Below are 144,179 nucleotides of genomic sequence, written 5' to 3'. Positions count from 1 at the left end.
ACTGCAGTGAGCCATGCACTCTAGCCTGGGCGACAGAGTGAGATCCTGTCTCAAAAAAAGAAATAAAGAAACATGGTCAGGCTGGAACCTGTATCAATTATATCAATTAACTAACCTATCTTGAATTAGCCCTGGAAAAATGAGGTGTCATCCCTAAAGGGGGTTCATGATGAACCTAATTTCCCTCTCTGGAGCCTAAGGCTCTACCAAAAAGACACCCAGTTGGATAATTTGGGAATAGGCAAAGATAATAGCATCTGACTCCACAGGAAGGTAATGACAAATTTATTGGGTCTTTTTTGCCCTTAATTTACCCCCATTTTGGTTTATCCTGCACACAGCCTGCCAACTTTTTTTTTTTTTTGAGACGGAGTTTCGCTCTTGTTGCCCAGGCTGGAGTGCAATGGCGCGATGTCCGGCTCACCACAACCTCCGCCTCCTGGGTTCAAGCAATTCTCCTGCCTCAGCCTCCCGAGCAGCTGGGATTACAGGCATGTGCCACCACACCTGGCTAATTTTGTATTTTTAGTAGAGACGGGGTTTCTCCATGTTGGTCAGGGTGGTCTCGAACTCCCAACCTCAGGTGATCCGCCCGCCTCGGCCTCCCATTGCGCCTGGTTTTTTTTTTGTTTGTTTGTTTGAGACTGTGTCTCACTCTGTCTTCCAGGCTGGAGTGCAGTGGCGCGATCTCGGCTCACTGCAAGCTCCACCTCCCAGGTTCACACCATTCTCCTGCCTCAGCCTCCCAAGTAGCTGGGACTACAGGCGCCCGCCACTGCGCTGGCTAATTTTTTTTTGTATTTTTAGTAGAGACGGGGTTTCACTGTGTTAGCCAGGATGGTCTTCATCTCCTGACCTCGTGATCCGCCTGCCTCGGCCTCCTCAAGTGCTGGGATTATAGGCGTGAGCCACCGCGCCCGGTCTTAATTTTTTAAAATAGCTTTTATTATAGAAATCCTCAAACATAACAAAAGTGGAGAAAAATAGTATAATAAACCCTTATTTACTATAATCTGGCTTCAGCACTTATGAGCAATTCTGCAGTCATCCCACGTCATCCCTCATGACTGTAACTGGGCTTTCTAAGCTTGTTTCCCTGTGTGTCCTTGCCACATGATTTTGGCTGTATCCAAGTGTTATCTTTCTGTTATTTATACACCTATATTTTTTATATATATATATATATATTTTTTTTTTTTGAGACTGGATCTTGCTCTTTTGCTCAGGCTGGAGTGCAGTGGTGCGATCATGGCTCACTGTAGCCTCTACCTCCTGGGCTCAAGCAATCCTCCTACCTCAGCCTCCAAATAGCTGGGACTACAGATGCACACAACCACACCTGGCTAATTTTTGCTAATTTTTCATAGAGACAGGGTCTTGCCAAGTTGTTCAGGCTGGTCTTGAACTCCTGGCCTCAAGTGATCCTCCTGCCTTGGCCTCCCAAAGTGCTGGGATTACAGGCATGAGCCACCTTGCCCTGACCTAAGTAAGTATATTTTATTTATTTATATAAATTTTTTGAGACAGAGTCTTGCTCTGTCCCCAGGCTGGAATGCAATGGCATGATCTTGGCTCACTGCAACCTCCGCCTCCCAGGTTCAAGCAATTCTCCTGCCTCAGCCTTCTGAGTAGCTGGGATTACAGGTGAGCACCACCACGCCCGGCTAATTTTTGTATTTTTGGTAGAGAGGGGGTTTTGACATGTTGGCCAGGCTGGTCTCGAATTCATGACCTCAGGTGATCCACCAGTCTCGGCCTCCCAAAGTATTGGGATTACAGGCGTGAGCCACCATGCCCGGCCATAAATATATTTTAAAAGTAAATATTTAATTATGAAAAAAAGAAAACCAGGATTACTTGCCGTGTGTAGAAAATAATTGTAAAAGTAAATAAATAAATGCATAAATATGGTGAAAATGTTCTTATTAATAAATACTGTCCAACACTGGTGACTACAGCTTCTGCTCATTTTGCTAAAAAAGGGAGGTTATCAACAAGTTTAGAGATGTTAAAAAAATCAAGCCAGCACCAAACTGGGACTTTCTCTCAGTTAATCAGAAGGGCTGAGAGAGGGTTTAAACAGGAGTTGTCTTTTCCTTTCTCAACTCAGTGTTATCTTAATACCAAGCTCCTGTATCTCCAACAGTCACTGAGTGTGCCATCTTCTCACAGACCTCTAGTAGCAGGATTTCACGTTGTGGAAAACACTGTTGATCCCTTTCTCGCTTTCCTCTGTCCTTTCTGATTGGTACTTGTGATGGTCAGTTTTGTGTGTCAACTTGGCTAGGTTATAGTGTCCAGTTATTCAATCAAATGCTACTCTAGTTGTAGCTGTGTAGGTATTTTGTAGATATGATTAACATTCATAATCAGTGGATGTTAGGCTGGGCACAGTGGCTCACACCTGTAATCCCAGCATTTTGGGAGGCCGAGGCAAGAAGATCGCTTGAGCCCAGGAGTTGGAGACCAACCTGAGCAACATGGTGAAACCCCATTTCCATAAAAAATACAAGAATTAGCCAGGTGTGGTGGTGTGCACCTGTAATCCCAGCTACTCAGGAGGCTGAGGTGGAAGGATCATTTGAGGCCAGGAGACTGACGCTGCAGTGAGACATGATTGTGCCACTGCACTCCAGCCTAGGTGACAGGGCAAGACCTTGTCTAAAAAAATAAAAGTTGACTTTAAGTTAATAATTTGAGATGTCCTGGGTGGGCCTGATTCAATCAGTTGAATGACTTTAAGAACAAGGCTGAGGCTTCCCCAAAGAAATTCTCTCTGTGGACGGCAGCTTCAGGTCCTGGCTGAGTTTCAAGTCTGCCCTTCCTAACGGCCTGCCCCAAGGATTTAGAATTTTCCTAGCCAGCCCCTACAATCACATAAGCCAATTCTTTGCAGTAAATCTCTTGCCACATAGCTCCATCTCCTACTGGCTCTGTTTCTCTGGTGAAGCCCTGCCTGGTGCGTACCCTATGCACGTGTTCCGTAGCAGCTAGAACGATATGGCAATTCCCAAATGCGCCAGCTGCCTTCCCACGTCTGTGGTGTTGCCCGCTTCTCACCCCCTTGAGGGAATATCCGCTTCTGCGAGGCCACCGTTCATGTCTTACATCTTGCCTTCAAGGTTCACCTCGAGGGGCTGTCTCTGTGAAGCCTTCCTGGGGGCCTCGGGTCTGTTGTAGCCCGCCTCTAAATTCAACAGCACTGTGGGTGCTCACTCACGTGGCTTGCAGCCCAGGTTTATCTCGTTCTGACCCTAAAAGGGCTTCTACATCTCTGTTTCTCTAATCCTAACTGCTTCTCTACACCGCAAATGTCCTTGGATGCTTGTCTTTTTTTTTTTTTTTTTTTTTTTTGTGAGACGGAGTTTCACTCACATTGCCCAGGCTGGAGTGCAATGGTGTGATCTCGGATCGGTGCAACCTCCGCCTCCTGGGTTCAAGCGATTCTCCTGCCTCAACCTCCTGAGTAGCTGGGATTACAGGCATGCGCCACCACGCCCATCTAATTTTTGTATTTTTAGTAGAGATGGGGTTTCACCAAGTTGATCAGGCTGGTCTGGAACTCCTGACCTCGTGATCCACCCGCCTCGGCTTTCCAAAGTGCTCGGATTACAGGCATGAGTCACCGCACCTGGCTGATGCTTTGAGGCCACTGAAGCTCTGTCAGCAAAAGTGGAGGGCCACCTTTAGCTTCCTGCTGCACCTCATCATTCCCATCCCTTCAAATGGCCAACTTTCTTATGGAGTGGAACACCCACCCCACCTTGGGCTGGAACACCCCACAAGAACGGAAGGGGGCCTTTTGAAAGGGGACTCAGTAGAGGACAGAGTTGAAAACATGATCCTGCTGTAAGACACTCAGGAGTCATGTCCAAGGGCTGAGGAAAGGTTCTCCTGTCCATTCCCGAGGCTGGGCTTCCACCTTCTCCATTTGCCCAACCTGCAGGGATTTGAAGTCCCCTCTGCCTCCACTCAGGGAAGAGCTGATAGAACTGAATGTCCAGGCTGGGCGAGGTGGCTCATGCCTATAATCCCAGCACTTTAGAAGGCTGAGGTGGGTGGATCACCTGAGGCCAGGAGTTCAAGACCCGCCTAGCCAACAATGTGAAACCCTGTGTCTACTAAAAATACAAAAATTAGCCAGGTGTGGTGCACGCCTATAATCCCAGCTACTTGGGAGGCTGAGGCAGGAGAATAGCTTGAACCCAAGAGGCAGAGGCTGCAGTGAGCTGAGATCACACCACTGCACTCCAGCCTGGGTGACAGAACTGAATATCCAGTATGTGGGCCAAAGATTCAAGAGAAAGAAAGATCTTAAGTGGAGGAAGCAGGGAAACGGGAGCGAGTTTGGCCCTGGAGAGAGTCCTTAGAAGGGAGAGTCCCAAGTTCTCCAGTGACAGGGAGAGGTGCAAGCTGATGGGAAGCCTGGGAAGGAGGCATTTGGTGTTCCTGGAGCAGCTGGCAGGACGGGGTAACTGCAGCGCAGTGGGGCAGGAGCCTCACCCCAAAGGAGTGGGCACCATCCATCCGGATGGCAGCTGGGGCCAGCAGTGAGGGTGCAGTGACTAACCGACCAGCACCTGCTTCTCCTCAGCTTGGGGACTACACCTTCTGCCCTCCTGATGCTCCAGGCACATGAAGGCGATTGTGTAACCTCCTGGAGATGAAAGTGCATTCCTCGCTGGCTCCAAGGACCCCAGGGCTCCTCAGTCAGGGGAGCCCAGTCAGAAGCTCAGCAGGGAAGGCCACGTTGCCTCTGCCACAAGCCTCACGAGAAAGCGAGTTTCTTCTTCTGGCCCCCGTCCCACTCTCACCTCCCCTGAGGAAAAAAGGAATGTAAGTGTCCTGAGAAGAGAAAGCAGAGGGCATGAGCCGGCTGGCTTGGCTTGGTACTTCCTGAATAAAACTGTACTATCTCCAGGACAGCCTGACAGTGCACATTTGAGCTTCCGTTTAAGGGAAATTTCAATCTCTGACCTTTCCTCTGAGGTGGGGCAATTCTGCAAGAGCCACACAGTGTGGTTGCGGGTGAGAGGGAGGAAGGAGGGGCCACAGGGACACAGTCCTCATTAAGACTGAGGTTCTGCGGGAAATGCTGAATCTGAAAACATTCTTCCCCTCCATGATGCACCCTTAAAGTAGCTTCATCCAGACTGAAACTCAAGGCTGGGCGCGGTGGCTCATCCCTGTAATCCCAGCACTTTGGGAGGCCGAGGTGGGTGGATCACCTGAGGTCAGGAGTTCAAGACCAGCCTGGCCAACATGGCAAAATCCCATCTCTACTAAAAATACAAAAATTAGCTGGGTGTGGTGGTGAGCACCTGTAATCCCAGCTACTTGGGAGGCTGAGGCAGGAGAATTGCTTGAACCTGGGAGGTGGAGGCTGCAGTGAGCCAAGGTCATGCCACTGTACTCCAACCTGGGTGACAGAGCGAGACTCCATCTCAAAATAAAAAAAAAAAAAACAAAGAAACTAAAAATCAACACACACACACACACACACACACACACACACAAGTGCTAACAGGAATGATGACATTGCTCTCTGTGATAATTACTCATGGATTTACAACTGCCTAATACATGCATGAAAGAAAAATTCAACCTCACTAGTAATCAAGAAAATGTAAATCAACTCAAAGAGATAGGATTCCTACCTATCAAATGGAATTGTTTTTAAAGAGGGCCTTCTCTTCTGCATGCTGGTGGGATTGCATGCTGGCTTTCTGGAAAGTCACTTGATAACATGTAATGATACTTTAAAAAGAATGACTCAGTAATTTCACTTATAGGAATGATTCTAAAGAAATGACAAGCCGGGCGCGGTGGCTCACGCCTGTAATCCCAGCACTTTGGGAGGCTGAGGCGGGTGGATCACCTGAGGTTGGGAGTTCGAGACCAGCCTGACCAACATGGAGAAACTCCGTCTCTACTAAAAATACAAAATTAGCTGGGTGTGGTGGTGCATGCCTGTAATCCCAGCTACTCGGGAGGTTGAGGCAGGAGAATCACTTGAACCCAGGAGGCGGAGGTTGCAGTGAGCTGAGATTGTGCCATTGCACTCCAGCCTGGGCAACAAGAATGAAACTCAGTCTCAAAAAAATAAAAAAGATAAGAGATAAGAGATGTGAACAAAGATGTTTTATGCAAAGATGCTCATTACTTCATGATCATAGCAAAAGAAAAAAACCTTAAATGTCCAACAACCTTAACTGTTCATTACAGTAAATCCATACTGGAGAATATTACAGACATTAAAAATGGCCATTGGGGCTGGCCAGGCACAGTGGTTCATGCCTATAATCCCAAAATTTTGGGAGGCTAAGGTGGGAGGATTGCTTGAACTCAGGAGTTTGAGACTAGTCTAGGCAACATGGTGAGACTTTGTCTCTACATAAAAATTAAATTTCCGAGCATGGTAGCACACATCTGTAGTCCCAGCCACTCAGGAGGCTAAGGGTGAGAGGATTGTTTGAGCCCAGGAGCTTGAGGCTGCAGTGAGCCATGACTGCACCACTGCACTTTAGCCTGGGCAGAGCAAGACATTGTCTCAAAAAAAAAAAAAAAAATCATTGGGCCAGGTGTGCTGGCTCACGCCTGTAATTTCAGCACTTGAGAGACTGAGGCGAGAGGTCACTTGAAGCCAGGAGATCTACCTTGGAGGGTCGCTGTGAGAATCACATGTGATAATCTATGTAAACTGCTTAGTAGAGAGTTCCTGGTTTATTATACAACTAGGTAAGGCCGGGCATGGTGGTTCATGCCTGTAATCCTAGCACTTTGGGAGGCTGAGGTGGGCAGATTGCTTGAGGCCAGGAGTTCAATACCACCCTGGGCAACATGGCAAAACCCTGTCTCTGCAAAAAAATACAAAAATTATCTGTGGTGTGTGTCTGTGGTCCCAGCTACTCGGGAGGCTGAGGCAGGAGGATCACTTGAACCCAGGAGGTTGAGGCTCCAATGAGCTGTGACCATGCCACTACACTTGACCCTGTCTCAAAACAAAAAAAAAAGACCAGATAAATATGAGCAATTATTATTTAATAATGGACATGTGGCCAGGCATGGTGACTCATGCCTGTAATCCCAGCACTTTGGGAGGCTGAGGCAGGTGGATCACCTGAGGTCAGCAGTTCGAGACCAGTCTGGCCAACATGGTGAAACCCTGTCTTTACTAAAAAATATAAAAATTAGCTGGGCATGGTAGCGGGTGCCTGCAATCCTAGCTACTTGGGAGGCTGAGGCAGGAGAATCACTTGAACCTGGGAGGCAGAGGTTGCAGTGAGCTGAGATCGCGCCAGTGCACTCCAGTTGGGCGACAAGAGCAAAACTCCGTCTCAAAAAAAAAAAAAAAAGGAAAGAAAGAAGTGGGCATGTATAATTTTTAATAATGAAAAAAATCCCAGTTCATGCTTTCTTTTTTTTTTTTTTTTTTTTTGAGACAGAGTCTCACTCAGTCACCCAGGCTGGAGTGCAGTGGCATGATCTCAGCTCACTGCAACCTCCACCTCCCCAGTTCAAGTGATTTTTGTGCCTCAGCCTCCCAAGTAGGTGGAATTACAGGTGTGCACCACCACGCCCAGGTAATTTTTTTTTTTTGAGACAGAGTCTCATTTTGTTGCCCAGGCTGGAGTGCAGTGCCACATTCTTGGCTCACTGCAACTCTGCCTCTTAGGTATAAGCGATTCTCCTGCCTCAGCCTACCAAGTAGCTGGAACTACAGGCACATGCCACCACGCCTGGCTAATTTTTTTGTTTTTTTTTTGAGACGGAGTCTCGCTCCGTCACCCAGGCTGGAGTGCAGTGGCGCAATCTTGGCTCACTGCAAGCTCTGCCTCCCAGATTCATGCCATTCTCCTGCCTCAGCCTCCCAAGTAGCTGGGACTACAGGCGCCTGCCACTACACCCGGCTAATTTTTTGTATTTTTAGTAGAGACGGGGTTTCGCCATGTTGTCCAGGCTGGTCTTGAACTCCTGACCTCAGGTGATCTGCCCGCCTTGGCCTCCCAAATTGCTGGGATTACAGAGATGAGCTACTGTGCCCAGCCCTTGTAATTCATGCTATTTTAAAATAACATTTCAGAAGAATTTTTGATGAACTGGAACACAAAAATAATAAATTCAAAAGCAAGATACAAACAATATGTGTGCATATAACCCCATCTTCCAACTTACACACATATGCATAAAGATATGCGTGCATTTCAAAAACAAAGAGATTGTTTTGCCCCAAATACTACCAGTAGTTAAACTGTAGATTATGAGTGATTCTTCTCCTTTATTCTTTAATGTATTTTCAAAGATTTCTAAAATAAGCACTCTTCTGGTTTTTCAAAAGTAAAACTTTAAAAAAGATCTAGAATCTGCTGTCGGGAGAACACACAGAGGGAAACTGTGACCTCCAGACGTCAGCGGCCCAGCTGCTGGTGTCATGCTCCACAGAAAGCCGAGTCACCCCTTTGGGGCCAGGGTGTCCTGTGAAATATATAGACCAGGGTCAGGCCAGCTCATGAGGCCCAGTGGCCTCGGCAGACCTTTCCGGGGAGTGGGCACTCTGCCATCCCGGCCCATATCTTAATGAGATAATATATGTGAAAGCACTTTGCCAAAGAGAAAACTCTATCCAGATAGGTGATTGCACGGCTTATTCTGGAGAAAGTAGGCTCTCAGAGCACATTCCATTAAGGAATTTCACACTCTATCTCCTCCTCCAAACTCTTCTCTTTTTCTCCCTCCCCTGAACAGAAATATATTTAGCAACCCTATCTAAATCCTCTTCTTTTCCTAAATTTGATTAAGGAGCAAGGGGAACAAGGGATGGAATGGGGGGTGAGGGGAGCGGGGTGGCTGAGCTGCGGGGAAAGATTAGAGGAGCTGCATGTGTATCTCCGGCCGAGCGATGGCTGAGTGTGGACAGGACGAGGGCCTCCTGGTACTCAGTGCAGAGGCACTGAGGACAGAGGGAGGGGACACAGTCAACCATGGAACACGCTTCTCTGGGAGAATGAGGACTGAATCAGGGAGGGTCCAGCTTCTGGGACTAATCTGGGGAATGGGGGCCATTTCCTACAGGAGGCACTGGATTCTGAGTCTCCTCTGCTTTCCTGGAGCCTTGGGTCCTCAGAGCCTCAAAAAGTGCCAGAAGGGCTGGGCGTGGTGGCTCACGCCTGTAATCCCAGCACTTTGGGAGGCTGAGACAGGCAGATCACGAGGTCAGAAGATCAAGACCATCCTGGCTAACACGGTGAAACCCCGTCTCTGCTAAAAATACAAAAAATTAGCCGGGCGTGGTGGCGGACGCCTGTAGTCCCAGCTACTTGGGAGGCTGAGGCAGGAGAATGGTGTGACCTGGGAGGCGGAGCTTGCAGTGAGCCGAGATCCTGCCACTGCACTCCAGCCTCGGCGACAGAGCAAGACTCCGTCTCAAAAAAAAAAAAAAAAAAAAAAAAATCCCAGGAGGCTGCATGTGCTGAGCTCTTGCTATGTGTTTGGTACTTTCACATATTCATATAGATGAGCGAATGTATTCTTTCTTTTCTTTTTTTTTTTTTGAGACAGGGTCTCGCTCTGTTGCCCAGGCTGGAGTGGCACAATCATGGCTCAGCCTCCCAAGTAGCTGGGAGTACACACCATCGCACTCAGCTAATTTTTTTTTTTTTTTTTTTTTTTAGTAGGGATGAGGTCTTGCTATGTTGCCCAGACTGGTTTTGAACTCCTGGACTCAAGCCCACCTTGGCCTCCCAAAGTGCTGAAATTACAGGTGTAGGCCACCACACTCGGCCTGAATTTATTCTTTTTTTTTTTTTGAGACAGAGTCTTGCTCTGTTGCTGAGGCTGAAGTGCAGAGGCACAATCTCGGCTCACTGCAACCCTCTGCCTCCTGAGTTCAAGCGATCCTCCTGCCTCAGCCTCCCGAGTAGCTGGGACTACAGGCACCCACCACCATGCCCAGCTAATTTTTGTACTTTTTTAGAGATGGGGTTTCACCATGTTGCCTAGGCTGCTCTCGAACTCCTGGGCTCAAGCAATCCCCCTGCCTCAGCTTCTCAAAGTACTGGGACTACAGGTATGAGCCAATGCGCTCGGCCTGAATTTCTTCTTTTTTGTTTGTTTGTTTGTTCTGTTTTGTTTTGTTTTGAGACAGGGTCTCGCTCTGTCACCCAGGCTGGAGTGCTGTGGCACAATCTCGGCTCACTGAAGCCCCCGCCTCCTGGGTTCAAGCAAGTATTCCACCTCAGTCTCCCAAGTAGCTGGGATTACAGACATGTGCCACCACACCTGGCTACTTTTTGTATTTTTAGTAGAGACGGGGTTTCTCCATGTTGGCCAGGCTCGTCTCAAACTCCTGACCTCAAGTGATCCAATAGCCTTAGCCTCCCAAAGTGCTGGGATTACAGGCATGAGCCACTGTGATTTGGCTGACCTGAGTTTATTCTTATGAAGTAATTTGTCTTTACCCATGAAGCTGATGCTGAGAGATTGTTTTGCCCAAAAGAATACAGTTGTTAATGTGTGGGGAAAACAGGATTGCAGTCCAGTTCTGCCTGATTCCACTGCTCTCCCTGGCGAATATTATCCTCCAGAGAAAATAACAGCAGCCAACGCTGACTTAGCCCTACTCGCCAGGCACTGCTATGTGCCTTAAAATACGGTATCTCATTAAATCCTCACAGCGCCCCTATGAGGTAGATACTATTATTTTTAGTTTTTTCAGACGGAGTCTCACTCTCTTGCCCAGACCGGAGTGTAATGGCGCGATCTCGGCTCACTGCAACCTCTGCCTCTCGGGTTCAAGTGATTCTCCTGCCTCAGTCTCCAGAGTAGCTGGGATTACAGGTGCGGGCCACCATGCCCAGCTAGTTTTTGTATTTTTAGTAGAGACGGGGTTTCACCATGTTGGTCAGCCTGGTCTCGAACACCTGACCTCGTGATCCACCCACCTCGGCCTCCTAAAGTGCTGGGATTACAGGCATAAGCCACCGCCCCCAGGCGAGGTAGATACTATTAATAACCCCATTTTACAGATGAGGAGCCTGAGGCATACAGTAAGCCATTTACATTACAGAGCTGGGAAATGGCAAGAGATAGGGACTTGGAGAGCCTGTGAGAGTGGAGAAATGTTGGGTACAAGGCATGCAAAATGAGCAGGCCCCTCTGTTTTATGTGTGTCTCTTCTGATGGTCTGGTTGCTCCGCAAGGACAGGGACCTTGTCTTGTTTATCCTGTATTGCCAACCCGAGCACAATGCCTGGAACAGAAGGAATGTTTGCTGCAAGAACTAGTGGTACCTGATAAACTTGGCTAAGCAATTGTCTCCACTGGGGGCCAACTTGGTGAGGATTAAGTGAGATTTATTTGTCTAGGGATTTCCAAGTCTAAAATGTCATGCTACTGGGCTTTGGAAAAGGCTCCATTGGCACTGGGGATCCCTGCAGGAGGTTTCAAAGGTGACCAGGACCTTGACAATGGGCAGGCCCAGGGAGATGCAGGGAGACGGCTCCAGCTCCCCTTGTGGGGTTGGATTCAGACCAAGGTGACAATGGGTGGGGGGGATCTGGCACACACTCCTCACTGTCCCCTTCCACAGGGACATCTCCAAACTCCAGGGGATAAAACAGTATAGGAGATGGAGGGAGTGAGCGGGTGGGTAGGAAGTGTGCCACCCAGGCAGCTCATAGAGACAGGAGAAAGGGAAGGTGGGAGATTGGTGTTTGAATTAACAGGAACCCTAGGACTTTTCTAGAAGTAGATTTGAAAGAATAAGGGCAGGAATTTGTTTTCTTTTAGCAAAGAGGACTCCTCCAGGAAGGGTCGTCCGGCTTCAGCAAGAGTCTCTCGTTGACTAATAAGCCCCTCACTGCCTTGTAGTCTCCTACGCCTCAGGGTGAGGATTCAAGCTTCTCTCCCTTTTATACCCAGTGACGAAGGCTACCAAGGGGCAGAGAATAGAAACAGCCACCAAGTTCCTGGGCCAAGTCCAGGGCTTCCTGGACTGTATTCAGAGAGCTGCGGCTTTTCTCTACCACTTGCAACAGCTCTTGGTGTCTTTATGTGAGCTGCTTATTAACCAGAGGATATCAGGACACTGGGAGGGCAGAGCTGGTGCTGGTTGCTGGTGAGAGTAATTCAGAAACACAGAGTGGGGCAGAGCTGATGTGTGCAGCCGACGTGACGGACAGAGGCGCCTGGCGGGGTGGAACCAGGCTCTGGGCACCGTGCAGGAGCAGCAGACTGGAGGGGCCTGTGGCCTATGGGGATGGCCAGGAAAGGCAGGGTCCCCTACCAACACTGCAGGCCACCTCCAGGATGAAGGCATGGCGAAGGGCACTGATGGCAACTGAAGGCCACTGTCGGAATGGGACACGGCACTGGACTGACACTCCCCTCTCACAGTCACACATGGAGGGAGCTGTTTCCACCTTATGGAAACTCCTCTATCATCCTCCTTTTCCAAAGAGACTGCTTTTCCAGAAAAGACCCTGAGTAAAATATTCAAATCCCAGACATCCTCTTCCCTCTCTTCCGTAAGCTGCTGATGACAGTCCCTGTCTACAGAGTCAGTGTTGATGGGCTTCACCTGCCAGCTGACCCCTCAGGGTCAAACCAAGGAAGCAGAACACCCATGGGCCCTGAGATGGTTCCTGACACCAGGCCACAGAGCAGCTTCCTGCTGTGTCTAAAGAAACACGGATTAGCCATGCTTCGGCCGGGCTGCAGTGCTACGTGTCTTAGGTTTCAAGCTGGTACCAGCTGCACTGAGGGGAAATGGTTGGGGAAGTTCTCCCATTTGGCTTCTTTCCACATGGAGGACGGCAAAAGGAAGAGGGAGCTTAGAGCTGCTATGCTGGTACTGATGCCTTAAAAATGATGACATAAACACAGCCACAGGAGTCAGCCTGTGAGTCCCTGATGGGGACCAGAGGAGAAGTGGCCTGACTTACCCTTCAGCCCACACTCTGCAAACAGAAGTGACCCAGCCCTCATCTATCACCTCAAAAGCTAAACAACTTCCTCAGACGGCCCCATGGAATATAAATCAGGAGGGCCCTAGCTTCTAAGAAACCGGTACACAACTACTGCCCTCAGAAATACTTATCCTTATCTTCTTTCTTCCTCTGCTTTCAGAATAGGGTGCTAGTGAGTCTTATCTGCAGATGAGGCCAGGCAAGGTGGCTCATGTTTGTAGTCCCAGCACTTTGGGAGGCTGAGGTGGGTGGATCACTTGAGGCCAGGAGTTTGAGACCAGGCTGGTCAACATGGTGAAACCCCATCTCCACTAAAACTACAAAAATTAGCCAGGCGTGGTGGTGCACGCCTGTAATCGCAGCTACTCAGGAGACTGAGCAAGGAGAATCGCTTGAACCTGGGAGGCGGAGTATGTAGCGAGCTGAGATTGTGCCACTGCCCTCCAGCCTGGGCAACAGAGTGAGATTCCATCCCAAATGAATAAACAAACAAACAAACAAACAAAATAACTGCAGATGAATGTAGGAGGTCACCTTAAGCATGTTACTCAAATTCTCTGAGCATGGGTCCTCATCTGTATCTATCTCATGGGTTTGAGGTGGGAGGTAAATGAGATCATTCATTCAGTTCTTAGTATAGTACTACCTTGATAAATATCATCATTTCAGCAGCTGAAGGCCATTCTCAGGTATAAAGAAGGAAAAACAACACTTCTATACTAATCCCAAACAGGAAGGCTATGGGCCAGGGCTTCAGTGATTCATGATGTCCAAGCCTTCTTGCTGCTGCTCTCTCTCACGCCAAGTCTGTGCCAGACCTGGTTGCACTTGGCAACCTCAGCAGCCTCCAACTTGTTTGAATTCTCACAGAGAATCCCAATGGGTACTCCAACCTGCTGGCGCAGAGACAAATTCAAACACAGTGGGGTGGCAGTGAAATGTAGTGTAAGAAATAGTCACAAGGAATGTTCAAGCTCTCAGAATGCCTGCAGAGCTGGGGTTTACACAGAGGGCTCCACTTTTCCAGAAAGGCAGGGTAGCGAGCTTACAAATTATTTCCTTTCATGCATACTTTCATGACAGCATCATAACACACGCAATAAACATGTTTGGCTCCCCACTGAACAGGTACAGACATGACAGCTTTTCTGTTTTAAAGCTCCTGAATGCCAAAGCCTTCTCTGCTGCTCTGATGCTCCAAACTTCCCTGCCTGGGAATTGGATCTGGGGTAATGAGTGACCCAGCAGGCAGAGATGACAGATTCCTGCCTAATGTAGCAACGCTGGGACAACCTGGAGTATCTGGCGTGGCGGGCAGGCACAGGCAGGATGGGAGAGGCAGCCGTGAGTACACCAACCTTTGTCCCTGTTTGCTCTGGGAGAGGGCAGGCCCTGCCAATGCTGCTCTCCTCTCCTGGTGCCTCTGCCTGGGGCTCTTGGTTGGTCAAACCTCCCTGAGGACCTGAGATGACCTGACCCTGGTGGGTGGCAAGCCGAGACCTCTTCAGGCGGTCAAAGGGTGCTCTGGCACCTCTGACATGACACAGCAGGTGTGGGGCTTGGAGGCCTGCGTGCTCCTGCCCCCTGAGGAAGCCTCTTTCCTTCTGGCTCCTTCCCAGTGGAAAGCTTATCATTAACTAGCCACCCAGAAAATGATGACCTACCCCAGGGCACTCCTTGGTTCAATCCACTACAGGGTCCGAGGGAAACACAGAATGACGGTGCAGAGCCTGAGCTGGGCGGTGTTGCGTGCCTTCCTCTTGCCAGCCTTTGTCCTCTGGGGCAGGGAAACACTCCTTTTTCAGCCTTGCTCACTGCCATATAAGTGGGTGTCTTGAGGAACCTGTGTGTTCTTTCTTCTGGCAAGGCTGCCCAGTTCTCTGGTTCCCCAGGTTAGGTACAAACAGGGTGACAGAGATACACGTCTGGTGGGGAGGTGGGGACACTCTGGCTCTTGCGTGAGAAATCCTCCTGCTTGCTCTCTCTCTCTTTTTTTCCTGGATGACACTGCTGGGGCTTGAAGCACGTTGATCCTGAAAAGCAACTTTTCTTGAGAAAAGTCTGAGGGTTTTCTCTTTTCCTAGGAAGCTAGGCCCTGGCCCCCTGGCCCCTTCACCTTATGGAGGGCACTCCCTCTGCCAGGTCCCTCCCAGCTGGCAGAAGCGCTGACAAAGGTCAGAGAAAAGCATCCTTCCCTTTCACAAATAAACAAACCCAATCCATGTGCTGGAGGACTTAGGGTATATTAATAGCCAGATATTTTGTTTTCCTATTCTGGTGCTTATCCCCTTCCACTAGGATGAAAGATAAGAGAACACAAAATGTTCTCCATCAGCTACCCTTCTCCCCTCCCCCAGGGAGAGGCAAGCCAGGGGCGTGCGCTCTTCTGTTTAAAGCCATTCCTGATGGAGGAACCCTGAGAAAATAGACTTAAAAGTTTATATTCAGTCTCTCTTGGCTACTGTTGCTGCTCAGCAAAGAAACTCTATTGTTTAAACCCTCCAGGCGAAAGGGTTGCAAGGCAACCTTCAAACAATAGAAAATACCCCAAACTAAAAATAAAGGCATTAAGAGATGGAAAGCATGGTGGCGCTTTGGTGAAGTGATTCCAGAATTGGGGCAAGGGAGAAGGTCGTTGATCAGGCTGCTTGTGTGTGATGTCAGCCCGTTTGCCTGCTCTCATCCTTATCAATTGAGTTTCTTATAATCCAGACATATGGGGTCCCACTTCTTTTTATTTCTGGACTCTCAGTCCTCTCACTGGTCATCAACTGCTTTGGGCGGGAGGGTGTCAAAAGCCTGTAAGGTTGGGTGCCTCCTGTCCTCAGGAAACTTCCTAATCAATGCACTTATCCCACTGGCTCCCAGCTGACAAGGAACAGCACTCCCATTCCTGAGAAATCCTTAGAAACCCAAGGACAGACAGGGCTGGGGCCCAACTTAATCATAAGGTTCTTACAGGAAGAAGGCAGGAGGGTCAGAGTTGGGGAGGACACGTGAGGACAGAAATAGGCTGGAGCGACGGGCTTTGAAGACGAGGAAGAGGCCACAAGCCAAGGAATATGGGCAGCCCCTAGAAGCTGGGAAAGAAAAGGAAATGGCTTCTCCTCTAGAGCTTCCAGAAGGAACACAGCCAAGCCAGCACCTTGATTTTAGCCTTGTGCGACCCACTTTGCACTTCTGGCCTCCAGAGATGGAATATCATGCATTTGTGTTGTTTTAAGCTACTGGATTTGTGGTGATTTGTTACAACAGGAGATTAATACAATCATGAAAAGGAGAACCCGAGGAACTTTCATAAGGACAAGGAGTTGACAGTGAGTTCCTGGGCACTGCAGGCAGGTGACTGGGAAGCCTGGTGCTGCCCTGGCCCTGGCCCTCAGTGACTGCTGCTCTCTGGCTGTGTGCTCTTTGCCACAGATGGAGGCCAGCAGGGGGCACTGAGCCAGCAGGGCTGCCTTTAAACAATCAAACACACATCAATACAAAGGCTGGGGCTTTGCCCACGGAGAGGGCAGGCTGATGGGTGTATTATCCAATAGGCAGACCTGAGCAGCGGGGACGTTTTCACCCATGACCCTTGGCCCACCCCAATCAGTGTCACTCAAAGAGAGATCAGACTGGAAAGGGAAACTGGAAGAAAGAAAAATACATCACCTCCACCCCCTACTCCAGGTTGCTATCCAGAAATTACTGAAGATTCCCTTGGACTTCTCTGGAAGGAGACATGTAAGAGACTTCAAGGCAGATTGTGAGCAAGTTTGCCTTCTCTCTGTCTATTCTCTGATTAAATGTCTTCTAAGGACATTTTCTTCTCTGGTATAACAGAGCCTAGGAAATCCTACCTCAAAAAAAAAAAAAAAAAAAAAGGGTGAAGACCAATAATTTACTCTGTTCTCATGACATTTCTAGGAGACAAGAACCACCAGTCCCATTATATAATTTGGGATCCTGAATTACAGAGAGGGCAAGCAACATGGACATGCCCACACAGCCAACCAGAGCGATTCACTCAAAGCAAAACGCAGCTTTCCCGGCGCCTGAACTGGTACTGCCCTCTGTGTGCTCACGCTTAGTCTCAGGCTCTGGCTAACCCGGTCAATAGGGCGTGGCCTCTGGGTAGGTGGTCCTAGTGGAATGCAGAGATAGAAAACCATTAAACCTGTCATCACAGGGCAAGCTACTGACACCTCAGTGGGAAGATTTTCCAGACCAGAGCTCTGAATTGCTCTGGGGTGTGTGTGTCAGTTTGGAAGGTAATCAGGGGAGGAGGGAAGGTCCTAAATAACAGCCAAGTCAAGGTATTTGCACTCTATTTTGCATAAATAAACCCACAAAGAGCTTTCATTTTTTTCTAGCATCAATACAAATCTTTTTCTAGCTTTTTTCTTATTCATCTGCCCTGTTTCTCCCTCCCTTTATCATTCTTCTGAGACCGCCTGGAATCTACCTTTAGGAGCAAAGCTAAAAGATTCTCCAAACTCACTGCCAGGGGATTGAAGTGGCTTATGCCGAACAGCTGCTGAACCTTCAGGACCAGCTCTATGAGGGCCCACGGCTCGGCATGAACGCCAGCAGCTCCACACACTGTGGGCGATCTCCACTGCCCTTTCACACAGAGGGGCTTCTGCAGAGCCACCCTCATTTCTTTCTTTCTTTTTTTTTTGAGACAGAGTTTCTCTCTGTTGCCCAGGCCAGAGTGCAGAGGCGTGATCGCGGCTCACAGCAACCTCTGCCTCCTGGGTTCCAGTGATTCTCGTGCCTCAGCCTCCCAAGTAGCTGGGACTACAGGTGTGTGCCACCATGCCTGGTTGATTTTGTATTTTTAGTAGAGATGGGGTTTCTTTTTTTTTTTTTTGAAACGGAGTCTCACTCTGTTGCCCAGGTTGGAGTGCAGTGGTGCGATCTTGACTCACCACAACCTCTGCCTCCCGGTTTCAAGTGATTCTCCTGCCTCAGCCTCCTGAGTAGCTGGGATTACAGGTGTGCACCGCCGCACCTGGCTAATTTTTGTATTTTTAGTAGAGACAGAGTTTCGCCATGTTGGCCAGGCTGGTTTCAAACTCTTGATCTCAGGTGATCCACCCGCCTAGGCCTCCCAAAGTGCTGGGATTATACACGTAAGCCACTGCGCCTGGCCAGATGGGGTTTGACCATGTTGGCCAGGCTGGTCTTTAACTCCTGACCTCAAGTGATCCACCCTCCTCGGCCTCCTAAAGTGCTGGGATTAGAGGTGTGAGCCACCATGTCCAGCCAACCTTCATTTCTTGCCACCCAAATTTTGTGACTCTCAAAGACTATGAAAGGATGCCTCTGTTTTCCTTAAGATATAAAGAGAGGGAAATGGAGTGATTTGGTTTCAAATGATATTGTCAGGTCTTAAGTATTTTAAAAGTACAACAAGCCTGGGTAACACAGTGGGGCCCCATCTCTACAAAAAATTTAAAAAATGAGCTGGGCATGGTGGCGTGTGCCTGTAGTCCCGGCTACTCAGGAGGCTGTGGCAGAAGCATCATTTGAACCCAGGAGTTTGAGGCTGCAGAGAGCCATGATCACGCCACTGAACTCCACCCTGGATGACAGAGTGAGACCCTGTTTCAAAAAAGAAAAGTGTGTAGCTGAGGCAACTGTGAGCTTTCAACCACTGGGGACCTTCTGCCCATCCTACATGATAACTGCTGCTCTTGCATCACCACAGCCAGCGCACCTCCTCCACCGTGGGCAATCTGAGAAAACTGTGCAACACTCAACTGTCCTCTAATTAGACTAAAGAATGAGTATCAACAAATGGGGAAATGGTCTGCAAGATACTGACACAAGGAGAAACCCCCCCGCCCAAGAATTTGGCAGTACTTATGTAGCATTACACAGACAAGAACAGAGACACAGTCTCCTGGCCAGTTAGCTGGCCACACAAAACTGTACTTACACAGGTAGAAGTCAAGATACCCTTAGAGTCTGCAGCTGCTTTCCAGGCTCCCATAAGAGCTCCTGACTAGCATCTGGGTCTCCTGGATCCCTTGATAACAGAAAAACAGGTAGTTTGGGGGCCAGAGAAATATTCTAGGTCCTCGGATCCAGTTTCCAGATCTTCAAATTTTTTTAATTGTAAAAATATGCATAATAGGCCAGGCGTGGTGTCTCATGCCTGTAATTCCAGCACTTTGGGAGGCCAAGGCAGGCAGATCACATGAGGTTGGGAGTTCAAGACCAGCCTGACCAACATGGAGACACCCTGTCTCTACTAAAAATACAAAACTAGCCGGGAGTGGTGGTGCATGCCTGCAATCCCAGCTACTCAGGAGGCTGAGGCAGGAGAATCGCTTGAACCTAGGAGGTGGAGGTTGCGGTGAGCCAAGATCACGCCATTGCACTCCAGCCTGGGCAACAAGAGTGAAACTCTGTCTCAGAAAAAGAAGCATAATATAAAATTACCATTTAAAATGTAAGTTCAGTGGCATTAAGTACATTCACACTGTTGTGCTACTATAACCACCATCCTAGATAGTACAAAACTTTTTTTTTTTTTTTTGAGATGGAGTCTTACTGTGTTGCCCAAGTTGGAGTGCAGTGGCGTGATCTCGGCTCACTGCAACCTCCACCTCCCGGGTTCAAGTGATTCTCCTGCCTCAGCCTCCTGAGCAGTTGGGATTATAGACACCCGCCACCACTCCTGGCTAACTTTTTGTATTTTTAGTAGAGACGGGTTTCACCATGTTGGCCAGGCTTGTCTCGAATTCCTGGCCTCAAGTAATCCACCCACCTTGGCCTCACAAAGTGCTGTGATTACAGGCGAAAGCCAGTGTGCCCGGCCCTAGATAGTATAAAACTTTTTTAGTGTGTGTGTGAGACATGGCCTCTTTCTGTCACCCAGGCTGGAGTGCAGTTGCACCATCATGGCTCACTGACCTCCCAGGCTCAAGCGATCCTCCCACCATAGCTTCCCAAGTAGCTGGGACTACAGGGGTGTGCCACCATGCCTATTTATTTTTTTAAATTGTTGTTTTCTGTAGAGACAAGAACTCACCATATTGCTAGGGCTGGTCTTGAACTCCTGGGCTCAAGTGATCCTCCCGCCTCAGCCTCCCAAAGTGCTGGGATTACAGGAGTGAGCCACCACACCCAGCCAGTGAAAAACTTCTATTAACTAGACTCTGTGAAGACCACAGCAAGGTGATTTCCTTGAAAAGGCTCTGCCTGAACATCTTTCATGGTATCTCAAAATATGATATCCCTAAGAAAGGTACCAAAAAATCCTTTTGGCCTCAAAGAGAGTAGCAACAAACTCACTCGTGTGCTAACTCCCCATTCCATTTTCTTTTCAGGCTCCACCATCCCCACCACTTAGCAGTGACTTCAGAGTCAATCCAAATCTGAAGAGGAGCTTCATCAGCTCCTTTTAGTATCCAAATCTGCCCCCACCCCTGCTCATCCCTTTTAGTTTATCTGGGTAATTGCATGTTTTCATACATAAATGAAAAGCAACAATTGCAAGGCTGAGGAGTAAAGGTGGTATGGGCAGGTTCCATAACAGAGAGGTTTCCAGAGAGTGACAAAATGGGGGAAGACTCCCTGGTCTGGAAGAAATGTGAAGCTGTAAGAAAATAGCTTGAGAAAGGACTGTTGGGGGAAACGCAAGAGAGCACAGAGGGATGGAGGTGTGAGTGGAAAGGGGTGGTGAGACCTATACGTTATTGATTCCAAAATCTTTATTTATCTTTATCTCTAGCCCTGACCTCTCTCTGGAATGCCAGACTCATAAATGTAGCTCCTACCTGACAATTCCTCTTGGATGTCCAACGGGTACTTAACATGGACAAAGCAAAAGTCTTCATTTGACCTGCCCTACCTAAGTCTGCTTCTCCCTTAATCTTTTCTAACTCAATTCATGAAAAAAATCTGAAAGTCATTGCTGATAGCCCTTTCTGTGACTCCCCCTAACCCTGCAGAAAGTCTTATTGACTCTATTTCCACAAAAAACACCATGTAGGTGTCCACTTCTCTCTATTTCTACTTCAATTGTTCTAGTCTAAGCCATCATCATCGAACATCTCTCTACAATGACCTCCTCAACTGACCTGCCCACTTCCATTCTATGACCCCACACCATCCATTTTCTACTCAAAGTTAGTGATCTTTTAAAATTCAGATCAGCTCATGTCACCTTCCTTGCTTAATAGCTTTCAAGGTCTTCTCAGTATTTTAAGAATAAAATACAGGCTGGGCACGGTGGCTCATGCCTGTAATCCCAGCACTTTGGGAGGCCCAGGCAGGTGGCTCACGTGAGGTCAGGACTTCAATACCAGACTGGCCAACATGGTGAAACTCTGTCTCTACTAAAAATACAAAAATTAGCTGGCGTGGTGGCGCATGCCTGTAATCCCAGCTATGCGGGAGGCTGAGGCAGGAGAATCACTTGAACCTGGGAGGCGGAGGTTGCAATGAGCTGAGATCATGCCACTGCACTCCAGCCTGGGTGACAGAGTGAGACTTCTTCTCAAAAAAAAATAAATAAATAAATAAATAAAAATAAAATCCAATTTCCTTATCCTAGCTACAAAGCCCTCCATAAGCTGGACTCTGCACATTTTTCCTACCTGACTTTTTTTTTTTTTTTTTTTTTTTTTTTTGAGACAGAGTTTCGCTCTTGTTCTCCAGGCTGGAGTGCAATGGCACGATCTCAGCTTACTGCAACCTCTACCACCCGAGTTCAAGCGATTCTCCTGCCCCAGCCTCCCAAGTAGCTGGGATTACAGGTGCCCGCCAGCACGCCCAGCTAGTTTTTTGTGTTTTTAGTAGAGACGGGGTTTTACCATGTTGGCCAGGCTGGTCTGAAACTCCTGACATCAGGTAATCCACCTGCCTCGGCTTCCCAAAGTGCTAGGATTACAGGCGTGAGACACTGAGCCTGGCTTTCTACCTCACTTCATATCATTTTTTCCCTGACTCTGCCATGGCCACACTGGCCATCCTGCTGGTTCTCAAACACAAAGAACTTCTTCCTACCTGGTGGACTCTGTATGAGTTAATAGCACGTTATGTCTGGAATGCTTCTCTCACATATCTGTCTATGGATGGCTCCTTCTTATCATACCTCAGCTTAAAGGACACATCTTCAGAGAAACTTGCCCTATGCGTCTCATCTAAAGTGGGCAAGACGTTAATTTACTACTATGTGATATTTTCTGGCTCATTTAATTTTTTGTGTCTTACTCCATAGAATATAAACTCCATAAGAGAAGGACCTTGTCTTTTCTATAAGGGATCCCCAGTGCCTAAAATAGTGTTTGGCATAGAACAGGTATTCCATAAAGAAAGTTGGATGAATAAGTAAAAAATTATGATCATTCTATGCAATAAATGATCAAAAGGAACAAAGCAAAGATAAAAAGTAAGGTAGGAAAGTAGACAAAGACATAAGAAAACTACAGACCAATGTATCTTATACATTGAAGTAAAACACCCTCATGAAAATATTAGCAAACTGAGGCCCGGCATGGTGGCTCACACCTGTAGTCTCAGAACTTTGGGAGGCCAAGGTGGGTGAATCACTTGAGGTCAGGAGTTAGAGACCAGCCTGGGCAACATGGCAAAACCCCATCTTGTCCTAAAAATACAAAAATTAGCCGGGCGTGGTGGTGTGCGTCTGTAATCCCAGCTACTCGGGAAGCTGAGGAAGGAGATCACTTGAATCTGGGAGGCGGAGGTTGCAGTAAGCTGAGATTGTGCCACTGTACTCCAGCCTGAGTGATAGAGTGAGACTCCATCTCAAACAAAACAAAACAAAACAAAAACAAAACAAAACAAAAAACAAAAAAAAAACCTAGCAAACTGAACCCAGCACATATAAAAGCAATAATACACCATAACCAAGTGGGATTTATCCTAGGAATGAAAGGTTGGTTTAACACTTGAAAACCAATTAATATATACAACATAATAATAGAATAAAAGACAAGACCCATCTATGATCTTCTCAATAGATGCAGAAAAAACACCGAACAAAACGCAACACCCTTTTATGATAAAGACACTCAACAAACTAGGAATAGAAGGGAACTTCCTCAATCTGATAAAAGGCATCCACTTAAAACCCACAGCTAAAATAATACTTAATGGTGAGAGACTGAATACTGTCTCCTGAAGATCAGGAACGAGACAAGGATGTCCACTGTCATCACTTCTATTCAACATTGTACTGGAAGTTCTAGCTAAGGCAATTAGGCAAGAAAAAGAAATGGCATCTAGATTGAAAAGGAAAAAGTAAAACTCTCTCTATTTGCAGATGGTGTAATCTTGCATATAGAAATAGTATTGTATATAGAAATAGTATTTTCTATATTAAAAAACTGTTAGAACGAATAAATGAGTTCAGCAAGATTGCAAGATACAAGATCAATATACAAAATCCATTTTTTGTTCATTAGCAATGGTAATCTGAAAATGAAATTAAGGGAATAATTATATTTATAGTAGCATCAAAGGGAATAAAATACTTAGAAATAAATTTAACAAAATAAATATAAGACTTGAAAACTGAAAACTATACAAATTGTCAAAAATAAATGCAAGGGCTGGGCGCGGTGGCTCACGCCTGTAATCCCAGCACTTTGGGAAGCCGAGGCGGGTGGATCACGAGGTCAGGAGATCGAGACCATCCTTGCTAACACAGTGAAATCCTGTCTCTATTAAAAATATAAAAAATTAGCCGGGCGTGGTGGCGGGCATCTGTAATCCCAGCTACTTGGGAGGCTGAGGCAGGAGAATGGCATGAACCCAGGAGGCGGAGCTTGCAGTGAGCCAAGATCGCGCCACTGCACTCCAGCCTGGGCAACAGAGTGAGACTGTGTCTCAAAAAAAAAAAAAATAAATAAATGAAAGAAGACCTAAAGTTGGGCACGCTGGCTCACACCTGTAATCCCAGCACTTTGGGAGGCTGAGGTGGGTGGATCACCTGAGGTCAGGAGTTTGAGACCAGCCTGACCAACATGGAGAAACCCGATCTCTACTTAAAATACAAAATTAGCTGGGCGTGGTGGTGAATTCCTGTAATCCCAGCTACTTGGGAGGCTGAGGCAGGAGAATTGCTTGAACCTGGGAGGTGGAGGTTGTGGTGAGCCGAGATTGCGCCATTGCACTCTAGCCTGGGCAACAAGAGTAAAACTCCATCTCAAAAAAAAAAAAAAAAAAAAAGAAGATCTAAATAAATGGAAAGACATCCTATGTTAATGGTTTGGAAGACTTCTTAGTACTGTTAAGATGACAACATTCCCCAAACTGACCTATAGATTCAATTCGTCCCTAACATTTTGCAGAAACTGACCAACTGCTCTTAAAATTCATGTGGAAATGCACAGGACCCAGAATAGGGGAAAAAAAAAAAAAATCCTGAGAAAGAAGAACAAAGTTGGAAGACTGAAACTTTCCCAATTTCAAAACTTACTCCAAAGCGAAGGTAATGAAGACAGTGTGGTACTGCCATGAGGATAGAGATATATACATCAATGGAAAAGAATGGGAAGTTCAGAAATAAACTCTCACAATTTTTCTCTTTTTTTGAGAAGAAGTCTCACTCTGTCACCCAGGCTGGAGTGTAGTGGCCTGATGTCAGCTCACTGCACCCTCTGCCTCCTGGGTTCAAGTGATTCTCCTGCCTCAGCCTCCCAAGTAGCTGGGATTATAGGTGCGTGCCACTGTGCCTGGCTAATTTTTGTATTTTTAGTAGAGATAGGGTTTTGCCATGTTAACCAGGCTGGTCTCGAACTCCTGACCTCGGGTGACCTGCCTGCCTCAGCCTCCAAAGTGTTGGGATTGCAGGCATGAGCCACTGCACCCGGCCAAAAATTTATATTTTTTAATAAAATTAAATATATATTTTTAAAAGTAGGCAAAGTAGGCCAGGCATGGTGGCTTACACCTGTAATCCCAGCACTTTGGGAGGCTGAGGTGGGTGAATCACCTGAGGCCAGAAGTTCCAGACCAGCCTGGCCAACATGGTGAACTCCATCTCTACTAAAAATATAAAATTAATTAGCCACGTGTGGTGGTGCGCACCTGTAGTCCCAGCTGCTCGGGAGGCTGTAGCACGAGAATTGCTTGAACCCAGGAGGCAGAGGTTGCAGTGAGCCGAGACTGCGCCAGTGCACTCCAGCCTGGGCGACAGAGCAAGACTCTGTCTCCAAAAAAAAAAAAAAAGCACGCAACAGACTTAAATAGACATATTGCCAAAGAAGATATTTAAATGGCCAATAAACACAAGAAAATCAGCCATTAGGGAAATGCAAATCAAAACCACAGTGAACTACTACTTCACATCTATTAGGTTGGCTGTAATAGAAAAAATGGGGGCTAGGTGTGATGGCTCATGCCGGTAATCCCAGAACTTTGGGAGGCTGATGCAGAAGGACTGCTTGAGCTCAGGAGTTCAAGACCAGCCTGGGTAACATAGCAAAACTCTGTCTCTACAAAAGATTAAAAAATTAGCTGAGTGTGGTGGCACGTGCCTGTGGTCTCAGCTACATGGGATGCTAAGGCAGGAGGACTGCTTGAGCCCAGGAGGTCAAGGCTGCCATAAGCCCTGTTTGTGCCACTACACTCAAGCCTGGGTGACAGAGCGAGACTTTGTCTCAAAAACAAACAGTCCAGGCACGGTGGCTCATGCCTGTAATCCCAGCACTTTGGGAGGCCAAGACAGGCGGATCACCTGAGGTCAGGAGTTCGAGACCAGCCTGGCCAACATGGTAAAACCCTATCTCTACTAAAAATACGAAAATTAGCCAGGTGTGGTGGCGTGTGCCTGTAGTCCCAGCTACTAAGGAGGCTGAGACAGGAGAATTGCTTGAACCTGGGAGGCAGAGGTTGCAGTGACCCAAGATCATGCTACTGCACTCCAGCCTGGGGAATAAGAGGGAAACTCCGTCTCGAAAAAAAAATAAAAATAAAAACAAAAAACAAAACAAACAACAACAAAAAAACCCCAGCTACTCAGGAGGCTGAGGCAGGAGAATCGCTTAAACCCAGGAGGCTGGCTGGGCGTGGTGGCTCACGACTTAATCCCAGCACTTTGGGAGGCCGAGGCAGGTGGATCATCTGAGGTCAGGTGTTCGAGACCAGCCTGACCAACATGGAGAAACCCCGTCTCTACTAAAAATACAAAATTAGCCAGGCGTAGCGGTGCATGCCTGTAATCCCAGCTACTCGGGAGGCTGAGGCAGGAGAATTGCTTGAACCCGGGAGGCGGAGGTTGCGGTGAGCCGAGATCATGCCACTGCACTCCAGCCTGGGCAACAAGAGTGAAACTCCGTCTCAAAAAAAAAACAAACCAGAAAACAAACAAACAAAAAACCCAGGAAGTGGAGGTTGCAGTGAGACAAGATGGCATCATTGCACTTCAGCCTGGGCTACAGAGTGAGACTCCATTTCAAAAACAAACAAACAAAAAAACAAATAAACAAATAAATAGACAGATAGATGGACAATAACAAGGATTGGTGATGGATGTGGAGAAATTGGAAACTTCATACTTTGCTGTTGGGAATATAAAATGATATAATCGCTTTGAAAAAGTTTTTACAGTTCCTTAAAAAGTTACTATATGGAGTTACCATATGACCCATTAATTCCACTCTGTCATGTGGAATCAATCCAAGAACTGAAAACATGTCCACACAAAAACTTGTACATGAATGTTCACAGCAGCATTACACGTAAGAGCCAAAAAGTGGAAACCACCCAAATGTCAACAGATGAATGAATAAACAAAATGCAGTATATCTCTACAATGGAATATTATTCAATCATAAAAAGGAATAAAGTAGGAAGGAAATTCTGACACATCCTACACATGGATGACACGGATAGCAGTGTTCTTGAGGACATTATGCCAAGTGAAATAAGCCAGTCACAAAAAGACAAATACTGCATAATTCCACTTACAGGAAATATCTAGAGTAGTCAAATTCATAGAGATAGAAAGCAGAATGGCAGATGCCAGGGGCTGGAAGGAAAGAAAAATGGGGAGTTGTTATTTCATGGGTCTAGAGTTTCAGTTTTGCAAGATGAAAAGCATTCTGGAGATGTGTTGTACAACAATGTGCATAGTTCACTGTAAGTCACACATAAAAATGGTTAAATGGTAAATTTTATGTTCTGTTTTTTTAACCACAATTTAAAATTAAAAAATTTTTTACAAGCACAGTGTTGAGTAAAAAATCTTAATAAAAATTCATTTTTATCATGCTATTAAAGTATAACTGACATGGAAAGAATTTTCAAATTTGATAAAGGAACTTGCTGGCTGTGTTTGCCTTTATTTTTTACTCTTCTTAGAGTAATGAAAACAGACCACTTGGTTTAACTTTGATTATTTTTACTTCCTGGTTCCTGCCTGATTATGCAATTCTTTTAGTTACAAATAGAGAGCGGAAAGTTTATGTGCCAGTCTATTATATTTATGTCATTACATGAAAGAAGACTGATACATGTTTCTATTTATATCAAGTTTTAATAAAAACTTAAATCTTCTCTAAGGTCTATGAGCCAATGCTATTTTATATTCTAAATTCATTCTTATTTTAACTGATTTTATAATACAGTTGCTTCCTCTTTCAACAAACTTAAAAGGTTATAGAATCTATCTTGAGTAATACAGAAAATGTTGCATAGCTTTTGAAAATTTCATCACAACTTCAAAATGTAACTACTGCTTGTCTTTGACAATTTGATAGAAGATATGCTAAAAAGGACAGATGTTCATTACAATCACATGCAAAAGGCCAGCTCCGAGAATAGCTACTATTCCATACGTGCATCATGTGATTTCCCAAGTTAGCATCTCCGCCTTTCAACAATAATACACAGATGCATTTCTAAGTGTCTTAAAGCCACAATAGCACCCATTTGCTATGAACTTCATCCTAAGCCTTGTGGGTGCTCTATTATTAAATTTATGTACTTAGAACTACTAAGAAAGCAGCCATGACTAAGATGTCAAAGTCCCCAGGACATACTATATCAAGTTTTCTCATTATAATCAGGATCCCTTAAATTGTTCTCTAGTAAATTTTGTGACAATATCACTGGCTGCTTCTTTCTGTATAAGAGGACACAAGTGTGTTTCCATGTAAGGTATACTGGAGACACTGGGGATGGTTATTTGTAATTATAAAGTGATATTACATTTACTTTATTCTCTATTTGTTTAGTCAAAAAAATTGAATGCTTGGGCAGTTGCTATATACTAAGACCTGCTAGACTGGGGCCTGAATGGGAACCATATTGAGCTCTGTGAAAAGAATGAGGAGACAATCTCCTTGGAGAGGGTTCCCAGTCTCATCTACCATTTTCATACCTTACCTGATTTGATCCTTTCAATAATTCTTGGAAGTTGTAGGGAAAGAAATCGAGGTTAAGAGCAATTAAGTGATTTGCTCCAGGCATACTCTTTCCCTTTCATTCATTCTTCATTTAACTAATATTTATTCATCAATCCTGCCTATCTGCCTAAGGAGGCGCAGGGAATACAACTGTCAACAGAAACCAATCCTGCATTCCATGCTCTTACAGTCCAAAAGGAGAAACAGACACGGAAGCATCCAGGGCGTGTGTCTTTGAATGGCTGACCCTACATGCTAATCATTTACTGTCCCCCAGGGTTCACCACACCTTCTTTATGTTCTTGTCCTGGCTCACTGACCTCATCTCCTGTTTACATATTATGTATGTGTAATTATTATATACACACAAACATAAACATATATGTGTATGTAAACACACACACACATATATTTAAGGAAATGTGTATGCTCCTTTTTAAAGGTATAGATTTTAAAGGTAAAGATTCCTCTATCTTCCCTGCCATTAAGGGATCATAGAGCTGCATCTCCGCCTCTAACAGACCTATTGGCTCTGAGGAAATCTCATTCAGTTTGAGACTTGGTAGTGACAGGACAGTGTCAAGGAAAGAATGTTAATGATTTTTCCACTAGCTGATCCCAAAAGCTTGGCAGAGGGGAGCTCAGTCCACTGAATATTTATATAGCACCTTGATTAAAAGAGCTCGAAGTAGTACTCTAAGTAGCTAAATTATAACTTCATTTGATAAATTGCATATTTTTTAAAAAGCTCCTTTACCAACCTTCATTTTTTGTTAAAAATAATCACAAGATGAATTTCATAGAAAGAAGCCTAAAGGAAAATTGTAAATGGTAATAATCTCTGGGTGATCTCAATTATCTCCTGTATCATTCAAAATTTCTACAATAATTATATGGACTTCTTTTTCAATTACAGAAAAATGTTACGTAAGAAATTAAAACTGGGCCATAAAAAACTCAACCACACTCATAATTTTTAAAATATAAATCGAAATGATTCTTTATACCTATCATATTGGCAAGACTATTATAAAGCTAGTATACCTAGTATAGGCAAAGGGACAGCAAACTAGGCATGCTCATATCCAGCTGATGAGTGTACAAATTGGCACCAGATTTTTGGAGGGCAATTTGGCAGTATCTATTAAAATTTTAAATGCACATACTTCTGAACCCAACAATTCTAATATTTTTCTTAGAGATATACTTGTATAAGGGTGCAAAGATATATGTAGAAGGACATTCACTAAGGAACTTATTAATTGTGCTGTATCTACATAGAATAATATTTGCAACTATTGAGACAACTCTATACCTATGATTAGAATTTATGGTTAAATTCAAAAATCCATTTGTAGAACAGTGAATATAACTTTTTTTTTCTTGAGACACAGTCTCGCTGTTGCCCAGACTGGAGTGCAGTGGCGCAATCTCGGCTCACTGCAACCTCCGCCTCCTGGGTTCAAGAGATTCTCCTGCCTCAGCCTCCCGAGTAAAACAGCTGGGATTACAGGCACACACCACCACACCCAGGTAATTTTTGTATTTTTAGTAGAGATGGGGTTTCATCATGTTGGCCAGGCTGGTCTTGAACTCTTGACCTCAAGTGATCTGCCTGCCTCAGCCTCCCAAAGTGCTGGGATTACAGGCATGAGCCACCATGCCCCAGCCCTGGTATAAAATTTTAAAAGGATGTAAATGCATTTATGTGCTTGTGCATATAATTACAGCATCTGGAAGAGCATTTAAAAACCGAATTGTGGAAATACCTCTGAGGAGTGAGAAGACTGGGGCAGGTGAGGGCTTTTTATTTTTTAATCTAATATTCTTTGATATTATTTGAATTTTGTTACATTGAGCATGCATTTTAATTTTTAACAGTTTTATTGGGACATAATTCATACATCATACAATTCACCAATTTAAAGAAGACTTTTGTGTATTTACACATTCAGTGGTTTTTAGTATCTTCAGAGTTATGCAATCATACCTACGGCATATATTTTTTAAAATGAAAATATATTTTTGAAAGATGCTTCAAAAGTGAACCTACTACTGACAAGATAATTTGTGTGAGAGAGAATCAGAAAAAATTTGAATAGTATAACACTCATAAACAGGGAGGAAAAATATATATGAACAAAAAAAGGTGGAGAAGGTCAGAGACAGAAAACAAAGAAAGATTTTTTTTCTTTTTTTAGAGTCAGGGTCTCACTCTGTTGCCCAGGCTGGAGGGCAGTAGCGCAATCATAGCTCACTGCAGCCTTGAACAACTCCCTGGCTCAAGAGATCCTCCTGCTTCACCCTCCTGGGTAGCTGGGACTACAGGCATGTGCCACCATGCCTGGCTAAAGAAAGATTTTTAAATGAGTTTTAACTAAAAGCATGTTAGATCTGCATCCTTAAATAAACACATCTGGATTTTGTAACTAAAAGATCAAGGTAGACATTTGGGCACAATAAGAAAAAGAAACCTTTGATTTGATGGGACTGCAAATACAGTATTTGGATAAATCAGATTCCATATAAATGTGCAGACAGCTGGATATGAATTCCATCTATGGAAGACACATAAAAAGAGTTTAAAGAACCATGTTATTCTGTAATTTCCAGAAATCTCTCCTGTCTTAGGAAGGCTGACAGAGAGGTTCTTACTCTCAAGCAATGAATACTCACTGAACATCAATAATGCTGATTTGGTTAAGTGTATCTGAAAATATAAGGAGAGATGGATAGAGAGAAAAAGACTCCTGAAACATACTGACAAACTTAATAACCACAAACCATGCAGGAATATTCTGACCTTTTGGCTCAAACTTTTGTCTATGTTTTTAGAAGAAGGATGAGAAAACTTACTCTTGAAAACACACAGTGTTCTATGAAAACATTCAGCAAAACTCAGATTTAATCTATTACTTGAAATAAAATTACCTTTTCTCTGAGACATTTTCCTCATTAAAATTGTCCTTGAGCACTACAGATCTTAGGAACATTCTGTGGATCATCTTATTTTGTTTTTTCAAGCCTTTAAAAAGCACAGTTCAAAAGTTGTGTAGCTGGAGGCATCTCTGACACCAGGAAAAGCAAACTTTACTTTTCCTGTGTATTCCGTAAAATCAATTAGCTTGAGTAGTACATGATCTTATTTACTTAATTAGGGCAGTGTGGTGACTTTAGCAGTTGCTCTAGTTCAACTTCACTACAATAATGGAAATGTACACAGGATAGCCACTCCCATGCAAAACCTGTTTTTATAAAGGAGTAAATGTTAGATTAAAACTAAAAGTCACTAGTTTTTGAGTTAGGAGACTGCAAAGTAATGCTGGTGCAATAATGTATAACCAAAATTTAAGATCAGTCTGTCATCTGATGAGATGGGTCATCTTTAATAGTATCTTAAGTGGTAATAGTTTATTTTTTATTTTTTATTTACTTTGTGGTAATAGTTTAAAAATCTCTCGACTATCTTTTCAAAATCACTCACCTTGTGGCTAACACATGATTAATATTTGATTCCAAATCAAGCAAGAAGGAATCCTTGAGAACAAGCTATCCTTTAATAAAGTGTTATAATATGGTGTATCTATTTCCACATGTGCGTGTTTGCGTGTGCCTATGTGTAATGCAGGATTTTTTTTTTTTTTTTTTTTTTTTTTTTGAGACGGAGTCTCGCTCTGTAGCCCAGGCTGGAGTGCAGTGGTGCGATCTCGTCTTACTGCAAGTTCTGCCTCCCAGATTCACGCCATTCTCCTGCCTCAGCCTCCCAAGTAGCTGGGACTACAGGTGCCTGCCACCACGCCTGGCTAATTTTTTGTATTTTTATTTTTAGTAGAGATGGGGTTTTACCGTGTTAGCCAGGATGGTCTGGATCTCCTGACCTCGTGATCCGCCCGCCTCGGCCTCCTAAAGTGCTGGGATTACAGGCGTGAGCCACGGCGCCTGGTCTGTAATGCAGCATTTTATTGGGAATTAATGTATTGCACATACTGGAGACTGTAGCTAACAACATATTAATCTCTATAAATGCTCTAATTGCTTATAACATATTAGGAAACCATATGAAAATAGAAAATGTGGCTATCCCTGGTAATACGCCATGTAGGATGATGATCAGACTAAAATTCTTATTTAATTGCTTAAAAGTAAAACCACCTTATCAGGAAGGTTACCTATGTCTCATCCTGTGACCATGACAACAAATTAAAAATGGAACTGCTGAAACCTCCAAAATATGCAAAATGGTAACTGAAAGGATGTCACTTTAATGATAGTTAAAACATCTATCTCCATGGGCTAAATGTAGACACAATTGGAAGCTAACCTTGGCATTCAGGCTTGAGGTTAGACCAGCAGGACTTCCATTGTCATCTGGACAGGTGGCAATAGCCTTAGAAGGGGATGTCAGGGCCTCCAAAGTCTTCTTTTAGATCTTACATCAAGCTACAATGAACCCTGGCTTCAAATGAAAATATGAATGCCAGAAAGCAAAGGCGAAGAGTTAACTGCGGGTTGTTTTTTTATTTCTTAGATGCTAAAATATTTTAAAAAGCAAGGATAGCTCAATTTAGATTACAAAAAGGCACTCTGATGAAAAGCAAATGTGTTCCTAAATGTATGTCGAAGTAGATGGTTAGAAAGCTAATATAGAGTTTGTGGGCTAAATATATCATTTCTTTTAGAAGCAGAACATATTGCTGGGAGAAAAAGTCCTCTATCATAGGACTTATGGCATATAGTAACTAAAATGTTTTTCCATTTGTTGAATTTTCAGTGTTGGGGAATATTATTATTCAGTAGACCTAGAGAGAAGTCCTAAATTGGAAAAGCAGCTGAGTCCAAGGTCATCTCTTTGTTTCCAAATATATCTTGAAACAAATGCAAGAAGGGCACTTTGCTGAGTGTTATCTGGACATATATAGTTTCAATCAAATTCTTCAAGAAGTGTCAGAATAAAAGTTGAACATTTGTTTGACACTGCCAAGTCACTAGCAAGTGGGTCTCTTCAACGGCTGAGGCTCTCCTTGCCGACTTGGCAATTATTCTGTAAAAAGTTCTTTTTCCTCCTCTTTAGAAAAAAAAAAAATCAAGCACTGTGAAAAACCAGCTTTGAATTTTTCTCACATTTTTTAAAATATGGGAAATCACATAAATTTATAAAAGTGTCTCCCAATAAAAATATAACTTCTAAATATTCCGTTTCTCAGCTTAATTCCTTGGAATTACCAAATCTTTTTCACAAATCTGAAATTGTTAAATGTAACAAAGAAGTGATGGCATAGATGATATAGAATTGTAAACTGAATCAAATAATAAAATGAGGCTGGGTGTGGTGGCTCATGCCTATAATCCCGGCACTTTGGGAGGCCGAGGTGGAAGGATCACTTGAGGCCAGGAGTTCAAGACCAACCTGGCCAACATAGTGAGACCCCATCTCTCTCTAAAAAAAAAAAAAAAAAAAAAAAAAGAATAAAATGCCGAATCTTTCAATTAGTGTAAAAAATAACCCCCAAAACACAATGAAACAAATTAACTGGCTTACCACCTGTATTGCTCTTCTCTGTCACAAAAAATAAACCAAACTTAGTCCATGATGGCAGTCTTTCGTGGAAGATGATAATTTGTCATTCCCTACAATGCAGTGAATCTCATTTCATCAACAGTCCAAAAGGATATTAAGAAAAACTCCTATCGTTATTACCAACAGACCATGGCTGATAATCCCACCAACTAGAAACCTTCAGCTTCAATCTCTCACTCCCTTTCCAGCTTCATCTTCTCTGTTCCCTCCAGCCGGGTCTGGCTCATACCTCAGGGCATTCCCTTTGGGGCTTCCTTTTCTCCACGGAGCTCTTGCTCCCTCTTGGAGCCAATTTCTACTCAAGCTTCCATAAGAGGTTTAACTTGAATGTTTTCTCCTCTAGCCTGACCAGATTGCTCCAGCCTGTATTTTCTCCCACTTTGAGTTCTGTGGGGATTATTAACTCTACTATCTATGTGGTTTTTATCCCATTCCAGGAAGCTGAACTAAAATTTTTAGAGACTCCAACTTCCAAAAATTTATAGTTCTCCTCCCCACTATATGCAATGAGAAGAAACAAAGACTAAACCATAATACGAATATAAGGAAATCTAACAGAATTCTGCTCTCTTTCTTTCTTTCTTTCCCTCTCTTCCTTCCTTCCTTCCTTCCCTCCTTCCTTTCTCTCTCTCTCTCTTTCTTTCTCTTTTCCTTTTTTTTTTTCACTCCATCACCCAAGTTGGAGTGTAGTGGTGCAATCTCAGCTCACTGCAACCTCTGCCTTCTGGGTTCAAGCGATTCTCGTGTCTCAGCCTCCCGAGTAGCTAGAATTACAGGCGCACGTCACTACTCTGGGTAATTTTTGTATTTTTAGTAGAGACAGGGGTTTTGCCATGTTGGCCAGTTTGGTCTCAAACCCCTGACCTCAAGTGATCTGCCTGGCGTTGGCCTCCCAAAGTGCTGAGATTGCAGGTGTGAGCCACCGTGCCCAGCTGAGTTTTGCTTTTTCTAATGGAAACTTCTTTGATTTTTGAAATATCAAATACTTTCAGAAAATCTGTAGTGCATGTTTGCCTACTGGCTAATCTGGCACTGATTTGTTGGTTACATCGCTTATCTTGATAACTGGACTTTAAGCTGCTTAAAAGTGACAGCCATGCTTTTCTTGCTCAATATACTTGCTAGAGCTGGATAAGGGAGTGGTAGGTGATGAATACTTGCTGGTTTCACTCCTGCTGTTCTGCCATGCTCTCCCATTCATCTGTCCACATCTTACCCATCCTTCCAGGCCCAGATCAGTTCCTACCTCTTTGATAAAGCCTCCTTGACTCTACTCTTCTTTGACCTTCTGGTCTTCCCTATAGCTCCAATTTGATTGAATTTCTATTGCTCTACAAAATTTAGTACTTGGTTATTACTTCTTGATGTGTTTACTGTTGTTTAATGTATAGTCGTGTTAACAACAGGGGCCACATTTATATTTTTACTGCACCTTTTCATTCAGTCTAGCTGAGTGTCCAGCACATTACAGAACTCAAGAGCTTGATACATAATATGAATTCTTTCCCCATCCCCCATGCACCTGTGTAACTTACTGAGCCTTACTAGACTTCTTGTCCTTTCCTTCACATGCTGTATCCTTAAATGCCTTTATGTCTTCACTTTTCCCATGCCTATCAACATCTTAACTCATCCTTACAAATCAGCTCAAGTTCCATCTCCTCTGTTAATCTTTCCACAATCCCCCATCAGTACTAATTGCTGCTTCCTCTGAGCTCCCTGTTCTTTGTACACACAGCACTTATTTTGCTGCATAATATTTGAGTCTTCAAACTGTGAGGTCTTTGAGAGCAAAAACTAGGTCATGTTCAATTTCTATTTTAGCACTTAGCACAGTGTCAGGCACACAAGATAACAAATATTTGCATCAAAATAAATGAGGGGACTTTTAATTTCATTCTCCTATTAATCAAGTATTATCTTGTTAATTTCTTTGGTTAAGAAAGAAATTGCCTGTTGGTATTTTCACAGAAAAAGACAAGAAATATCTATAAAACTGTTCAACAGATTCTGGATTTAACCAAATTTGATAAATTTTGTGGTTTTGCTTAATTTATTGTATTTTAATCTTCTTTTTTAATTTTTTTAATTTTTATTTTTTGAGACAGAATCTCGCTCTGTCGCCCAGACTGGAGTGCAATGGCACAATCTTGGTTCACTGCAACCTCTGCCTCCAGGGTTCAAGCGGTTCTCCTGCCTCAGCCTCCCGAGTAGCTGGGACTACAGGTGTGCACCACCACACTCGGCTAATTTTTTGTATTTTTAGTAGAGACAGGGTTTCACCATGTTGGCCAGGCTGGCCTCAAACTCCTGGGCTCAAGCAATCTTCTTGCCGTAGCCTCCCGAAGTGCTAGGATAAGGCATGAGCACCGCACCCAGCTGTATTTCTGTCTTTCTTTTTTTTTTTTTCTCCAGATGGAGTCTAGCTCTGTCGCCCAGGCTGGAGTGCAGTGGTGCAACCTCGACTCACTGCAACCTCCGCCTCCTGGGTTCAAGATTCTCCTGCCTCAGCCTCCCAAGCAGCTGGGATTATAGGCACCTGCCACCACGCCCAGCTAATTTTTGTGTTTTTAGTAGAGACGGGGTTTCACTGGGTTGGCCAGGCTGGTCTGGAACTTCTGACCTCATGATCCGCCCACCTCAGCCTCCCAAAGTGCTGGGATTACAAGCGTGAGCCACCGTGCCTGGCCACCCAGCTGTATTTCAATCTTTAAGCTTCATTCCAGCATTGTTCATAAAGTGAAAAACTGGAGTTGATCTAAATGTCCAGCAATTGGAGACAAGCATGATTTTAACACACTCACAGATAGATTTAAATGATAACTCTATAAAGTTTCAGTTTGCTCTGTATTTAAAACTACTACTCATTTCTTTCATTCATTTACTGGACATTTATTTTCAGTATAATTCCCTCATCTGGTTGGTTGAGGTTACTTTTAACCATTTAGTAAAGTTTGTTCTTTAGGTATAGTAAGCAAACACATTTTTTTAAAAAAGGTACTATAATTTTATAATAAGCACTAAAAATTATTTCATACCATAACTCATAAATAGACATCAATCTGTTTGCTTATATACAATAGGTATATACATGGGTCACACTGCAATATAAGTACTTAAGAGCACAGGTTTTGGATCCTGGCTCTGCCACAATCATTAGTTGTATAATATTGTGAAAGTCTCTCTGTGCTTCAGTTTCCTTATCTATAAAATGGGGATAATTGCAGCTGCCTCATAAGGTTATTGTGAGAGTTATTTTAGTTCTACACATGTAAAGCACTTAGGACAGTGCCTGGTACAAATGGAGTGCTCAGTACCAGGTTATTTGCTTGAAACACTCATGATCATGGTCGTGATTAGAGCTTCAGAGAATAAAATTTGTTAAATCTTGCTTTGCATAACTGATGTTCATAAAAAGTCCTTTGTAAGTCTGCTTCAGTTTCAGAACCAATAACTTAATTAGGTTGTGCTCTAACAATGAAACAGGCTCCCTCATGAGGAGTGAGCCGCATTGCGGGTACACTACTATGGCTGGAAAGTGATTCGCTACATGCGCTACAGAACTGACTTCCACACTGGAGAGAGGTTGGAAGAGATCCCTCAAAGCTCCTGATCTAATAAATGATTATATGAACCATTCTGAGGTTCCTTTCAAGCTCCAAAATTCTATGACTGTTTACCAGGATATCGCGTGCAGCATTAAGAAGCCAAGCCAGGAACCTGCTGTTACACTCTGAACTGAGGTGGAAACACATACTTTCACTGAAAAACAAAAATCTTCAATTTCTTCCTGTGCTCGGAATAGTGAATTTCCATAGCAGTAAACCAAGTTTGGTGACTCAAGCCTCTCAGCAATTCTAGAAAGGAAATTGTGAAAATATCGATGTTTGCCAAGAAAGTACTTCCAGTTTGCCAAAAGAGGGAGCATAGGAGCAGAAAGCATATGTTTGTCCAAGTCTCTTAAAAATACTTATTTGGGATCTGTGTTTTATTTTTTGATCTCTTTTGCAAGGATGGGGTGGGGCCAAACAATATTTACAGTCAACTCTCTCTTTTTAAGATTATCTTAAGACAGTAGGGTCAAAGATAAAAAATACATAGATAACTTTTAATGATCCCTCTCCATCCCCCGAGACAAAACACTCATCCCAGGCCTGGCTGCCATACGCCAAGCAGCTCTAATTTAAACTGCTCTCATTAAAAGGAAGAGGAAGAGGAGCTAAGCCAGTATGAGTGAGGAATAATTTACATATTTAATAAAGATACAGCTTTATTTCTCTCCTGGCTGCCATGAATTGTCTAAAAAAGAAAGATCTGTTGCATATGTAATCTACTCCTCACCTGTAGGTGAGTAACGTCAGTAACAATGACGTTACTGATAAAACAAAGTTTAAAGAAAGTTAATCATCAGGATGCTATCTTACCCGTTCCCTGGGGCTAAAGACTCCTTCATGCCAGACAAGATGAATGATGTAAGCACCTAGAATTCTTTGTAGAAACAAGTCATTTACTCACACTCTTTAGTCACTAATATAAGGTAGAATGCCTGCGTAAGACAAGGCTTCTATAAGACACACCTGCATACAAAGTCATTTTTCTTTTTCTTTTCTTTTTTTTTTTTTGAGATGGAGTTTTGCTCTTGTTGCCCAGGCTGGAGTGCAATGGAGCAATCTTGGCTCGCTGCAACCTCCACCTCCCAGGTTCAAGCGATTCTCCTGCCTCAGCCTCCCGAGTAGCTGGGATTACAGGCATACACCACCACGCCTGGCTAATTTTGTATTTTTAGCAGAGACGGGATTTCTCCTTGCTGGTCAGGCTGGTCATGAACTCTTGACCTCAGGTGATCTGCCCGCCTTGGCCTCCCAAAGTGCTGGAATTACAAGCGTGAGCCACTGTGCCCAGCTACAGAGTCATTTTTCAATGCAAACTTTGACTTTGCCTTTGTAGAGACAGCTTTGACGAGTTACCAATTTGCCATTTTTCATATTCAATTCAGAAGAATTCTGCAAATTTGTATATTTTTAGTTTCAGCAATATATTTAGTCTTTTATTTTACTCAAATTACTAAAAAGTGCTCTGTATTGTGTTACCTTAAAAAGTTAAGAAACATACTTGGGGCCGGGCGCGGTGGCTCATGCCTGTAATCTCAGCACTTTGGGAGGCCGAGGCGGGTGAATCCCTGAGGTCTGGAGTTCAACACCAGCTGACCAATATGGTGAAACTCCATCTCTACTAAAAATACAAAAAGTTAGCTGGCCGTGGTAGCACATGCCTGTAATCCCAGCTACTTGGGAGGCTGAGGTAGGAGAATTGCTTGAACACGGGAGGCGGAGGTTGCAGTGAGCCAAGATCCTGCCATTGCACTCCAGCCTGGGCAAAAAGAGCAAAACTCTGTCTCAAAAAAAAAAAAAAAGAAACGGACTTGGAAAGTGCATAGACCTTAAAAATTTATAAATGTTAATTAGGCAGAATAACATATTTACATTTATTTGATAGTTTAAATGAAATTCCTTCTTTTATTATTGTCTCCTGAATTAGAGCAAAATAAGGGAAAGTATTAATCTAAAGAAAAATGTAGGTGTTCTGCAATTTCTGGTTTTGTTTCCATATGGATTTGAACAGTGTTCTAAGACCCTTCTGGTACATTCTCCAGACCTAGAAAATACATGGCTTTGGAATTCAGTTGTTAATAGATTTATAACAGAAAGCACATTATCCTATTATAAGATTCTTCTTAAAGGGCACCATTTAAAGTTGGATTGTTTCCTGAATTAATACAGAAAGCAAGATAAGCAGTGGCCTTTTGAAATTTACAATCATACAGTCAGTCCCATGCAACAGTTGGCAACTAGAAGAAGGAAATCTGTGAACACAGAGGTAGATTTCACAGGCTGCATTCTTCTCCTTTATTTGGGCCATCACATGAAAGACAAATTAGTTTCTGAAATGATTAAGTACTCTGATCAATTAGCTAGCCTGAGTATCAATCCTGAAGCAAAATGTAATAAGCTCTTTAGTAAGTGCCAGCTGTCAAAGACTGTCAAGGTTAGTTAAAGTTTTTTAATGTTCCAATCAAATCATGAAATGAATGGAAAGTCACTGCACTAAACCCATTAAGCTGCATTACTAAATGTCCAATGTTACATACAATCTATAAATAACTTTGTACTTTTAGAGTTTTATTTTTTCAGTTTGCTTTTCTTGAAGTAATAATGATGTTCTGCTTCAGTGAATAAAGTAATTTTGGAGCTGCCTTTGTGTTTAATCCACATATTCTTTCTGCATGGAGTAAAGATGGCAAGTAATAATCAAATCAGTAGAATTCTAAGGATTCTGTGGAGTATCTGTCATTAACCATTTTAAAAATCAAGAGGAGTACCAAAGACAGTGAAGGGCTAAAAATAATTAATCACTAGGCTTAATAATTTTGTGAACTGACTTTCCTCTGGAGGAATAAAATGCTGTTTCTATAAAGGGCATCTAGTCTTTTTCAAATACTTGCAAAGGAATTCATATTCTGTTTAAAGGAGCATCACTTACTATTGGCTTAAAAACAACATGCCAGTAGCCAACACCACACAAATATATCTATGTCACTATCTAAAAAATGATGATTGAATTAAGGATTTGTTTCTACACACTAAGACACAGCTTTTCCTCTTTTAGGGGATTGCTGATCTACTAGTTGATCTAAAGGCACAAATGACAATGCTGGCAGCTGATACTTGCCCAAATAAGAGGATAAAACAAGCAGAGGACCAATTCAAATCACTTATGAACACTGAAATGCTTCTGTTTTCCTTATAAAAATTTAAAAGATATTTCTCTCCATACTTTCCTGGTAAGTCCAGTTCTTCCTTATTCTGATGGACCCCATCTCTTCTTGCTACAGCTCCTAGAATTACCAATTATCTCTAGCTAGTGAGGCTCTTTGATTACCAATAAAAAACCTTTCAAACAAAAATTAAGAGTAGGACACACATGGGAACAAAGAGATCCATATTTTTTACAGGGTAGAAACAATTTTCTTCTTTAAAAAATATTTTTGATGGTGGTACATGCCTGTAATCCCAGCTACTTGGGAGGCTGAGGCAGGAGAATGGCTTGAACCTGGGAGATGGAGGTTGCAGTGAGCCGAGATTGTGCCATTGCACTCCAGCTTGGGCAACAAGAGCGAAACTCCATCTCAAAAAAAAAAAAAAAAAAAAAAAAAGTTTTGGGCCAAGTATGGTAGCTTATGCCTAATCCTAGCACTTTGGGAGGCCAAGGTGGGAGGATCACTTGAAGCCACAAGTTCAAGACTAGCCTGGGCAACAAAAGGGGACCCCATCTAATATGGTTTGGATATTTGTTCCCTTCAAATCTCATGTTGAAATGTAATCTCCAGTGTTGGAGGTGAGGCCTGGTGGGAGGTGTTTAGATCATGGAGGTGGATCCTTGTGAATAACTTAGTGTCATCCCCGCGGTGATTAGTGATTTCTAGCTCTGAGTTCACACAAGATCTGGTTCTTTAAAAGTGAGTGACACCTGCCTCTGACCTCTTGCTTCTGCTCTTTCCATATGATGTGCTGGTTCCCCTTTCACCATGAAGCTTCCACCATGGCTGGAAGCTTCCTGAGGCCCTGGCCAAGAGGAGATGCCATCACCATGCTTCCTGTACAGCCTGCAGAACCATGAGCCAATTAAACCTCTTTTCTTTATAAATTAGCCAGCCTCAGGTATTTGTTTATACTGACACAAAAACAGCTTACATGGCATCTCTACAAAAAAAAAAAAAAAAAATTAGCCAGGCATGGTGGCATGTGCCTATAGTCCCAGCTACTCAGGAGGCTGAAGCAGGAAGATCACTTGACCCCAGAAGTTTGAGGCTGCACTGGGCTATGATCATACCACTGCCTTCCAGCCTGGGCAACAGAGCAAGATCTCGTCTCTAAAAAAAAAAAAAAAAAAAATTTTTTTAAAGACAGCTGAAAAGAACTAGCCTAAGATGGACATGCTAACAATTTGAAATTTGAGTTTTCAAATCTAAAGGCAAGATATTTTGAAAAAGTACTGAAATTGAAATGAAGTAAAGCATGGCACATGAATTTGGTATCTTTCTAAGGGAAACCAAAGAAATCTTCAAGTACCTTGTCCAAATGAAGCAGAGATTGGAAGCACTTTGAACTCTTGAATTTTACTTTGAGTCTTGTGCTACATTTAATATGTGATATCTATATTCTATGAGAATTTTTTTATATTTAAAATATCATGCTGGGCATGGTGGCTCATGCCTGTAACTGTAATCCCAGCACTTTAGGAGGCTGAGGCGGGTGGATCACTTGAGCTTAGGAGTTCGAGACCAGCCTGGCCAACACGGTGAAACCGCATCTCTACTAAAAATATAAAAACTAGCCAGGTGTGGTGGTGCATGCCTGTAATCCCAGCTACTCGCAAGGCTGAGGCAGGAGAATTGCTTGAATCTGGGAGGCAGAGGTTGCAGTGAGCTGAGATTGCGCCACTATACTCCAGACTGGGCAACAGAGCAAGAGACTGTCTCAAAGAAAAAATAAAATAAAATAAAATAACAGTTCCCACAACTATCAGATTATTATTATATTATTATTATTTTTTTTTGAGACAGAGTCTTGATCTATTGCCCAGGCTGGAGTACAGTGGCGTGATCTTGGCTCACTGCAAACTCCACATCCCAGGTTCAAGTGATTCTCTAGCCTCAGCCTTCCAAGTAGCTGGGACCACAGGTGTGCCACCACACCCGGCTAATTTTTGTACTTTTTGTAGAGACAGGGTTTTGTCATGTTGCCCAGGCTGGTCTCGAACCCCTGATCTCAAATGATCTGCTTGCCTCAGCCTCCCAAAGTAGTGGAATTACAGGCATGAGCCACTGTGCCCAGCCTGGTTATTATATTATTAAATCTGTAATAGGCCAGGCATGAGTGGCTCATGCTTGTAATCCCAACACTTTGGGAGGCTGAGGTGGGCAGATCACCTGAGGTTGGTTGGGAGTTCAAGACCAGCCTGGTCAACATGGTGAAACCCTGTTTCCACTAAAAATACAAAAGTTGGCCAGGTGTGATGGCGGGCGCCTGTAATCTCAGCTACTTGGGAGGTGGAGGCAGGAGGATTGCTTGAATCCCAGAAGCGGAGGTTGCAGTGAGCTGACATCACACCACTGCACTCCAGCCTGGGCAACAGAGTGAGACTCCACCTCAAAAAAAAAGAAAAAAAAATCTGTAATAGATTTTTGGTGAAAATAAGTAATAATGTGGCCAGGCGTGGAGGCTCATGCCTGTAATCCCAGCACTTTGGGAGGCTGAGGCGGGCAGATCACGAGGTCAGGAGATCGAGACCATCCTGGCTAACACGGTGAAACCCTGTCTCTACTAAAAATACAAAAAGTTAGCCGGGCATGGTGGCAGGCGCCTGTAGTCCTAGCTACTCAGGAAGGTGAGGCAGGAGTATGGCATGAACCCGGGAGGTGGAGCTTGTAGTTAGCCGAGATCATGACACTGCACTCCAGCCTGGGCAAAAGAGTGAGACTCCGTCTCAAAAAAGAAAAAAAAAAAAAAGAAAAAAAAAAAGAAAAGAAGTAATAATCCTTCAATTTAATATTAGATGTTAATACTTTAAAAAGAATAAATTTTGACACAAGACAACTATACATTTTTTAAATAGACACGAAATATGTACCAAGTTTATTTGCCTTTAAATTATACAAACAGAATAAACATGTTAGTCAAAATATTAAATTTTCTTGCATTTTACAGAAGAAAAATAAACTGAAGTGAAACTGTAGGAATTGCTGAACTTCAGATAAATGTTTCTTCAAAACAAGAGATATTAGTTCCTAAAAGGTTCTTCTAAAGTTTTTTTAAAAGAAATTAAGGAAAACAGTAAGCCATTGGGTTATTACATTCTAAAAAAACTACATGTTTTTTAATGGACATATGTTTACATTTACAGATAGTAAACTTAGTTTCCTGTCTCATAAAACTCAGAAGACGCCAGTGATGTCTAAACTATGGAAAATAATAAAAGCCTCTTTTTCATATGAAAAAACATTCAAACTAAATCTACCTTAACATTATTTTCTATGAAAACTTAATAAAGAATGGCTCATCTGAAAACAAAATGCTATACAAATCAGTTTCAAAAAAGAAATACGTTATGAGATTAGGCTTATAGCTAGTGGTATCAAGTAAAACCCCAAATGATGACACAAGAATTCACAGTATTAGCCGGTCCTCTCCTCCCTCCTGAATTACCTGACCAATGGAGGTTTGGCTTTGTTGTTTCAGAAAGCACTGTTTCTTACATTCCATTAATTGTTCCAAATCACGCCACATTTTTGCTTGTTTCATATTTGGACCATGACTTTCTCGTACAACTTTTTGTTTTTCCCGAAGTTTCTATCATTTAAAAAAACCAATAATAATTAAATCTCAGTTACAGGGGTTTATTTCTATTGCTATAGTCAGAGGAATATGGTATGTTTTCTACAGTAGATAAATAATAGTTAGCTAAACCACATACTCTATAATGTATCAAAACTAAGATTATAAAAGTTAACTAAGGCCAGACGCGGTGGCTCATGTCTGTAATCCTAGCACTTTGGGAGGCTGAGGCGGGCAGATCACGAGGTTAGGAGATCAAGAGCTCTACTAAACCTGACACTAAGTCAAACTGTTTGCCTTTCTAGTTCTCTGAAAAAATACAAAAAAAAAAAAAAATTAGCCAGGCGTGGGGGCGCACGCCTGTAGTCCCAGCTACTCAGGAGGCTGAGGCAGGAGAATCTCTTGAACCCGGGAGGCGGAGTTTGCAGTGAGCCGAGATCACGCCACTACACTCCAGCTTGGCAACAGAGCAAGACTCCGTCTCAAAGAAAATACAAAAAACAAAAACAAACAAAAAAAGCCACACAAAACTATAAAAGGAAGTGAGAGAAAAAGATAGTTAGGAAAGTGGAACAGTATCATGGTGTGAAAAGAAGAAAGTAGAGTTTGGAAGTCAGAAGACTTCAGTTTTAATCTGGTTTTGTCTCCTCTAGTGGTAAGCAAGGCACTTAATTTCTTGGGACTTCAGTTTTCTCAATTATCAATTAAGGTTAATGGACCAGGTGTGGTGGCTCACGACTGCAATCCCAGCACTTTGGGAGGCTGAGGTGGATAGATCACTTGAGTTTAGGAGTTCAAGATCAGCCTGATCAACATGGTGAAATCCTATCTCTACTAAAAATACAAAAATTAGCAGGGCATGGTGGCATGTGCCTGTAGTCCCTGCTACTCAGGAGGCTGAAACAGGAGAATGGCTTGAATCTGGGAGGTGGAAGTTGCAGTGAGCTGCAATCACGCCACTATGAAACTCTAAGTCAAACTGCTTGCCTTTCTAGTTCTCCAACGAAAACCAGCTAGGAGGATATACATGACATATTACTCAAGAATGTATAGTTATAGCTCAGATAGCTTTAAAATAATTCATTTATTAGTCTAAGCCTGAGAAATGTCCACATTTTGTTTTAGAATTTCCATTTACATAAAAATTTCTCAAGAAACCAACAGGATCAGTATATTCTATATACTAAAACCTAATACTTATTTATTCAAGATATAATTATGGAGCACCTGTTATATGTCAGGTATGCTTGGAGTTTCAAGTGGAAAACAGGACTCATGCTATATAGGTGGGCAGATCACCTGAAGTCAGGAGTTCGAGACCAGCCTGGCCAATATGGTGAAATCCCATCTGTACTAAAAATACAAAAATACGAAATACAAAAATTAGCCGGACATGGTGGCATGTGCCTGTAATTCCAGCTACTCAGAAGGCTGAGGCAGGCGAATTGCTTGAACCTGGAAGGCGGAGTGAGCCAAGATCGTGCCACTGCACTCCAGCCTGGGAAACAGAGTGAGATTCCGTCTCTAGAAAAAAAAAAAAAAATTAAGGTGAATAATAGGAGGCTGGGGGCTGGGCACAGTGGCTCACACCTGTAATCCCAGCACTTTGGGAGGCCAAGGCAGGAGGATTGCTTGAGCTGGGGAGTTCAAGGCCTGCCTGGGTAACATGATACTCTGTCTCTACAAAAATAAAAATTAAAAAATTAGCTGGGCATGGTGGTGGCACATGCCTGTAGTCCTCCTAGCTAGTTGGGAGGCTGAGGTGGAAGGATCACTTGAGCCAGGAATTTGAGGCTGCAGTGAGCTATGCTCTCACCACTGCACGCCAGCCTGGGCAACAGAGCGAGACCCTGTCTCTTAAAAACAAAACAAAACAAAAAAACCAAACCAAGGCTAATAATAGGGGAAAATAAAACTACTTACTTGGTAAGATTATGTTTTCAAGTGACATAATAGATATTGAAATACTTGAGAAATTATCATGTATTATATATATTCTTGTTATTAAATGTTATATTCTATCTTATCCTGAAACAGTGTATACTCTATTTATGTCCAAATAAATCAAATTGTATGCACATATACTTCAGGGAGCAGGCCCAGTGATTACAAAAATAGTACACTATTAAATAAGCTGAAATCCTTCTCAGAATTGTTTTTGTTACTAACATCTTAGACGGTCCACCTGCCAAAACTGTTTTACTCATTGACTCTAAAATTTTGAACAGGAATAAAAGAATCTTCAATAAATTACAAAAATATACTTTGGTTCTATATTTTGGCAAATTAAGGAAGGGTGACTGAAAGCAAGAGTAGACACAAAATCAGAGACAATAAGTGACACGGTAGGAAAAAAGAGAGAGAGAATCCAGCCTGAGCAACAAAGTGAGACCCCCCCATCTCTACAAAAAAAAAATTTTTTTTTAAATTAGCTGTGTATGGTGGCACATGCCTGTGGTCCCAGCTACTCAGGAGGCTGAGGTAAGAAGATCACTTGAGCCTGGGAACTCAAGGCTGCAGTGAGCTGTGACTGTGCCATTACACTCCAGCCCAGGTGACAGAGTGAGACTCTGTCTCAAAAAAAAAAAAAAAAAAAAAAAGAAGAGAAGAAAAAGAAAAGAAAGGAATTCATTATTCATTCATAATCCCATGTGCTAGAGACAACTACAGTTGACAGTTTGGTAGAGAAGGTGAAAGTGCACATAGAAGGAAATGCAGTGTGTCAGAAATACCTGTACTGACACTGAGTGTGAGAAAATCACCAAGAGGGACAGAAAAGCAAGCAGAGACACAGAGGCAGAGTGCAAAGGAACAACCTCATCCTTTCCTCTTTTAACATACGGTCAATATACTAGTTGATCTGAGACACAAATGAGAATGCTAGTAGTTGGTACTTGCCCAAATAAGAGGATTAACTAAGCTGAGGACCAGATTCAAACCACCCATTAAATACTGCCCACCCAGTTATGCATAATGAAAGCAAAGTTAACAGCAAACAGGAATAGAAAACAACACAGAATTTAAAAAATATAAATATAACCAGTAAATTTTTTGATGCAATACCTGGCATATTAATACATCTATTTAAGTTTATGTTACAAATAATGTATCTTACAACAAATATTTTATCCTTATAAACTAAAAAGTATTTAGAAAGGCCATTAAGGCAGACCAAGAATTTTAAGACTTCTGCACATGATTTTAAATTAAGGCACTACTTAACCTGTAACTTTTCTTATATCATTGGAATAATTTCCTTGTCAAAAAATCCTAACAACCTATAAAAGTTATTTAAAGAACCAAAGACAGGATGTGGGCACTGTCTGTGTCAGAAATATTAAATTTAATTTGCTTCATAACCATGTGTGTTTGAAACCTTTAACTTTATGAATACAACTGATGTTAGTATGTATATATTTTAAATCTTATTATCATTTACATTTGTTTACAGTTGCAATGTACAAAAATTACTAATCACGGATTTCACTGTTCTTTAAAGGAGGAGGTGGTGGTATAGAAGGGGGGGAAGCTCAGTTGGCCTGAGGAGGTCTATGGATGTCCAGTTTATATTGGCTTAGAGGGCTTAGACTACCATCACTTTGAAAGGCTAGGTTTGTTCTGTTTGCCTTGAAAATTTAGATCTACTCTAGAAGTTTGAGGATTAAGAAGCTTTGCTTCTTAAATGATACAGTCTGACATTTGGGGAATAAGCTAGTCATTGGTTCACTTGCTTAAATATACTTGATATATTTTGAGACTCTATCTCAAAAAAAAAAAAGGTCAATTTTGACAATCATATAAAATCCTACAAATCCAAAAATCTCTAGTTAAAATATTATACAAATGAATGTTTATAATTTGATTCAAATACGTGCTTTCAAATATGAAAATTATTTCTTTTTTTCCTTTTAAGTATGGTGTGTCATCCCATAAGTGAAATAAGGTACACAGAATTCACTATTCTCCCAGTAAATGGAGGAATCAGCTTCAAGAAGGCTTCCTTTTATTTTTTATTTATTTTCATTGATATAATGGTAATTTATTCACAAATCACAGGTGAACACTTTTTAGAGAAATGGCTAATTACAGGTTTGAGACAGAAAATGTACAGTATGAAATTAGAACATTTTGTCACACCAGAAAACAAAGAAGCCATCAAAGTCTACTAGGATTTTTTCAAAAGGATTCAAAAGCTGACTTCAAGAGGCTTCCACTGGCCAAATTTGAGTATGAATGGGACTAATAATCACAATAGATTGAAACATATCAAATGTGTTCAATCTAAAAGTCATAAGATTACTTTTGAAGGATGATAAAGAACCAACTCATCATTTTGAAAACCAGTAAATAGTGAATCAAGCAGTTATTCTACCTTTCTTATATGAATGTAACTCAGGGTAAGTAAACAGAAGACAAGGAGAAGTTGCTCTTTACAGAATTATTCCAGCCAATAAATGAAGAATGAATGACATAATCAGAATGTTACCACTGTGCAACTTCTAATGAATTAAGGATCTAGGAAATGATTATCAATGGCTGTCTACATCATAAGAAGAAAGCCTCCTGATAGAAGCACATACCACCATCTATGAAGTATTCTTGCCAAATATCAAAACATATTTAATCAAGCTTCTAGATCTAACTACCAATTCACAAGATATACTGGGGACAGAAGAACATGCTAATTGACACCAAAGGGTTACCAACAGCAAAGTTCAAAATGTTGAAAACCCACTAGGACAAATTACCAGGTTTTTTTTTTCTTTTCAACAAATAAATTGTAAGGAAAAAATGATGGGGGAGTAACCTAGAGAAAGAGAGACTTAAGAGATATATAAGCTAATAACAATGTATGGACTCTTATTAGGATCCTGATTCAAACAAATAAATCATGGTGAAGTTTGAACATTGGGTATTGGATGTTATGTAATTATTTTAAATTCTTTTCGGTAGGATAATGGTATTGTGGTTATGTTCAAAAAGAGTGTTTATGATACATACTGAAATGTGATGAGATAAAATAATAAGAAGTCTGAGATGTGCTTAAAAATAATTTAGAAAAAAAATTTGGGGCAGGTACTGGATGAGATTATAGACAAAATAAGGCTGGCCACGAATTTAATGATTAGAGTTGGATGATGGATATATATGGATTGATTAAAATATAGCTTTGAAAATTTCCATAATAAAGGCTATCATTTTTTTTTTCTTTGAAATGGAGTTTTGCTCTTGTTTCCCAGGCTGGTGTGGAATGGTGCGATCTCTGCTCACTGCAACCTCCACCTCCTGGGTTCAAGCAATTCTCCTGCCTCAGCCTCCTGAGTAGCTGGGATTACAGGTGCCTGCCACCATGCCAGCTAGTTTTTTGTATTTTTAGTAGAGACGGGGTTTCACTATGTTGGCCAGGCTGGTCTTGAACTCCTGACCTCAGGTGACCCACCCACCTTGGCCTCCCAAAGTGCTGGGATTACAGGCATGAGCCACTGCACCTGGGATGCTTTTTTTTTTTTTAAAGACACAGTTTCACTGTGTCGCACAGGCTGGAGTGCAGTGGCATGATCTTGGCTCACTGCAACCTCTGGGTTCAAGTGATTCTCATGCCTCAGCCTCCCAAGTAGCTAGGATCACAGGCACATGCCACCACGCCTGGCTAATTTTTGTATTATTAGTAGAGATGAGGTTTCGCCATGTTGGCCAGACTGGTCTCAAACTCCTGACCTCAAGTGATCTGCCTGCCTTGGCCTCCCAAAGTGCTGGGTTATAGTCATGAGCCACTGCACCCAGCCAAGTTTTTTTTTTTTTTTAAGTAAGGAACATATCACCCTTATTTACCAATTACTCCATTGTTTTCTATACCATTTGTTTTCTTAAGTTTACTTATAGGTTTCTAGGAGCTAATTCATCTTTCAAGTACAAGCATAGATAGACACACATATGTTTTTAATAATGATTCAAACCAGGAAAACGTAAATAAGAGTGAATAACTTTGCCATCACCAATTTATTGAGTCATACCAGTAGCTAAACTGTACAAATACATATTAAGATGGAAATGAAGCCATATTTTTTCATTTGTATTTTAAGAATGGACAAGCTTCAATAAATATATAATCATTTACAGGTTTCAGAATATTTGAACAATGAAATTAGACATCCATATATAGTCAGTATTTTAAAAGAAAAATTGCAGCTAAACAATCCTTACCTATGATGCTACAAACTTAGAAAACCTAGTAAGAAGGCTGGGCGCAGTGGCTTGTGCCTGTAATCCCAGCACTCTGGGAGGCCAAGGTGGATGGACTGCTTGGGCTCAGGAGTTTGAGACCAGCCTGGGCAACATGGCAAAACCCCATCTCTACAAAAAATACAAAAAAATTAGCCAGGTGTGGTAGTGCACTCCTGTAGTCCCAGCTACTGGGGATGCTGAGGCGGGAGGATCGCTTGAGCCTGGGAGGCAGAGGATGCAGTGAGCCGAGATTGCACCACTGCACTCCAGCCTGGGTAACAGAGTGAGACCCTTCCCTAATATATTGCCAAAAAAAAAAAAAGAAAACCTAATACGAAGTCCAGGTGTCGCGGCTCGTGCATGTAATCCCAGCACTTTGGGAGGCCAAGGTGGGAGGATCGCTTGAGCCCAGGAGTTTAAGAGCCTGGGCAATATGGTGAAACCCCATCTCTACAAAAAAAAAAAAAAATACAAAAATTAGCTGGGCATGGTGGCATGCTCCTGTAGTCCCAGCTATTCAGGAGGTTGAGGTGGGAGGATCGCTTGAGCGTGGGGAGGCCAAGGCTGCAGTGAGCCGAGATCGTGCCACTGCACTCCAGCCAGCCTAGGTGACAGAGTGAGACTCTGTCTCAAAAAAAAAAAGAAAAAGATTTTGAACACTAGGTATCAGATGTTAACATCCAATTGTTATTGTTTAACAACATACTTATTGTTAAATTATTTTTGGCATGATATTTTGGTATGATAGTGGTAGGAAACATTTTTTTTTCATTCTGTCATCCAGGCTGGCTGGAGTGCAGTGGCATGATCTCGGCTCACTGCAGCATTGTCTCCATAGGCTGAAGCAATCCTCCCACCTTAGCCTCCCGAGTAGCTGCAACTACAGGTGCATGCCACCTTGCCTGGCTAATTTTTGTATTTTTTGTAGAGATGGGGTCTTGCCATGTTGCCCAGGCTGATCTCAAACTCCTGGGTTCAAACAATCCTCCCACCTCAGCCTCCCAAAATGCTGGGATTACAAATAGGTATGGGTCACTTTGCCTGGCCAGAAAACATTATTTTCAATAGTGAAACTAAAGAAACAGAAAAAATGTTGTATAGTGAAACACAGTTAGTCTTCATTATGCAATATAGACTTAAAATCAATGAAGATGATTTTATAACTCATCTAAATCAATCTAGGTAATTTAATTTTTAAATTTCTCATCTACATATTTCAGTTTAAATATGAGGAAATGAACTCTAAAGAGATTAGGGGGCTTGTTTAGAATCACAAGCCTAAGAGTGAAGCCAAGTCATTTGATGACTGGTCATCTTTCCTCTGAATTATAAGTATATGTTTTTTCTTTTTTTCTCCTAAGAATGCAAAGTTGGTGTCTTTGTTAAATTGGTTGCTTTATGAAGTCAGCTAGAATAACTAATCAGTTGGTCATTTAAGTCCTGATGGTCAAGGCTATAACTTACTCTCTACCACTTCTAGGAGTGGCTCAGAGAACTAAGAACAATAATTATACAGTTCTATTTCAGTTGCCATCAGATAACTCTGGCAGGAGGGAGCTGAGCATCTCAAGCAAGGTTTTTCAGTTGTTTGTATTAAATAAATCAATGTTTGTAAAAGGCTTAGACTAGGGCCTAGAACTTTGTGTTTATTAAATAAAGTAAATGAATAAATTTACACCTATCTCATAAAGAGATAACTGAGAATAATTTTTTTTTTTTTTTTTGAGATGGAGTATCGCTCTGTCACCCAGGCTAGAGTGCAATGGCACAATCTCGGCTCACTGCAACATTTGCCTCCCTGGTTCAAGCGATTCTCCTGCCTCAGGCTCCAGAGTGGCTGGGATTACAGGCGCCTGCCACCATGCCTGGCTAATTTTTGTATTTTTCATAGAGACGGGGTTTCACCATGTTGGCCAGGCTGGTCCTGAGTTCCTGACCTCAACTGATCCACCGGCCTTGGCCTTCCAAAGTGCTGGGATTACAGGCGTGAGCCACCGCACCCAGCCTGAGGATAATCTGAAAACTGTAATGCAGAACATTATCATGAACTCTGTGATTTAAAAATAGATAATTTTTTCTTTCGAAAATCCATTGTGCCTTTATTTCTGTAAAACTAAATTCTTAAGGAAGTCTTCCATCTTTAAAAAGAATGAACAATTTCCCCTCAAAAACTGTACTATGACCTTTTGAAAACAATGACAGTCATAAACTATGTACAGTACTGAAAGCCTGAATCAGTTAGACACACTTAAAAAAATAAATAATAATTCTTACCTTTCCAAGGTTTTCTTGTTCAGCAGTATTTTTGGTATACTGTTCCCTAGGGATTCAACATAATGATTTACTTTCAATTTACTTCAAATGATTTGATCATACAAGTGAATTATAAATTAATATATCTATCTAAAATACACTAGGCAATATAGTTTAGGGTACTGGAGTCAGAATGAAACCCATTATCAAATTCTTTGTCTTTCCCCATCTTTAGTTAGTTCTTCAAGTAAATAGTAATTTAAGGAAAAAAAAGAAAGCAAAACATTTCATAGGAAATTAAGATAATTAAAATGTTAAATACTATTTCTGGTTAATCTACCCTCAAAACAATGGCAACCCATTTGCTTAAATTACACATTGTTTTTGAAGAGGTTTGTAGAAAGGAGAAAGGATATACATTTTAAATAAACATTAAGTAGCACGTAATCTTGCAATTCTACTTCTAGGAAGTCATCCTACAAAAATATCCCATAACTTAAAAAAACATAAAAGCAGACTATTTATTTCATCAATGCTTATAATAGTGAAAATATGCAAACAAACTAAATGTCTATAGATGGGAAAATGTTTAAGCTATTCAAACAAATAATAAGGAGTTATACAAAAGAATGAGGTAAATCTATAAATACTGAAGTGGAAAATATTCTAGATCAAGAGAAAAACAGCATATGTAGTTTAATCTTTTTTTTTTCCTTTGAGACAAGGTCTCACTCTGTTGCCCAGGTTGGAGTGCAGTGGCATGATCACACCTCATTGTAGCCTCCACCTCCCTGGCCCAAGTGAATCTTCCATTTCAGCCTCCCAGGTACTGGGATTACAGACATGTGTCACTATATTGGGCTAATTTTTTTGTATTTTTTTGGTAGACACAGGGTTTTGCCACGTTGCCCAGGCTGGTCTTGAACTCTGGGGCTCAAGCAATTGGCTCATCTCAGCCTCCCAAATGCTGGGATTACAGGTGTGAGCCACCACACCCAGGTGCAGTTTAATCTTATTTTTATATACATATGTATGTATATGTGTGTGTATACACACATACATATAACATTTCCCATGCATTAACTAACACACATATATACAGATGTATCAGCAAACGCATGGGAAAAGAATATGGCTTAATGTACACCAAAGTATTAGCAGTAGACATTTCTGAGACATGGCAATATGGACAGCATTCAACTTCTGTGCACACTACTTCATAATGGTTACTGTTGTTTTTACAAGTGTTTCTTTTGTAAGCTAAAAAAAATTTTTAATGTAAAAATTAAAAACATAATAACATTGTATTTTATTTCTAAACAAAATTATATTTCAATACTATTTAAGACAAAATGTGAGATTTAAAGCAGGTGACATGTTAAGGATAAAGACTGAAGGCTGGGGCCGGGCGCGGTGGCTCACGCCTGTAATCCCAGCACTTTGGGAGGCCAAGGCGGGTGGATCACAAGGTCAGGAGATTGAGACCATCCTGGCTAACATGGTGAAACCCTGTCTCTACTAAAAATACAAAAAAATTAGCCAGACGTGGTGGCGGGCACCTGTAGTCCCTGCTACTCAGGAGGCTGAGGCAGGAGAATGGCGTGAACCCAGGAGGGGGAGGTTGCAGTGAGCCAATATCGTGCCACTGCACTCCAGCCTGGGCGACAGAGCGAGACTCCGTCTCAAAAAAAAAAAAAAAAAAAAAAGACTGAAGGACTGAAGGATGAGGGGTAAAGGAACACACAACAAAGAAGAGATTGTTTTTGTGTGTGAAGCTACACTGCAGTATTTAAGAAAAAATTAAACAATATAAAATTGGGACTCCAAGAAATCCTAAGCCATAAAAAGAGAAAATATAGCAGTCTAAGTAAAGGAAAATTTTGCAATTAGTCCTGATGAATCCTCATTTTCAGTGGGGCGTGGTGGCTCATGCCTGTAATCCCAGCACTCTGGGAGGCTGAGGAGGGCGGTTCACTTGAGGTCAGGAGTTTGAGACCAACCTGGCTAACATGGTGAAACCCCATTTCTACAAAAATATAAACCACAAAAATACAAATAACAAAAATTAGCCAAACGCGGTGGCGTGTGCCTGTAATCCCAGCTACTTGGGAGGCTGAGGCAGGAGAATATGCTTGAACCTGGGAGGCCAAGGTTGCAGTGAGCCGAGATCGCGCCACTGCACTCCAGCCTGGGTGACAGAGCAAGACTCCGTCTCAAAAAAAAAAAAAAAAATCTGGCTAGAAGACAAATCAGAAAATGAATAGTTCAAGAGCAATTATTTCCTTCTTTACTATTTATATCGATAACTTTGGAAGAAATAGAACTTAATTTATAAAAATTTTTATAAGAACAAATTTAATTTTTCTCATTTCTTATCATTAGCCATATAGATCTATATGAACAAAGTTTACATACAATGAAAGAATATGAATAAGTACATTTTTAGTTTAATATGTTAGAGTATTAGAAAAAACACTGCTCCATTTATACAGTATTTTCTGTCTGGCTTGCATTCTAGTGCATTACATTGAAAAAAAATTCAGATTCTGCAAGACACTCTATTTCTTAGATTTTTTTTTTTTTTTTTTTTAAAGACAGAGTCTCCCTCTGTCACTCAGGCTGGAACGCAGTGGCATGATTTCGGCTTACTGCAGCCCCTGCTCCCCGGGTTCAAGCGATTCCCATGCCTCAGCCTCCTGAGTAGCTGGGACTACGGGCGCCCACCACCATGCCCGGCCTCTTTTTATAACATTAATGTACATGCCACTCAAAATCTCAATGCAATCTAGAATAAATGTGAGTCCTACATTTTATCTGAATTTTTACTGAACAGTAATAGCAAAACATTTAACATTTGAATTGTGATGAGGAGCAAGAAGGCTTATGTTGTTCAATGACTGCATTTTATCACAGCTAGCAATTCAATCATAAATGTATTTTTTTTTTAAGGCAGGATTTGATTTATTACAGTACGCCACAAGCTGGGATTGCAAAAAAAGCACCATATAAGGACTAAGCAGTATTTATATATCCTTCTTGAAGACGGGTACACTGCAATCACACAATTTCCAGCTAAAATGCAGTCATCACACTGCACAATTAGCAGGCAGATGATAGAGTCTAGGCCATGTGGGACTTTAAAAAGAGACCAACTTTACTGCTTATGACAAAGCAATTATGAAATTATATATATTCCTGGGTGGCGGAGAATGAAGAGTTATTCCTTAATGGTTACAAGAGTTTTTGTTCGGGATAATGAAAAAATTTTGTAAATATACAGTGGTGATGGCTATACAATATTGTGAATGTAATCAATGCCAATGAACTGTACACTTAAAAATGGGTAAAGTGGCAAATTTTATATATTTTATCACAATCAAAAAGTAAGCAAGCAAGAAATAAAATCATATGTATTCCTACGTAGCAGGGCTAAAATATCTAGATGTTTAGTAAGATTTAGTATTAAATAATATCTTAGTGTCTACTTACTTAAATATGTTAAATTTGTATAATTCTATCTTATTTATAAAACTTTTATTGGTGAAAATATTAAGTATCTCAATATAAAACAACAAAATTACTTGCCTAATTGCCTTTCTTTTTTCTTGTTGATCAGAAGAGATATATGCCTTCATCTCCTCAGTAGCACGATGAAGTTGAACTTCTAGGTTCTAAATAGAAAGACATAAGTTTTAGGGAAGACTTTGATATAGAAAAAACTCAGAAATGTTTTTGATCTATTTTGTCTTACCTTAATCATACAATTTGTATAATGGTATCTACTTTCTTCTTGAAGACATTCTTCACGGAGTCTTCTAACTTCCTATAATATATAATTTTAGATAGGTGACATTATCGAAAGAATGAGACAGATAACGGCGACAATGACTTTAGATGTACAACAAAGGACTACCATCAGAGTCATTTCCTCTTCTGCAATTTTAACTTTGTTTATTCTAGCACAATAAGAGATAATCTTTTTCTAGAGAATACTCATACCACTCTATAACCTGCAAGTTCAATTGTATTTTTTGAGACAGAGTCTCGCTCTGTCACTCAGGATGGAGTGCAGTGGTGCAGTCTTGGCTCACTGCAACCTCCTCCTCGCAGGTTCAAGCGATTCTCATGCCTCAGCCTCCTGAGGAGCTGAGACTACAGGCACGTGCCACCATGCCTGGCTAATTTTTGTATTTTTAGTAGAGATAGGGTTTCACCATGTTGGCCAGGCTGATCTCGAACTCCTGGCCTCAAGTGATCCTCCCGCCCTGGACTCCCAAAGTGCTGGGATTACAGGCATGAGTGACTGCACCTGGCCCAATCATACATTTATTAAGTACCTACTGTGTGTCCAGCACTGTTCTAAGTGCTGAGGACACAGAAGTGAACAGGCAGGTTCCCTGCTTTCACTGAAGTAGAAGAAACCAACATAAACAAGGAAACATAATGAAGGATATTTGAGATGGGGATAAGCGCTATGAAGGAAATCCATCAGTAGAATGTGATAGAGGGACTGGTGGGCCAGGTTGGGAAGGAGAGTGGGTAACATCAGGTGATCAGAGATCTCTGAGAGGCAGTGACACTAAGGCTGAGACCTAGTAATGAAAAGGAGAAAGGAGGGCAAAGAGTTAGGAGCAGAGTATATCACGCAGAAGGGAAGAGTACATGCAAAATCCCAAAGTGAAAACAAGCTTGGTCTGTTTAAAGTTCAGGAAGAAGGTCAGAGTGGCTGAAGCTCCATGGATGAGGAGTAGAGCACATGGACATGAAGTTCATAAGGCAGGTGGGGTCTTGTAGACCATAATTTGGTGGTTAGATTTTATTTTAAGTGCAACAGGAAGCCAATGAAGGGTGATAAAATTTTAAACAGGTTTCTTAGGCTGCCCTATGAAGAATAAACCTTAGGAGAGCAAGAGTAGAAGCAAGAGAATAGGTAAAAGTTTACTGTGGGAGGCCAGGCAGTAGATAATGAGCCTTGTACTTTGCTGGGAGTGGTACAGATGGGAAATTAAGTGTGTACAAATTAAAGAAATAAAGATCTCTGGAGCTTAGGAGACAGGCTTGGGAGATGATGATAAAGATTTGGGAAACTTTTGACATTGATATAGTGAAAATGTGCGTACACAGGCAGTATTTAAAACATTTTTTTTAGAGAGAGAGTCTTGCTCTGTGGCCCAGGCTAGAATGCAGTGGTGTGATCATAGCTCACTGTAGCCTCAAACTCCTGGGCTCAAGCAATCCTCCTGCTTCAGCCTCCAGAGTAGCTGGGACTACAGGTATACACACAGGTAGTTTTTGCTAAATTGTTAAAATAAAAACTCTCTTCTTACCTGTTCTAATTTGGACCGATTGCTTTCGAGGCCTGCTGCACAGCTATCATACTGGGATTTCTTTTCATCACACTCCTGGGTCAGTTCCTAGTATAAAAAGGGAAAATGATTGAATAAGTGAAAAACAAAGGTCCCAAACATGGCTCTGAAACAATGCATGCCCTTGTCAGTCTTGTAACTTAACTCTAAGCTTCTTGGCATACTTAAGAGTTATTTATGCAACAACCAGACATTTGAGAATTATGATAGATGAAGGTGCTGATAATAATAATAGCTACCATGTATTGAGCTGTGTGCCAGGTTCTTTGTTAGGAGCTGGGGAGACAATAGTAAATAAAACAGCCAAAAATTCTTCCTCTCAAGTAACGTTCAGACAAGTAAACAGGCTGCTGAGAGCTATGATAGGAAAACACAAGGTGTTACAGAAGGCACACAGGACTCCCGGGAACCTAACCCAGGCTTGGGGATCAGTGGGGACAACTTCCTGGAGAAATTGATATCTAAGCTAATCATGAAGGATTAGTAAGAACAGTTAGGTGGAAGATGAACAAGGGGAAGAGAGTATTTAAAAAAAGGAACACTATGTATAAAGGATTGAAAGCTACAGAGAACAAGAACAATTAAGAAACTTATAAGTAGTTTACCATGCTGGTTTATTTATTTCTTTTTGTTTGTTTGTTTTCTTGAGACAGAGTCTCACTCTATTGCCTAGGCTGGAGTGCAATGGTGCGATCTTGGCTCACTACAACCTCCGCCTCCTGGGTTCAAGCGACTCTCCTGCCTCAGACTCCAAAGTAGCTGGGATTACAGGCATGTGCCACCATGCCTTGCTAATTTTTATATTTTTAGTAGAGATGGGGTTTCACTATGTTGGTCAGGCTGGTCTTGAACTCCTGATCTCAGGTGATCCACCTGCCTCGGCCTCCCAAAGTGCTGGGATTACAAGCATGAGCCACCGCACCCAGCCTATGCTGGTTTATTTCTGGGAAGTGGTGAGGGGAGGCTGAAGACCTAGGCAGGGGCTTAATTAGGAGGACTTCGTAAAACATTCTAGGGTGTTTGAAATGTACCACTGACAATAACTAAATCTCAAAACGGCACCTCAAAAGAGATATTAATACCACCATATAATGCTTGGAGAAAGCTCAGGGAGACCAAGTACCTTGCCAAAGATTATACTGCTAAGAAAAGGTGGAGTCTGCCGGGCGCAGTGGCTCACGCCTGTAATCCCAGCACTTTGGGAGGCCCAGGTGGGCGGATCATGAGGTCAAGAGATTGAGACCATCCTGGCCAACATGGTAAAACCCCATCTCTACTAAAAACACACAAAAAATTAGCTGGGCATGGTGGCACGTGCCTGTAGTTCCAGCTACTCAGGAGGCTGAGGCAGGAGAATTACTTGAACCTGGGAGGTGGAGGTTGCAGTGAGCCGAGATCACACCACTGCACTCCAGCCTGGCGACAGAGTGAGACTCTGTCTCAAAAAAAAAAAAAAAAAAAAATAGGTGGAATCACAATTTGAATTCAGGTTAAGTAGTTTCTTTATTGCGAGATTGCGAGGGGGCAGGGAGGAAATTTAAATTTTGTTTTCTTTGTTTCAAAGTTTCTTCTAATGTAGTATTTTGAATGGGATAATTTGAAAATCTCCTGCTACAAACACCTAGAAATGCTAAAAGTACAGTCATGCATGGGATGATGTTTCAGTCACAACGGACCACATATATGATGGCAGTCCCATATGATTATAATGGAGCTGAAAAAATCCTTTCACCTTAGTGATATCATAGGCATCATAATGCCATAGTGCAACAAATTACTCATGTGTTTGTGGTGATGCTGGTGTAAACCAATCTACTGTCAGTTGTATAGAAGTACAGCAATACAATTATGTACTGTATATAATACTTGATGATGATAATAAACCACTATGTTACTGGTTTATGTATTTACTATGCTATATTTTTTATTGTTATTTTAGAGTGTACTGCTTTTACTTATAAAAAGTAAACTTTGAAACAGCCTCAGGCAAGTCCTTCAGGAGGCATCCAGAAGAAGGCATCCAGAAGAAGGCATTGTTATAGGAGATGACAGCTTCATGTGTGTTATTGCTCTTGAAGACCTTTCGGTGGGACAAGATGTTTCAAGGTGGAAGACAGTGATATTGATTACCCTGACGCTGTGTAGGCCTAGGTGTGTATGTCTTAGTTTTTAACAAAAAAGTTTAAAAAGTGAAAAAAGGCTGGGTGTGGTGGCACATTCTTGTAATTCCAGCACTGTGGGAGGCCAAGGCGGGTGGATCGCTTGAGCCCAGGAGTTTGAGACAAGCACAGGCAACACAACAAGACCCCACCTCTACAAAATAAATTAATAAATAAATAAAAATTAGCCAGACTTGGTGGTATGTGCCTGTGGTCCCAGCTACTCCTTAGGCTGAAGTGAGAGAGCTGCTTGAGGCCGGGAGGTTGAGGCTGCAGTGAGCCGTGATGGCGCCACTGCACTCAGCCTGGGTGACAAGAGCAAGACCCCATCTCAAAAAAAAAAAAACAAAAAACAAAAATTTTTTCACCTTTGTTTTTTTGGAGACAGAGCTTTCTCTTGTCGCCCAGGCTGAAATGCAATGGTACGATTTTGGCTCACTGCAACCTCTGCCTCCCGGGTTCAAGCGATTCTCCTGCCTCAGCTTCCCGAGTAGCTGGGACTACAGACATGTGCCACCACACCCAGATAATTTCGTATTTTTAGTAGAGACAAGGTTTCACCATGTTGGCCAGGATGGTCTTGAACTCCTGACTTCAGGTGATCTGCTTGCCTTGGCCTCCCAAAGTGCTGGGATTACAGGCATGAGCCACTGCACCTGGCCAAAAAATTTTTTTGAATAGAAAAAAGCATATAAAAGAAGGATATAAAGAAATAAAACATTTTCATACCACTATACAATGTGCTTGTGTTTTAAGCTGTTACTACAAAAAAGTCAATTTTTTTTTTTTTTACATTAGAAGTTTATAAAGTAAGAAAGGTTTTTTTAAATTTTTTTCAAGACAGAGTCTTGCTCTGTCGCCCAGGCTGGAGTGCAGTCGCGGGATCTTGGCTCACCACAACCTCCGCCTCCCAGGTTCAAGCAATTCTCCTGCCTCAACCTCCCGAGTAGCTAGGATTACAGGCATGTGCCACCACACCCAGCTAATTTTTTTGTGTTTTTTAGTAGAGATGGGGTTTCACTATGTTGTCCAGGCTGGTCTGGAACTCCTGACCTCGTCATCCACCTGCCTCAGCCTCCCAAAGTGTTGGGATTACAAGCGTGAGCCACCATGCCCGGCCAAGAAAGCTACAGTAAGCTAAGGTTACTTTATTTTTTTAAAAAAGTATTTTACACAAATTTAGAGTAGCCTAAGTGTACATTGTTTCCAAAGTCTATCATAGTGTACAGTAATGTCCTAGACCTTCACATTCACTTACCACTCACTCATTGACTCAACCAGAGAAACTTCCAGTCCTGCAAGCTCCATTCATGGTAAGTTCCCTATAAAGGCATACCATTTTAAATCTTTTATACCATAATTTTACTGTACCTTTTCTATGTTTAGATAGGTGTAGATACACAAATACTTATCACTGTGTAATAATTGCCTACAGTATTCAGTATAGTCACATGCTGTACAGGTTTGTAGCCTAGGAGCAATAGGCTATCTACCATATAGCCTAGATATGAGTAGACTATACCATCTAGGTTTGTGTAAGTACACTCTATGGTGTTTGCACAATGATGAAATCACTCAATTCTCAATTATGCATTTCTTAGAACGTATCTTCATAATTAAGTGATGCATGCCTGCATCTACAAATGCTTGGTAAGATAGAGCAACATCCTTTCAAATCCCAAGCTGAACTGAACTCTCAAAGAAATAAAAGAAATTAACAGGACCAAAAAGAAAGGGTAACATTATGGCTACCCTTGGTGAAAGGAATTGGGAATGGCCAGTCTTGGTAACACAGTGATTTTAATGTTCAGGCAGAGCAGATGTAAAGCCTTAGGTCTGTGCAGAGTGGGAAGTTAGAACTGAGGACCCCATAGTAAATCTTAAGTTGTTTTCAACTTGTGAACCTCTGAGTAAAGGGTTAACACTATCCTGAGAATGACCTTGGTTTCATGACCGTGGTTTCCTGCGGCACGGTTTCCTTAGAAACAGGATAGTTAGCACAGATGAGTAATGTGTATGCTGCCTTTGTTGTGTGGGACTGTATCTGGGCTGGGGTCACTAGTACAGAATAAAAGATTGCTGGAAGAAAGGGGATGTAGCTTCTATGTATCAAAGTGACCTACAGACACCCAAGGCTCTCAAAGGTGAAAGTCACATCCAAAGTGGGAAAAGGGGCTGCAGAGCCTACATACTTAGGTAGCTGCTGGTCTCTCGAGATGAAGGTGCTATAGTTGATAAAATCCTTTTTTGGTCGCAAGTCTTATGGTCAAACGGATCATTATGCAGCTGTGACAGTGATCACAGCTGTCCTCAGGCAGCTTTGGAGTTTGAATTTACCCTATCTACATGGTCTAGGAACTTTCAAGCTGAGAAATTAACTCAATATTAGCTCCAAGTTTGTGATATTTCTAAAACAGAAAAACTGCAAAACCACTGTAGAGGTATACATCCTCCATCCTGGCTGCCAGGATTCAAGAGACAAAGCTCTGTTAATGAAAGCTCACAGTTCCAAAGTATAAAACATGTAAGGGAAAAATCAATTCATTAGGAGTGAGAATCAGAAGATATAAATAACAGGACTATACCTAAAGGAACTTTGGATACTAGAACCAAGCCAACTAAATAAGTATATTTAAAATAATAAAAACTATAAAGGAGGAACTGAAAACAAAAGATTACAAAGAGTGAGGCCAGGTGCAGTGGCTCATGCCTATAATCCCAGCATTTTGGGAGGCGGAGGTGGCCAGATCACTTGAGGTCAGGAGTTTGAGACCATCCTGGCCAACATGGTGAAACCCTGTCCCTACAAAAAATACAAAAATTAGCCAGGCGTGGTGCGCATGCCTGTAGTCCCAGCTACTCAGGAAGCTGAGGCAGAAGAATGGCTTGAACCTGGGACACGGAGGTTGCAGTGAGTTAAGACTGCAACACTGCACTCCAGACTGGGCAAAGAGCAAGACTCTGTCTCAAGAAAAAAAAAGAAAGAAAGAAAGAAAGAAAAAGTGAGAAAAAATAAAAATGAAAAAGACAGTCATTGAAATTAAAAGTTAAGTGGATGAAATAAACAATATTCGACACCTCTGAGGAAATAAAAGAATAAACTAAAACACAGAGCTGAAGAAATTATCTAGAATTCAACACAGAGAGAAAAAAATATGAAAGTGAGATTAAGTAACAGGGAACAGAATAAATATCTCTAACATATCTCTAATATGAGTAGCTGGAAAACAGACCGCAAAAAATGGGAGAGAAACTATCTGAAAGTATTATGTAGACTTTTTCCAGAATTCATGGAAGACACAAAACACAAATTCAGAAAAGTAAATAAAACTAAATATACACTCAAAACATGATACTGAAATTTGGACAACACCAAAGAAAAAGATAAAAATATGAAAACCAGTTATAGGGAAGATATTACCTAAAAATAAATGATAAACTGATAGCCAACCCTTCAACAAAATAAAAGAAAACATGAAAATATTTTTTTTCTGACCAAGCCATTATTTAAAAGAAGAAAAAAAAAAGATGGTTTACTTATTGTAATGATTCGTCACTGAGAACACTAAACACACACATACGCACACACACAAAACAAGGAAATTGTATTTCAGGAAAAAGAAAACTGAATCCAGAAATAAGGAGTAAAATACAAGCAGTGATGGTGAAAACTGCTAAATATATAGGTAAATCTAAACAGGAAATGATTATATAAAGTTGTAATTATAATGCTAACAACCACCATGACAACTACTTTTAGAGATGTACAAATAAAGAAATAAGGGCTGGGCGCGGTGGCTCATGCCTGTAATGCCAGTACTTTGGGAGGCTGAGGCGGGCGGATCACCTGAGGTCAGGAGTTCGAGACCAGCCTGACCAACATGGAGAAACCCCATCTCTACTAAAAATACAAAATTAGCCGGGTGTGGTGGTGCATGCCTGTAATTCCAGGTACTCGGGAGGCTGAGGCAGGAGAATCGCTTGAACCCGGGAGGTGGAAGTTGCGGTGAGCCAAGGTTGCGCCATTGCACTCCAGCCTGGGCAACAAGAGCGAAACTCCATCTCAATAAATAAATAAACAAAACAAACAAATAAATAAATAAAATGCCAGAGGATAACAACGCACACGTAAGGTAGAAGAGGGTGTCAAATTATTCTAAGGTTCCTGTATTGTGGAGATGTTAACAACTTTAGACTTTGTTAAGTGATGAATATATATATATATATGATAAAAACCTAAGAGTAAATAATATCAGAATAGAAGATAAAAAAACAGAAAAAAGAGAAAAGAAAACAGGATTGGTACAATGGATGGTTAAAAAAAAAAAGCAAAGAGAAAACACAGTAAATAATAGGATGTACAAAATAGAAAAAAATTCAAATGCTTCAAAAATTAGAGTAAACATAAATGAGATTAAACTTACCACTTAAAAGACAGATTCTCAAACTGGAGGTAAGAAACTATACCCACACAAAATACATGTATCTATCTATCTATCTATCTATCTATCTATCTATCTATCTATCTGTCTGTCTATCTACCTACCTACCTATCTATCTACTTATCTACCCACCCACCTATCTATCTATCTACCTAGAGTGCAGGTCTTACTCTTTCACCCAGGCTGGATGCAGTGGTGCTATCACGTCTCACTGCAACCTTGAACTCCTGGGCTCCAGCTATCCTTCTGCCTCAGCCTCCCAATAGCTAAGACTATAGGTGTGTGCTCCCATGCTCAGCTAATTTTTTTACTTTTTGTAGAGATGGAGTCTTGCTATGTTGCCCAGGCTGGTATTGAAATCCTGGGCTCCAGAGTCTCCTAACTCAGCCTCCCAAAGTGCTAGGATTACAGTCATGAGCAACTGCTGCCTGGCCCTACATGCTATTTATGAGACATATGTAAGACAAAAATAAGGACATAGGAAGCTGAAAGCAAACAGAAATAAGAAGCAATACTAATCATAAGAAAGCTGGCATATACGCTTTAATAGTAGACAAAATAATACTCTAAGGCAAAAACCATTATGTACCATAATAAGGAATAAAGTTTAAAAATAAAGACAGAACATAAAATTCAACAGGAAGTTTTTTTTCCTTCTTTCTTTTTTTAAAGACAAGGTTTTACTGTGTTGTCCAGGCTGGTCTCGAACTCCTAGGCTCAAGTCATCCTCCTGCCTTGGCCCCCTGAGTAGCTAGGAATATAAGCATGTGCCATTACCCTGGGCTGGTTTTTGTTTTTTAACCGGGAAGATTTTGTTTGTTTTCTCTTTCTTTGAGATGGAGTCTCGCTCTGTCACCCAGGATGGAGCACAGTGGCATAATCTCAGCTCACTGCAACCTCCGCCTCCCAGGTTCAAGCGATTCTGCCACCTCAGCCTCCCGAGTAGCTGGGACTACAGGTGTGTGCCACCACAGCTGGCTAATTTTTGTATTTTCTGGTAGAGACGGAGTTTCGCCATGTTGGCCAGGCTGGTCTCGAACTCCTGACCTCAAGTGATCTACCCACCTTTGCATCCCAAAGTGCTAGGATTACAGGCATGAGCCACCACACCTGGTCTGTTTTGTTTTTTTGGTGTAATAAAATACACATAACAAAATTTGCCATTTTAACCATTTTTTAAGTGTACAATTCAGTTGGCATTAAGCACATTCATAATGTTGGGCAACCATTACCACCATCCATCTACACAACTCTTTTCACCTGAAAAAGTTTCTGTGAAACATTTTACCCATTCACTAGGAAGTTTAGAACACCACTTTTATAAGCTTGATCTGATGAACACATGGAGAACCCTGTACTCAACAACTGGAAAATAGACATTCTTTTCAAGATCGAGTTACCAAAAAAATTAAGTTGGCCTCAGATCTCTCCATAGCTACATTTAACCCTAGAAGATTGTGGAGCTACACTTAAAAAAAATCCTCAAGGAAAGAAAGCATGATCTAATAGTCAAACGGCTGTTGAAATGTTTAGGCAATAAACTAGAACATGCAAGAACTCATCAGGGAATATTGTTCTTATGAGTCTTTTTGGAGGACTCAACTAGAGGACAAGTTCCAGGCAATCAAAAGAGAAGTGAGACAAAGGGCAGTCAGTGGATTGGTAACGAGCACTGGATCTAATAATTACAGGTCTAGAGCTGAAAACCAAAGTGAGAAGTAGGGTAATAGAGGAGAATGTAAATGTTATATGCAGTAACAAGATAGAAATGATAAAACAAAGCCTTCAGGAAGGAGAAAGGGAAAAGAAGGTAGAAGGCAGAGTAAGTAAGCTGGTTTCCTCATTTTTTTAATTGCTAGAGGTGGGTGGGGGAATGTCAAAGAATATCGTTTAAAGCTAACAAGTCATACTATAAGTGTATTCAAGGTATAACGGCAAACACTAAGACAATACAATCTACTAAAATCAGGTGCTAGAGGAGAGGGAAGGAAGGGAGGAGGAACAAGAAATATATCAATTTCATGACTTCTCACAGTGGGGATTAATAGATGCCATCTAAAGAAATAAATAATGAATAGTAGAGTTAAAAGGCTAAAACTAAACCATAAGCCAGAACACACACACATGAGGGAGAGAAGTCAGGGGATGAGTGAGGAGGGGAAAAAGGAGGAGAAGGAGATTTTTTATAGGCTTTAAAATTGAAAGCCAAACATAAAGTAATACCACCCAAACAAATGTATCTGCATATTAATAAATATATAAATTTACCTATTAAAATAAACCTTTCAGATGATATGACACAGCAAAACCTAATTCAAGATCTATTCAAGAGACACATCAGAAACAAAATACTTTTTTTAAAAGTGGAAAGTATAAGGTGGGCAAAAAAAGTACAGCAACCAAATGTTAAAAAAAAAGAAAGCAGATAATTTGATCTTGGTATCAGTCACGGTTGATTTCAGTCCTCCCACTTCCTGAAAAAAGCTTTTGTTTTTAGAAAGTAGAACAGAAGTGTGGAGAACAAATTTAAGGTAGTTACTAAATAATTATCTGTTCATTAATTCTCAGAAAATTTCTGGAAAATACATATGGAGCTGTTAAGTCATGTGCTGGGGATGCTGAAAGAAATAATTTTTATTCTTTTCCTTAAATAACTCTGTATAGCTTTAATTATTGCTAAGAACATGATTTTACTTTTATATGAAAAAGTAATCAATAAATAATAGATATTTCATTGAAAATAAAAATTATCAGATTGCATACTCTAAAATATAAACAGGCTGGGTGTGGTGGCTCACGCCTATAATCCCAGCATTTTGGAAGCCTGAGGTGGGAGGACTGCTTGAGCCCAGGAGTTCGAGACTAGCCTGGCAACAGTAGACCCCATCTCTACTTAAAAAAATTAAATGAATAAAAAAAAATGAATATTTCAGTTTTTTCCTACATATTAGCAATTATATATAATTATTCCATTTAATTACACATAATTTATAGAACTGCTCCCAAGAAAATAAACATAAAACTTTTCAAAACGCTATTCTAATTCTAGATGACTATAATAGATCTAGATAAATATAAGTTAGATATCTTTCATTGTTGATATGGTTTGGGTCTCTGCCCCTGCCCAAATCTCACGTCAAACTGTTACCTCCAATGTTGGAGGTGGGGCCTGGTAGGAGGTGATTGGATCGTGGGGGTGAAATTCTTATGAATGGTTTAGCACCATTCTCTTGGTGCTGTTTTCATGATAGTGAGTGAGTTCTCATAAGATCTCGTTGTTTAAAAGTGTGAGGCCCCTCCCCCCACCCCCTTGCTGCTCTAGCCATGTGATATGCCTGCTCTCTCTTTGCCTTCTGCCATGATTGTAAGCTTCCTGAGGCCTCCCTAGAGGGTGAGTAGATGCCTGCATCATGCTTCCTGTATAGCCTGTAGAACCATGAGCCAATTAAGCCTTTTTTCTTTAGAAATTACTTAGTCTCAGGTATTTATTTACAGCAATGAGAGAAAAGACTAATCCAGTTGTGATGTTCTAATATTCAAACAGCTGTTAATATTCAAATTTAGAAAAAAATGCAAGTATCACACAAAGGAAATATATTAACACTTCCCTGTAAAATTTCCTAATAGTTCAGGGTTGTCCATTAAAGTAAGTTATGTATTTTTAAGTATTCCTGCTCTTTAAAAGTGTCATAATGTATTTTTGTAGTTTCAAGTATTAAATATAGTTAAACAAGTTAAAAAAATAGTATTAAAAATAGAGAACAGTGAACGTCAAATGGTGGAGGCCGCCTGATCTGGATTTGTAGAGGGCATTTACCTTCTGACAATTTATCTTTAAAGCAGTGGTTAGAACTAGTTTCCAAGTAATGGTATTTCATCACTTCTCATAATCTATCATAGTTTGCTGTGCACCGTGCCTCCTAGCAGTGCAAGTTCATTAATCTAAAGTTAACCTGTCACCACTTGTGGGCAGACTCTGAGCTTTTACCTGGACACAGAAGAATGTGACTTCATATTTACAGCTTTAAGGTCCATATGATTTAAAGAAAAAAATCTCCTCTGGCTGAATTTGTGCATTTCAGCTTAAACTGCTTTTTCTCCATCTCCTCTGCCTCCAATAATTTATGGCTAAATAAGCAGCATAAATTAAACAAAAACTTTTGCAGGTCATTTTTGGGGGGAGGGGTGGAAGACAGGTCTCACTCTGTCACCCAAGCTGGAGTACAGTGGCATGATCACGACTCACTGCAATCCTGACCTTCTGGGTTCAAGCAATCCTCCCACCTCAGCCTCCCGAGAATCTGGGGCTACAGGTGCATGCCACCAAGCTCAGCTGATTTTTTTATTTTTTGTAGAGACAAGGTCTTGTTGTTAGCCAGGCTGGTCTCGAATTCCTGGGCTTAAGTGATCACCCTCCTGTCTCAACCTCCCAAAGTGCTGGGATTACAGGCATAAGCCACCACACCTGGCCTGTATGTCATGTTTTAATTCTCTTTTGAAGAATTGTATCAATAAGGTAATAATGATAAATTGTTTCCTATATTACCCAAGTAAAATATTCGGGGTTCTAACTAGCACATGTGAATAAGATAGAATACTAAAAGTATCATAAAATCAAATTACTTAATAAAATAAAAAACTTACTTGACATTTTTGACGCAACTGTCGTAGCTCTTTTATAACTGAGGCAAGAGCTGACTTCTTTTCAGATACCAATGAATACAGTTTTTTCACCTGTTATTTAAACAAAAAATATAACACCTAAAAAAGAATTCAAAAGAAGAAAAATACTACATGCATAAAGATATTAATTTCAGTGTTAAATATAAGAGCAAAAAACTGTAAATTACTTCAGTCCCAAACAACAGAGAAGTGCTTTAGAAAATCCTGATTCCTCAGCAAGGTGGAATACTATACTATTTAATCATTCAAAATGTCAGTTCTCAAGACTGTAAACCATTATGGGAAAATCTTTATAATTTAACATTGAATAAATATATTACAAAATTGCCTTATACAACTATAATCATGATGTATTATTTATGTAGGCATATAAAATATACATAAATATAGATGGAGTGATATTCAAAATACTACAGTATAGTCCAAATAGCATAAGTAATGATCCATCAGAATGGACACCAGTCAGAGAGATGAATGGGGTCTTTTTTTTTTTGAGACTTTTTTTTTTGAGACAGTCTTGCTTGGTTGCCCAGGCTGAAGTGCAATGGTGTGATCTGAGCTCACTGCAACCTCTGCTTCCCAGGTTAAAGTGATTCTCATGCCTCAGCCTCCTGAGAAGCTGGAACTACAGGCGTGCGACACCACGCCTGACTAATTTTTGTATTTTTAGTAGAGACGGGGTTTCACCACGTTGGCCAGGCTGGTCTCGAACTCCTGACCTCAAGTGATTCGCCCGCCTTGGCCTCCCAAAGTGCTGGGATTACAGGTGTGAGCCACCGCGCCCGGCCTGAACAGGGTCTTACATGCTAACCTTTTTAGGAGTTAGATTGTGATGAGATCCAGAGGGTTCTGGGGGAATGGCCAATGTGGACAAGGCAACTGGAGGGGGGTACTCTGGGGGTTTGGGGCAGCTATTTACCAACAAGTAATATGAGATTTCAACATTTTAATGCCTGGTGAAAGTGTACTAGTGCAATCTGATTGAATACCAGTCCTGAAAATGGAAAGATTCTAAGAACATACACAACAATGAAATAATTCTATTAGGGTGGTATGATCTGGGAAAACTTATTTTTCTTCTTAAATATTTCTTTAATGTTATATAACTTTTGCACATTAAAAAAACAGAAAATGCATAAACGATTAGAATTTGAACAACCTTACTAGAATGAAAAAATTCAAAAGAGATTGATAAAGACAGATGAGACCAGGTGAGTGGCTCACGCCTGTAATCCCAGCACTTTGGGAGGCTGAGGCAGGTGGATCACCTGAGGTCGGGAGGTAGAGACCAGCCTGCCCAACATGGTGAAACCCTGTCTCTACTAAAAATACAAAAATTAGCTGGGCATGGTGGCACACACCTGTAGTCCCAGCTACTTGGGAGGCTGAGGCATGAGAATCACTTGAACCCCAGAGGTGGACGTTACAGTGAGCCAAATTCATGCTACTGCACTCTAGCCTGGGCAATAGAGTGAGACTCTGCCTCAAAAAAAAAAAAAAAAAAAAGATGAAAGAATATAATATGCAGAAATTAACAGGTAAATGTTTCACTGAAAATCAAACTAACACAAAACACCTGCCTTCTAGCTACACAATAAAAGAAAATTTAAATAAAAGTATCATCACCATTTCAGACATATCATCCAATGTTCGTCCTTTCATTTCATCAACTTCACTCTTCAGTGCAGATACTCTTTCTAGCTCTTCTTGGGTGTAACTATATCCAGATATACCCTTTTTCTCCTCTATAGTTTGCTATAAGTAAAAAATAAAAAGGCCACAAAACATGTCAAAATCTTGCTGGCTCCCATAAGAAATGTACAAATTTCATACATAACAAAAAATTGTAAATAGAATTAATTAGTTTAGAATCCTAAAGGACAATCTTCGTTGACTTCAATTATTATTTCATTCAATTATATGCCTTTGTATATTATAAACATGGTATCTTCAGGTACGTAGGAAGTATTTCTAATCACAGACTTTATAATAATGTTATGTACTTAGCACAGAACCTAAAACATAGGATACATTCAATAAACATTTGATGAAAGAATGAATTCTCAAATGATATGTTCACTCATCTAATATTTATTATATATGTAAATGTGCCAATCACAGTTCTAGGCACCAGGTATACGGCAGTGAATAGAACAGGAAAAAAAATCCCTTCCCTCACAGAGCTTACTACTAGTGGGAATAAATAAGCAATATGTAAATAAGTAAATAAATAAATACAGTATAAACAGAAGGTGGTTAGAGAAGATGATCCTGAGAAGATGACATCTGAGCAAAGCCCCATAGGAAGTGAGGGAATCAGCAAGCGCAAAAGCTGGGAGCAAACTTGACCAGTTCAAGAAACAATAAGGAGGTGCAGTGAGAATAAGGTGGGGGTGAAGGAGGGGTTACATAGGGCTCAGCTGGTTTGCTAGGTCTCAGTGTATATCTATTGTCCCTTGCACTCTCAAAAAGTATCCTACTTTAGATAATAAGTTATTGTTATCTTATTTTTAAGCTGATGAAAGAGCTTTGTTTTATTTAAAATGAGATGGGCAGCTGTTGAAAGGTTCAGAGTTAGGGCAATTTTAAAATGATCACTTTAACACCTGTGCTGAGATCAGGCAAGGTAGGAACAGAGAGGCCAATTAGAAGACCGTCTCAATAGTTCAAGTTAAAGAAAATGGTAGCATGAATCAGGATGGTGGTGACAGAAATAATGAGAAATGGTTCTGTGTATATTTTGAAGGCAGATCCAACAAGATAATGTGACAAATTAGATGTAGGGATGTGAACACAAATAAGGGATAAAGAATGAGTTCAAGGTTTCTGACTTGAGAGACTAACAGGATGAAGTTTCCATTTGTTGAGATGAAGAAGAATGGGGAACACTAGTTTGAGGAGGTGGTGCAGATCAGAAGTTTATTTTTGGACATGTTAAAAATTTGAAATATATATTAGATATCCAAATGGAGAGGTCAAGATGTTATATGTGTAAGACTGGAATTAGGCCAGGTGTGGTGGCTCACGCCTGTAATCCCACCACTTTGGGAGGCTGAGGCAGGTGGACCCCCTAAGATCAGGAGTTTGAGACCAGACTAGCCAACATGGCGAAACCTTGTCTCTACTAAAAATACAAAAACTAGCCAGATGTGGTTGTGGGCACCTGTAATCCCAGCTACTTGGGAGGCTGAGGCAGGAGAATCACTTGAACCCGGGAGGTGGAGGTTACAGTGAGCCGAGATTGCACCACTGCACTCTGGCCTGGGCAACAGAGTGAGACTCTGTCTCAAAAAAAAAAAAGTAAATAAAATTAAAAAAAGGACTAGAATTAGAGGAGAAATCTAGGCTGGAGATATAAATTGGTGAGTTGTCATAACATAAGAGGGGGCCTTTACAACCATGAGACAGGATAAGATCACCAAGGAAGTCAAGATAGAAAGGAGATCCAAGGGCTAAGCCTAGGGAACCCCAACATTTAAACTTTAAAGAAATGATAAGAAATCAGCAATAGAATAGGAATAGGAGTGTTAGTTTGGAAGAAAAACCAGGAAAGTGTAGTGTCTTAGAAGACAGAAGAAGATGGAGTGATCAACTATGCTAAATGCTGCTACTAGGTCAAGTAAGAAAAGGACTAATAATTAATCATTGGATTTGGCAATGTGAAGGTATTGGTAACCTGACAAAAGACTTTTTTTTTTTTTTGAGACGGAGTCTCGCTCTGTCACCCAGGGTGGAGTGCAGTGGTGCAATCTTGGCTCACTGCAACCTCCGACTCCCGGGTTCAAGCGATTCTCCTGCCTCAGCCTCCCAAGTAGCTGGGATTACAGGCGCGTGCCACTATGCCTAATTTTTTTTTTTTTTTGTATTTTTGGTGGAGACGGGGTTTCACTTTGTTAGCCAGGATGGTCTTGATCTCCTGACCTCGTGATCCACCCACCTTGGCTTCTCAAAGTGCTGGGATTATAGGTGTGAGCCACTGTGCCCAGCCTGACAAAAGGCATTTTAGTGGAATGGTAAGTGCGAAAACTGTATCGAAGAGAGTTCAAAAAAGAATGAAAGAACCAAAAGGAAAGAAAGACAAGGAAAGACAGAATAGAAGAAGAGTTAAGATTCTGGCCTGTCAATAGGACTGGGACCTAAAGGGTCTAGTAGAGGGAACTACAGAGAATTAGCCCCAAATTCTGTATGCAGTTTCCTCTTTAGGCATTACCAAATCTTAGGATATGCACAAGCAGAGTAAGACTCTCAAAAACCAAGTGGAAATCAGCAGATGGGTTATTTTTTATTTATTTATTTATTTATTTATTTTGAGACGGAGTCTTTCTCTGTCACCCAGGCTGGAGGGCAGTGGCGCGATCTCGGCTCACTGCAACCTGCAACCTCCGCCTCCCAGGTTCATGCCATTCTCCTGCCTCAGCCTCCCGAGCAGCTGGGACTCCAGACGCCCACCTCCACGCCCAGAGACATTTTTGTATTTTTAGTAGAGATGGGGTTTCACCGTGTTAGCCAGGACGGTCTTGATCTCCTGACCTCGTGATCCACCCACCTCGGCCTCCCAAAGTGCTGGGATTACAGGTGTGAGCCACCACGCCCGGCCGAGCAGATGGGTTATTAAAGAGCTGAGCAAAGATTGTAGCAGTCTCACAGTACTAGGGAGATAAAGGTAGGAATTCAAGACTTTCCAGGGTGCACAGGCTTTGGTAAATGCCTCACATTATCAGCTGAAAACCTAGAAGGTCTACTCCTTAGAAGGTCTATAACCTAGGAGTAAGACCTACATCCTTGGAGTAAGGACCACTTCCTAAAGTCTCTACCACAGGTACAAGAACTGTATCTTTGGATTAAGAGAAAACTGGAGAAATACCAGCTTAAGAAAAACAAAAAACAAAACAAAACAAAAAAACCTACCCTCAACTTGATCAAGGTAACTTTCCAGAAAAAAAATTAAATCCTCCTTATAGAAAAACAAATATAGTCAGAGCTTCTAAAATTTAATGACACTTTACACCCAACATTCAATAAAAAATTACCAAGTAAGCAAAGTAATAGGTCCAAATGAATGAAAATCAAGAGAAAAAAAATACATGGCCAGGAACAGTGGCTTATGCACGTAATCCCATTACTTTGGGAGGCCGAGAAGGGCAGATCACTTGAAGTCAGGAGTTCAAGACCAGCCTGGCCAACATGGTGAAATTCCGTCTTTACTAAAAATACAAAAAATTAGCTGGGTGTGGTGGTGGGTGCCTGTAGTCCCAGCTACTCAGGAGGCTGAGGTGGGAAAATCACTTGAACCCAGGAGGTGCAGGTTGCAGTGAGCCAAGATCACACCACTGCACTCTAGCCTGGGTGATAGAGTGAAACTCTGTCTCAAAAAACAAACAAACAAACAAACAAAAACAGACAACAGGAATAGGTGCTCAAATAAATTTCAGACATGAACTTTAAAATAGCTGAGATTAATATATTCAAGAAAATAAACAAAAAGTTGAAGAATGTTACAAATAACTGCAATCTATAAAATTGAATCGTGGAAATTCTAAAACTGAGAAATATAATAACTGATATTAAGAATTCAACAAATGAATTACATAACAGACTAGACAAACAAAAAAGAAGAAGATTAATCAACTGGAAAAATAGCACAGTAGAAAAAAATACAGATTGAAACACAGAGAGGAAAAAAATTACAGAAAATGAAAAAAAGAAAAAGAAAAACACAAAGCCCATAAGAAATACATGGAAAATGGTGAAAATGTCCAACATGCATGTAGTTGGAGTTAAAGTAAAAGAGGACAGAATGAGATTGTAGTAATAATTGAAGAAATACTGGGCTGGGCATGGTGGCTCATGCCTGTAAGCCCAGCCTTGGGAGGCGAGGCAGGTGGAATGTTTGGACCCAGGAGTTCAAGACCAGCCTGGGCATCATGGCAAAACCCTGTCTCTAAAAAAACTACCAAAAATACACACACACACAAAATGGCTGAGCATGGTGGCTTGGGCCTGTGGTCCCAGCTGCTTAGGAGGCTGAGGTGGGAGAATCGCCTGAGCCCAGGAAGTAGAGGCTGCAATGAGCCAAGATCACACCACTGCACTCCAGCCTGGGCAACAGAGTGAGATCCTGTCTTAAGAAAACAAAACAAAAACAAACAAATAAAAAAAGAAAGAAAGAAAGGAAAGAAAGACATAAATAAATAAATAAATAAACATTGGCTGAGAACTTTTCAAAAATGAACAAAGACATCAAGCCACATATTCAAGAAGCTTTACAGACCTTAAGCCAGGTGAATAAAAAAGAAAATCACACCTAGAAAAGTCATAGTAAAACCACTGAACAACCAAACACAGAAGATCTTAAAAACAACCAGAGAATAACAGACTACCTTAAAACAAACAAACAAACAAGATGTACAGCTGATGTTATGAAATAAATAATGGAAGTCAGAAGACAATGGAATTAAATCTTTAAAGTGCTGAAAGAAAATAGCTGCCAACCAAAAATTCTACATTCAGTAAAAATGTGCTTCAAAATGAAGGTAGAATACAGGTATCTTAAGAAAAACAAAAACTGAGATTTCAGCAGACCTGAACTAAATAAAATACTTAAGGTGAGCTCATTAGACAGATACCAATAGAAGAACAATGATGAAGGAAGAAAAGAAGAACCATGAAAAGAGTAAACAGGTAGATAATCTAGAATAATATTGAACATAATATCATGTACGATTTAAATTCTATCTAGGCCCCGGCACAGTGGCTCACACCTGTAATCCTAGCACTTTGGGAGGCTGAGGCAGGAGGACTGCCTGAGCCCCTGAGTTTGAGGCCAGCCTGGACAACGTAGTGAGACCCCATGTCTGAAAAAAAAATACACATAAAAATTAGCTGGGTGTGGTAGCGCACGCCTGTAGTCCCAGGTACTTGGGAGGATCACTTGAGCCCAGGAGGTTGAGGCTGCAGTGAGCTCTGACTGTACCACTACATTCCAGCCTGGGCAACAGAACAAGACCCCTTCTCAAGAAAATTATATTTAGAATTAAAAAAATATTACCAACAATAGCACTAAATATGGGAAGGAGGTAAACAAAGTTAAAGTGTTTTAGGTTCTTGCATTGCCCAGGACACGGCAAAAGTAAAAATTTAGTGAAGACTGGCTGGGTGCAGTGGCTCACACCTGTAATCCCAGTGCTTCGGGAGGCCGAGGATGGCGGATCACGAGGTCGGGAGATTGAGACCATCCTGCCTAACACGGTGAAACCCTGTCTCTACTAAAAAAAAATACAAAAAAATAGTTGGGCGTGGTGGCACACTCCTGTAGTCCCAGCTACTTGGGAGGCTGAGGCAGGAGAATCACTTGAACCTGGGGGGCGGAGGTTGCAGTGAGCCGAGATCGTGCCACTGCACTCCTGTTTGGGCAATAGAGAGAGACTCTGTCTCAAAAAAAAGAAAAAAAATTTAGTGAAGACTGTAATCAGTCAAGGGTGTATATCGTAATCTCTGGCATAAGCACTAGAGTGCAATCACTCACTGGCTAAATGGAACTAAGGACTCTATCACTGTGGTAGGTAGAGTACTGACAGTCCCAGGCATGTTGCAGCACTGCAATTAATAAGACCTTCACTTGTGGTGAATTGGGGAAGAAGAATACAGGTGGATGGGGATTGTGGTGGCCAACAAAATTTATGGCTCAGATTGCGTTCAAGAGAGTTGGCTGAGAGGAACAGAGATGACTGACATCCATAGCTGCTGCCCCTCTGGGTCCATCATCATGTTTGTACCAACGCTATGCTTCCCTGGAGCTGCTCTTAGCCAATGACTGAGCACGGCAGTAGTACTAGTGTTGGCCCAGTCCTGCCTGACAAGGGACTCCTCTAATAGGTGACTGGCTCAGGAACTCTCCATCAACCTGACCAAAACTTTCTCAGAGTTGTGTTGAAGTTTGAGGCTATTTCTATCCAATCTTCCTTTGCCCTCTCCTTTCACAGGTGTCAGACCTGTATCAGAGCCTAAAGGCTTTCCCTGCCTCCTCCTGCTCCCTTCCCTTTATCCTTCATAAGTGTGTCCTTCAATAAATCTCTTGTACATGTAATCCCATCTCAGTGTCTGCTTCTTGGAGGATCTGAACTGATACAAAGATGCACTTTGTATGTAATAATTGAACTTTGGTTCAAAGTGCAATAATTACTACAAAGACGGTGTAATGTTTCTGGCATTTGAGGAGAAATAGTAACTATAAGGACTATGGAATTGGGTTGGCTATCACTAAACTCCACTGATGGTTGAAGAGATAAAATAGGCTCAAATTCATTAATTTGTAATTTATTTATTTATTTTTTTGAGATGGAGTCTCGCTCTGTCACCCAGGCTGGAGTCCAGTGGCACGATCTCGGCTCACTGCAAGCTCTGCCTCCCAGGATCACGCCATTCTCCTGCCTCAGCCTCCCGAGTGGCTGGGACTACGGGTGCCTGCCACCACGCCCGGCTAATTTTTTTGCATTTTTAGTAGAGACGGGGTTTCACCGTGTTAGCCAGGATGGTCTCGATCTCCTGACCTTGTGATCCGCCCGCCCTGGCCTCCCAAAGTGCTGGGATTACAGGCGTGAGCCACCACACCCGGCCTAATTTGTAATTTAAAGCAAAGTGATCAAGTTAGAGAACCTCCTTAAGGGCTTTAAAGGAACTCTCATTTCCCCTGGCTAAAGGGCACAGGGAGCTGAAAACCAGGCACAGGACTTAATTTTAAGACTGGCAAAACTCCAGAAAAAGTTGAATTCTTAGTCTAGGCAAATATTCTATGCCAAAGTCAGGGCCCTGACAGAGAAGAAAAAGGGTGCTGAGTCTGGGATGGGGGTATCTGGATAGACCCACTTGAGAACCTTGAATCCCCAGATTATCCTGTATCCTCTGGGCAGTGGCAAATGGCTCAGCTTGTTGGTCAAGGCCCTGGAAGATGCAAGACAGCAAGGACAAAGAGGTCTAGGAAAGAGGCATGTGTTTGAACCTATGGGAGTAGGCACTAAGTATAATGATCTTTTCATTACATGGAAACCGGAAAATGTCCACTGCAGAAGAGGCACTGAACCACCAAGTGGAAAGGATGATTTGGCCAGCAGATGTCAGCCAGCCTCTGACATTGGCCCACACAGTGCTTAAACAATGGACTCACAAACAGAATGGCTTTGTTGGTAGAGATGGAAGTTATGTATGAGCCAAATAGCATGGGCTCTCTCTCATCAATGCTCATCTAGCTACTGCCAATATCAAACGTCTGACCTGCCAGCAACAGAGACCATTCCTGAGCTCTGGGTATGGAATCATCCCTTGAGGAAACCAACCCCCTATTTTGTGGCAATTTAATAACATCAGACCCTTTCTGCCCTGAAAAAGGTGACATTTCATCGTTAATGGGACTGATCCATATTCTGGGTATAGGTTTGCCTTTCTTGCCCATTGTACTTCAGCCAGCACTACTACCCAAGGGCTAACAGCATGCAGTCTACTGATGTGGAATCTCACATAATATCACCTCAAACCAAGGGACACACTTTACAGCAAAGGAAGTATGATAGCATTCATATGACCATATAATTCAGTAATTTTACCACATACTACACTATCTGGAAAGCTGATGGCCTGACAGAATAGTGGAACAGTGTCTTAAACGTAAGGCCCCAGTTGGAACTGGATGGCCTATGAAAATGAGTTCTACCTTTAGGATGGGGTGTACACCTTAAACCAATGCCCATGATATGGTGCTATGTTCCCAATAGAAAGCACAGGTCTCAGAACCATGAGATGAAAGTATAGGTGTCACCACTAACCATGATCTCCAATGATCCACTTTAGGGAATTATGCTTCCCTTCCAGACAACTGTAGGCTCTGTGGGTATAGATGTTCTGGTTGCCAGAGTGGGCATGCTTCTATCAGAAGGCACATTAAGAGGCCCTTGACACTTAATGTTCTGATTACCATCTGGTCACTTGGGCTTCTCATGTCAATAGATCAGCAGGCAAAGAAAGCAGGGTAGCATAAGGCTATATAGATGCTGCTATATAACAGGGACGGAAAGAAATATATTTAGGACTCAATGATCCATTAGGGCATATCTTGGTACTCCCATGCCCAATTTTAACTGTAAAAATGGGGAAGTATAGCAACCATGGCCTGGTAAGGGCATGATTACTAGAGTCTCACACTTCTCAAGGATGAGGAACTGGGTCATCCCACCAAGTCATCTAAACCAGAGGAGGTGCTAGCTGAGGTGAAGGAACTCTAGAATGGATAGTAAAGGAAGGAGATGTTGAATATCAGTTATGTCCTTGGAACCAAATGTAGCAATGAGAGTTTCCATTTGTCCCACTAATCTTTCTCCTATAAGTTTTCCTAGAAATTGCGATCAACTAGAATCCTATAGAAGCTATAGCTGGGTGGAGTAAATTTAATGTGACAAACAAGTAGATCCTACTAGTGCAAGGGGTGAACTGTAGTAGATGTTGCTGGTGCCCCACTCAGACCTCATTTGCAAACTGTTATGAGTGTTGACTGCTAAATAGCTCATAGTTACCCCCTTCTCCAGAGTGCCCTCAGCCAAATGGGAGGTGTCTCACCTAAGAGGTTACACTTGACCACAGCCAAATGACTGACTGCCATGGGGTAAAAAAGGCCAGCCCCCTTGCATCAAGGTGGAATCAACTCTGGTGCAATTTGTTCCAAAGCTGATCATGGGATCAGAATGAAGCCAACTCCAGTTGAGACCATGTCCTTTTCTTGCTTGGCTTTTTTCTGCTGCCTCATCTGCTTCCCTCACTCCCCTCCTCCTGAAGGTACTCCCTCAACAAATCACTAGCACAAAGAATTCCCTTCTCGAGCTCTGCTTCTAGGGACCCAACTTAAGAAAAAAATTTGAAGCAAAAACTGATGGAACTAAAAAAAGCAACAAAGCAATAATTATAGTTAGAGATTTTTAACACACTTCTCTCAGTAACTGATGGAACAGGCAGACAAAAAATCAACAGGGATATAGAAGATGTGAATATCATGGCTAACATACAGACTGAATTGACATACTTAGAATACTATTCCCAACAACTGCAGAATATACATTCTTTTCATTGCACATGAAACAATTACCAAAACAGACCATACGCTGGGCCATAATGCAAGACTACAAATTTCACTGAAATCAGAGTGTGCTCTCTGGTCACAGTGGAAATAACCTAGAAATTCATAATACAAAGGTAACTAGAAAATCCCCCAAATATTTGATTTTAAGCCATGACCAAAAGGTCAAAGAAATCACAATAGAAATTAGAAGATATTTTGAAGTAAACAATAATGCAGTTACTACTGTCAGTTTTAAAGTTAGTGCTGTTAGAATCCATCTTGATTCACAGTAAATTTTCAGTCTTAAGTTCCCTAAAAGCAAATAATATTCATCAGCATGAGACAGTTCATATTGCCAGTTAAAAGGAAACACAACTGGTTGAAATTCCACTTACTTCTACCAGATTATTCCTAGCTGGTAAACCAGCACCCAGATGAAACAGTTTCCTCGTTGGTGAAAGAAAAAAAAAAAGCCAAATGAAGAAAACCCTGAGGAACTGGCATCCGCAATGAGAACAACTTTGCTGTGGGACTGCTTTGGGTTTAACTCTTTTCAGACAACCAAGGCACAAACACATAAGGAATAAGCCTGGAGGCAGACTTCCACACAGCACTTCCCTGGATATTTCTTTTCAAAGCTTCTTGGAAGTGGCTGCTTAGAAATTTCTGCCCAGCAGGCCATGATAAAAAAATATTTTACAGTCACTCTCTTGGTATGATAATTTTACTCATATTAACTAACTAACCAAAAGAAAAAACCTACTTGGAATTCAAGTTATTCTATTAATAACCCCGAAGTCAGCACACACACAAAAGCCAGTGCTTACTGCTACATTAAAAATAAATGAATCAACTTATATGACATGTCTGTAATTAATCAGAGAAAAGTAATACTTTTATGATTTTTCCAGTAAAAACAATGACTTCAGTATAAAGCTGTAACCCATAAACCTCCTGGCATTTGTATTTACAGTAGCCCAAGATAATACCGTATTACCAGTTGTTGTTGAATATTTTCATGACGTTGCTTAAGAAGTTCTTCAGTCCTCTGCAAAAGACCGAATTCAGCATTAAGTTCAGCTATTATCTGATGCTTCTTTTTGAAATCTGTACTCTTGCTTCGAAGTTTATTGACATATCGTTTGAACTGTAAAAAAACACAATATGTAATCTAATAAGGAGAAAAGTAGTAGCTAAATATCATACATTTGTATAAACTCAATATATTAACATTTTTTCTTCTCTGCTTCCCAACATGTCAGATGTATATAATAATTTCGTTTTATTAGAAAACTTTATATAATAATTATATATTATATAATAACTTAATAATTTAGTTTTATTAGAAAACTTCCCAACCCCCACCTTCCTGTCTTCATCCCTACCCAGGTTAAACTCCTGTTACTTATTTGTAGGGCCTATTCAGTTATGTGTAATGTTTGCCATCATTTTAAACTTCAGTTCAGTATTTGTTTTCCCCACTATTCCTTAAGCTTGATGAGGGCAGGACCTGCAAGTATCTTGCTCTAAGCAACTCTACGTTGTATCCTCTGTGTCTGGCACAGTGCCTAATACATAACAGATAATAAATAGTACTTACCAAATGAATTCCTTTATTTACTTATTTATTTGTTTGAGACCAAATCTCACTCTGTCACCCAGAATGTTTAAATATTTTGTGTTTTTAATTTTTTGACCCATTATATGTACATATATTATATATGTATATATTATGTGTATATGTATAAAATATGTATACATATAAAATATGTATATATATTTCGAGATAGGGTTTGCTCTGTTGCCCAGGCTGGAGTGCAGTGGTGTGATAACAGTTCATTGCAGCCTTAACCTCCTGGGCTCAAGCAATTCTCCTGCCTCAGCCTCCAGAGTAGGAGGCCACAGGTGCAGAGCACCACACCTGGCTAATTTTTGCATTTTTTGTAAAGATGGGGTTTCCCTATGTTGACCAGGCTGGTTTTGAACCCCTCAGCTCAAGTGATTCACCCGCCTTGGCCTCCCAAAGTGCTGGGATTACAGGCATGAGTCACCGTGCCTGGCCTTAAATATTCTAAATCCTTATATAAAAGCTATTCATTTTAGACTTTACAAATAAAGATTAGGAAAACAGAAACACAACCTTATAAAAATAAAAAGGTCTAAAAAAGAAGAAAAAGTAGGAGATTAATGACCTCAATTCTGGTTGTGGTTTTTATCATGGTATATCTCATGTACTGTACTATTTTGGTAGTAGTCCATTGGACTACTGGGACTAATATAGCCAACCAGAACCATCAACACTTGTAGCTATTATTTATCACTTAAGAAATGTACTGTGACTATATATTGCTATCAAGCATCTGAGACACTGGGATGGTACCCATCCCAAATGTTAAAAAGCTAAGAATATCCCAAGTTAGTGAAGACTCATAGTTATCTAATTTATCTATTTACCTACCCATCGTATCAAAGTTATAACTAATAATGGAAAAAAGTTACAACTCGAATGGAAAGACCCCATTATTAAGTAATACCAACTAGAGTTTGGAAGAGCAAACAAAGTAGCATAATATTTAAAGGAATTCAAGGCTGGATGTGGTGGCTCACGCGTGTAATCCTAACACTTTGGGAGGCCAAGACAGTTGGATCACTTGAGGTCAGGAGTTCCAAACCAGCCTGGCCAACATGGTGAAACCCCGTCTCTACTAAAAATACAAAAATTAGCCTGGCATGGTCGCGCTCGCCTGTAATCCCAGCTACTCAGGAGGATGAGGCTGGGATTTCACTGTGTTGGCCAGGATACAACGTAGAGTTGCTTAGAGCAAGATACTTGCAGGTCCTGCCCTCATCAAGCTTAAGGAACAGTGGGGAAAACAAATATTGAACTGAAGTTTAAGATGATGGCAAACATTACACAGAACTGAATAGGCCCTACAAATAAGTAACAGTTTAACCTGGGTAGGGATGAAGATAGGAAGGCGAGGGTTGGGAAGTAGGGGAGGTGGGATATGGCAAGCTTCTTGGAAGAAGGTATATTTAAGCCAAGACTGAAGAAGTAGGAATGTGTTAGAGGAAGGAAGAAGAGGCAAGGAGCAACATTCTAGGAGGAGAGAACAGCACATGTAAAGGTCCTGAAGCACTGACTCGATGAAAGTATAGTCATTTGCTGTATAACAATGCTTCAGTCAATGATGGACTGCATATAGGATGGCAGTCTCATAAGATTACAATATCATATATATATATTTTGAGATGGAGTCTCACTCTGTTGCCCAGGCTGGAGTGCAATGACATCATCTTGGCTCACTGCAACCTCCGCCTCCCAGGTTCAAGTGATTCTCCTGCCTCAGCTTCCTGAGTAGCTCGGATTATGGGCACCTGCCACCACGCCTGGCTAATTTTTGTATTTTTAGTAGAGATGGGGTTTCACTATGTTGGCCAGGCTGGTGTTGAACTCCTGGCCTCAAGTGATCCACCCACCTCGGCCTCCCAAAGTGCTGGGATTACAGGCGTGAGCCACCCACCGTACCTGGCCTACAATACCATACTTTTACTGTACCTTTTCTAAGTTTAGATATGTTTAGATACACAAATACCTACCACTCTGTTACAGTTGCCTACAGTATTTAGTATAGTAACATGCTGTACAAGTTTGTAGCCTAGGAGCAATAGGCTATGGCATACAGCCTAGTTGTGTAGTAGGCTATATCATCAAGGTTTGTGTAAGGTCTATGATGTTCACACAACAAAACTGCCTAACAGTGCATTTCTCAAAATGTATCTTGTCATTAAGCAATGTATGACTGTACAGTATTGCTCAATGTAAGAAGCAAATGCCAGAAGAAAATGCCAGAAATTTCTGATATTTCTGAAACAGAACATAATACTTAAAAAATCACCTCCTCTTATGTATTAAGAGTACTAATAATTTCCAGATTTTTGTACTATATAAAATAATTTTGGCTGGGCAAGTTGGCTCATGCCTATAATCCCAGCACTTTGGGAGGCCGAGGCAGGGGATTGCTTGAGTCCAGGAATTCAAGACCAGCCTGGGCAACATGGCAAAACTCCATCTCTACAAAAAAAATTAAAAAATTAGTAGGGTATGGTGGCACGTGCCTGTGGTCCCAGCTACTTGAGAGGCTGAGGTGGGAGGAGCGCTCAAACACAGGAGGTCAAGGCTGCAGTAAGCTATGATCATGCCACTGTACTCCAGCCTGGGTGACAAAGCAAGACCTTGTCTCAAAAAATAAAATTATTTTCTCTGCTCTAATAATCTTTTTATTAAATACATTATAAAGAAAATGTCTATAGTAAGAACTTGGCCTACCATATTTAAACATATCACTCCAAAACAAAGGGAAGCTTCCATATTACCTAATGTGAGATAATTCTTTAAGAATCTCAGCCTTTTTAGCCCGGGCACAGTGGCTCACACCTGTAATCCCAGCACTTTGGGAGGCCCAGGCAGGCAGATCACAAGGTCAGGAGATTGAGACCATCCTGGCTAACATGGTGAAACCCCATCTCTACTAAAAATACAAAAAATTAGCTGGGCGTAGTGGCATGTGCCTGTAGTCCCAGATACTCAGGAGGCTGAGGTAGGAGAATTGCTTGAACCCGGGAGGTGGAGGTTGCAGTGAGCCGAGATTGCGCCACTGCACTCCAGCCTGGGCGACAGAGTGAGACTCCGTCTCAAAAAAAAAAAAAGAATCTTAGCCTTTTTAATGTCCAGTGCTTCTTAAAGCTAATTTTGGGGGATAGTTAATAAATAATTTTATAAATAATAAAAGTAATGAACATATTGTTGAAATTTCGGAAAATGGAAAAAAGGAAAAGTTCACTCAAAGCCACTATCTCAACACAAGCTCTATTACCATATTGGTATTTTTCTTTTTTTTTTTTTGAGATGGAGTCTTGCTCTTGTCTCTAAGGCTGGAGTGCAGCTGCACAATCTCCCCTCACTGCAACCTCCACCTCACAGGTTCAAGCGAATCTCCTGCCTCAGCCTCCCAAGTAGCTGGGATTACAGGTGCCTGCTACCATGCCAGGCTAATTTTTGTATTTTTAGTAGAGACGGGGTTTCACCATGTTGGCCAGGCTGGTCTTGAACTCCTGACGTCAGGTGATCTGCCCACCTTGGCCTCCCAAAGTGCTGGGATTATAGGCATGAGCAACTGTGCCCAGCCCACATTGATATTTTTCCTTCCAATTTTTTTTTTCTTTGAGACAGAGTCTCGCTCTGTCACCCAGGCTGGAGTACAGTGCGTGATCTTGGCTCACTGCAGCCTCTGCCTCCAGCGTTCCAGCGATTTTCCTGCCTCAGCCTCCCGGGTAGCTGGGATTACAGGCACACACCACCATGCCTGGCTAATTTTTGTATTTTTAGTAGAGATGGGGTTTCACCATGTTGGCCAGGCTGGTCTCGAACTCCTGACCTCAGGTGATCCTCCCACCTTGGCCTCCCAAAGTGCTAGGATTACAGGCATGAGCCACGGCGTCCAGCTTTTCCTTCCAATTTTGAAAGCAAATTCTAAGGTTAATAATTCTAAATTATAAAGTAGTGAAATAGAAAGTACACCATCTCTAAAATTTAATTTTTTTCTAAAATACCTGACTCCTGAGTATACAAAAATTCCTTTAAAATACTAAGATTAAAAATTCTTCACGTTAAAATAAACTTCCAATTCCTAGTTTAGACATCTTTTAAAATTTGACTTAAACTTTGAAAGAGCTGGTCAGGTGCGGTGGCTCATACCTGTAATCCTAGCACTTTGGGAGGCTGAGGTGGGGGGACTGCGTGAGCTCAGGAGTTTGAGACCAGCCTGGGCAACATGACAAAACCTCGTCTCAACTAAAAATACAAAAAATTAGCCGGGCGTGGTGGTGTGTGCCTGTAATCCCAGCTACTAGGGAGGCTGAGGCATGAGAATCGCTTGAATCTGGGAAGCAGAGGTTGCGGTGAGCCGAGATTGTGCCACTGCACTCCAGCCTGGGTGACAGAGCGAGATTCTGTCTCAAACAAAACAAAACAAAACAAAAAAAACAAACTTTGAAAGAACTGAGGAACGCACTGTGTTTTAGAAGAAGACAGTTTAAAATATTTTTCTATCCATGATTAGGTTAGTTTTAATATTAAGGAATCCAGCCCTCACACCACAAATTTTCAATGACTGCATTATAGAAACTTCTTTAAAAATTAAAAATTTAAGTCATACTAATGTACCTGAAGTCTAATAACTTGCAAATTTTCCTTTTAAAGAATAAATGTGTAAGCCTGACATAACCACAGATTCAGAATCCCTAGAGTAACTATATATGCTATTAAAAGTGTCCTGGGCAAAGTGCCCAAAATGAAATCAACCCTGTTCATCTGCTATCCTCTGTAATATAGAGGCCAATTTTCCCCTTCTCTATCTTGCTGTGCTCCAGAACTATTTTTAAAAGCTGAAAGCTATAAATGTTTTTGATGAAAGAACAAACCTACAAATTACTGAGTGTGCTCTATGCTGATTGGTTATTATTTGATATTCATTATATATAATACCTAATGGAAGAGTAGTCTGGGTCAGATCAATCACAGTTACATACGATTAAGCAACAGGTGGCCATCAAAGCATTCTAAGGGCTCTACTATTCCAGAATTAATTAGAAAAAAGAAAACACATTATCAATGTTTTTTCTTCCATTGGTGGTTTCTTTTAATTATCATTTCGATTTTAGGTTATTTTTGAATCTTCAATGTCATACAAAAACCAAAACTGATGAACACATTGAAGCTAAATCTTCAGACTTATAAAACACAAGTACTCATTCCATTAGCTGCCAGAGCAATGGCCTGATCATTTGTGAAGCCTCTGGTAAACTCTGCTGTACACTCAGATGAGAATAAGAGTAAAAATTGCCCTCCTTTTCCCTTCCATTCCTGGTTTACAGGGGTCAAAATGGTGGCTGGAGAGGTAGGCAGTAGATAGAGAGCTGCATGGAGGTGCCAGTAAGGTTGCATAGAGGCATGGCAGGGTACAGGGTCCGGAGGTCGAGGATACTGGGAAATGAGGGGGCTTGGGAAGTTGTATTAGAAGTGTGGACCAGGAGGCTGGTGACTGGGGACACAGGGTAGTAGGGGAAGTTAATGGAGGTACAGATCAACAGGCTGAATGGCCAAGGATATGCAATGATGGGATTAGGGGCTGAGGAAACACACAGAGACATAGGCTAGCAGGCCTGGCAGTTGAGGACACAGAGGGGTGAGTGAGGAGTCATGGAAACATAGACACAGAGGGTGAAAATGTGGTTGGTGGGATGGGGACACAGGATTGGTGTGTAAAGAAGGAGGCTGGAGTAGTTGATAGATTATTTAAATTGAGCAAACAAGCAAGTTTATTGATTGAGCAAATAAATAAATGCAATATAGAAAAAGAGAGCCAAATTTCTCAATGCCGGAGAAGATACTGGGCAACAGAGAGAGACTCTGTCTAAAAATAAATAAATAAATAAAACAATGAGATACCATTTTCACACCTACCCAATTGGCAAAAATAAAAAATCTTTCAATACCAAGTGTTGGTGATGATGTGGAGGAAGTAGAGAGGGAGATATATAATTTAGAGCAACGGTCTGGAAAACAACTTGGCTTGTCTACTGAAGCAGACACTATACATATTCTATGGCTCACCAACTCCACTTTTACAAGTAGCAGGACTTTTCAAACTATCTGTTAAAGGACCAGTTTTTTAAAAAATTTCTAAACATTTGTGCATCGGATACTTTTGTAAAATAATGAAAATACTGAGATCAAATGACTACAAGGGTTTCTAAATGTTTCCTCTCAATTTATATGGCTGCAGATTAGAAGAAACTAACAGTCTCTGGACTGAAACTAGTCTTCAGACCACACTTTGAGTAGCACTGCTCCAGAGCAGACCTTCCTAAATGGGGTATGCTCTGGTACACACACGTGCCACAAATATTGTGAGTGTGCCAAAATATTAATCCACTCAGCCTTTGCAGTAGCTGGGCAAGATATTATAAAGAACTCTCAGCCAGTCATCTTTAGCTATAAAGGAAAAAAATAATTTTTAAAGGCATAGGAGGTAAGCAACAAATCCTTAGAACATTAAGGAAAAAGCTTCCCATAGTGTATCATAACAAGTAAACCAAATGGATTTGTCAGTAAAGTGAACTACAAAGCTTGCCACTGGGCAGGAAAGCCCATTATAGCAGCTATTACTAATCATTTGTACCCATATACATTTGTAATCTAAATTAGTCTTCTATGAAAGAGCAGCTATCATTTTAGATGCTGAGATCAAATAAGATTAATACTTCACGGTTTATGCCAGCAGGTGCTGAGAGAGTACTTAGTTGTGTGAAACTCTAATCTTTATCTCTGCGTGCATTTGGGTTTTGTAATGGACTAATGCTTTATAGTGCTAGCTTCTGGCTTCAGGACCAATTTTAAAGACTCGGCTCCCTTGTGATCAAAATGGAAATTGACAGATGTTCTTTTTCCTTTTGCGTATTTACTATGTTTTACAACCTTTAACAGTAATGATCAGAATCTGGGCTAGCTTTTGTAATGGATAGGCAGTTTATTTCTCTAAGAATGTAACCATTTATAAATGCTTTTCGCTTATCAGGAACTCAAAAGAATTATTGGATTCCAGGCATCATTCTAGATATTTATGTGAAACAAGAATTACTGCTCCTGCTGCAAATTTTCTCCCTCAATATCTGGCATGACAATGATTTTCAAAGTAATTAGCTGTGAAGACTTGACAAGACTATCATATAATAAGCACTTTACATTGTTTAAGAACCACAAAGCCATTTTTTTTTTTTTTTCTGAGACGGAGTCTTGCTCTTGTCTCCCAGGCTGGAATGCAATGGCGCAATCTCGGGTCACTGCAACCTCCGCCTCCCAGGTTCAAGTGATTCTCTGGCCTCAGCGTCCTGAGTAGCTGAGATTACAGGCATGCCACCACAACCGGCGAATTTTTTTTTTTTTTTTTTTTTTTTTTTTGAGATGGAGTCTTGCTCTGTCGCCCAGGCTGGAGTGCAGTGGCGCGATCTTGGCTCACTGCAAGCCCCCGCCTCCCGGGTTCACGCCATTCTCCTGCCTCAGCCTCCCGAGTAGCTGGGACTATAGGCGTCCGCCACCATGCCCGGCTAATTTTTTTGTATTTTTAGTAGAGAGGGGGTTTCACCGTGTTAGCCAGGATGGTCTCGATCTCCTGACCTTGTGATCCGCCTGCCTCAGCCTCCCGAAGTGCTGGGATTACAGGCATGAGCCACCGTGCCCGGCCTAATTTTTGTATTTTTAGTGGAGACAGGGTTTCACCACGTTGGCCAGGCTGGTCTAGAACGCCTGACCTCAGGTGATCCTCCTGCCTCAGCCTCCCAAAGTGCTGAGATTACAGGCGTGAGCCACTGTGTCCGGCCAGAACCATTTTTTAAAATAAAAAAGCACTAGGAAACCTACAGAGAAATTAATACTACTTACCAAAGTTGAGTAAGTTAGAAAAAATAACTAGAATGAACACTTTTGTCTTCAAATCCTGCTAGTCCAACATCCATGCTATTTTCCATTTATTAATTAAATCACATCTTTGTCAGTTATTTCATCAAACGATGTATAAGCATAGACAACTACAGGAATTGGCCCAAGGGAGTTAGGCATGAGATGAGATAGAACCAACTGTTTAGGAGTGGCATGAATATACACAAAGCCCACAGTCTTTCTGCTCATTTGTCAGTGTCTTGTGCTCTATACAGAACTTCAGACTTGAAGAAAACCTGAAAAGGCCATCATGTCACGCTCCAATAAATTATTTGGATTCCCTGAAGTCTGGTCTCAGAATTGCTCTTTGTTTTAAGGCAAAAGAAAATGTTCAAAGCAGCCTTTGTTATCTGCTAAAATGACAGTCTTTTTAAATCACGCATCATAACTAGTGCCATATAAATACACTTACAAATACTATTCTAACCTTTTCTAACCTGTTTGTTAGTGGCACATTTTCAACTGTAAATTAGAAAATCTCACCAAGTCAAGCATAAGCAATGTAATTATCTACATATGGTAGTGGCTAGTTAACTGCTCAGTCTTTTAAGAGAGTCTGTAATAATCAATATGATATATGTGGGTAGAAATCTGTATTAAATGAAATTTGTGACACAGGAACATCCATCTGTGGAACACAGTTAATCACACCATCCAAGGTCTCTGTGCTTCTATTATAAATCAAATCACCACCACACAGCTGTTACTATCTCTAACGGGTGCTTCCACTGCTGTCCAAGCAGTTAATTCTCCAGAAAAAAAAAAATCCATGAAAACTTTTAAAATTTGGGGTTAAAAGTGTGGCATTACCTAGATTGCATGCATAATACACTACACTTCTATTACAGTGAACTGAGCCCAATTTATTTGATTCTGTTTTGTTCTTTCTCGGGAAATTTTAGGGGCCTCAGGTCCTGCTATGAACTCTAAAGAGTACAATGTGATTTGAAAGGTTCTAAAAATATCACAGGTTTGCCTGGGCTCACTTAGAAGGGTGGATGATTCAATTACAAGTGTCAAAATTTGATTCCTAATTTTTCAGGACCTGACAGCTGCAGCACATCTTGCCAGGATTCCCTTATCTTCATTGTGCTTCTCTTTGAAGTATTTAAAGAAGATTTCATAATCTTTCCAATTTAGCTCTAAGATTTGTCAGTAGCTGTAGAATGAATTGGCTGGCCCTTTCTAAAGCTGCTTATAAATATTATTTGACCAAGCATATTTTAAAAGTAGCTGTAACTACAAAACAGCTGAGCTTCTTGTGATGGTCAGGGGAGAAAACACAATGGACTATAATACACCCATACACCATAAACCAAGGATGACCTTTCATTGCATGAGTTCCAGTGGAAACTTAACCGGAGGTTCATTTGTTGCTATAAAAAAAATTCGGATCCCAAAGGCATGCATTCATCTGAATGACCACTCTGGGAAGGGTACTAGTACTGCATATCATTGGGACTGATTTTTTGTTTGCTCTTTCAAATTATGAAAGCAGAGAATCAGAGAGATCAAGGTGACTAAGATGGTAAAATCACTAGCTACTGGCACTACTTACAAGAGGCACATGTTCTATTCTTTGTCCTTCCAGTAAATGAGAGAAAGTCTTCAAGCTGAGATTGCTGCCTATGAAACAGCAAAAATCATGCCAAAAGAGGTAGCTGAAGGCTACCAGATTAAATGGCAAATTTAAGTTTCTCACCAGGTATTTAAAAAATAATACAGGCATGAACCACCATGCCTGGCATAATCAGATTTTTTAAGATTAAAAAACCTGGCCAGGCATGGTGGCTCACGCCTGTAATCCCAGCACTTTGGGAGGCTGAGGCGGGCGGATCACAAGGTCAGGAGATCGAGACCATCCTGGCTAACATGGTGAAACCCCGTCTCTACTAAAAATACAAAAAAATTAGCCGGGCATGGTGGCGGGCGCCTGTAGTCCCAGCTACTCGGGAGGCTGAGGCAGGAGAATGGCGTGAACCCGGGAGGCAGAGCTTGCAGTGAGCCAAGATCGCACCACTGCACTCCAGCCTGGGCAACAGAGCAAGACTCCATCTCAAAAAATAAATAAATAAAATAAATAAAGATTAAAAAACCCAACCCCAAATACTGATCCAATGTTCTTCTACTTAGTGCACACATTACTTCAAAAATGTCCCTTATCTGGGCTGGGTGAGGTGGCTCAAGCCTGTGATCCCAGGACTTTGGGAAGCCGAGGTGGGTGGATCACTTGAGGTCAGGAGTTCAAGACCAGCCTGGCTAACATGGTGAAACTCTGTCTGTACTAAACATACAAAAATTAGTCGGGCATGGTGGTGGGCACCTGTAATCCCAGCCACTTGGGAGGCTGAGGCATGAGAATCGCTTGAACCTAGGAGGCGGAGGTTGCAGTGAGCTGAGATCATGTCAGTGCACTCCAGCCTGAGTGACAGAGTGAGACTGTCAGTCTGCTCCATTACTGAAGAAAGCTCAAGTGGTAGACATTTTTCTCTAAAGTCAATCAAATATTTCATTCTAATCACCATTCATTGGTCCTAATTTGGCTTTCTCATAAACAAAAAAAAACACTAATCCATCTGTGTCAGGTGTCCCCAAGACCATCTCTAGATTCAGTGATTCACTGGGAGGACTCAAAGTATACAGTCATACTCTTAGCTATGATTTATTACACTGAATACCAAGCAAAATCAGCAGAGGGAAAAGGCACATGGGGTGAAGTTTGGAGGAAACCAGGTGCAAACTTCTAAAAGTTGTCTCCCACTGCAGTCACAGAGGGCATAATTAATTCCTTCAGTGATGAGTTGTAACAACACGCATGAAATGATCAGGGAGGCTCATTAGAGACTTAGTTCCCAAGGTTTTTACTAGGAGTTGATCTTCTAGACACATTCTGCCTAGCCTGTACCAAAATTCCAGAAAGAAGAAAGAAAGAGAGAGAGAGAGAGAGAAAGAGAGGAAGGAAGGAAGGAAGGAGAAGGAAGGAAAAGAAAGAAAGAGAAAGAAAGAGGCAAGCAAGCAGGAGCTCGACATAAAGCACACTCTTCATATACTTTAGGCAAGATGAGCCATTCTTATCAGTGAATGGCAGGAATCCATCCAAGAACCAAGTTCCCCCAGATGCCAGCCAAGGGCCAACTTTGCAAGCAGACCTTTCTAGGGATAGCAGTCTCAGGCCTGCATGTTAATTTTTTTCTGAACACCATCTTTTCCATAATCCTTTAACTATTTATTATGTCTTTCTTCAGTCTTTTATTCCTCAGTTAATACATAATCAATTCCCACTGTGTCTTTCTCTAGTCTTTTGTTTCAGTTAATATATAATCAATTATTGATATGAAAGTTTCCAGACTTTTTGTCCATTTTAGTCACCCTCATGTGGGACTCTGGCATGACTGTCTCTTAAAACATGAAGTCAAAAATATAAAATAATACTCCAGGCATAATCAGACCATAAATAGGATACTTTTTAAAAAATTAATGTAGTATAATTGTTTATGCATTTTTTAAAGCTGCGTTAGTAACAGATGATGTGTTGAATTGGCAAACAAAACTTGAATTCTACCACATTATATTTATTATAATCCCATTAACGGCATTTTGTTTAAGCACAGTGCCCCTATCTACCAAGATGATTCTGAATTATAATTCCATCATGTGTTTCAGGTTGACTATTTCTTCTAGCTTTCTGTCAAGTGCAAACTATTGATGACTCTACAGCCAGACTGCTAAATCCAACTGCTGGTTCTACTACTTACTAAATGGGGTGTCAGGCAAGTCAGCTTAAACCCTCTGCGTATCTCAGATCCTTTATCTGTAAAAACTGGGAATAGTAATTACAGCCAGGCGCAGGCTCACGCCTGTAATCCTAACACTTCAGGAGGCCGAAGTGGGAGGACTGTTTGAGGCCAGGAGTTTAAGACCAGCCTGGGAAACACAGTGAGACCACATCTCTACAAAACAAAACAAAAAAAAGAAAATTAGCTGGGCATGGTGGCTCGTGCCTGTAGTCCAAGCTTCTCAGGAGGCTGAGGTGAGAGGATCACTTGAGCCTAGGAGTTTCAGGCTGCAGTGAGCCATGATCACACCACTGCACTCCAGCCTGGGTGACAGAGTGAGATCCTGTCTCTGAAAAAAAAAAAAAAAAAAAAAGAAACCTAAATTAAAAAAAAAAAATTGTACTTACAGAATTGTACAATGACAAAAATGAGAATAATGTATATAAGAAGCCTAGTATGATATCTGGCACATTGTAATTGCCTAATTAAAAAATTATTATTTATCTAAAGTATTGATAATAATAAACAAATCAGGATAAAGGGCAAATCTCCATGGCATTTTTTGTGTGTACATTTCCTCAGAGACGACAGCAATCAAAATATTTTGAGACTATCAATTCAACCAGATTTATATTAAGATATACTTAAAATTCAATATAAAAACCTTTGAGATATAAAAACAGTAAAATATTCATTACTATTTATTTTCAGTTATGTTAGCAGGGTGTAATCTCTAAACTAAATGTAGTCATTTAATAGAGTGTAGTTTCTATCATCTTTCAAATACTGGTATGAAGAGAAAGAAATCAAGATTGACTAGATGGGTAGGAAAATGTATCTTTTATCACTGAGAAGATCATTTCAACTGTTCAAGCAATTTCTACTTATGTCAGAACTCTGGCAGAGTAAGAGATAAATACATGCCTGTGCTTATTCCTGTGTACTGCCTTACTTTATGAAAATAAAATGTTAAAATGATAAAGTACAATGGGGGGAAGTACTTCCAGAAACTTCGTCTTTTACTAATAAGGAAAACCAATGAAATACCAATAAAAAGGCCTAGTAAAGAAAAAATGTCTGTAGCATCTGCAATCAGAAGAGCTAAAACTCTTAGACAGTATGTAACATCTGGAATATTAACTTTAATGGCAGTAGGAAGCATCAAAATGTATACTTCACCACCAAACTAAAAACTGCTAATGGACCTCTAAAAAGAAAATGACAAAAGAATATAAATCACTGTATATGTCTAGAACTTGTTACATTTATGCTTATTAACACATTATGTTCCTAAATTTTTCCAAGATAAGATCAATCAAACAACTACATATGGACAATCAAGGAATAAAGTTTTACATCCAAACAAATGGCTGTCATATAATTTCTGGCAAATATACACTTCCAATTAATGATTGTTCACAGTGTAGTCCTCTGTAGAGTCAAATATGAATCCTAAAATTTACCCATTCTAATAGTGCCATCTCCAAGGCACTATTGGAACGGGTAAATTTTAGGATTCATATTTGATGGCAATAGTCTCTTACATGCTAACTGTGTGACTTTGGGCAAATTATTTCAATTTCTCTGTTTCTTAAGTTAAAAAATGGAGGTAATATTTACTTCAGAGGCTTTCTGAGAGGATGAATTAGGGTATATTGTGAGATAACATAAAATTTACCACTTAAACCATTTTTAAGTATACAGTTCTGCGGCTTTAAGTACATTCACGTTGCTGTTGTATAACCATTACTAAAGCTATATTTTTTAGGTGCTCAAGACTGAGCATGCAGTAACTGCTCAGAGAATGGCAGCTAAAATTATTCTCATTAGTGCTCTTATTCCATTTTAAATTTGTGTAAATTATTTATTCCTAAACAGAAACTATTTCATATTTATTTCCACTAAATTGCTCCCAGTCTGGGAAATACTAGTTTCAACTTTTAAGCTGTAAACTATATTTCTAGCTTTCAAATTCTTCTTCCAAGTGAATGACAAAAATATACAAATACTAAGAACTAACACACAGCATTTACTATGTGCCTAGTGCTGTTCTAAGCATGTTCAATTAATCCTCAAAATAATTCTAGGAGTTACATACTACAAACATTCACATTTTACAGCTGAGTATAAAGAGGGTAAGGAACTCGTCCAAGGTCATCCAGCTGGTAAGCGGCAAAACCAGGATTTGCACTCAAACAACCAAGTTCTAGAGCCACTCTTAAACACTCCACCATGCTGCCTCTGACACACATAGTTAACATACTACCCATGCGAATGATTACTTTCAGATGCCAGGTGTTATACGTTGACTGAGCCTTTGAGTTTCTCAGAAGCTTTAGCATCTATTATTTCATGTGCCTTTCCTAGAGATAATAAAGAGCAATCAGCCCCATTTTACAGTCAGAGAAGCCTCAGGGAGGTCAAGTAATTTCTTCAAGGTCAACAGACCTTAGAGAGGTCCTGGGTCTTAGCCTGGCCACTTACTAGCTGTGTGAAACTGCAATCTCCTCGAGCATCACTCAACTGTGAAAGGGAAATGATAACAACACCTTTTACAAGAAGTAAAAAAGTATCTGTTTGCAAAGTACCTGGAACAGAGCTTTGTATAAAAAGTGCTCAATAAATGTGAGTCCCCCTTTCCTCATTTTGCATGTGATTCCTGGCATAGTGTTCTTTCCAAACACCACGCCACTAATTATCAATACCTTCTCACCACCTGTTTAACAGATGGGGGGCAAAGGGCATGACTTTTTGGAGATTACTATGTGATATCAAACCAGAAACCTCAGTGAACCATGTGATACTAAATCAGATACCTCAGTGAATTATACCTCCAGCTGTATTATATAATTTTAAATATAAGAAACTTCTTCTCTTTTGTCCATATGGCCTATCACTTTATCATAGTAGAAAATAAAATTAGTATACCAAGATTTGTTCTTTATAAAATTATGCTTAATGTTCTCCGATACCTTCTGTTCTTTTAGGTAACTGCCAAATACCTTACTTGATTTGTTCTTTTCCAACCAGACATTGTTCAAAAATTAAGTTATCATTTCCAAATGATATCTTTTTCCCCTTAAAAAAAAGACTTTTTTTTTTTCCCTGTCATTAGATCCTTCTCCTATTCACCATGATTTCTCAAAAATAAAGGCTAATAACCTGGCACTACGTTTTTTCCCTCACATTTGCATAGAGGGAACATCTAACACTGAATTGTAAGTACTATTTATGCCAAATACGGCCATAACAATTAGTATTTCCTGTCATTTAGGCAGCATTTTCTTAAGAAAAGATAAAAATGCTAGGAGGTGGCATAGTCTCTTGTAAAGCGAAACTGCTGCATAATTAATCTTTTTTTTTTTTTCTGCAGACAGCAAAGATGTCATGAAGCATAACACTGTTGACTTCCAGATATCGTTTAAAACACTCCCATGTCTTAAACCAATTTGGAAGTGGATGTTAAAAGCCAAGGGAATTTTTCAATCACATGTTGACTTCCTGAATCTACCACTTCCCCAACAAGCTAAAAGGCACATTGGGAGGGTACAATCTGAAGTACCACAGAGAAAAGTGGTACTATGGGAGCAATTCATTTGTTTGGCACAGTGAAGGTTCACTGCCAATTTGTAACAGTATGGATTCAATAACTTTTCAAAGCCAAAAATGAGGTTTGGACAAGAGTAGCTTTCCACGATAGCTTTTGCTGAGATCTAGTAGCTAATACAAAATTTAAAAGCCTGTAAAAATTGGTAAAGTCCAAGCAATGTTTAGGAATTAAAATATGACCTATCACTTTATTTTGCTAAAAAAGCACTAAACTAAGATATTTGACTTCATTTATTCATTCATTCCTGGGCTAATTTTATGAAAAGAGGATGCAAAATTATATTTTTGGTGCTTGAGTTTAGCCATCTATAAAAAATATTATTTGTCCCACTAATCTTATGAATCTGACAGAAGGGTAAATGAAACAAAAGCTGTTAAAGCATTGTTCAAAATTTAAAGTATATAGCAATGTGAGATACAATTATATTTTTTTAAAGTTGTAAGCTTCTATGATGAGGTCATTTTAATCATGTCAGTCCCACCAGACAAGTATACATTACTGACAAAATAACTTAATGGTATTTTCTTAGCCCTTTATGGAAATGCATTTACCAACAAATATAGATTTTTGTATTATCTGTTTGCTACTAATGTTTTTCACTTTTATAATTTAATATTTATAAATAATTAAATCCAATATAAATTCACTTAATTAAGAAGTGAAAATTTGGGGCCGGGTGTGGTGGCTCACACCTGTAATCCCAGCACTCTGGGAGGCCGAGGTGGGCAGATCATGAGGTCAGGAGTTTGAGACCAGCCTGACCAACATGGTGAAACCCCGTCTCTACTAAAAATACAAAAATTAGCCAGGCCTGGTGGTGTCCACCTGTAATCCCAGCTACTCAGGAGGCTGAGGTAGGAGAATCACTTGAACCCAAAAGGCAGAGGTTGCAGGGAGCCAAGATCGCGCCACTGCACTCTAGCCTGGGTGATGGAGCAAGACTCCATCTCAAAAAAAACAGTGAAAATTTGGAATATAATATCTCGTAAAATCATTAACATATCTGCCATTTTACATCAAGAAATTCTCAGTATGGCCAGGTGTGGTGGCTCACGCCTGTAATCCCAGCACTTTGGGAGGCCAAGGTAGGCAGATCACCCAAGGTTGGGAGTTCAAGACCAGCCTGGCCAACATGGTAAAACCCTGTCTCTACTAAAAATACAAAAATTAGCTGGGCATGGTGGCAGGCACCTGTAATCCCAGCTATGTGGGAGGCTGAGACAGAAGAATCACTTGAACCTGGTAGGCAAAGGTTGCAGTGAGCAGAGATCCTGCCATTGCACCCCAGCCTGGGTGACAAGAGTGAAACTCCATCTCAAAAAGAAAAAAAAAGAAAAAGAAAAAAATAATCTCAGTATTATTGCAAAAAGACTATTCAGTTTTAAATATGTTTTATAAAATAAGATTAACTTCCCAATATTAACATTCACACTAAGAAAGTCAAACACACTAATAGTTTCACATAAAAACAATACTCATACCCTTGTCCCATGAGATGGCTCAGCTTACCTCATCTCCCTTTAAAACTTCAGTACCATCGAATTCACGGGTCTGATTTCTCTTTACTGATGCTTCTCTCTCTAGGCTGGCTAACTTCTCCTTGGTCTCCTGAAGTTCCTCAGCTTTGGCTTCTTTTTTACGGGAAATGATAGATGCCTGATTGAGCATTAAATATGAATGTATAATAAGATATACAATCAACTTTCTATTATCTTGTGAAATTATCTATTTTTTAGATTTTACCAAGTTATATTTTCAATATCAACTTGGCCTCTCCTAACCAATACTCCTTGCCCTACTAGTCATCATCACCAATTATATTGAATATGAACATACAATGTATATTAAATACCAACCTACAAACACTTTGGAAGACAAAGCTCTGAAAATGTAAGACATATCAGCAGAGAAACAAAAATGTGCTAATAAGAAAAATATTAGGCCAGGCGCGGTGGCTCAAACCTGTAATCTCAGCACTTTGGGAGGCCGAGGCAGGCGGATCATGAGGTCAGGAGTTCGAGACCAGCCTGACCAACATGGTGAAACCCTATCTCTACTAGAAATACAAAAATTAGCTGGGTGTGGTGGTGTGTGCCTGTAATCCCAGCTACTCAGGAGGCTAAGGCAGGAGAATCGCTTGAACCCGGGAGGTGGAGGTTGCAGTGAGCCGAGATCACGCCACTGCACTCCAGCCTGGGTGACAGAGAAAGACTCTGTCTCGGAAAAAAAAAAAAAAAAAGAAAAATATTAAAGTCTTCTCAAATAACACTCAAATGCTAATGAAAATACATCTTAGTTCAAGTCAATAGAAGGTAACACCAAGTCTACCGTATTTTTACATGGTGGGTTTCCCTTTATTGGAAGAAAAAAAAATGCTTTTCTCTCAAAACTACAACACGGGTCATCTTACTAAATTCAATATCCATACTTTTAAAATGAAATGTTAAAACATCTGTCATATTTGGGCCATTCTAATAAATAAAATGCAGTTTCAAAATCAAACATCTGACTCACCAGAATTAGGCAAATGTTTACAAAATGCAAATGGCTACTCTTAGCAGCATTTTATATTAGCTAGTAACTCTTGGGAGATTTCCTTAAATGAACCATAGCTGTACTAGTTTAAGAAAAACATTAGTCAAACTGTCTTAAGAGAAATGATACAAATAATTTTTCAAGCAAATTTGACAGGAGAGCGAAATCTCTAGCACAAATCCTCAAAAAAATTCTATTGTCCTTTTTTTAAGAAAATGAAAAGACAGGTGATCATGAAGGAATGTTTTACTCCATAGAACTATTCTAGCTTAAAAAATGAAGGAGGCTGGGTGCAGTGGCTTACATCTGTAATCCCAGCACTTTGGGAGGCCAAGGTGGGAGAATCACTTGAGCCCAGGAGTTCAAGACCAGCCTAGGCAACATAGTGAGATCCTGACTCTACAAAAAAAATAAAATAAAAAAAAAATAGCTGGGTGTTGTGATGCACACCTGTGGTCCCAGCTACTTGGCAGGCTGAGATAGGAGGATCACTTGAACTTAAGAGGTTGAGGCTGTAGTGAGCTATGATCATGCCACTACACTCCAGCCTGGGTGACAGAGACCCTGTCTCAAAGAAAAAAAAAAAAAGTGGGTCAGGCGTGGTGGCTCACACCTGTAATCCCAGCACTTTGGGAGGCTAAGGTGGGTGGATTACCTGAGGTCAGGAGTTCAAGACCAGCCTGGCCAACACAGTGAAACGCTGTTTCTATTAAAAATACAAAAAAATACACCAAGCCAGTCATGGTGGCGTGTACCTGTAGTCCTAGACACTTGAGAGGCTGAGGCAGGAGAATTCCTTGAACCTGGGAGGCGGAGGCTGCAGTGAGCCGAGATTGTACCACTGCCCTCCAGCCTGGGTGACAGAGTGAGACTCCATCTCAAAAGGAAAAAAAAAAAAAAAAGTGGTGAAGAAGGAATGATAGAATACCAGACTCTATAAGAATTGATAGTATACTTCAATAATAAAATAAATAACATGATAAAATAAATATAAACTTCATCCCCAAACCAGGGTCTTATTTAATAGGGAAATATGAGGGTATTTCCCACTAAACTCAGAAACAAGAAAAAAATGCCCACTACCTTTACTATAGTTTAATTACTGTATTGAAAGTATTAGCTAATAGACATGAGAAAGCAATTAGAAGCATAAAAATTTGAAAGGAAAAATTGGAATTTGCATGTTTATATAATTATGCTTCCAAAAGATCAAAATAGAAAACCTACAGAAACCAAATCAATAGCTTTCATAGACAAAATCAGTCGGAAGACATAAGGAAAGAAAAGCCCTCATTTATAAAAGCAAAAATGAAAGTAAATATGTGTGATGGTTACTATTAGGTGTCAACTTGACTGGATTGAGGGATGCCTAGGTGGCTGGTGAAGCATTTTTTCTGGGTGTGTCTGTGAGGGTATTGCCAGAGGAGACTGACATTTGAGTCAGTGGACTGGAAGACAAAGACCCACTCTCAATGTGGTGGGCACCATCCAATCAGCTTCCAGTGCTGCTAGAACAAGGCAGGGGGAGGAAGGTAGGATAGCTTTGCTCGCTGAGTCTACTGGCTCTCTTTCTTCCTCCCATGTTGGATGCTTCCTCTCCTCCTGTCCTTGGACAACAGACTCCAGGTTTTTCAGCTTTTGGGACTTACACCAACAGCTTCCTGGGGCTTTAGGCCTTTCGGCTGCAGGCTGAAGGCTGCACTGTCGTCTTCCTTGGTTTTGAGGCTTTTGGCCTTGGACTGAGCCGCTACTGGATTTTCTCTTTCTCCAGCTTGCAGATGGTCTATCATGAGACTTTGCCTTGTAATTGTGTGAGCCAATTCTCCATAATAAATTCCCTTTTATATATACCTATATCCTATTACTTCTGACTAACCAATAGGATATATGGTTGATTAGGATAACCCTGACTAATACAATAGGTAGGCATAAATTTTACAAAAAGAGTTTCGAAACCGTTTGAGGAGGCGAGATTCTGAGAAGGTGGTGGAGTAGTAAGCACCTGAAATCTGTCTCCTCACCTAGTGAACAGTTTCTCTGGTGTTCCAAAATAATTACATCACACAGATTCTACCAGTGTAATTGATGGAATACTGAGTGCTTGCAACATCCAGTGGAAAGCTTGGACAGTAAAGTGAGGCTAATTTCAATCAATTTCAGCCCTTAGCACAATAGCAGGTCCCATCCCCCACCTCCAGCCCCAAACACATGTTCCTGGTGCAGCATGCACACAGCTTGCTGGAGCAAGGGTGAACAGAAAAGACCTAGTCCTCCAATACTGGGGATCTGTGCCCTGAGTGCTGCTTCTGATCACAGAGGTGCAGACAAAGAGAGGGAGGCCATTGTTGCATCTCCCACCATTATTGCAAGTCCCTCCCCCTCTGACTGAAGTGACTTCTAGAGGAATTATAGGTCCGGATCCTTTTTTCTGTCCCTTTAATTTTTCTCATTCTCCCCTTTTGGAAGCCAGACATTTAAGATTAAGACATTAAAAAGCAACTGCATATATGGGAAAATTTAGAAAGTGATCACACATGTCCAGGGAAATGCACTGGCTCAGAAAAGACCTGAGATTTTTTTGAGACAGGGTCTGGCTCCGTCACTCAGGCTGGAGTGCAGTGGCCCAATCTTGGCTCACTGTAACCTCCACCTACCAGGCTCAAGCAATCTGCCCACCTCAGCCTCCTGAGTAGCTGAGACCACAGGTACACACCATCACGCCCAGGTATATTTCTGTATTTTTAGTAGAGACAGGGTCTTGCCATGTTGCCCAGGTTAGTCTCAAACTCCTGAGCTCAACCACTCATCTTAGCCTCCCAAAGTGCTGAGATTATAGGCATAAGCCACTGTGCCCAGCCTATCTTAACTTTACACTTTAGCCTATTCTTTGGTGCAGTCTACACCAATCAAAAAAACAAAAACAATAACAAAAAACAGTAAACCCCTGGGAAAAGAGAGAACCTAATTTCCAGAGTTACTACATTATGAGATTCCAATGTCCACTTTTCAATCAAAAAAATCACAGCCAGGTGCGGTGGCTCACACCTGTAATGCCAGCACTTTGGGAGGCCGAGGTGGGCGGATCACGAGGTCAGGAGATCGAGACCATCCTGGCTAACAGGTGAAACCCTGTCTCTAATTAAAATACAAAAAATTAGCTGGGCGTGGTGGCGGGCACCTGTAGTCCCAGCTGCTCGGGAGGCTGAGGCAGGAGAATGGCGTGAACCTGGGAGGGGGAGCTTGCAGTGAGCCGAGATAGTGCCACTGCAGTCCGGCCTGGGCGAAAGAGCGAGACTCCATCTCAAAAAGAAAAAAAAAATCACAAAGCATACAAAGAAACAATAAAATATGACACATCTAAAGGAAAAATATGAGGCCAGGCACAGTGGCTCACACCTATAATCCCAACACTTTGGGAAGCTAAGGCAGAAGGATCCCTTAAGGCCAAGAGTTTGAAACCAGTTTGAGCAGCATAATGAGACCCTGTTTCTATTTTTTAGAATAAAATTGTTTAAAAAATTTGAAAACAGGCCAGGCACAGTGGCTCATGCCTGTAATCCTACCACTTTGGGAGGCCAAAGCAGGTGGATCACTTGAGGTCAGGAGTTCCAAGACCAGTCTGGCCAACATGGTGAAACCTGTCTCTACTAAAAATACAAAAATTAGCCAGGTGTGATGGCTAATTTTTGTATTAGCCTGTAATCCCAGCTACTCAGGAGGCTGAGGCAGGAGAATTGCATGAACCCAGGAGGTGGAGGTTGCAGTGAATTGAGATCGTGCCACTGCATTCCACCTGGACAATGGAGTGATACTCTGTCTCAAAAATAAAATAAAATAAAAGTAAAAATAAAAACAAAAGAAAAAAATGAATGAATAGAGATTCTCTGAAAGAGACCTGATGGCAGATCAACTAGATAAAGACTTTAAAACTACTGTCTTAAAGATGCTCAAAGAACTCACGAAGATGTGGAGAACATCAAGAAAACAATGTATTAACAAAATGGAAATGCCAATACAGAGAAAACCTAAAAAGAAAGCAAAAAGAAATCCTGGAGCTAAAAAGTGCAATATTGAAATTAAAAATTCACTAGAGGGATTCAAAGGCAGATTTGGGAAGGCAGACAAAAGAATCCATGAACTTGAAGACAGGACAATGGAAATTATCAAGTCTGAGAAATAGAAAGAGAAAAATATTGAAGAAAAGTGAACAGAGCCTAAGGGACATGTGGGATACCATTAAGCAGGCCAGTATATGCACTGTGGGAGTCCCAGAAGGAAAAGACAAAGAGAAAGGGACAGATAGAATATATGAAGAAATAATGTATGAAAACTTCATCAGTTTGATTAAATACAAATATAAACATCTAAGAAGAAGAATAAACTCCAAGAAAGATGAACTGAAAGAGACATACACTAAGACATATTAAAATCAAACTGTTGGCACTTGATCTTCTCTCTTTAAACTTCATGTGCCTGCTTGGGTTTCTTCCAAGTGCACTTCCTTTCTTTTCTAAAGCCTTTTATTATGATGATTATTATTTATTTAGTTATTTATTTTTTTGAGACAGGGTCTCATTCTGTTGCCCAGGCTGAAGTGCAATGGCATGATCTTGGCTCACGGCAACCTCCACCTCCCAGGTTCAAGCAATTCTCCTGCCTCAGCCTCCCGAGTAGCTGGAACTACAGGCACACGCCACCACCCCCGGCTAATTTTTGTATTTTTTGGTAGAGATGCTGTTTCACCATATTGGCCAGGCTGGTCTCAAGCTCCTGACCACATGATCTGCCTGCCTCGGCCTCCCAAAGTGCTGGGATTACAGGCATGAGCCACCATGCCTGGCCTCTAAGGCCTTTTAAAATAAACTTCTACTCCTGCTCTGAAAAAAAAAAAAAAAAAAAAAAATCAAACTGTCAAAAGCCAAAGGCAAAGAGAACATTCTGAAGGCATCAACAGACTGACTAGTCACATATAAGAGATCCTCAATAAGATCATCAGCAAATTTCTAATCAGAAACTTTGGAGGCCAGAAAGTAGTGGGATAATATATCAAGATGCTGAGAGAAAGAACTGTCAACCAAGAATCATATATCTGGCAAAATTGTCCTTCAAAAGTAAGGGAGAGGCTGGGTGTGGTGGCTCACACCTATAATCTCGGTACTTTGGGAGGCTGGGGCAGGCAGATCACTTGAAGTCAGGAGTTCTAGACCAGCCTGGCCAACATGGCAAAACCCCATCTCTACTAAAAATACAAAAATTAGCTGGGCGTGGTGGTGTACACCTGTCGTCCCAGCTACTCGGGAGGCTGAGGCAGGAGAACTGCTTGAACCCAGGAGGTGGAGATTGCAGTGAGTGGAGATCATGCCACTGCATTCCATCCTGGGTGATGAAGTGAGACTCCATCTCCAAAAAAAAAAAAAAAGTAAGGAATAAATTAAGACATTCCCAGATAAACAAAAGCTACATTCCCAGATAAGCAAAAGCTAAGGGAGTTTGTTACAACTAGACTTGCCTTGGAAGAAATGTTCAAATAAGTCCTGCAAGGTGAAATGAAATGATACTAGGTAGTAACTCAAAGCTGTATAAGAAAGAAAGATCTCAATAAAGGCAAATACATGAGCAATTATGAAAGCTAGTATTAGTGTAACAATGGTCTGTAAATACACTTTTTGTTCTCTACATAATTTAAGAGACTATACATTTAAAACAACACAATTATTATTAATAGCTGAATGGCTAGTATTACTGTAAATTTGGTTTATATCTCCACATTTTGTTTTGTATATAATTTAAGAGATTAACACATTTAAAAGAATTATTAGTTTATGTTTTAGGCATACAATGTGTAAAAGATATAATTTAAGAGATTAATGCATTTAAAAGAATTGTTAGTTTATGTTTTGGGGCACACAATGTGTAAAGATGTCATTTTGTGACATGAACAACTGAAAGGGGTGGGGATGGAGCTGTAAGGGAGCAGAGTTTTTATATGTTATTGAAATTAAACTTGTATAAATTCAAATTACAGTGATATAACTTTAGGATGTAATCCCCATGGTAACCACAAAGAAAATAGCTATAGAATATACACAAAGGAAATGAGAAAGGAATTTAAACATTTCACCATAAAAAAATCAACTAAACACAAAAGACAGTAAAGCAGGAAATTAGGAACAAAAAAGCTATAATGCATATAGAAAGCAAACAGCAAAATGATAGAAGTTGCTGTTTATCAGTAATTACTTTAAATATAAATAGATTGACTATCTAATCAAAAAACAGTGATTGGCAGAATGGACAAAAAACATGTGATCCAGGCCAGGCGCGGTGGCTCACGCCTGTAATCCCAGAACTTTGGGAGGCCGAAGTGGGCAGATCACCTGAGGTCAGGAGTTCAAGACCAGCCTGGTCAACGTGGTGAAACCCCGTCTCTACTGAAAATACAAAAAATTAGCTGGGCATGGTGGCAAGTGCCTGTAATCCCAGCTACTCGGGAGGCTGAGGCAGGAGAATCACTTGAACTAGGGAGGTGGAGGTTGCAGTGAGCTGAGATCGCGCCATTGTACTCCAGCATGGGCAACAGGAGTGAAACTCCATCTCAAAAAAAAAAACCCCCAAGAAACCACATGATCCAAGTAATGCTGTCTACAGGAGACTCATTTTAGATCCAAAGACATAACTAAACTGAAAGTGAAAGGATGGAAGAAGATACTCCATTCAAATAGTAAACAAAAGACAACAGGGTGACTATATTAATAACAGATGAAATAACTTTAAATTTTCAAAGAGTACGAGACAAAGAAGGACATTATTAATAAAAGGTTCAATACAGCAAGATTATAAGCAATTATAAACATTTTCACATCTAATGACAGACCATCAAAATATATGAAGCAAAAACTGACAGAATTGAACACAGAAAAAGACAATTGTATAATAATAGCTTGAGACTTCAACATTCAGTCTCAATAATGGATAGAACAAACAGAATATAAGTTAGAAAATACAAGACTTAAGCAACAAAATAAATCAACTAGATTTAGCAGACATAGAGAAAACTGAGACATGTAGAGGCTGAGATCTCGCCACTGCACTCCAGCCTGCGTGATGGAGTGAGACTGTGTCCAAAAAAAAAAGTTTCAATAGATTTTAAAAGATAGATATCATACAGAGTATCTTATTTGACTACAACAGGATGAAGTTAGAAATCATCAACAGAAATAAAACTGGTAAATTCACAAATTTGTGGAAATTAAAAATACATTTTTTTTCTTTCTTTTTCTTTTTTTTTTTGTGAGACAGCGTCTTGCTCTGTCACCCAGGCTGTAATGCAGAGGCACGATCTTGGCTCACTGCAACCTCTACCTCCTGGGTTCGATTTTTCCATCTCAGCCTCCTGAGTAGCTGGGATTACAGACATGCACCATCATGCCCGGCTAATTTTCGAGTTTTTAACAGAGACAGGGTTTCACCATGTTGGCCAGGCTGGTCTTGAACTCCTAGCCTCATGTGATCTGCCTGCCTCAGCCTCCCAAAGTGCTGGGATTACAGGCGTGAGTCACCGCCCCCAGCCAAAAATACTTTTTTTTTTTTTTTTTTTTTTTGAGATAGTGTCTCATACTGTTGCCTGGGCTGGAATGCAATGGTGTGATCTCGGCTCATTGCAAGCTCTGTAATCCTAGCACTTTGGGAGGCCAAGGCAGGTGTATCATGAGGTCAGGAGTTCAAGACCAGACTGGCCAAGATGGTGAAACCCCGTCTCTACTAAAAATACAGAAAAATTAGCTAAGGGTGGTGGCAGGCACCTGTAATCTCAGCTACTTGGAAGGCTGAGGCAGAGAATTGCTTGATCCCAGGAGGTGGAGGTTGCAGTGAGCTGAGATCATGCCACTGCACTCCAGCCTAGGTGACAGAGTGAGACTTCATCTAAAAAAAAAGAAAATATCCCAACAAAGAAAAGCCCTGGTCCTGATGGCCTCACTGGTGAATTCCACCCAACACTTAAATTAATGAATACCAGGCTGGGCGCGGTGGCTCATGCCTGTAATCTCAGCACTTTGGGAGGCCGAGGCAGATGGATCATCTGAGGTCGGGAGTTCAAGACCACCCTGACCTTTAGTAGAGACATGGAGAAACCCTGTCTACTAAAAATAAAAAATTAGCTGGCATGGTGGTGCATCCCTGTAATCCCAGCTACTCGGGAGGCTGAGGCAGGAGAATCACTTAAACCCGGGAGGCGGAGGTTGCGGTGAGCCGAGATCATGCCATTGCACTCCAGCCTGGGCAACAAGAGCGAAACTTCATCTCAAAAATAAAACAGTAGAAAAAACACCAAATCTTTCTCAAACTTTTACAATAAGTTGAAGAGTAGCATAACTTCCTAACTCATTCTCTGAGGCCAGTATTAGGGAACAGCATAAGACTGTTAGAAGGAAACATAGGGCAAATGTTTCACAACACTGGATTTAGCGATGATTTATTGGATATGACACCAAAAGCACAGGCAACAAAAGAAAAAATTAGACAAATTGGACTTCATGAGAATTTAAAACTTTTGTGCATCAAAAGACACTGTCAACAGAGTAAAAAGGCAACACACAGAATAGGAGAAAATATTTGCAAATCATATATCTGATAAGGGATTAACATCCCGAATAAGCCAGGCATGGTGGCTGATGCTTGTAATCCCAGTACTTTGGGAAGTCCAGGCGGGAGGACCTCTTGAAGGGATTGCAGACCAGACTGGGCACTGTAGGAAGATCCCATCTCTACAAAAAATTAGCCAGGTGCAGTGGCAGGTACCTGTAGTCTCAGCTACTTGGGAGGCTGAGGAGGGAGAATCACTTGGGCCCAGGAGTTCAAGGCTGCAGTGAGCTATGATGACACACTCCAGCCTGGGCAACAGAGTGAGATCCTATCTCTAAGAAAAAAAAAAAAATCCAGAATATACAGAGAACTCCTAAAACCCAACAACAAAAAACCAAACAACCCAATTCAAAAATGGGGTTAATATCCAAAATACATAAGGAACTCAACTCAATATCAAAAAAACAGATAACCTGATTAAACAATGGGCAAAGAACCTAAAGAGACATTTATTAAAGACATACAAATGGCCAATGGGTATGTGAAAAAATGCTCAGCATCCCTAATCATCAAGGAAATGTAAATTTAAAAATGAGCTATCACCTCACAACTGTTAGAATGGCTATTATCAAAACGACACAAGATAACAAGTGGTGGTGACGATGTGAAGAAAAGGGAACTCTGGTACACTGTGGATGGGAATGTAAATTAGTATAGCCATTATAGAAAACAGTATGGAGGTTCCTCAAAAATTAAAAATAGAGCTAGCATATAATCCAGCAATCCCACTAGTGTGTATATATCCAAGGGAAATAAAAATCAGTATATTGAAGAGCTATCTGCATTTACATGGTCATTGCAGCATTAATTTCAATGGTCAACATATGGAATCAACCCATGTATCTATCAGTGAATGAATAGATAAAGAAAATGTGGTATATGTATAATGGAATACTATACAGCCTTAAAAAAGAAGGAAATCCTGTCATTTACAACAACATGGATAAGCCTGAAGGACACTATGTTAAATGAAATAAGCCAGGCACAGAAAGACAAATAGTGCATGATCTCACTCATATGTGGAATCTTAAAAAGTTGAGCTCATGGAAGCAGAAGAGTAGAATGGTGGTTATCAGGGGATTAGGGAGGTATACAGATTGGAAAGATACTGGTCAAAGGATATAAAATTTCAGTTGGGGGAATAAATTCAAGAGATCTTTGTCTAATAACATAATTATAGTTAATGTATCTTAACACTTGAAAATTGTTAAGAGGATAGATGTTAAGTGTTCTCACCACAAAACAATAAGTATGTGAGGTAATGAATATGTTTATTAGTTTGATTTAGCCATTCCATGATGTATACATATTTCAAAACATCATGTTGTATACCATAAATATAAACAATTTGTATTTGTCAATTTAGAAAATAATTTTAAAATCCCATATATCCACACAAAAACTTGTGTAAGAATGTTCACAGTAGCATTACTCATAATAGCCAAAAAGTGAAAACAACCTAAATGTCCATCAACCAATGAATGGATAAACAAAACATGATGTAGCTATACAATGGAGTATTAGTCAGCAACTAAAAAGGAATGATGTACTGATACATATACTACAACATGGATGGACTTTAAAAATGTTATGCTAAGTGAAAGAAGCCAATGACAAGGAATAACATATTAAAATATTCCATTTATATGAAATGTGCATGACAGGCAAATCTATAGAGACTGATTTTGTCTCAAATCAGTTGAAATTGGGGGTTTAGGGGAGAAACAGAAAGTGGGTGCTAATGGGTTTGGGGTTTCTTTTAGGGGTGATAAAATCATTCTAAAATTGATTGTGGTGATGGTTGCACAAACTCTATAAATACACTAAAATACCATTGAAGTGTACACTTTAAATGGGTGAATTATATGGTATGTGAATTATATCTCAGTCAAGGTATTTTTAAAAAGGAACAAAATTTTTTCTACTATGGAATGATCACCAGCATATATTGTTAAGAAGAAAAAATGCAAGGAGAAGAAGAGTGTGTTTAATATGTTCTTCTTTCCCTAGGAAGTGAGATATGAGTATATACGTCTATATAATATTTCTAATGGAATAATAAAGTGTGAAATTTAAAAAATACCTATGTGGGAAGGAAAGAACAGGGTGGAAGCACAGGGATAGATGCTAGAAACTTATTTGAATATATACCCCAAAGACAAAATGAACTAAAAACCAATTTTCAGTAGTAATCATATTCTTGATGGTATTACTGGTACTTTTATTCTGAGACTGTTCTGTGTAAAATGTGGATTAATATTATACAAATGATAAATTTATGTTAGTTCCACTGGACAAAAGCAAATTATGAATTAAATTATGTTGATGTTACTAAGAACCAAGATTTTCAACGTGGGATAAGGAAAAAGATGTGAGATTGACGAGACTAAGCAAAACCAAGTAGTCCTGAATCTGAACTGGAAGGATTAGTATGCACTGATGGTGTACTTTATGAAAAAGAAAGAGAAAGAAATACCTCCTAGCCTGGTCCACTGAAAAGACCTAAAAACAATGGCTACCTAAAAACATGGACGGGTGCGGTGGCTCACACCTGTAATTCTAGCACTTTGGGAGGCCAAGGCAGGTGTATCACTTGAGGTCAGGAGTTCAAGACCAGCCTGACCAACATGGTGAAACCCTGTCTCTACTAAAAATACAAAATGAGCCGCACGTGGTGGCATGTGCCTGTAATCCCAGCTACTTGGGAAGCTGAGGCAGGAGAATCGCTTGAACCCAGGAGGCGGAGGTTGTAGTGAGCCAAGATCGTGCCATTGCACTCCAGGCTGAGTGACAAAGCAAGACCCTGTCTCAAAAAGAAAAGAAAAGAAAACAAACAAACAAAAAATCAACAAGAACTCCTAACACCCAGACTGTGGTTTTGATACAGAAGTGGGGCAGGGAAGTGCTGGGTAGAGGAGGGCATGGTCTCTGGTGAGGGCTCTACCCCCAGGTCTGTCCCCATGGACCTAGGTGAGGACAGGCACTGCTGCCTTCATGCCCAAATGTTGCATTTCCCGAGACCACCCTGTTCTGCCATGCCCCCATCCTGTGCCTATAAAAACCCCCGAGACCCTAGCAGGCAGACACACAAATGGCTGGACATCAAGAGGAGCAGATCGGCTGAAGAAGACACAAGTGGCTTGACACCTAGAGATACCTACAGGCACCAGCAGGCCACTGACTGACCTAGGCCATTGACTGGCAGAACGACGCAGAGTTAGGATGGGGCAGCGGGAGAAGAGTCAGGGTGGTCGAAGAAGAGTCAGGCCACTCGGCGGCCTGACTCCAAGGGAAAACCATCTCCCTTCGGGCTCCCCTATCTGCTGAAAGCTACTTCCACTCGATAAAACCCTACACCCATTCTCCAAGAGCACACGTGATCCGATTCTTCCGGTACACCAAGACAAGAACCCCAGGATAAAGAAAGCCCTCTGTCCTTGTGATAAGGTAGGGGTCTAATTGAGCTGACTAACACAAGCTGCCTATGGATGGCTAAACTAAAAGAGCACACTGTAACATATGCCCACTGGGGCTTCAGCTGTAAACATTCACCCCTAGACACTGCTGTGGGGACAGAGCCCCACAACCTGCCTGTCTATACGCTCCTCTAGAGGTTTGAGCAGTGGGGCACTGAAGAAGCGAGCCACTCCCCCTGTCGCATGCCCTGTGATGGGGACAAGGGAACTTTCCCTGTTTCAGTGTCTAAATACCATTTCCTGCTAAAACAAATCAGGTTCATAGAAGAAAGTCTAATTCCAGGTCTAGAGTAGGAAATGTAAACGATGAGCCTAGAAATGACTTAAATAATGCCGAAAGCAAGGAAATTATCGAAGACCACTAGAATCTGGAAAGAAGTCAAAAGTTAACTTGAAAAGCCTCCCATTAGCCAAAACTGGGACAATTTGAGCATCATTAAGGATACTGTTTAAAACTTATATGATAATATCTAGGATTCATAATGAGATTGAATAAACAAAAAACAACAAAAAATAGCCCTAATTGATCACTTCACTGTTGGAGGATGCAAATGAGTTAGAGGAAACAAATTCATTATGAAAACTGGTAAATAATGATAAAAACCAAGCATGTACCCTGCCTATCCTATATGAACTATAACTCAGGATAACCAAATAGCTGATGAGAGGTTTTCTCTTTATAAAAGTAGTCCAGGGCCGGGCACAGTGGCTCACACCTGTAATCCCAGCACTTTGGGAGGCCAAGGCGGGTGGATCATGAGGTCAGGAGTTCAAGACCAGCCTGGCCAAGATGGTGAAACCCTATCTCTACTAAATATACAAAAATTAGCCAGGCATGGTGGCGGGCACCTGTAATCCCAGCTACTCGGGAGGATGAGGCAGGGAATTGCTTGAACCTGGGAGGCAGAGGTTGCAGTGAGCCGAGATCGCACCACTGCACTCCAGCCTGGGTGACAGTGAGACTCCATCTCAAAAAGAAAAAAAAGTAGTCCAGCTAATAAAGGAAGAAGGAATCAAAATATGAACATTTTATAATTTATAATAAAATTAATGGATAAACAATGAGTAATAATAGTAAGTGACTGCTCATGTCACAATAAGAGACAACCAAGCATTATCACTTCCAAATAAAAGTATGTAATACCACCTAGAAAGTTTTCTTGCCAAAAAAATATCAAACCAGAATCTGTTCAAGCTCCTAGTTCTAATTTATAGGAAATACAGGAAACAAATGAACATGGTAAAACAACACCATAGGGTTGCAATCAGTAAAATACAAACTGTTGGAGATATCATGGGAAAAATGAACCAGTTTTGTCAACACATATATTGCCAAAAAGCACTAAATAGATAAATCGATGAGAAGAGAACATATGGATTAAAAGAGACAAACTTTCTGGGACAGATAGGTGACAGCAAAAAAAAAAAAAAATAATAACTTATCAGCCAAATGCAATATATGAATCCTATATGGATCTTAATTGAAAAAAAGAGAGACAAGGAAATGTCATTAATTTTCTGGCTGACTGAATATTTTCTGATATTAAGGAATTATTAAAATTTTCAGATGTGGTATGTTGTGGTTAAGTTAAAAAGCCTTTATCTTTTAGATATATATTCTGAAACATTTATAGATGAAATGATATGATGAAGTCTAAGATATGCTTCAAAATAATACAGTTGGGGTTGGTAGTATAGAGGAAACAAGAATGGCCATGAGTCCTGTAGCTCAGGGACACATGAGGGTTTATTGAACAATTTGCCTCTACCTTTGTAATTGATTGAAATTTTCCATTATAAAGGTTTTAAAAAATTCTAATGTCCTTAAATAATGCTTTGTTATGTAGCTTAGTATTTTCTGAGGTTGTAGAATGCTCTTCACACTAAACTCCTGCCTGAGTTCTTTTCAGAGAACCCATGGCCTTCATTTGAATATTTTATAGAAATATAAAACAAAATAAGTACCCTCAAAAACTAAGTGACAATTTAGTTGTGGGTAAAATAATAAATGCTTTAGCACTAAAATTTAATTTATTCTACACTTGCAAACTAACTTTAAACTTGAAAAAGCATACTGTTATTAACTCATTAAAAATTATAAATATTTTTATTTATACCACCTAAGGTAAGTTTTCATTTTAAAAATAAATTCCACAGTCACAGATACAAACACAAATAACTCTATTACCACAGTTTGTACATGCTAAGGAAACTAAGCATTATTAGGGGTATCGTAACTTCAAACTTGAATAAGCATCTTTTGTGGCTTTTCCACTAATTCTTTGATATACTCTGGAGATTAGCAGTGACAAAACAACATTTATTCTCTACTTCCTTCTCACTTTAAGACTATAGATAACACAGCCAGTGGTTCATGAATATGCTTACAGATCTAAATATGTGAGCCAAAAGAATGTTCTTACCTGTTGCCTATACAGTGAGAGTTTGCCTTCAATGGGCTCATTTCTCATCATTTTCTTTTCAATCAACTGGTTAATTTCTGTGTTTATTTCATTTATCTAAAATAGCATGAAAGCAAAAAAAAAAAAAAAAGTTAAAACTTTCCCTATAAGTACACAAACTAAGTGACATCTGGCCAAACCAGCTTTGAATTTATGATTCTTTTTTTTTAGAGACAAGGTCTCAGTTTCACCTAGACTAATTTTTTTTTAAGAGATGGGGTCTTGCTACGTTGCCCAGACTGATTTTGAATTCCTGGGCTCAAGTGATCCTCCCACCTTGGCCTCCCAAAGTGCTGGGATTACAGACGTGAGCCATGGTATCCATCCAGAATTTACAGTTCTTAACATTAAGTCTCTGATTGGCAAAACAGTTCCATTAATGTTATGGGGAGCCTGTTATGATTACCTTTAGAAACAATTTACATTTCATGATATATAGTTACACAGTTTGATTACTTATATAGATTTAATCATCTATGTCTAAATTATCCTAAAGTATTTTACATGAAATATTTATACATTACCACAAAGATGCTTTCTAAAAATCTGAAGTTATCCCCTCACCTAGGTTGTGACTTCAAGTCACTGCAAGTGATAAAGCAAATGTGAACAAATATGCACCAGGGATTTATTACAAGGATTCATAAACCCAGCTGACAGTTGACAGGGATAACACCCTTCCTGTGCTAATAATCTGTGATCCTTCGATAGCTATCATTTATCCTAATCATTAATCTAAATCTTTCCAAAATGTAATAAAACTGAATAAATCTGACAGAAGCATATAGTTCCTCAACAAATCAAAACCATGGTTTTCAGTGTATCCATCCTTTGAAAGATTAGAGTTCTCTCTAACCCTAACCCTAATTCTGTGACATTAAATTTTAGCCAGATTAGGCCAGGCACAGTGGCTCACGCCTGTAATTGAAGCACTTTGGGAGGCTGAGGCGGGTGGATCATCTGAGGTCAGGAGGTCGAGACCAGCCTGGCCAACATGGTGAAACCCCATCTCTACTAAAAATACAAAAAATTAACTGGGCTTGGTGGCATGCACCTGTAGTCCTGGCTACTCCAGGGGCTGAGACAGGAGAATCACTTGAACCCAGGAGGTGGAGGTTGCAGTGAGCCGAGATCGCACCACTGGACTCCAGCCTGGGTGACAGAGTGAGACTCCATCTCAAAAACAAAACAAAACAAAACAAAATTTTAGCCAGATCTGACTCGGGCATTTAATTTTTCTAAGTAAATTAAAAGAATAAAACAGTCAGGCCTGGGCGCGGTGGCTCAAACCTGTAATCCCAGCACTTTGGGAGGCTGAGGTGGGTGGATCACAAGGTCAGAAGTTAGAGACTAGCCTGGCCAACACAGTGAAACCCCATCTCTACTAAAAATACAAAAATTAGCTGGGCGTGGTGGCGGGTGCCTGTAATTCCAGCTACTGGGGAGGCTGAGGCAGAATTCACTTGAATCCAGGAGGCGGAGGTTGCAGTGAGCCGGGATCGCGCCACTGTACTCCAGCCTGGGCAACAGAGCTACGCTCCATCTCAAAAAAAAAACCAAAAAAACAAAAAAACAAAAAACCCAGTCAGAATTATGTATTTAATTGTAGTGGCTATTAACCACATAGTAAGCACATTAAAGAATTAGCAAGTCAAAACATTTCAATTAGGCTGAGTGCAATGGCTCACACCTGTAATTCCTGCACTTTGGGAGACTGAGGAGGACGGAGGCAGGCAGATCTCTTGAATCTGGGAGGTCAAGACCATGCTGGGCAACATGGCCAGACCCTGTCTGTACAAAAAATTCAAAAATTGGCCAGAACTGGTGGCATGCACCTTGTAGTCCCAGCTACTTGGGAAGCTGAGGTGGGAGGATCACTTGAGCCTGGGAGATGGAGGCTGCAGTGAGCTGTGATCATGTCACTGAACTCCAGCCTAGGCAACAGTGTGAGACTCCATGTCAAAAAAAAAAAAAAAAAATTAGACAGGCATAGTGGCATGTGCCTGTAATCCCAGCTAGTCGAGAGGCTGAGGCAGAAGAATCGCTTGAACCCAGAAGGTGGAGATTGCAGTGAGCTGAGATTGTGCCACTGCACTCCAGCCTGGGCAACAGAGCAAGTTCCGTCAAAAAAAAAAAAAAAAAAAAAAAGGCACTACACCTGACCTAGCGTTTTAATTCTAGGGAACAAAAACGGTATAATCAGGCCAAGCACAGTGGCTCACACCTGTAATCCCAGCACTTTGGGAGGCTGAGGCAGGCAGATCACCTGAGGTCAGAAGTTTGAGACCACCCTGGACAAATGGCAAAACCCCGTCTCTACTAAAAATTAAAAAATTGGCCAGGCATGGTGGCACATATCTGCAGTCCCAGCTACTTGGGAGGCTGAGGCAGGAGAATGGCTTGAAACCGGGAGGTGGAGGCTGCAGGGAGCCGAGATCTCACCACTGCACTCCAGTCTAGGCAACAGAGCAAGACTCCGTCTCAAAAAACAAAACAAGGCCTGGTGCGGTGGCTCACGCCTGTAATCCCAGCACTCTGGGAGGCTGAGATGGGTGGATCACAAGGTCAGGAGTTCGAGACCAGCGTGACCAACATGGTGAAACCCTGTCTCTACTACAAATACAAAAATTAGCCAGGTGTGGTGGCGCGTGCCTGTAATCCCAGCTACTCAGGAGGCTGAGGCAGGAGAATCGCTTGAACTTGGGAAGCGGAGGTTGCAGTGAGCCGAGATCACACCACTGCACTCCAGCCTGGACAACAGAACAAGACTCTGTCTCAAAAAAAACAAAAAACAAAACAAAACAAAAAACCCAAAAAATTAGCCGGGCATGGTGGTTCGTGCCTGTAGTCCCAGCTAGTTGGGAGGCTGAGGCTGGAGAATCACTTGAACCCAGGAGGCGGAGGTTGCAGTGAGCTGAGAAGATTGTGCCACTGTACTCTAGCCTGGGGAACAGTGCAAGTACTGTCTCAAAAAAAAAAAAAAAAAAAAAGGTATAACCTGATACCAGCTTTCAATAAGCATTACAACATTTAGTAATTCCAAGGCAGGTATACAAGGTTAATAAAAATATTAGCTTTAAATATAAAATTGCTATAATATTTTGCTTGGAAATAAAAAATAATGACAATTAAAATATTTTTAAATTTCCCATCTAAATCCTTATATTATGAAGACATAAACCCACTGGTCAATTCATATGCATTAATTTACATATTTAAGTTACTTCATTTGCTAATCAATTGATTATGTTTTCATAACATCATGTGTATTAAGTAATAGCATAACATTCTATAATTCCTCATAAAAGACAATTCCTCATAAGAGTTGTCAACTCTTAGCACAGGTTAATTTAAGAGTCAATAGAGGATACTACAGAAAGCAGTTCACATAATTTTATAGGACTGGGGATCAGATAAAATTGAGAGCTATAAAAAGATGATTCTCACTTACTTTAGATTCAAGTTCAAGAAGATCAGAATGGCCCATAGCTGGCTCTGAAACTACTTTTTGTAAAAAATGTAATTCCTTTTTCTTATTTTCTAATTCTTTAGGAAATTTTTCAGTTACCATATATAAATTAAATTTTATCTCCTCCTCTAGCCTCTTCATTAAACCTTTAAAAATAAAATAAATAAATATTCAGCCCAAAAGAGTAGGTACAGTGATATTCTGTATACTATTTTAAATATAAGACCTGGATAGGGCATATCTGTTGAAAACAATCTGTATAATATCTAGCATAGTACAATAAAAGATTGGCCATTGAAATATTTTATTGTTAATTACAATGAAAATGAAGAAACATAATTTACATGGAAGAATATTTAAATAATTATAGAAAAAGTGTTATTATGACCTTTTCAAATTATAACCTAATTCTTTTATATCCCACAATATGCAAAAATAACATGTGCAGAGCCAGATATATTGTTGGGTCATATTTTACCTTCTAAGCATTTAAGAGACCCATGAACCAAATGATAACACAAATAAAATCTAACCCAGGTGCTCTTTTATACAGATGATCATGTATTTTTTTTCTTTTGGAATACTTTTGATGATATATATATATATATATATATTTTTTTTTTTTTGAGACAGGGTCTTGCTGTGTCACTCAGGCTAGAGTGCAGTGGCACTATCTCAGCTCACTGCAACCTAAACCTCCACAGCTCAAGTGATCCTCCCACCTTAGCCTCCTGAGTAACTGGAAGTAGCTGGCACCACAGGTGTACGTCACCACGCCTAGGTAATTTTTGTATTTTTTTGTAGAGACGAGGTTTTGCCATGTTGCCCAGGTTGGTCTCTAACTCCTGGGCTTGAGCAGTCACCCGCCTCAGCCTCTCAAAGTGCTGGGATTACAGGTGTGAGCCACTGTACCCAGAACAATTTATATTTCTATTGTAACAGTTCATAAAAGGTAATTCATTATCATTTGTCAGCTTCAAGCCAATGAAGACATTACTAAAAGCACCACACGTTAAAATCCAAAAAAAGAGTAACAGGCCAGGTGCAGTGGCTCACGCCTGTAATTCCAGCACTTTGGGAGGCCGAGGTGGGTGGACCACCTAGGTCAAGAGTTCGAGAGCAACCTGGGCAACATGGCAAAACCCTGTCTCTACTAACAATACAAAAATTAGCCGGGCATGGTGGCACATGCCTGTAGTCCCAGCTACTTGGGAGGCTGAGGAACAAGGATCGCTTGAACCTGGGAGGAAGAGGATGCAGTGAGCCAAGATCGTGTCACCCTCACTGCACTTCAGCCTGGGGGACAGAGGGAGACTCTGTCTCAAAAAAAGAAAAGAAAAAAGAAACAAAGTATCTACCTACACATAAATGTTTTAAGTTTTCCATGTTTTGGTATTTTTTATTTTGTAAAGTATTATTAGTTTACAGTTAAGTGGCAATTTATATTTTCAAGATTTTAGTTTTCTTATTTTTGCAGATGGGCAACTATACATACAGATTTTCAGTGAATAACGGTCTTGTTTTAAATTCCCAGCCTAGAGAGATCTACAAAGTCTATTTCAGATCTTTCCATTCACACATTTATAAATTCTGACTTGAATGTTTTTTGTTTTTTGTTTTAGATGAAATCTTGCTCTGTCGCTCAGGCTGGAGTGCAGTGTGCATTGTGGGTTCACTGCATCCTCTGTCTGCCTCCTGGGTTCAAGCAATTCTGCTGCCTCAGCCTCCTGAGTAGCTGGAATTAGTCACACACTACCAGCTCGGCTAATTTTTTGTATTTTTAGTAGAGACAGGGTTTCATCATGTTAAGGCCAGGCTGGTCTGCAACACCTGACCTCAAGTGATCCGCCTGCCTGGGCCTCCCAAAGTGCTGGGATTACATGCGTGAGCCACTGCGTCTGGCCTGGCTCGAATTTTTAACACACGGGGTTTCTGGTTTAAGTAATCTGTGTACATAAATTGCATAATACATCTGGCCCAAAGCCTTAAAACTATTTTTAGTTCCATTGTGCTAACCATATATTAACATGTAAAATTTTATTAACTGCAAATTCTAAGTTTTCCATTCATTACTTCACTATTCCTTCTTTTTTCAGGATTAGAGAAAGGAAGAGAAGAGAAAGTGTTTAATAAATCACACTGTAGGCTGGGCGTGGTGCCTCACATCTGTAATCCCAGCACTTTGAGAGGCCAAGGCAGGTGAATCACCTGAGGTTGGGAGTTTGAGACCAGTCTGACCAACATGGAGAAACCCCATCTCTACTAAATATACAAAAAATTAGCTGGGCATGGTGACTCATGCCTGTAATCCCAGCTACTCCGGAGGCTGTAGAGATGCTTGAGGCAGGAGAATCGCTTGAACCCGGGAGGTAGAGGTTGCGGTGAGCCGAGATCATGCCATTGCACTCTAGCCTGGGCAACAAGAGCAAAACTCCATCTCAGAAAATAAAAAATAGGCCAGGCGTGGTAGCTCACGCCTGTAATCCCAGCACTTTGGGAGGCTGAGGTGGGCAGATCACTTGAGGTCGGGAGTTTGAGACCAGCTTGACCAACATGGAGAAACCCCGTCTCTACTAAAAAAAAATACAAAATTAGCTGGGCATGGTGGCATATGCCTGTAATCCCAGCTACTTGGGAGGCTGAGGCAGCAGAATGGCTTGAACCTGGGAGGCGGAGGTTGTAGTGAGCCAAGATCACGCCATTGCACTCCAGCCTGGGCAACAGGAGCAAAACTCCATCTCAAAAAAAAAAATAAATAAATAAGTAAATAAATAATAAAAATAAATAAATCACACTGTAATTAGTCAGTCATTCCTATGTGATTTTCGATTAAATCTACATCCTGGCTTCTTTGTCTGTTAGATGACCAGCTTTTCTATCCTCAGGTTCTTAAACGTACCCCATGTAATTAGAGATGCATGGAATCAAAGACTAAAATGTTTTTAAAGATTTAAAATTCTCCAATAATATTTTCTCTATTTAAAAAAAAGTTTCTAATTCTAGAAAATATAAACTGATTTATAGTGACAGAAAGCAAATCCATAGTTGCCTGGGGAGGGACAGAAAGGCAGAATGGGGCAAGAGTGAGACATTAAAAAGAGTCACTGGAAATGTTTGGGGGTGATGGATAGGTCTGTGATCTTGATTAAAAGCTGATGGTTTCACCAGTGCAAGTGTATGTCAAAAGTAATCAAGAATACACTTTAGGGCATGGGAGGAAAGGGGAAGAAGAGCATTTGGACAAATACTTAATGCATGCGGAGCTTAAAACCTAGATGACAGGTTGATAGGTGCAGCAAACCACCATGGCACATGTATACTTATGTAGCAAACCTGCACATTCAGCACATGTAACCCAAAACTTAAAGTAAAATTTAAAAAAAATTTTTTTAAACACATTTTAAATATGTGCTATTTATTTATTTATTGAGACAAAGTCTTACTCTGTCACCTAGGCTGGAGTGCAGTGGCACCATCATAGCTCACTTTAACCTCAAATTCTTGGGCTCAAGTGATCTTCCTGCTTCAGGCTCCTGGATAGCTAGGAATATAGGCATGTACCACCATGCCCAGCTAATTTTTTATTTTTTATTTTATGTATGTATGTATGTATGTATGTATGTATTTTGAGATGGAGTCTCGCTCTGTCGCCTAGGCTGGAGTGCAGTGGCGCGATCTCAGCTCACTGCAAGCTCTGCCTCCCGGGTTCACACCATTCTCCTGCCTCAGCCTCCCGAGTAGCTGGGACTACAGGCACCCGCCACCATGCCCGGCTGATTTTTTATATTTTTTTAGTAGAGACAGGGTTTCACCATGTTAGCCAGGATGGTCTTGCTCTCCTGACCTTGTGATCCACCCGCCTTGGCCTCCCAAATAATTTTTTATTTTTTGTAGAGATAGGGTCTTGCTATGTTGCCCAGGCTGGTCTCAAACTCCTGGGCTCAAGTGATCCTCTTACCTTGGCCTCCCAAAGGAGTATGATTATAGGTGTGAGTCGCTGAACCGCACCAAATATATGCAGCTTTTTCTTTTCTTTTTTCTTTTTTTTTTTTGAGACAGAGTCTCCCTCTGTTGTCCAGGCTGGAGTGCAGTGGCACAATCTCAGTTCACTGCAACTTCCACCTCCCGAGCTCAAGTGATCCTCCCACCTCAGCCTCCCAAAGTAGCTGGGACTACAAGCATGCACCACCACACCTGGCTAATTTTTGTATTTCTTTGTAGAGACAGGGTTTTGCCATGTTGCCCAGGCTGGTCTTGAACTCCTGGGATCAAGTGATCTGCTCGCCTTTGCCTCCTAAAATGTTGGGATTACAGGCGTGAACCACTGCCCCAGGGTTTGTGTGGTTTATTATATGTCGATTTTACCTCAATAAAGCTGTTTAAAACATAAAAAACAAGTTTCCATCAAATTTTAAATTACTCTCTTAAAAAATTTAACTTAGACCTTGAAACCTAGTCATATGTTTCTATGAAAAGTTTTAAAAGCATTATCTTTCAAAATCCTGGGTAAATTAAATACAAGGTCACTAAGATGTCAGCAAACTTTTATATTAAAAACCCTTTGAAAACATCTCACTGATCCTACTATAATCAAATGAGTGTCTTCTTTTATGTAATAAATCTCACAAACGTGTGGAGTATAACGATGATTAGCCTCAGTCGGGCCCAGTGGCTTATGCCTATAATCCTAACACTTTGGGAGGCTGAGGCGGGCGGATCACCTGAGGTCGGGAGTTCAAGACCAGCCTGACCAACATGGAGAAACCCCGTCTCTACTAAAAACACAAAAATTAGCCGGGTGTGGTGGCGCATACCTGTAATCCCAGCTACTCCAGAGGCTGAGGCAGGAGAATCGCTTGAACCCGGGAGGCGGAGGCTGCAGTGAGCTGAGATTGCGCCACTGCACTCCAGCCTGGGCAACAAGAGTGGAACTCCATCTCAAAAAAAAAAAAAAAAGATTAACCTCAGTGCATGTTTTATAATATAGCTGTTACTCTGCAAAAAGACAAATTACACTGTCATACTAAAAGTACTTTTTGTTATTTAAGTAAACATTAGCTTTTGTAAGCCTTTTTTGTTACGGAAAAGTTAGAGCTTATTAAACTAAAATACCTGGATCAATTAAATATGTTTAATCTACCCTTTTCCTAGGCTGTGAACAGATCACTTTCCACTTCCCAGAAAGATGTCAACGAAGTAGGAACTCCTTAACCTCCTGCTCCCTGCTCTTGTAGAATTTCATAGATTACTACAGAAAGATGAATTAACCCTCTATCAGCTATTTACCTTGGGATAGTTCTCCAGTACAAGTGAGAGCTTTCCGCTGCTCTTTCAGTTTGCATGGTCTTTCTTCTGACAAGCAAAAATGCTTTGTAAAATGCCTAGGATGGATCTGGTGGTGTAATCTGGGCTGTTAGGACAGTTTATCCTCTGTGTTAAGCTAATGTAAGAACAGAGCCAGAGATACCTACGTCATTAGCACTGTTATTCTACAAATCAAAATATGAAAAACACTCAGTTTTAAGGATCCAGCATTCTATTCTTTTTCTTTATAGCCCTGGCTTTAAAACAATGATTCATAATTTTTCCAACCATTATTTTCATGACATCCATGCTAAGTCCTTTATTTATTTATTTATTTATTTTCTTGAGACAGAGTCTTGGTCTGTCGCCCAGGCTGCAGTACAATGGCGCAATCTCGGCTCACTGCAACCTCTGCCTTCCAGGTTCAAGCAATTCTCCTGCCACAGCATCCCGAGTAGCTGAGATTATAGGCACACGCCATCACGCCCAGCTAATTTTTTTGTACTTTTAGTAGAAACAGGGTTTCACCATGTTGGCCAGGTTGGTCTCGAACTCCTGACCTCAAGTGATCCACCCGCCTCAGCCTCCTAAAGTGCTGGGATTATAAGTGTGAGCTACCACGCCCAGCCATGCTAAGTCCTTTATACAAGCACAAACCAGATAGCCTCCCTCCACAATTGTTTTCATTATCTTCACTCTCTGACGTGAAAAACTGGTTAGGAATTGTTTGTTGTTGCTGTTAAGATGGAGTCTTACTCTGTCGCCCAGGCTGGGCTGCAGTGGCGTGGTCTCGGCTCACCGCAACCTCCGCCTCCCAGATTCAAGCGATTCTCCTGCCTCAGCCTCCTGAGTAGCTGGGATTACAGGCGTCCACCACCACGCTCTGCTAATTTTTGTATGTTTAGTAGAGATGGGGTTTCGCCATGTTGGCTAGGCTGGTCTCGAACTCCTGACCTCTCACCACCTCGGGCTCCCAAAGTGCTAGGATTATAGGCATGAGCCACTGCACCCGGCCATCTGGTTAGGAATTTTTAAAAACATCTGGTGAAAACCCAGGGATGTCTTCATCAGGGCTCTCCTTCTCCAGGTAGGAAATGATGTTCCAAAATGCTGAGACATCACTTGATGATAACTAATTCTCACAAATTGATTTTTTAGGAAGATCTTGATTTAAATCAATATTTTCTAATCACCTATACCATATAATAATTTCCACTTACTTTCAGGCTTTGCATCTGCTGCAGCTTGGCGCATGCTTTTCAGCTGGTTTTGTACTCTTTGCAATCTTTGCACTGCATGAAATAGCTTTAAAATACAATTAAACAGATTACTTGCTTAGTCTACCAAAGCTTACCTGTTACTTAGGCAAGCAATGGAAAATACAAGTTCCATATAATTCTTATGATATAAAAGGAACAAATAATAAGAACTCAGAAAATTCCCATATTAAACCCAAAATGTAACTGTCTCTCAATACCTTTTCACATACATTTTTTAAGGAAGTTTTCAGAAATTTTTCTTTAGTTATTTACTGAATTTGCAGTTTAAGGAAAAATACTTATCAAAGAAACACACACACCAGATTTTTCTTGTTATACATGGTTTTCTTAAGGCCAAGTAATGTTAACATTGATACAGTGATGTTTCAGAATCACAAACCAACGCCAAGTAACCATTCAGGGCTTAGGTGATGCAGCTTATTGCTGCAGTGAAACTACTTCAATGCCAAGTCAAGTGCCAGCAGAATCAAACATTTAAACTGCTGATTTAGTAGTAAATGAAGCTTATGTGAAATATATTTTAATGTATAAGTCTACTCAGATTTTAAAATAGATTTTTAATAAGTAAAAGTAATAATTTCTGAGCAAATTATTTTTTCTTTAAGGCAAAGTTTAAAAACATGGAGTATAGGTGATTTTAAGCCTTTTCATGACTTATTTGCCATTGTAGTAAACTGCAGAGGGTACTGTGATCACTGGAATAAAAAGAATGGTCTCATAGCCCTGGAATCTAAAGGCATCCTGTAGAGATTCTAGAAGTTTTATTAGCAGTTAATCTTACTGTTAACATTACAATGACTCTTCTGTAATGTTGGAACAACATGAGGTCAGCATAGGCCAAAAGACAGTGTATAGATACAATTCAGAGTATAAAACCCAAAAAGTTGTACTGTTGTTGCCACAAAATATTTATCTTTTTTTTTTTTTTTTCCAGACAAAGTCTCACTCTGTTGCCTAAGCTGGAGTGCGATGGCGTGATCTCAGCTCACCTCAACCTCCACCTCCTGGGTTCAAGTGATTGCCTCAGCCTCCCGAGTAGCTGGGACTACAGGCATGTGCCACCATGCCCAGCTAATTTTTGTATTTTTAGTACAGACAGGGTTTCACTGTGCTGGCCAGGCTGGTCTTGAACTCCTGACCTCGTGATCCGCCTGCCTCAGCCTCCCAAAGTGCTGGGATTACAGGCATTAGCCACCGCACCCAGCCTGAAATATTTATCTTAATTAAAAGAGTATTCCATTATGTTAGCAAAAGGAACGTGAACGTCTACAATTTTAAAACTCTTTTCTTTACATTTGGATTATAAGAAGGAACTATTTCCTTCATACTGAGAATATAAACTTTTATGTGGATACCTGATTCTTTTGTTCCTGTTTCTGTTGTGCAAGATATTCTTCTTTCTCTTTTTCAACTCGAAGTTGCCTTGCTATTTTAAGCATCCATTGATGATTCTGGGCTGTCTCCACCTACAGTAAGGGAATAAGTAGCACATGTTACTGTCAGGTTTGAAGAAAAAAATTAGCATGTCATGTGACTCAGACATCCACTTATCATTTCCTTTTGGTAAACAGTACTCCCTAGAGATGACAGTAAAGCTCTAGGCTCCAGGTCCTTGAAAGTGCTGGGCTACTGCCTAGAGAGACTCCCTTTTCGTCAATGTTATTTGAGTCCATCCTCAGATGTACACTCATGCTTGGCTGAATCTTTATTTGCATTCCTAAATCTTTGCAAGTCCTTGGGACTTGGGGCCAAAGTCTTACAGTACTAATTCTGCCTTACCCTTTTCTTCAAATGTTCAACTCTCTTAATGAGCTGATCCTTTTCTTCTTCCATTGCACTGATATCCTAAAAAGTGGCAAAGAAGACCTTATAAGAAAAAGTATTCTCAGTCTGTAGGAAACAGATAAGGTTTTATTTTCATTATGCATCTAACATTTTCATCATTTATAACCACAGCATTAACAACCAAGATCCTCTTTTGGATGAAGGTCATTTCTATTTTTCCCCCAGGGCTTCTTATGCAGGGTAATTTTTTTGGCAGCTTGGTGTTCATCCAGAAATGCAACAAAAACCAGTTATAATGCAGCAAGGTAAAGCTGCCAACCAGCACATTTGTGTTCTGATTCCAAATATGGGCACATGATTTTTGAAAAATTTTCTATAATGGAAAGTGTGCAGGTCTAAATACATGAACAACAGCTGCTGACATCCCATCTGTTCTGTTAAATACCAAGTCATATATTTTGCCAATTTTCCATCAAAATTGTTTTTAAGGCTATGGTATTTTCATGACATAAGTTTGTGCCTGGTTTTTCCAATGAACCAATTCCCTCTCTGAAAATAAAGACTTCAAAAATAAACTTCCTTCCTGTTAACCAGCTTCATAGTATTTTGTTATAAAAACAAACAAATAAAAAAAACTCCCTCCTAAATCTAAAAAACTAATAGCTTAATTATCACAGTAATAGTAAAGGTAAAATATACATGGTAGTCAGTATCGACAGAATTTGGAAAAATGGGCACTCTTACTCATTACCAATAGCACTGTACTGAAGAACAATATCAAAAGTCTTAAAATATAGCCTGGCCAACATGTTGAAATTTTGTCTCTACTAAAAATACAAAACTAGCCAGGCGTGGTGGCAAGTGCCTGTAATCCCAGCTACTTGGGAGGCTAAGGCAGGAGAATTGCTTGAACCCAGGAGGTGGAGGTTGCAGTGAGCCAAGATTGTGCCATTGCACTCCACCCTGGGCGACAAAGTGAGACTCCGTCTCAAAAAAAAAAATCTTAAAATAAATGCTCATCCCTTCTAGCCCAGTAATTTTATATCTGATGATTTGTCCGAATAAAACATTCATGAAAAGACATCCTCTGTAAAGATTCTCATCAATGCAAGTTACATCTACAATTTGGAAATGACCAAAATGTATAAGGATTGTTAAATAAATCACCACATAATACAATGAAAGTCATTAAAAATTATGCAGAAGAATGTTTAATGACATGAGAAAAAGTCATGATATGACATTAATTGAAAGAGGCAGATTACAACATTTATCTACAGAATACCAAGAAAATGATTTAAATATATTTATCAAAATGTCAACCATAGTTTTCTCTAGAGAACGAGATTATGAGTGAATTATTTTTTCTTTTCTTTTATTTTTTTGAGACAAGTTCTCACTCTGTCACCCAGCTAGAGTGCAATGGTATGATCACAGCTCACTGCAGCCTTGAACTCCCAGGCTCAAGTGATCCTCCTGCCTCAGCTTCCTAAGTGGCTGGGACTACAGGCGTGCACCACCATGCCTGGCTAATCTGTTTTTTTTTTCTGGAGACAGAATCTTGCCATCTTGCCCGGGCTGGTCTCAAACTCGTGGGCTCAAATGATCCTCCAGCCTCAGCCACCCAAAGTGTTTGGATTACAGGCGTGAGCTACCATGCCTGGCCTACTAAAGTATTCTTGAACACATGCTTTGTAGAAAATTTAGAAAATATGATTAAACAAGAAATAAAGGCTAGGTGCAGCAGTGGCTCATGCCTATAATCCCAGTACTTTGAGAGGCCAAGGTGGGAGGATAGCTTGAGCGCAGGAGGTCAAGACCAACCTGGGCAACATGGCAAAATCCTGTCTCTACAAAAAAAAACAAAAATTAGCTGGGCATGGTGGTGCATGCCTGTAGTCCCAGCTACTCAGGAGGCTCAGGCATGTGGATCATTTGAACCTGGGATGCCAAGACTGCAGTGAGCTGTGATCACTCAGTCTGGATGACAGAGTGAGACCCTGTCTCAAAAAAAAAAAAAAAAAAAAAAAAGAGAGAGAGAAAGGTTTAGTAATAATGAATGAAATTAAAATATAGACTCTAGGTTTTTGTCATTATTCTGGTTTACTTACAGGACATAATGGAGGAATAGTAGACGGACATATATCACTCTTCTCTTCTTCCGTACTATAAGTAACTACTCATTGTGAATTTACCCCAGTCTCATCAGTTTCATCAGTAAGGAACTACCAAAGGTCCAACAAAGTAAAATGTGCCATTTGCTATCACTAGTCTCCATATAGTCTTAAGACTCATACTGAATTAATAAAATGCTAAATCCAATATTATTCAAATCCCAAAAAAATTGTTACTATGTTTTCTTTCCTTTACCTTTCTTATTTCTGCTGTAGAAAATCCAGATGTCTTGAGCTGCTCATATTCTTTATGCAAAGTTTTAAAGGCTTCCATTAACTCTTCATACTAGAAGAATAAGTTAATAAATTATAAACTAATAACTAGATCCAGTAGAGTTTTCTTTTTTTTTTTTTTTTTTGAGACAGACTCTTGCTCTGTCGCCCAGCCTGGAATGCAGTGGCACGATCTCGGCTCACTACAACTTCCGCCTCCCGGGTTCAAGCGATTCTCCTGCCTCAGCCTCCTGAGTACCTGGGATTACATGCGCACGCCACCACGCCTGGCTAATTTTTGTATTTTTAGTAGAGACAGGGTTTCGCCATGTTGGTCAGGCTGGTCTCAAACTCCTGACCTCATGATCCATCCGCTTTGGCCTCCCAAAGTGCTGGGATTACAGGCGTGAGCCACCGCGCCTAGCCATAGAGTTTTCTTAATCAGGTTATCTATTAACTTACAGCGATTACTTAAGTCATTGTAAGAACAGCATTAAAAACACAAAAACACACCTTATACATTTATATAGGGTACAAAAAAGTACATCTCTACCATCTTAACACTAAATACTTCTCTATCTTCATTTCTGGTTACTTTCCTACTTCACACTCTACACTCTAGCTATGTTGATGTCTGAGTTCCTGAACATTCCATGCTCTTGCATCCAGCTTATACATCTGTGACTCCCTCACCCGTAACTTAAGCAACTCCTATTCATCCTTCAAGTCTTCACATAGATTCTACTATTCTCAGAGAAGCCTTCTCTGGCCCTTTATCTATCCTATCAGAGTAGATATCATGTACAATTATAACTGACTATTATAATTTCCTGTCTGTCTCCCTCCATCATATAGTGAGAGCCAAGAGGAAAAGAATCATATTCATTGTGTACACCCTTGTATCCCTGGGGCCTAGCACAGTGCATAACCCATGGAGATGTTTAATATAAAGTAGTTGAATGGGCCAGGTGCGGTGGCTCACACCTGTAATCCTAGCACTTTGGGATGCTGAGGCAGATGGATCACTTGAGGTCAGGAGTTCGAGACCAGCCTGGCCAACATGGTGAAACCCTGTCTCTACTAAAAATACAAAAAATTAGCTGGGCATGGTGGCGCACACCTGTAATCCCAGCTACTCAGGAGCCTGAGGCAGGAGAATTGCTTGAACCTGGGAAGTGGAGGTTCCAGTGAGCCGAGATCACACCACTGCACTCCAGCCTGGGTGACAAAGCGAGACTCTGTCTCAAACAAAAAAAAAGTAATTGAATGAATGAAAAAAATCCTGTTACCTAAAAATTTTTTTAAATAGTTTTTTGTTGTTGTTTTTGAGACAGGGTCTCACTCTGTCACCCTGGCTGGAGTGCAGTGGTGTGATCACCGCTCATTGCAGCCTCGACCTCCCTGGGCTTAGGTGATCCTCCCACCTCAGCTTCCCAAGTAATTGGGACTACAAGCTTATGTCACCATGCTGGGCTAATTTTTTTATTTTTTGTAGAGATGGGTTTCACCATGTTGCCCAGGCTGGTCTCGAACTCATGAGCTCAAGCAATCTGCCCACCTTGGCCTCCCAAAGTGCTAGGATTAAAGGCATGAGACACTGTGCCTGGCCAAAAAGTTATTCTGATGGGGAATGACAGAATAATATTTTTCTTGATTGATCATATCTTAAATCTACAAATTATTAATTATAAGACTCTTCATTCTGAAAGATAATATGTATTTTTATTAGGATTCCTGAAATGACTGGCTAAATGTGTAAATCATTATATAATGTAAATCATTGTGTGTGTGTATATCTCTTTCTCATTTTTTATATATATATGTATATGTGTATATATATATAGAGAGAGAGAGATACCTGTCAGATATGCTTCAAGAACAAGTATGTCTTAATTACCATTAATTCTTTCATTAACTAGCTGAGCATATTTAGCAAAGACTTAATCAGGTCAGGCACCGTGGCTCACGCCTGTAATCCCAGCACTTTGGAACCCGAGGTGGGTGGATCATGAGGTCAGGAGTTCGAGACTAGCCTGGCCAACATCATGAAACCCCATCTCTGCTAAAAATACAAAAATTAGCTGGGTGTGGTGGTGGGCACCTGTAATCCCAGCTACTCGGGAGGCTGAGGCAGGAGAATCACTTGAACCCAGGAGGCGGAGGTTGCAGTGAGCCGAGATTGCACCACTGCACTCCATCCAGCCTGGGCAACAGAGCAAGACTCTGTCTCAGAAAAAAAAAAAAAAAAGACTTAATCAACTTTCTCTAGATAAATTAATTTTTATCAGATTTATTGATGGTGGGAGCCTAGGAAGGAGAAAGTACACATTTACACTTCTCTATTTCCCACATTGTGTAAAATATTCAAAGGTAAGGACAGGTGGTCTCATTCTGCTGTGCTTCTCCGATGGCATCTACTATGACATCTGACATAATTATTTGCATAAATACTGTCTTAAGAGATCAATATTGACTCTATTTTGAGTTACTGCCATGTCTACCCCAAATAGCAAAATATATGGATAAAAATAAAAATATTCAGTTGGTTACTGCGATTCAATCCAAATATTTAGCTAACATTAGAAGTGACTATACAAAATCTGGAAGAAAATAAAGATTGATAAGACATGACACCTGTCTCTATGGGCCTCAGAATTTATTGGGAAAGACAGATTGACAAACTATTCACAATTTGGCACAAATCAGTCTATGTAAGTGCTATGGAATAAAAGTGTGAGACACTAAACAGAAGCACTTTTTAAAAAAAAAAATTCAAAGTCCTTTTAAATCTGAGTCTAGTTTCTTTCTCTCCAGTCTTTGGCCAGCAATGTGCTTAGGGATCTCAGGATCAGAAGCCAGACCAGCCAGAATCCTCAGTACTCAAGAGCTTTAAGACCTTATGCCAGAGCCCAATGTTACTCCAAAACCCTGGCAAGAAAGGTGCACTGAGATTTCAAACTCCAGAATCTATCTCTACCCTTTGTCTGATTGGGAAGTCCTTTGAGACTGCAAGTCTAGGTTCTTTGCCTGCTTCTTTCCAGGACCTCACATGTCCCAATTTGCCTGGGATAGTGTCAATTTAAACCATTTGTCTTGGTGTTTAAATGTTATGATAGTCTGTTTCTCTCAAATTTGGATAAAAAACTATGTAGTCACCTAACTGATGAACAAAGTGCTGTGCAGACTTAACCCAGGATTCTATTTACCCACAATTGCTAAGTAATAAATTATTCTAAAATCTTAGTATCAGGTTTTTTTTTTTCTATTCACATACTCCTATCACTAAAATAGTATTTGTGTGCAAAAGCCATTATCTTGAGATGTGGCCATAGTTGAACATTAGCTGATACAGTTTTATCTTCTTGTGCCACTTGGAACTACAAAGACAGCAAATAAAAAAAGAGTAACATGTATTTGAATATATACACCTTGAAATCCATTACAGTTTCAATGTACCATTTATGTATTGTTTACCTGTTTATTGGTGTCAGCCACAGTTTCATCCTGAAGAAACTCACTTGGTACCTCAAGTTTTATTAAAAAACGAGCTAAATATGCTCTTTTCTTCAGTTCATTAGTCCTCTGAAGAAGCCAGTGGAGCACTGGGTAAATTACAGGTTTACTTCCAATCACCAAACCCTGACGAAAAGTACTCCTAAGAGAGAAACACACACACAAACACACACGCACTTAACGGTAAACTTTGAAGAGAGACAGCATTTTCTCAAAATCTGATTTACAATGTCCAAATTGCTTTCTATAACTTTTTAAAAAAGATAAACCCAAGGAATCTTTTTTTTTTTTTTTTTTGAGACAGGGTCTCACTTTATTGCCCAGGCTTGAGCACAACACAGCTCACCAAAGCCTTAACCTCCTGGCTCAGGTGATCCTCCCACCTTAGCCTCCCAAGTAGCTGGGACTAGAGGCACCGACCACCATGCCCAGCTGATTTTTTGTTGTTGTATTTTTTGTAGAGGCAGCGTTTCACCATGTTGCCCTGGCTGGTCTCAAACTCCTGAGCTCAAGCGATCCTCTCACCTTGGCATCTCAAAGTGCTAGGATTACAGGCGTGAGCTACCATGCCTGGCCCCAAGGCTATTCTAAAGTCAGTCTGTACATTAGTTAGAAAATTAGAAAAATTAGGCCCTCAATATATCATTGGCATATCCAAGGAAGTTGTGTTTAAGCTGTTTTTATCTAGGATGACAGATAAAGGATAAAATGGTATAGTGGATTTACCAGACAGTTTGATTAAGGCAAAGAACTGACCCACTTAAGACTTCTGAGTTTGTTTATAGAAGGTTTAAGATTATTTTGAAACTCAGTGATGTTCTCAGGCCATCAAATGAGGGAAACCAGGTATTACCTAAAAAGATTGATTGCAGTATATGAAGGTTTGGATATTAAAGCATAAGTTTAAAAACTCAATACGTGATCAGATTCTTACATATCTGTGGCATTTCCTGAAGGTTTGTACTTAAGAATACCAAGAAGGCTCAACATTCGTTTGGCTGTCTGCTCTGGCATCTCCTCTCTGATATCCACAAGTTGCTAACAAAGAAATTGAAAAAAACATGTTATTGTTGTATATGTAACAAAGGACAATATTTAAACTCACTGACAAAATTGTTCTGCTAGAGCTTAACAGCACAATGGTCTCTTCATAAAACAGATTAAGGATGGAGGCCCCCAGATTCCAAGTAAGGGTACACCCAAGTCAGATCAAGATTCATATTAAGAATGTTAAGCTTCAAAAAAAGTATCCAGTGGAATGGACCAGTGTATGAGAGACATGAACTAACTCGCAATACAATAAAACCTTTTGTAAAAGAATTTTCATTCCCTAACCAAACCTATTTATGTCTGGAAGTGGAGAAATAATTTCTAAATAAGGTACTAATAGATAATTTATTTTTGGGCTAGCAGAGAAATGTTATGCATCATTTACTATTACTTTACAGACATGGAAAATAAGGCTCAGAGAGGTTAAATAATGTGCCCAAGACTCACAGCTATTTAGAGGCAGAAACTGGCTTTCTGCTACCCATGAAAAAGAAAGAGAAAACTCTTACCTTTGGGTCAATCTCAGCCAGAACATCACTGAGAACTTGTAATAGTTGCATTGGCTCCAAGGAATCAAACGTGATTAAATTATAGTTCTTCCTAAAGGGCTCCTTATTGAGACTGTCCATAATGAATTTAATTTGATCACTCATAATTAGGTCTTATAATTTTAACTAAAGAGTAAAAATAGAAAAAAAAATCCTTAATACTGGCAACAAAAGTCCTGGGTAAAAACCAGAATTAAGTTCATACAACGTGGGCATGAAAAGCATAATTTTACATGGCATACAAAATGCTGTGAAAAGGGTTATTTTGTTGAAAGAAATCCAAGTATAATGGCTTTATTATGAAAACTGCAGTATATACTGTTAATTTTAACGTCAAATGCTTTGTATATGCATCTGGTGTAACAGTAATCATCTGAATTAATGTGGACAAATGAATAATAAATCCTCCCTACATTAACATCTCTCCCATGCCAGTGCATAATTTCTACCCAGGAATTAAACACGCTCCTAATTTTTAGGAGCCTGTCTGCAAGCCTAACAGATGTTTCTCCCAAATCTCCCAAAAAACATTGAGAGATTTTTACTTTAAAATCTATATTTCCAGTTTCTCTTGAAAATCAGATCTGGCAACCGTGGGCCCACATTTGTGCATGCCCACAACCAACTGCAGCTGAGTAGAGGCTGCACACTTCAAGTATCCTTCTTCCATTTCTGTTATTGGTGTAGCCGGTAGGCATCCACTCTGCCGCCGTACAGTAATTCAGGCCTTCATTTCCTTTGGCCTTCAATGAGGCCACAGCCTCCTGTTCTCTGGTCTCCACCTCTCCCCATTCCAAATCATCTGTAGGCTCCTTATTGCGCACAAAATACAGCTCAAACTTCTTGGATTTCCAGACTCTTTATGACCTGGCACAACTTATCCCTTTCCAACTTTATTTCCAAATTGTCACCTTTCTACCCCTTCAAACTTCAGCCTATTGAAACAGTCACTGCTCCTTAGTTTTTCTATCACTCTGCCTTTAGTTAATGTTGCTTTCTCTGCCTAAAATGACTGTGCACCGCTCCTTTATCTCAAGAGGTGCAAACCCCCCAACCATCTTTCAAGCCATGCCCACCAAATGCCAGTTCCTCCAGGAAACCTTTCTCAAGCTATCCTCCAAGTTCTGCAGCAGTGCCAACACCTGTCCTTCATAGCTGACCACACTTTATCTGTGCTTCTCTCCTAGCACTACTTTTGATCTTGTGTTTTTGTTTTTGTTTTGAGACGGAGCTTTGCCCTGTCGCCCAGGCTGGAGTGCAGTGGCGCGATCTTGGCTCACTGCATGCAAGCTCCGCCTCCCGGGTTCACGCCATTCTGCCTCAGCCTCCCAAGTAGCTGGGACTACAGGCGCCTGCCACCACGCCTGGCTAATTTTTTGTATTTTTAGTAGAGACGGGGTTTCACCGTGTTAGCCAGGATGGTCTTGATCTCCTGACATTGTGATCCGCCCGCCTTGGCCTCCCAAAGTGCTGGAATTACAGGCGTGAGCCACCGCGCCCGGCCGATCTTGTGCTAGTTCTTTAGGTATGCATCTTCTCTTCCCTGCTAAACTGTAAATTCCGTATCTGTGTCCAATTCCATTTTTGAACATCCATTGTGGCTAAAACAGTGATTCCTTCCATTAGGTTGAATGAACTTGTCCACAGGCACAAGTACAACATAAGCCTAAATCTAAAGGAAATCAGGCTGGCAGTGAGAAAGATCATAACTTTTTAAAAAATTGAATATCTGATTTCTTAACTGCTGAAACAGCTTTACCTAGGTAAATGCTTTAACTTTAAGGATTAAAAATGAATTAAAAAGTGAATTGCTGCCGGGAGCTGTCGTTCTCTCCTGTAATCCCAGTACTTTGGGAGGCCGAGGCAGGCAGATCACTTGAGGTCAGGAGTTCGAAGCCAGCCTGGCCAACATGGTGAAACCCGGTCTCTACTAAAAATACAAAAATTAGCCAGGTGTGGTGGTGGGCGCCGGTAGTCCCAGCTACTCGGGAGGCTGAGGCAGGAGAATTGCTTGAACCCGGGAGGCGGAGGTTGCAGTGAGCCGAGATCGTGCCACTGCACTCCATCCAGCCTGGGGACAGAGAGAGACTCCGTCTCAACAGAAGAAAAAAAAAAAAAAAAAAATATATATATATATATATATATGATAATTTCTCCACAATGATGAAAAGTTATGCACAAATAATTATTATTGCTAAGAAATAAGTCAAAAGAGGATAGGAAGGATAACCACCATGGCTTATAATAAATCTGAGGTTTCCTTTAAGCTATAAAAGGAAAACCTTTACGTAAGTTTTTTTTTTTAAATCCATATTGGAAGTGCAAGTTTTCCATTGTTTAAAGTATTTTAAGTAAAAGTCCACGTCATAACCTTTGCGTGCAGAAATATATATTTCATTTTAAATGATTTAGAAATTATCTATAGGTCTATTCTTTTTTCCCTTAAAAAAAAAATCTGGATAAACTAGTACAACGTTTCCAGGAAGGCAAAATAAACTAGTTGGGTTCCCCCCAAGTCGCCCACCAGCCTGCAAAAATGGTCACTCGATAAGGACAAAGATGTACTGAACAGGCAGGCTGTCTGTGCCCAGCGGGCTCTGCGCTCTAAAATTAGCAAAAGCAATTACTGTCCCTCTTCTAGCGCGAAGTCGCCGCGCTAATTCCCAAGCACTCACCCACAAACGAGTCGCAGGGGGCGGGGAACAATGAAAACCAGGACGTGCGTGTTCTCTGGCACAATTTGGGACAGAAACCGTGCTGCCTGGGTCCCAGGCTGGCACGAGCGTCGACCCGCAGCCTCCTGGGAGTACCAGAAATAGTGTCCCCCTCCCCGGGCTCGGGACAGGGGACAGGGGACCCCACACCCGACCAGGCCTCTAGCGGGGGCTGCCCTGGGCCCCTCGACAGTTCATCCCGCCAGGGAGCGGCCTGGATGCCCGCGAATCCCAGCAGGGGCCCAATCCCCTATCCGGAGGCTTAACCGCGAAGACCCCTTCCACTTGCGAGGTGCTGCATCAGGACCGAGAGAGGACGGGAGCTCTCTCCTATTTCGGGGTTCAGAGGAGCTTCCGACCGCGAGTTGGCGAGGTTACCTCAAATTCTCCTCACGAAACCGTTTCCCCACCCCCCAGGAGGCGCCCGGGCTCTAGACCGCTCCTAGAGTCGAGCTCCTTGGCAACGGTTGCTAGGCCGTGGTCACGTAACTTCCGGGGGAGCGGGCGCGCGCGCGCGCGCGCGCATGAGCTGGGGGCGGGGCGGGGCGGACGGGGCGGGGCGGGGCGGGGCGGACGGGGCGGGGCGGGGCGGACGGGGCGGGGCGGCGCGGAAGGGTGCCGGGCTTACTTGCAAAGCGGGCCCACGTGCTGAGCTACTGCAGAGAGCCGAGGGCATTTGGGACTGTTATTCCGACTTAGACGCGCTACAATAACCTTCCCGAAAGTCCTGCACTTCGCAGTTTACAAAATACTGTCTGCATGATTAACCTATGTTAAATGCGTGTGATGTTTCATTCATTCATTCATGCATGCATGCATGCATGCATTCATGCGCCAAACGTGGGTGATGATTTTTGTTTGTTTTTGAGGCAGGGCTGGGTGGTAGGGGGGTTGGGATGAGCAAGCATTTGGCCTGTGCTTCAAATTTAGGTTTTTGACATAAGTATCTCCAAATTAGGTTATGCATAGGAACAATTGTAGTGAGGCTCTGGCAGGATTAAAAGAAGACGCATTCATCATAGAGATTTCAGCTTCTGTGTCACATTACTGGGCCACATTGCCTGTACTGGGAATTAAATTTTTTTAAACCCAATACGTTTTGAGTATGCTGAGAGCCTGAAAGGGGGTGTGGGAGAACTAAGTGTCCTAAGGTTCCGTTGGCTTCTGAGTGGGCTCTCTTTAGGTCCCTGCAGAAATAAATTAAATCCTCCTTGTGGTCTTCATGGAGTTCACATCCCATGCAGGAGGCAGGGAGATCTTTGTGCCCAGTCACTGATGAGGTTCAAAAGTCTACTGGAATTTGCACTAGCTGGTTTGTGGGAGACCTTAGTTGGCAAATGGTATTTTGAACCAACCCCTATTAGACTAGAGACCACGATACTTAGTGATATCAGCTGGCAATGAAAGAAAGAGAAGGAAAAAAAAATCAAATTATTGATACCTTGAAAACTTAGTTGCCTGCTCAAACAGCATAGGAGAAACCAACTATAGCTTTAGCATCAGACTTACCACAACAAAAAATAACAGATTACGTATTAGGCATTTCCTATATGCCCTGTACTGTACGGGCTGCTGGGAATGCAAAAGGGCAGGACATACCTGGCCCCTGCCCTCATGGAGCTGACAGTCTAGTGCCGGCAGAGATTATTAAAGGGGCAACACCAATACAATTGAGATAAATGCTGTAACAAGAGAAGCCAATGATTAGGAGCCCAGATTAAGGGCCTCAAGTTTATCTGGGGAGGGTGATGCCAAAGGGGCCATACCATCAGGAAAATTTCTGTCAAATGGAGTGATGTTTAAGGATCAGTAAAAATTAGGCCTGGCACCATGGCGCACACCTGTAATCTCAGCACTTTGAGAAGCCAAGGCAACAAGATAACTTTGAGCCCAGGAGTTCAGGATCAGCCTGGGTAACAGAGCAAGACCCTTTCTCTACAAAAAATTAAAAGCAAAAATTGGTCAGGGGTGGCACCACTGCACTCCAGGCTGGGCAACAGAATGAGACCCCCATCTCTTAAAAAGGATCGGTAAAAATTAGCCAAACAGGAAAAGGGAGAGTGTTTTGGGCAGAGGCAACACAACATTCCAAGACCAGTCCCTTTGTTGGCTGCCCTCTGACTGTTGAAATATCAAGCGTACCCTGCAGAGCTCTTGGAGAGAAACTAAAACTGGCCCCACCCCACAACCAATTAGGGGAGGCAACACTCAAAACCTCAAAAAAGTAAATAACTTACATAATACTGAGAGAAACAATACAAGATTTGTAGAAGGGATTATATAATTCATTGATCCTGTTGGGTGTGTTAGGAGACATCCCTGGCTACCTGGGTTTGAATTCTGCATCTGCCATTGTGTACCCTCTCTTTATCTTGCTAAACTTTCCTCATCTGTAAAACGTGGCTATAATAAAACCTTCCTCAATAGGGTTGACGTGAGGATTAAGGGAGTTGATACAGGTAAAGTGATTATAACAGAGCCCAACATTGGGAAGCACTGAAGACATTTATGTTTTTTCTTTTTAAAAAAATGAGGCATGTACATGGTGGCTCATGCCTGTAATCTCAGCACTTTGGGAGGCTGAGGTGGGAGGATAGCCTGAGCCCAGGAGTTCAAGTCCAGCCTGAGCAACATAGTGAGACCCCATCTTTAAAAAAAGAAAAGAAAAAAGAAAAAAAAAAGAAGTAAAAAAAATTTTTAAATAAAACTTTAAAAATAAGATGTTTTGCCAGACACAATGGCTCACGCCTGTAATCCCAGCACTTTGGGAGGCTGAGATGGGCCAATCACTTGAGGTCAGGAGTTCAAGACCAGCCTGGCCAACAAGGTGAAACCTCATCTCTATCAAAAATACAAAAATTAGCTGAGCGTGGTGGTGCATGCCTGTAATCCCAGCTACTTGGGAGGCTGAGGCAGGAGAATCACTTGAACTTGGGAGGCAGAGGTTGCAGTGAGCCAAGATCACGCCATTGCACTCCAGCGTGGGCAACAGAGTGAGACTCTGTTTCAAAAAAAAAAAAAAAGAAAGAAAAAAGAAAAGAAAAGAAAAGAAAAAAGAAAAAAAAAAGATGGTTAGATTTACACCTTCTATAGGGTTTATGGGTATAGGCTATAGAAATCCTAGATAGGAGTGGTTTATCTAATAGCTTTTAGTTCCTCTTCTCTCTGTTGCCACTGGTCAACAAACACTATACCTTTCAGTTATGAGACTGCAATCCTGTATAAATTCAAATAAGCAAGAGGATCCACTCTTTGGACTCAAACTTGAATAGATTTTGTGCTTAATGTGGTTGCTCTGGAACACGGGGAAGAACTTGAAGCCAGTCAGCATGCTTCCTGGAATCTGTATATTGAAAAATTTATGTTCCGACTGACAGTAAAAAATAGACCTGCATATATTGGGTCCCCGAGGCCAAAGGAAGATTAGCTACCACCCCCTGATTCTGTGTGTGTGTGTGTGTGCGCGCACGCGCGCGTATGTGTGTGTGTGTGTTTGTGTTTGGAGATGGAGTCTCACTCTGTCACCCAGGCTGGAGTGCAATGGCGCAATCTCGGCTCACTGCAGCCTCTGCCTCCTGGGCTCAAGCAATTCTCCTGTCTCAGCCTCCTAAAGTGCTGGGATTACAGGTGTGAGCCACCGCGCCCAGCTGCCTGATTCATTTAACATAAAACCTTGGGTAGATTCATTGAAGGGTCTAAGAGGGAATTCTCAGCAACAATTTCACAACAACAGAGGCATTGCTGATCTCCTCCCAGCTGAGCTACCCGTGAAGCCTTTTTTTTTTCCTCCTTAGATGCTATGTTGAGTCTTTTCTGTAAGCTCCCAACAATGCCTTTCGGCTGAACTATATTTGACATTTTTAATAGAGGGAGGGAAGTTCCAGCCATATGCGACAGCCTTTCTGAAAGCTTCCCACTCCTTCCTTACTCTCTTTTTGAAACAGCTCTATTAAGATATAATTCACATACATACAATTCACCCATTTAAAGTGTACAATTCAGGCTGGGCATGCTGGCTCACGCCTGTAATCCCAGCACTTTGGGAGGCTGAGGCGGGCAGATCACCTGAGGCCAGGAGTTCGAGACCACCCTGGCCAATATGGGGAAATCCCGTCTCTACTAAAAATACCAAAAAAAAAAAAAAAAAAAATTAGCCAGACATGGTGGTGGGCACCTATAATCCCAGATACTCAAGAAGCTGAGGCAGGAGAATTGCTTGAGCCCAGGAGGCAGAGGTTGCAGTGAGCCGAGATCACATCACTGCACTCAAGCCTGGGAAACAGAGCAAGACTCCGTCTCAAAAAAAAAAAAAAAAAGTGTACAATTCAATGGCTTTTAGCATATTCACAAAGTTATGCAATCATTACCACTATCTAATCCCAGGACATTTTTATTACACCAAAAAGAAACCCTGTACCCTTCAGCCATCACCCTCACAATGAAAAACTCCCCACTTCACAGCCCTAGGCAACCACTAATTTACTTTCCATCTCTATGGATTGGACTTTTCTGGACATTTCACATAAATGAAACCATACAAAATGTGATCTTTTGTGTCTGACTTCTTTTGCTTAGTATATAATGTTTTTAAGGTTCATCCATATATATATGGATCAATACATCATTCCCGTTTTTTGTTGTTGTTGTTGTTATTGTTGTTTAAGGTGGAGTCTCCCTCTGTCTCCCAGGCTGGAGTGCAGTGGCACGATCTTGGCTCACTGCAATCACTGCCTCCTGGGTTCAAACCTCCCAAGTTCAAACGATTCTCCTGCCTCAGCCTCCTGAGTAGCTGGGACTACAGGTGTGCGCCACCACGCCTGGCTAATTTTTTGTATTTTTAGTTGATACAGGGTTTTGCCATGTTGACCAGGCTGGTCTTGAACTCCTAGCTTCAAGTGATCCGCCCACCTCAGCCTCCCAAAGTGCTGGGATTACAGGTGTGAGCCACCATGCCCAGCCCATCATTCCCTTTTATTGCCAAATAATTCCATTCTATGGATAGACCACATTTTCTTTATGCATTTTCTATTCCTGGACATTTGAGTTGGTTCCACTTTTTTGCTACTATGAATAATGCTGCTATGAACATTTGTATACACACTTTTGCCCCCTTATGAATAAAGATTCCATTGCCTAGGTCAGGTGACAGGGTATATACATCAGCAGGACTGGAGAGAGGATTCATTCTTACAGTATCTCTTCCTTTCAATTTTTGTTAATTTTTGGCCTGTCGGGTACCCATGGTTGTAGATTACAGGACCCAAGATGTGGAGCCTTTAGTAGTTTTTGGTTATAATATAACGGACCTGTTACTGAAACCTACTCATCCCTTGCTACCAAAGCACTAGAATTCCCAATCTGTTTCTCACCAGAAGCCATCTGATAAGAAGATGCTGCTTACATGGATGGGCTTCAAATGTTCACCATCTTCCAGTGGAGGATAGGGTGAAGCGAGGTGAGGAGGAGGTGAGAAAGACTTGAAGCTGCCCCTTCTTATCTCCTTATTTAACTGCGTAGATAATAAGGGGTATCCACAGTTTCGAACCTTTGGTCCGATTATTCAGAGGGGGGAAAATTACTCCTGGTAAAGTGTATTTTTCAAGCCTCAGTTTAGTTATAAGATAAAAAATAAAGAGAAGAGGTTTTATCTCATGTAATTGTGAAGTTGTTCTGAGGTGAGCAGGCCTATGCAAACCTACCCCCAAGGTCTGAGGAAGCTGAGAAGTGAAAAAAAGAGGCTAACAAATCCAGCTTCTTAGAAAGAGACATTTAGGCTGGGCACAATGGCTCATGCCTGTAATCCCAGCACTTTAAGAGGCCAAGGCAGGAGGATCACTTGAGGTCAGGAGTTCGAGACCAGCCTGGCCAACATGGTAAAACCCTGTCTTTACAAAAAAATACAAAAATTAGCTCAGCGTGGTGGCAGGTGCCTGTAATCCCAGCTACTTGGGAGGCTGAGGCAGGAGAATCGCCTGAACCCAGGAGGCGGAGGTTGCAGTGAGCCGAGATCGTACTGCTGCATTCCAGCCTGGGTGACAGAGTGAGAGCCTGTCTCGAATTAAAAAAAAAAAAAGAAAAAGAAAAAAAGTAGAACTTTTAATCCAATAGTTCCAGCGAATTTCCAGGGCCCACTCTCATTGGTCTGAAGTGTGTCAGACCCAAAGGAAGTGCTGGATCCTCTTATCAGAGATAGAGATGCTATGCAAACAAGACCAGTAGATCAGGGAAGACCAGGTGGTCAGGGAAGGCTGGTAAATCTGGAAAGCTGCATAAGAAAAACCAGAAGAGGAAGGAATGAGCCTGCACTCATGGCAGAGAGCATCTGTATCAATGAGAACCTTCCCCCTGATTTCCTTCCACGAATTATCTTTCTTCAATGTGGTCTTCCACTGTGGGCCAAACGAGGTCTTGGGATAACAGCAGACCCCTCCGGATCCCCCACAAACATCTGAGGATGGCCACGAATATAATGTCTCCAATCCCTTCTCATTTCAGAACTTCCAAACAAGAACTTTCCTGTGCAGAGTACAGGGAAGCCAAGCCAATTTTCTGTTTTTGGTATTAAATTTAGACCTTTCATCCTGACCATGAGATATTTCTGGATTCTGCACGAGTATTCAGCGAGTGCCAGGATTCAAGATGCTATCCCATCTGGGGCTATTCTGCAGGCTGCCCACTTTATCTCATTCTTTTAAAACTGGGAAAAATGACCCCGACGCAGGAACAAATTCAGAAGTGGGTTATTCTGTTATCCATTAATTGTCACTTAATGCGTTTGCCATCCAGGTTACTTGGAGAGGAAAGAAATTAAATCTGAACGGAAACCTGAATTGCATTTTGCAGATATCCTAAATTGTCTCTGTTCTGACAATTTAATCTTGTGGGTATGTTTAGTAGCAGAATGTGCTTTCTTAAAAGGTAAAAAGATAAATAATATGTGAAACACTCAACTTAAATGGATGAGATTCCAGAGGTCTTCTTAAATGTGTGCCTGGTACTATATTTTTCTCAGATGGCTTTTATAAAATGGGTTTTGTATTTATAAATGTGCTATGGTTCACAAAGACTGGACATTGCTGATGAGATTAATGGGCAATGTAGAATAGCCAAAATAATATGCAATTCATAGTAACTCCTTAGTTATCAGTATGGATTGAAATATAGGATGCATCTAACTTTTTTTTTTCAGTGACACGGTGTCACTCTGTCACCCACGCTGGAGTGCAGTGGCGTGATCATAACTCACTGCAGCCTGTACCTCCCGGCCTCAGCCTCCCGAAAAGTTGGGACTGCAGGTGGCGCCACCATATCCAGCTAATTTTTTTTTTTTTTTTTTTTTTTTTTTTTAGAGACGAGGTCTCACTATGTTGCTCAGGCTGGTCTCAAACTCCTGACCTCAAGTGAGCCACCCACCTTGGCCTCCCAAAGTGCTGAGATTACAGGTGTGAGCCACCATGCCTAGCCAGGATGCACCTAACGTTCTTAGTGGGCTGAAATTATCATTATATCATCATTTATTGAGTGCTTA

The 144,179-nt window shown here is 41.1% G+C and overlaps 1 protein-coding gene across 13 annotated transcripts; it reads right to left on the bottom strand.

Moving 5' to 3' along the window:
• Positions 1-43,576: 43,576 nt before the first annotated feature.
• IFT81 (intraflagellar transport 81) lies at positions 43,577-137,175 on the bottom strand. Of its 13 annotated transcripts, none has more exons than XM_054443877.2 (20): positions 137,030-137,118; positions 133,899-134,063; positions 133,274-133,377; positions 132,301-132,481; positions 128,810-128,899; positions 126,434-126,499; positions 126,010-126,120; positions 124,595-124,679; positions 122,885-123,007; positions 118,053-118,216; positions 114,563-114,658; positions 98,995-99,141; positions 81,538-81,687; positions 71,066-71,194; positions 69,401-69,490; positions 58,117-58,203; positions 56,541-56,612; positions 56,375-56,460; positions 52,811-52,856; positions 43,581-44,326 (listed from the first exon to the last, which is right to left on the bottom strand). In XM_054443877.2, exons 2-20 carry the CDS (start codon positions 134,040-134,042, stop codon positions 44,144-44,146), a joined length of 2,154 nt encoding a protein of 717 aa, XP_054299852.1. In that variant the 5' UTR covers positions 134,043-134,063; positions 137,030-137,118; the 3' UTR covers positions 43,581-44,143. The 13 variants fall into 13 exon arrangements, with proteins under 13 accessions (XP_054299853.1, XP_063502800.1, XP_054299852.1 ...); XM_054443876.2 differs by having other exon boundaries at positions 136,613-137,111; XM_063646731.1 differs by lacking the exon at positions 122,885-123,007 and adding an exon at positions 45,767-45,835 and having other exon boundaries at positions 44,306-45,664; positions 137,030-137,147.
• Between the last annotated feature and the right edge of the window lie 7,004 nt (positions 137,176-144,179).

This window comes from Pongo pygmaeus, chromosome 10 (assembly GCF_028885625.2).
Source record: "Pongo pygmaeus isolate AG05252 chromosome 10, NHGRI_mPonPyg2-v2.0_pri, whole genome shotgun sequence".
Classification (NCBI taxonomy): Eukaryota; Metazoa; Chordata; class Mammalia; order Primates; family Hominidae; genus Pongo; species Pongo pygmaeus.
This window is presented reverse-complemented; position numbering and strand designations above follow the sequence as displayed.

Coding starts and splice junctions, on each gene's coding strand:
- IFT81 (XM_063646728.1), bottom strand. CDS start 134,042: ATGAGTGATCAAATTAAATTCATTATGGACAGTCTCAATAAGGAGCCC. Junction 126,500..128,809: donor CTACAGCAGAAATAAGAAAG/GTAAAGGAAAGA, acceptor GCCACTTTTTAG/GATATCAGTGCAATGGAAGA. Junction 99,142..114,562: donor TCTCACTGTATAGGCAACAG/GTAAGAACATTC, acceptor ATGCTCAATCAG/GCATCTATCATTTCCCGTAA.